Source organism: Salvelinus alpinus, chromosome 30, assembly GCF_045679555.1.
Source record: "Salvelinus alpinus chromosome 30, SLU_Salpinus.1, whole genome shotgun sequence".
NCBI classification, from domain to species: Eukaryota; Metazoa; Chordata; class Actinopteri; order Salmoniformes; family Salmonidae; genus Salvelinus; species Salvelinus alpinus.
In genome coordinates, this window is record NC_092115.1 from 40,926,644 (window position 1) to 41,070,822 (window position 144,179).

The 144,179-nt window shown below is 42.1% G+C and overlaps 3 protein-coding genes, 1 long non-coding RNA gene and 1 pseudogene across 7 annotated transcripts; 2 read left to right on the plus strand and 3 right to left on the minus strand.

The window, feature by feature from the left end:
• The first annotated feature begins 14,443 nt into the window (after positions 1–14,443).
• On the plus strand, positions 14,444–30,278 carry LOC139560509 (zinc finger protein 271-like). Of its 2 annotated transcripts, none has more exons than XM_071377369.1 (2): positions 14,444–15,025; positions 26,758–30,278. In XM_071377369.1, the coding sequence occupies exons 1-2, from the start codon at positions 14,698–14,700 to the stop codon at positions 28,305–28,307; spliced, it is 1,878 nt and encodes a 625-aa protein (XP_071233470.1). In that variant the 5' UTR covers positions 14,444–14,697; the 3' UTR covers positions 28,308–30,278. The 2 variants fall into 2 exon arrangements, with proteins under 2 accessions (XP_071233470.1, XP_071233471.1); XM_071377370.1 differs by lacking the exon at positions 26,758–30,278 and adding an exon at positions 15,861–16,656.
• Positions 30,279–40,592: 10,314 nt separating this feature from the next.
• Positions 40,593–55,445, minus strand: LOC139560034 (zinc finger protein ZFP2-like; annotated as a pseudogene).
• Positions 55,446–58,207: 2,762 nt separating this feature from the next.
• LOC139560514 (zinc finger protein 180-like) lies at positions 58,208–84,249 on the plus strand. Of its 2 annotated transcripts, XM_071377378.1 has the most exons (3): positions 58,208–58,790; positions 83,548–83,639; positions 84,116–84,249. In XM_071377378.1, exons 1-3 carry the CDS (start codon positions 58,439–58,441, stop codon positions 84,158–84,160), a joined length of 489 nt encoding a protein of 162 aa, XP_071233479.1. In that variant the 5' UTR covers positions 58,208–58,438; the 3' UTR covers positions 84,161–84,249. The 2 variants fall into 2 exon arrangements, with proteins under 2 accessions (XP_071233479.1, XP_071233478.1); XM_071377377.1 differs by lacking the exons at positions 83,548–83,639; positions 84,116–84,249 and adding an exon at positions 68,447–71,086.
• On the minus strand, positions 77,069–79,270 carry LOC139560523 (uncharacterized). The gene is made up of 4 exons (XR_011671965.1): positions 79,194–79,270; positions 78,992–79,082; positions 78,773–78,852; positions 77,069–78,645 (listed from the first exon to the last, which is right to left on the minus strand). It is a non-coding gene; the product is annotated as an uncharacterized lncRNA (long non-coding RNA).
• Positions 84,250–84,310: 61 nt separating the features above from the next.
• LOC139560512 (zinc finger protein 180-like) lies at positions 84,311–100,105 on the minus strand. 2 transcript variants are annotated; one of them, XM_071377375.1, is made up of 3 exons: positions 99,534–100,105; positions 86,265–86,549; positions 84,311–84,944 (listed from the first exon to the last, which is right to left on the minus strand). In XM_071377375.1, the coding sequence occupies exons 1-3, from the start codon at positions 99,847–99,849 to the stop codon at positions 84,940–84,942; spliced, it is 606 nt and encodes a 201-aa protein (XP_071233476.1). In that variant the 5' UTR covers positions 99,850–100,105; the 3' UTR covers positions 84,311–84,939. The 2 variants fall into 2 exon arrangements, with proteins under 2 accessions (XP_071233476.1, XP_071233475.1); XM_071377374.1 differs by lacking the exon at positions 84,311–84,944 and having other exon boundaries at positions 85,030–86,549.
• Between the last annotated feature and the right edge of the window lie 44,074 nt (positions 100,106–144,179).

Consider the following 144,179-nt stretch of genomic DNA (forward strand, 5'->3'; position numbering starts at 1 on the left):
TCAAGTACATAACTGATTCATTGCGGAGGTCTGTCATAGTGGACTGATCCATTGCGGAGGCCGTGGGGATGGCACAGTCCATCACTTTAAGACATTGTATATGGTTATATTACATAAGAACAATGGTGCTAGTGAATGTAGCCAGTAAATGCAGCCAGTGAAAAACGGAACAATAATCATCATTAATCTACACACAATAGCCCATAAAGACAACGCGAAAACAGAACCTTCCAGAATGACAACCATCTATGCAGCACTCCACCAATCAGGCCTTTATGGTAGAGTGGTGGCAGCATCATGCTGTAGGGATGTTTTTCAGCGGCAGGGAGTGGGAGACTAGTGTCTAGTGTCTGGGGGATAGAGAGAAATCAAATGGTGTAGTTTGAGGCTATGTGGCGGAGAGTGATGCAGGCGCTGGAGATGGAGGTGTGTTCTAGTGGGTCTGGGCAGGTGTGATGTAGTTAATGGAGATGTGGGTGTGTTCTAGTGGGTCTGGGCAGGTGTGATGTAGTTAATGGAGATGGGGGTGTGTTCTAGTGGGTCTGGGCAGGTGTGATGTAGTTAATGTTTGTATGATATTGTAATTTGTATCTGTATGTTTTGTATTGTTTATAAAATATCAAATGAAATATTTTTTAAGTCCCAATGCAAAGTTACAGCTTTTACATAAAACCAATCAGAATTCCAAAGAATGCCAAAGTCAGGTGTGATGTATTATATGGAGGACCAGCCTATTCCCTATGATGTAAACTGCAACAGAAATAACTAAACCACAGTTTTGGAAGTACATAACACCATATAACCAAATATCAAAGAATGTTAGCTATATGCAGTTATCTTAGCCTGCCAGCTAACATTAGCTATTTAGCCAACTAGCTATGGTCAGCGAGCTGGAGCCCAACTAATGGAGACCAGTTAGAAGCCAACTAACAAAACCCAACTAAAACGTGACTGCAGATCAAAAGAGCAGAGACATACAGAATGATGTCAGGGAAAATCCCCAAATCCATAATAGATTCCAGATGTCAGTCAGAATGACTACAACTAAGTTACTAAGTATGTAACCACACTGTGTTGTTACACTGGTGAGTAAAAACTAATGCTTCCTACCCTTTAACTTTTTGTCTGAAAATTAAATATAGATTTTACTCAACTACGTTACCCACTCCAGTCAACCGATGGCGGTATAGGACTTTATGGCGATGCTGCTAATGTGACGTATAATCTAGTGGACTGTAACGGCTTTCTTCTGTGGACGAAGGATCAGACCAAAGCGCAGCGGGGTTAGTGTTCAACATGTTTAATAAAGACGAAAAACATGAACACTACAAAATACAAAACAACAAATGTGAAAAACCGAAACAGTTCAGTCAGGTGCAGACACACGAAGACATGAAGACAACCACCCACAAAACCCAACACAAAACAGGCTACCTAAATATGGTTCCCAATCAGAGACAATGACTAACACCTGCCTCTGATTGAGAACCATATCAGGCCAAACATAGAAACGTGAAAACTAGACACACAACATAGAATGCCCACTCATCTCACATCCTGACCAACACTAAAACAAAGAAAACACAAAAGAACTATGGTCAGAACGTGACAGTACCCCCCCCCCCCCCCCGCCCAAGGTGCGGACTCCGGCCGCAAAACCTGAACCTATAGGGGAGGGTCTGGGTGGGCATCTGTCCGCGGTGGCGGCTCTGGCGCAGGACGTGGACCCCACTCCACCATAGTCTTTGTCCGCTTTAGTGTCCACCTAGGAACCCTAATAAAGGGCCCCACCGGACTGAGGAGCGCCTCTGGACTGAGGGGCGCGCCTCTGGACTGAGGAAACTCCTCCGGACTGAGGGGCAGCTCCGGACTGAGGGGCAGCTCCGGACTGAGGGGCAGCTCCGGACTGAGGGGCAGCTCAGGACTGAGGGGCAGCTCAGGACTGAGGGGTAGCTCCTGACTGAGGGGTAGCTCATGACTGAGGGGTAGCTCATGACTGAGAGGTAGCTCATGACTGAGAGATAGCTCAGGACTGAGGGCAGCTCCGGACTGAAGGGCAGCTCCGGACTGAAGGGCAGCTCCGGACTGAAAGGCTCAGGCAGCTCCTGACTGGCGGGCGGCTCTGGCGGCTCCTGACTGGCGGGCGGCTCTGGCGGCTCCTGACTGGCGGGCGGCTCTGGCGGCTCCTGACTGGCGGGCGGCTCTTGCGGCTCCTGACTGGCGGACGGATCTGGCGGGTGGCTTTGGCGGCTCCTGACTGGCGGGCGGCTCTGGCGGCTCCTGACTGGCGGACGGCTATGGCGGCTCCTGACTGGCGGACGGCTCTAGCGGCTCCTGACTGACGGACGGCTCTAGCGGCTCAGGACAGACGGGCGGCTCTAGCGGCTCAGGACAGACGGGCGGCTCAGATGGCGCTGGACAGACGGCGCTGGGCAGACGGGCGGCTCAGACGGCGCTGGACACACGGGCGGCTCAGACGGCGCTGGGCAGACGGGCGGCTCAGACGGCGCTGGGCAGACGGGCGGCTCAGACGGCGCTGGGCAGACGGGCGGCTCAGACGGCGCTGGGCAGACGGGCGGCTCAGATGGCGCTGGGCAGATGGGCAGCTCAGATGGCGCTGGGCAGACGGGCAGCGCAGGCGGCGCTGGGCAGACGGGCAGCTCAGGCGGCGCTGGGCAGACGGCAGACTCTGGCCTGCTGAGGCGCACAGTAGGCCTGGTGCGTGGTGCCGGAACTGGTGGTACCGGGCTGGGAACACGCACCACTGGGCGAGTGCGGGGAGCAGGAACAGGGCGTACAGGGCTCTGGAGGCGCACAGTAGGCCTGGTGCGTGGTGCCGGAACTGGTGGTACTGGGCTGGGAACACGCACCACTGGGCGAGTACGGGGAGGAGGAACAGGGCACACTGGACTCTCGAGGCGCACTATAAGCCTGGTGCGTGGTACCGGAACTGGTGGTACCGGACTGGGGACACGCACCACTGGGCGAGTGCGGGGAGCAGGAACAGGGCACACTGGACTCTCGAGGCGCACTATAAGCCTGGTGCGTGGTGCCGGAACTGGTGGTACCGGACTGGGGACACGCACCACTGGGCGAGTGCGGGGAGCAGGAACAGGGCACACTGGACTCTCGAGGCGCACTATAAGCCTGGTGCGTGGTACCGGCACTGGTGGTACCGGGCTGAGGGCACGCACCTCAGGGCGAGTGCGGGGAGAAGGAACAGTGCGTACAGGGCTCTGGAGATGCACAGTAGGCCTGGTGCGTGGTGCCGGAACTGGTGGTACCGGGCTGGGAACACACACCACTGGGCGAGTGCGGAGAGGAGGAACAGGGCGTACTGGACTCTGGAGACGCACAGGAAGACTGGTGCGTGGTGTTGGCACTGGTGGTACTGGGCTGGTGCGAGGAGGTGGCACCGGATAGACCGGACCGTGAAGGCGCACTGGAGCTCTTGAGCACCGAGCCTGCCCAACCTTACCTGGTTGAATGCTCCCCGTAGCCAGGCCAGTGCGACGAGGTGGAATAGCCCGCACTGGGCTGTGCTGGCGAACCGGGGACACCATGCGTAAGGCTGGTGCCATGTACACCGGCCCGAGGAGACGCACTGGAGACCAGATGCGTTGAGCCGGCTTCATGGCACCTAGCTCGATGCCCACTCTAGTCCGGCCGATACGGGGAGCTGGGATGTACCACACCGGGCTATGCACACATACAGGACATGAAAACATGAACACTACAAAATACAAAACAACAAATGTGAAAAACCGAAACAGTTCAGTCTGGTGCAGACACACGAAGACATGAAGACAACCACCCACAAAACCCAACACAAAACAGGCTACCTAAATATGGTTCCCAATCAGAGACAATGACTAACACCTGCCTCTGATTGAGAACCATATCAGGCCAAACATAGAAACGTGAAAACTAGACACACGACATAGAATGCCCACTCAGCTCACGTCCTGACCAACACTAAAACAAAGAAAACACAAAAGAACTATGGTCAGAACGTGACATAGACGGAACGCTTCTTTCAACAGCAGCAACAGTTAGTCAGCCACCTCGGTAGCTTGCTAGCCAAAATAGCCAAACCAATAAAGCTCTTTAGACTCTTTCGTGTATATTAGCCACTGTGTTTTAAACCCTCTTCTGTCGTTTAGTTAGTTATCAGATTTAATTTCATATTTACGGTGTTGTTGTTATTATTCAGCTAGCGGGCTGGTAAGTTAGCTTTAGCATAGCTAGCTAACATCTCCGAACTTGAGTTCACTAAGCTACTCTCCTCCTGCTAAAGAAGAGGAGGTCTGCTGGACGGAGAAATAAGCTCTGGGGCTGAACATTGTCGTGAAAGAGGAGGAGGAAGAAGTGTCTGTTATCGTAAAAAAAGAAGTTGGGGGTGAGGCTGTTACCTTGAAAGAAGAGGAAGACGCATTCAGAGTGAAAGAGGAGGTGGATGTTACTGTGAAAGAAGAGGAGGAAGAGAAAGAGGAGGACGCAGTGAAGGAGGAGGGAGAGATAACTGTCACATTGAAAGAGGAGAAGGAGGAACAAGAAGAGGAGGAGAGAGAAGATCTGATTAACACCAGTGAGTACTGAGTGATTCCCCATGAAACCAGGACAAAAAGTACTATGATTTTGGGGATTCTCACGAGATTTAATCCACAGAATTGTGTTTTGGAGAAAGGATTATTATATATTCAACATTTTGTATTTAAAAGTTTATTTTAGAAATAATTAATCAAAGTTGGCATATTTATGACATTTTGGCCTTACCTACACTTCCTTTAAGACTCCATAATGTTTTGTCTGTAGAATACAGAAATATCTAAACATGAATATTGATATTTTGTGTGTTTATTAGTAACATTTTAAAAATGTTTTAAACATAAAATACTCTACGGCATATCAAAGTTAGAGAGTGGGATCTCTGCTTCGTTTAGAGAGTGGGATCTCTGCTCCGTTTAGAGAGTGGGATCTCTGCTTTGTTTAGAGAGTGGGATCTCTGCTCCGTTGAGAGAGTGGGATCTCTGCTCCGTTGAGAGAGTGGGATCTCTGCTCCGTTGAGAGATTGGGATCTCTGCTCCGTTGAGAGAGTGGGATCTCTGCTCCGTTGAGAGAGTGGGATCTCTGCTCCGTTTAGAGAGTGGGATCTCTGCTCCGTTTAGAGAGTGGGATCTCTGCTCCGTTTAGAGAGTGGGATCTCTGCTCCGTTTAGAGAGTGGGATCTCTGCTCCGTTTAGAGAGTGGGATCTCTGCTCCGTTCAGAGAGTGGGATCTCTGCTTCGTTTAGAGAGTGGGATCTCTGCTCCGTTTAGAGAGTGGGATCTCTGCTCCGTTGAGAGGGCGGGATCTCTGCTCCGTTGAGAGGGCGGGATCTCTGCTCCGTTGAGAGGAGTGGGATCTCTGCTCCGTTTAGAGGGTGGGAGCTCTGCTCCGTTGAGAGGGCGGGATCTCTGCTCCGTTGAGAGGGCGGGATCTCTGCTCCGTTGAGAGGAGTGGGATCTCTGCTCCGTTTAGAGGGTGGGAGCTCTGCTCTGTTCGGAGGGTGGGATCTCTGCTCCGTTCGGAGGGTGGGATCTCTGCTCCGTCCGGAGAGGGGGATCTCTGCTCCGTTTAGAGAGTGGGATCTCTGCTACTTTTAGGGTTATGATCCAATCTGTAAGTGTAAGGGAGTTTAGAACGTGCAGTGAACTCACTCCACATTTAGCTCGAAATGTCTCAGATGGAGCCATTCAAGAGGTACCTTTTGGGTGGCTCAACCCATTGGAACGTTGTGAAGGAGGGAGGTCACGTTGTGAAGCAGAGGTCCTGAGGTAGAGGCAGGTGAATCAGGGGGATGTGTTGCCCTGGTGGCGTGGTCAAAGACCTCTATTTTCATGTCATCTGACCAAAAGCACTGGTTCCAATCCGAGTGCCATTTATCAAACTCCAGGCGGTGCTATGGTCAGGTGACATGAAAATAGAGCTCTTTGACCACGCCCACCAGGTGGTGTTATAGTCAGATGACATGAAAATAGAGCTCTTTGACCACGCCCACCAGGCGCTGCTATGGTCAGATGACATGAAAATAGAGCTCTTTGACCACGCCCACCAGGCGGTGCTATGGTGGTGGGAAAACAATGTACCTAATTGTCATACTTGAGTAAAGGTAAAGATACCTTTTAATAGAACATTTCTCAAGTGAAAGTCACCCAGTAAAATGCTACTTGAGTAAAAGTCTAAAAGTATTTGTTTTTAAATATACTTAAATATCAAAAGTAAAAGTATATGTTATTTCAAATTCCTTATATTTAGCAAACCAGAAGGCACCATTTACTTTTTATTTTTTAAAGTTATGGATAGCCATAATTTACAAACTGAGTACTTGTGTTCATTGAGTCTGTCAGATCAGAGGCAGTAGGGATGACCAGGGATGTTCTTTTGATAAGTGTGGGAATTGGACCATTTTCCTGTCCTGCTAAGCATTCAAAATCTAAATATTCCAATGGCCATCTCAGTCTCCGGGGCCTTGAACCCCAATGAAAACCTGTGGGTTGAATTGAATAGGTCAGTCCATAATCACAGATGAAGGATATGAAGGATCTGGTAGGATTCTGTATGGAGGAATGGTCTAAGATCCCAATGTGTTCTAGAACCCATCAAACATCTGGAAAGATTCTGTATGGAGGAATGGTCTAAGATCCCAATGTGTTCTAGAACCCATCAAACATATGGAAGGATTCTGTATGGAGGAATGGTCTAAGATCCCAATGTGTTCTAGAACCCATCAAACATATGGAAGGATTCTGTATGGAGGAATGGTCTAAGATCCCAATGTGTTCTAGAACCCATCAAACATCTGGAAGGATTCTGTATGGAGGAATGGTCTAAGATCCCAATGTGTTCTAGAACCCATCAAACATATGGAAGGATTCTGTATGGAGGAATGGTCTAAGATCCCAATGTGTTCTAGAACCCATCAAACATCTGGAAGGATTCTGTATGGAGGAATGGTCTAAGATCCCAATGTGTTCTAGAACCCATCAAACATCTGGAAGGATTCTGTATGGAGGAATGGTCTAAGATCCCAATGTGTTCTAGAACCCATCAAACATCTGGAAGGATTCTGTATGGAGGAATGGTCTAAGATCCCAATGTGTTCTCCAAATCATAAAACATGTTAGAAAAAGGCGTCGTTATTCTGGGGGGGTGGGGGGGTGTGTGTGCTGTAATATTGAAAACGGGAGGGTGCTGCCGGAGTATTGAAAACAGGGGTGCCAATCATTTTGACTCCTATTGGAGATATTTTTGTATTACTTGTTAAACTAAATCTCTTTCTCTGAGCAACTTGTATTAGTATAACATAATATAGTTGATTGATCCATATTTGATGTGGTTTTATTTGCTGTGGTTTTACTCTGTTTTAAATCTCAATCAAATAATACCATTAATAATATTGGTGACCTAAAGTCGTCTGGATCACTGCTGAAGGTTTCAACAACTGTAATAACTTATTGTAAGCCTAAAATTAATTAGCAATAATTCATAATTAATCAAGCCTAAAGTCATCGACTACTAATGTGAAAAATAAGACAAATATTGACTATTGTTGAAACTTCCTCTGTCCTTCATACTGGACACAGAGACCAAATAATGACTACTGTTAAAACTACCTTTAATGTCCTTCATACTGGACACAGAGACCAAATAATGACTACTGTTAAAACTACCTTTAATGTCCTTCATACTGGACACAGAGACCAAATAATGACTATTGTTGAAACTACCTCTAACGCCCTTCAGACTGGACACAGAGACCAAATAATAACTATTGTTGCTCTCTTGACTATCTTATTAATGGTAGAAGATAATTGTCAAAAAAGTTTGTAAAAGCATTTAAACATTCACTACAATGACTGTGTGACTTTGTCGTTCACTCAGGAGAGAGACGTGACTATCTTGTATCCTCTGGGGAGCCTCAACAACAACATGATGCTGACGAGGCAGAGAAGAGTCTCTCCACATCAGAACACCTCAAGAAACACCATCAGAGACCCACAGGGAAGAAACCTCACTGCTGCTCTCACTGTGGGAAACGTTGCAAATCTTCATAAGAACTGAAAATACATCAGCGAGTACACACAGGTGAAAAAACTTATAGCTGTGATCAATGTGGGAAGAGTTTTACTCATTCAAGTGATCTGAAAACACACCAGCGGACACACACAGGAGAGAAGCTTCACCACTGTTCAGATTGTGGGAAAAGCTTTTCAACATCACAGACTTTGAAGCTACATCAGACATCACACAAAGGAGAGAAATCTCATAAGCTGTGATCTGTGTGGGAAAAGCTTTAGTCAAGCTGATCAACTGATTATACACCAGCGAGTACACACAGGAGAGAGAACTTATAGCTGTAATCAGTGTGGGAAGAGTTTTTCTCAGTCAAGCAGCCTCAATAGACACCAGAGAATACACACAGGAGAGAAATCGTATAGCTGTGATCAATGTGGGAAAAGCTTTGGTAGAACTTCTTATCTGACTGAACATAAACAAACACACACAGGAGACAAATCTTACCACTGCTCTGACTGTTGGAAGAACTTTGCTTCCCTAAGAAACCTGACACAACACCAGAGAACACACACAGGAGAGAAGCCTTATAGCTGTGATCAATGTGACAAGAGATACTCTCATTCAAGTGGTCTGATTAAACATCAGAAAATACATGCAGGAGATCCAACACCAGACCTGGGTAGTAGAACACAGTATTCATCATTGCAAAAGGTTTTTATATAGCACATGCACAGAGCGTTCCATATCGGACATTTAGAAAATGTGAAAAGGAGTTTGCTGGGTTGTGTGTGTGGGGGGGACTGTGTGTGTGGGTGTACAGCATAAACATTTAACATTTAAAAAATATATATTGCTTTAATGTTTATAATTTTTTAGAAAGTACTGTTACTTTTACCACTATAATTTTTTTTTAAATGTAATTTTGTCCTGTAGAATTCCTCTGGAGTACTGAGGCTTCTACTGGGGAGGACCAATATGGCCGACCGGTGGCTTCAGAGCCTCTCATTGGCCAATACATAGCATGCACAATCCAGGGTTTATATACCTCATTGGTTGGTACTCACACAGTGTGTTCTGAAATCTGTGAATGTTTTGTAATGTTTTTAAAATTGGTATAAACTGCCTTAACTTTGCTGGACCCCAGGAAGAGTAGCTGCTGCCTTGCGCCGCCCTATGGGACTCCCAATCACGGCCGGATGTGATACAGCCTGTATTCAAACCAGGTACTGTAGTGACGCCTCTTGCAGTGAGATGCAGTGCCTTAGACCGCTGCTACACTCAGGAGCCCAGCCAATGGGGATCCATAATAAATACAGGAGCCCAGCTAATAGGGATCCATAATAAATACAGGAGCCCAGCTAATGGGGATCCATAATAAATACAGGAGCCCAGCTAATGGGGATCCATAATAAATACAGGAGCCCAGCTAATGGGGGATCCATAATAAATACAGGAGCCCAGCTAATGGGGATCCATAATAAATACAGGAGCCCAGCTAATGGGGATCCATAATAAATACAGGAGTCCAGCAAACGGGGATCCATAATAAATACAGGAGCCCAGCTAATGGGGATCCATAATAAATACAGGAGCCCAGCTAATGGGGATCCATAGTAAATACAGGAGCCCAGCTAATGGGGGATCCATAATAAATACAGTAGTCCAGCTAATGGGGATCCATAATAAATACAGAAGCCCAGCTAATGGGGAATCCATAATAAATACAGGAGCCCAGCTAATGGGGATCCATAATAAATACAGGAGCCCAGCTAATGGGGATCCATAATAAATACAGGAGTCCAGCAAACGGGGATCCATAATAAATACAGGAGCCCAGCTAATGGGGATCCATAATAAATACAGGAGCCCAGCTAATGGGGGATCCATAATAAATACAGTAGTCCAGCTAATGGGGATCCATAATAAATACAGAAGCCCAGCTAATGGGGAATCCATAATAAATACAGGAGCCCAGCTAATGGGGATCCATAATAAATACAGGAGCCCAGCTAATGGGGATCCATAATAAATACAGGAGTCCAGCAAACAGGGATCCATAATAAATACAGGAGCCCAGCTAATGGGGATCCATAATAAATACAGGAGTCCAGCTCACGGGGATCCATAATAAATACAGGAGCCCAGCTAATGGGGATCCATAATAAATACAGGAGCCCAGCTAATGGGGATCCATAATAAATACAGGAGCCCAGCTAATGGGGATCCATAATAAATACAGGAGCCCAGCTAATGGGGATCCATAATAAATACAGGAGTCCAGCTAATGGGGAACCATAATAAATACAGGAGCCCAGCTAATGGGGATCCATAATAAATACCAAGAAAATGGATGATTTCTAGCTCTGATGTTTTGGCTGAAACAATAAATGTGTTTTTATCAGGCCTCATTGGTTCCCTTTACTAGCTCTGTTCACTGGTAAAACACTTTTCCATCCCTCTACTTTTAGAGTGGAAAGAAAGAGGCTGGACCTACTGGCTGAAAGTTATTGATCTGAACAACATTTTGTAGAGAAGTAACTTATTTGATCAAATAAGACCTACCAATAGCATAGGTCCATGTCTTAATGCAACCAATAGCATAGGCCCATGTCTTACTGTAACCAATAGCATAGGACAATGAGATTTTTGTGATTGGTTACTTTTCAGTCACATGTGCATAAGGGAGAGGTGGTGTCTGATGTCTGCAGGTCAATGCAACTGAGAAATATGATCCTTGTAATTATTCTATGTGAATATCAGCAGTGGTAATGATTGTGAAATATTTTGTTCATTTCATGAGAGCAACATGATAATTAATGATTTCTGAACAACCATTTTTTATTTAATGTCTATTAAGAGTATCTTATCAACTTTATTTCACTTGGAGATGTTTCATTATAGAGAACATAACATGACAATACATGACATCTAAGTAGCTGAATATGATTATGGACTAACAGTCTAACAGTTTGAAGGACACAACTCATGTTATTCTGGTTAAACAGTGGGAGACTAGTTGATAAAGGAGTGGGGATTTTTTAACAATTAGGAAATAATATGTCATGTTTTACTTGTACCTCAGCCAGCATTGTGAATGGTTAGGACATAATATGTCATGTTTTACTCGTACCTCAGCCAGCATTGTGAATGGTTAGGAAATAATATGTCATGTTTTACTCGTTCCTCAGCCAGCATTGTGTATAAACCTAGTCTGTGCGATTAATCCATTGTCTGAAAGGGTTAAAAACACACTGAAAACATCCAAAATACATCCTGTATACCGCTAAAATCTACAATGCCATGTAAAAAGAAGATGACATTGTAATGTTTTTAAAATGGTATAACTGCCTTTATTTTTGCTGGACCCCAGGAAGAGTAGCTGCTCCATTGGCAGGAACTAATGGGGATCCATAATAAACCCCAGAAAGAGTAGCTGCTGCCTAGGCAGGAACCAATGGGGATCCATAATAAACCCCAGGAAGAGCAGCTGCTGCCTTGGCAGGAACTAATGGGGATCCATAATAAACCCCAGGAAGAGTAGCTGCTGCCTTGGCAGGAACTAATGGGGATCCATAATAAACCCCAGGAAGAGCAGCTGCTACCTTGGCAGGAACCAATGGGGATCCATAATAAACCCCAGGAAGAGTAGCTGCTGCCTTGGCAGGAACTAATGGGGATCCATAATAAACCCCAGGAAGAGTAGCTGCTGCCTTGGCAGGAACCAATGGGGATCCATAATAAACCCCAGGAAGAGTAGCTGCTGCCTTGGCAGGAACTAATGGGGATCCATAATAAACCCCAGGAAGAGTAGCTGCTGCCTTGGCAGGAACCAATGGGGATCCATAATAAACCCCAGGAATAGCAGCTGCTGCCTTGGCAGGAACCAATGGGGATCCATAATAAACCCCAGGAAGAGTAGCTGCTGCCTTGGCAGGAACTAATGGGGATCCATAATAAACCCCAGGAAGAGTAGCTGCTGCCTTGGCAGGAACTAATGGGGATCCATAATAAACCCCAGGAAGAGTAGCTGCTGCCTTGGCAGGAACTAATGGGGATCCATAATAAACCCCAGGAAGAGCAGCTGCTACCTTGGCAGGAACCAATGGGGATCCATAATAAACCCCAGGAAGAGTAGCTGCTGCCTTGGCAGGAACTAATGGGGATCCATAATAAACCCCAGGAAGAGTAGCTGCTGCCTTGGCAGGAACCAATGGGGATCCATAATAAACCCCAGGAAGAGTAGCTGCTGCCTTGGCAGGAACTAATGGGGATCCATAATAAACCCCAGGAAGAGTAGCTGCTGCCTTGGCAGGAACCAATGGGGATCCATAATAAACCCCAGGAATAGCAGCTGCTGCCTTGGCAGGAACCAATGGGGATCCATAATAAACCCCAGGAAGAGTAGCTGCTGCCTTGGCAGGAACTAATGGGGATCCATAATAAACCCCAGGAAGAGTAGCTGCTGCCTTGGCAGGAACCAATGGGGATCTATAATAAACCCCAGGAAGAGTAGCTGCTGCCTTGGCAGGATCTAATGGGGATCCTTAATAAACCCCAGGAAGAGTAGCTGCTGCCTTGATAGGAACTAATGAGGATCCATAATAAACCCCAGGAAGAGTAGCTGCTGCCTTGGCAGGAACTAATGGTGATCCATAATAAATACAAATACTTGTATCAATATATTTGTGTCTCTTTACTCTCGGATTCTAAAATGCTAATTAGCATCAAAGTAGACGACATGCAAGACTATAAATCCCTGCAAGCTCCTGCATGTCATCTCTAGCCGACACCTTTCACAAAACAGTTCACAGAATTGTCCATTGAAATAAATTTTTTGACAATTTAATCATTGTTACATTAAGGCCTGATTGGTGGAGTACTGCAGAGATGATTGTCCTTCTGGAAGGTTCTCCCATCTCCACAGAGGAGCTCTAGAGCTCTGTCAGAGTGAACATCGGGTTCTTGTTCACCTCCCTGACCAAGGCCCTTCTCCCCCGATTTCTCAGTTTGGATAGGCAGCCAGCTCTAGGAAGAGTCTTGGTGGTTCCAAACTTCTTCCATTTAAGAATGATGGAGGCCACTGTGTTCTTGGGGACCTTCAATTCTGCAGACATTTTTTGGAACCTTTCCCCAGATCTGTGCCTCGACACAATCCTGTCTCAGAGCTCTATGGACAATTCCTTTGACCTCGGGGCTTGGTTTATGCTCTGACATGCATTGTCAACTGTGTGACCTTATATAGACAGGTGTGTGCCTTTCCAAATCATGTCCAATCAATTGAATTTACCACAGGTGGGCTCCAATCAAGTTGTAGAAACATCTCAAGGAAGATCAATGGAAACAGGATGCTTCTGAGATCAATTTCAAGTCTCATAACAAAGGGTCTGAATACTTAAGTAAATACATTTGCAAAAATGTTTTAAAAAATAACTGTTTTTGGTTTGTCATTATGGGGTATTGTGTGTAGATTGATGAGGGGGAAACATTATTCAATTTTAGAATAAGGCTGTAACGTAACAAAATGTGGAAAAAGTGAAGGGGTCTGAATGCTTAATGAATGCACTGTATACCATGGGCAGAGTTTTCTACCTCTGGCAGTTTTGTACACAGTCATGTGATATAGAAAAGTCCAATCTTAGGAGAGTACTTGAGAGGCACTATACTGTGTGTCTGCAGGTGTCTATCAGGTCAAAACCACTGATACAGGTGCCCCTCCTCCCTCTGGTGGAATGGATCATGTCTACAGAGAAACCTAGATTCAAATACTTAGATTTGTGTGTATTGGGTATATGTTGTGAAATTGTTAGATATTACTTTAGATATTACTGCACTGTCGGAGCTAGAACCACAAGCATTTTGCTAAACCTGCAATAACATCTGCTGAACACGTGTATGTGACCAATAAAATGTTATTTGATTTTGATTTGAAATAAACGTCCTATTTATCAAAGGTGCTTTTGGCTGGGGTCAAAATGAGTCCAAAGGATTTGAATTTGTTAAACAACCATATTGATACAGAAACGCTAAACCATGATTTAGATTTATTAAGAACAAGTTGATTGACAAAGTCATGAAAGATTGGAAGAATTTCATAAACCACATTTTGGCTATGATAAAAGATATGCCTCTGGGATCAAAATTATCCATGTCAGAAGTATGGTTCAATGCAAATGTGTAGTGAGTGTAAAGTTTGTTTTAAATTCTCACTCATTAAAAATGAATCAATCAACACATGCTTCTCTTTGAATGACTTAATATAATATTAAACTTTTATGAAATAAATGAAAAATTAACTTTTGGTTCCTCAACTGCGTTGCCCACTCCAATCAGCAGATGGCGATGTGCGTATTTTAGGTTCAGGCTATGTTGCCAGTGTGACGTGTAATCTAGTGAACGGGACGCTCCAACAACAACAGCTAGTCAGACACCCCCGTAGCTTTCTAGCAAACATAGCTACAACATTCACGCTCTTTACACTGTTTTGGTGTATATTAGTCGATGTGTATTAAACACACTTCTGTCGTATGTACTTGTTGGCCCATTTAATTATATATTTACGTTGTTTGTCAGCTAGCTGGTTTGCTAAGTTAGCTTAGAACTAGGCTAGTCGCTAATACTAGCTAGCGAACATCACCGACCATGAGTTCACTAAGTTACTCTCCTCCTGCTAAAGAAGAGGGGGTCTGCTGGACGGAGATAGAAGCTTTCGTGAAAGAGGAGGAGGAAGAGGAGGATGTTACAGTGCAAAAACAAGTAGAGGGTGAGGATGTTACCGTGAATGAAGAAGAGAAAGACGTTTCAGTGAAAGAAGAGGAAGACAAGTTCAGAGTGAAAGAGGAGGAGGATGTTACAGTAAAAGAAGAGGGGGATGCCGTTTTTGGAGTGAAAGAGGAGGTGGGGGAGATGACTGTCACATTGAAAGAGGAGAAGGAGGAAGAAGAGGAGGTTGGAGATCTGTTTAACACCAGTAAGTACCGTCTCTGCAGTCGTTGAACCAATATGCAGTAAAGGGGTTCTACACTTTAATGTTGTTCTGTAGGAATGGCTGAAGCTACACTGTAACGTGTAGAACATCAAGAGTGGACCATCAACAAAACGTTAACACTTGATCAAATGCATCCAATAACAATGCCTGAAAAACTGTAGTCCTCAATATCTCCTATTAGATTAGCCCAATATGTGGTCTTAAAGGGGCAATCAGCTGTTGTTACATCTATTTTGGGACTAATACATTAATGAAATGTACCCATTGTTTCTTGTAGAAATCACTTAGAAATGCCTCATGAGCTTAGTTCAACTGTTGTACCCCATCAGAACCCAAAATATAAGCTTTTTTTTACTCCAATGTTTGTCAGTAAATATAAACAACCCTGTATATACTCAAAACATGGTTAAAACTATAATGTTGATATCATGGATGGTTGCAATTCTCCATCCCCATCCCTCAGCTTTTTACCGAAACAGGCAGGGAGTATGCTTTGTTATTGTTTCTACTTCTGATTGCTGCCCCCGTTACTCCTCAAGGTCCAAGGACTGTATGTTATTTTCAGAGGTAGACTGGCTCTGGCAGGTAAAATAGTCAAATATTACATCTAAATGTGAATCGATTCTCAATTGCGATACGTTTCTAGAAACATAAATTGCTGTACTTTCATATCACATCAAAATAATTCACACAATACTTTCATATCACTTCAAAATAATTTCACACAATACTTTCATATCACATCAAAATCGGTAACCAGTCGCGACGCCCCAAAAGGTAAACATAATTCGTTTCTCGTCATTTCTCTTTCCTTCAGGCTTCTTTTTCTTCTTTGGACTTTATATGGCAGTTGGCAACCAACTTTAAGGTGCATTACTACCATCAACTGGACTGGAGTGTGGACCTCAGTTCATCTTTAAATCACCCACGTGGGTATATACCAAGACAGTCGTGAAGAGGGCACAACAAAACCTTTTCCCCCTCAGGAGTCTGAAAAGATTTGTCATGGGTCCCCAGATCCTCAAAAGGTAATACAGCTGCACCATGGAGAGCATCCTGACCGGTTACATCACCACCTGGTTTGGCAATTATTCGGCATCTGACCGTATGGCACTACAGAGGGTAGTGCGAACGGCCCAGTACATCACTGTGGCCAAGCTTCCTGCCATCCAGGACATATATAATAGGCGTGTCAGAGGAAAGCCCACAAAATTGTCAGAGACTCCAGTCACCCAAGTCATAGACTGTTTTTTCTGCTACCGCACTGCAAGTAGTACCGGAGCGCCAAGTCTAGGACCAAAAGCCTCGTCAACAGCTTCTACCCCCAAGCCATAAGACTGCTGAACAATTCATAAAATCGCCACCGGACAATTTACATTGACCCCCCCACCCCCTCCCTTTTGTGCACTGCTGCTACTCGCTGGTTGTTTGTTACCTATGCATAGTCACTACGTGTACAGATTACCCCAACTAGCCTGTACCCCCGCACACTGACTCGGTACCGGTGCCCCCTGTGTATATTACTTTTTATTATAACTTTTTATTTTAGTCTACTTGGTAAATATTTTCTTCTTCTTGAACTGCACTGTTGGTTAAGGGCTTGTAAGTAAAGCATTTCAAGGTAAAGTCGAAGTTGGTGTCTTGACGGATTTGTAAAAAACACTATATATATATTTGTTTTAATGTTGCTGACACCCCTCCCCAGAGGTGTCTCATTATTGGGATTCATTGCTGATTCCTACCTGTAGCTCACTATGAGGTGTCTAGTGATACAGGTTAAGGGCCCTGTTGGAGATTGGTGGTTGGTGGCGGAGTCGAGGGAACAAGCAGGGTTGGACACGGCCATGTTATTACCCCACACACAGTCTCTGTGGTTCATATGAACCCCGTTCCTGGGAATTAGATTTGATTACAAATCGCCCCTGTCTGTTACCACAGAAGGCTTCCATCTGTCCCATTCCCAGCTAGGTTACGAGGCACTTTTTTGCCAGTACCTATGACTGGTTGATAGGGTAAACCTCCATGCTTATTATAGAAAAAGTAATTAGGGGAAAACTATTTAGTAAACTGAAATAAAACAACAAACTTGTTTGAAAAATGAAAACTATTCCAAAACTATCTTTGACTCCAAAATTAAAATAGCATACAAAAATAACCAGCATGAATTATGTTCAGTTTGAATAATTTATATCTTAACTTTGGGCAAAAATAGAATTGGGTTTTAAATATTTTTTATGTGGTTTTAAAGCTTCTGAACCTGGTGGCTGGTAAAGGCTGCAATGGGATGGCAATGTTTCAAATAGACCTAGCTTGTGTATCACTCACTTGCTATCACCAGAAATACTTTAAGAAATTATGATATTGGAAACTCCTTTCGATTCGTATTAACAGCTTAAGGAAAAGAACATTGGCATGAATTACCCTCTGTGAACGAGAAGAACAACATTACAAATATTTTCAAAGATGTGAGATAATTAACTTGTTCTCTGTAATATCGTATGGCTTTGCAATCATGATATTACGTACGTAGGAAAATAGGCATGTTTCTCGACTCATACCCTGACTTTAAGAAGGGATTTTCGTGAGAATTTGCTTAGGAACTGCTTGTCACAGCATGACAATGTGAACTCGATTGGTCGACAGTCTCTTGGACGGGCGTTATATACGCTTTTACATTTTCTGGAATAGTTTTTCTTTGAAAACGTTTTTGTTTACTTGGCTGCACTGTATTGTTCATCTCTGAAACTCACTGAGATAATTCCTTTGATACAGCAGTAGCAATACAGGGATATAACATCTACAGAAAAGACAGGAAAGGTTATGGGGGAGGTGTTGCTGTATACAGTGCATTCTGAAACTATTCAGACCCCTTGACTTTTTCCACATTTTGTTACATTAAAGCCTTACTCTAAAATTGATTATTTTTTTCCCCCTTTCATTTTGCTAATTTATTTGGCACACCTGCATTAGGGGAGTTTCTCCCATCCTTCTCTGCAGGTCCTCTCTAGCTCTGTCAAGTTGGATGGGGAACATCACCGCACACCTATTTCAGGTCTCTCCAGAGATGTTAGATCGGGCTCAAGCCCGGGCTCTGGCTATGTCACTCAAGGACATTGAGACTTATCCCGAAGCCACTCCTGCGTTGTCTTGGCTGTGTGCTTAGGGTCGTTGTCCTGTTGGACGGTGAACCTTTGCCCCCAGTCTGAGGTCCTGAGTGCTCTGGAGCAGGTCTTTCATCAAGGATCTCTCTGCACTTTGCTCTGTTAATATTTCCCTCGATCCTGACTAGTCTCCCAGTCCCTGCTGCTGAAAAACATCCCCACTGCATGATGCTTCCACCACCATGCTTCACCGTAGAGATGGTGCCAGTTTTCCTCCAGACGTGACGCTTGGCATTCAGGCCGAAGAGTTCTATCTTTGTTTCATCAAGCCAGTTTGCCTTTTGTCAAACTCCAAGCAGGCTGTCATGTGCCTTTTACTGAGGAGTGGTTTCCGTCTGGCCACTCTACTATAAAGGTCTGATTGGTGGAGTGCTGCAGAGATGGTTGTCCTTCTGGAAGGTTCTGGAGCTCTGTCAGAGTGACCATCAGGTTTTTGTTCACCTCCCTGACCGAGGCCCTTCTCCCCCAATCGCTCAGTTTGGCCGGGTGACCAGCTCTAGGAAGAGTATTACATTTAAGAATGATGGAGGCCACTGTGTTCTTGGGGACATTCAATGCTGCAGCATTTTTTTTGTTGGTACCCTTCTACAGATCTGTGCCTCGACACAATCCTGTCTTGGAGCTATACAGACAATTCCTTCGACCTCATTGCTTGGTTTTTTCTCTGACATGCACTGTCAACTCTGGGACCTTATATATACAGGTGTGTGCCTTCCAAATCATGTCCAATCAATTGAATTTACCACAAGTGGACTCCGAACAAGTTGTAGATGCATCTCAAGGATGATTAATGGAAACAGGATGCACCTGAAAGCAATTTCGAGTCTCATAGCAAAGGGTCTGAATACTTATGTAAATACGTTATTTCTGTTTTTTACCTGTTTTCACTTTTTCATTATTGTGTGTAGAATCCTCATTAATCTATTTGTTTAAATCCATTTAAAAATAAAGCTGTAACGTAACAAAATGTGGAGGGGGTCTGAACTTCCTGAATGAACTGTTTTATTTCATTTTAAAAACATTACCTTTATTTAACTCCCAATTACGTCCGGTTGTGACACAGCCTGGACTCGAACCAGGGTGTCTGGTAGTGACACCTTAAGCACTGAGATGCAGTGTCTTAGTCCGCTGCACCACTCAGGAGCCCCATAATCATGTTCTAGTGCTGTCCCCACCTAAAATAAATCTTGGTCAACCAAGAGTCGTCTGTTCTTTCTACCAATCGATTGGTTGAAATGTTATGTGTATTTTTCCATATATAGACACAACCCATGTGTTTTAATAAAATCAACTATATGTACTGAACTGGTCTGATGCTTTAAGCACGCTGTTTGATCAAATAATTAAGACACACAAATGACTCGGGGGAGCCAGAGATCAAGATAACCTAACCAGAAGGAGAAAAATGATGCCGTTATGCTCCTGAAGTTTCCGGTAATGGACTACACCAGCGGTCGGCAACCTTTTCCATTTGGAGTGCCAAGTTATCTTACCATTTCTACCAATCTGCGTGCCAGTTAGGATTTTCATATGCACAATTTCGTGGAACAGTTTAATTTAATTTATAATAGTATCTCAAAATCATTGTCTGTGATTAATCTACATTCTATCTAAATCTAAAAGAAAATTATACAAATCTAAAAGTAACTTCTGTTGCCATTGCCAACTATGTAAAAATAGCCTACATAAAGCCAACAAATAAAAACATTGCAGCCTGCAGGTAGAAAATATCCTATAAATCACATTTGCTGCACATGGCCTGTCTACAACGAACTTGAAACATTGTATCAACTATCAACTGGGTCGGCCCAAAACTCGAGATAGCAAGCTTGCAATATTGTATAAAATATTCTGGGCCCTCAGTTTCCCGGCCAGTGAGTTCGGGACAGACACAGCTGTTGGCTATTTGTGCAAAGGATAAGAAGTAATTAGGTTTTTTATGACATTTCCACTGGATCAGAACATTAAATTTTTCCTTTTTATGCCGAGGGGTTATCGAAAGGGGGAGAGCTGGAAATATTTTATGAAAATACTTTGAGGAACTATTGTCATTCGCAATTATTTTGATTAGACTTTGTTTACTTGCTGTTTGAGGTGAAGAAAAAATTACTTTGAGAAGCTCCGCAACTCATTAGTGGTGGTGCGTTAAGACAATCAGAAATACTATCAGACATCCCCAAATGGGCACATTCATAGGCCTACATTTGCGCGCAGAACAGGTAGACTAATCCTACTTCTATATGCGTAATCAGGTGTGCGTCCTTACTCAACATTGACAGGAGTGTTTCAAACAAAAGACAATTAATAAATTGACAAAACTGACGCATCTTGCGGGGTCAGGTCTGGGTGGTCTGCAATGGGCCGTTTCATTTAGTATCCGTTTGGGTCGGCATGGGGAATGATTGTATTTTCCCATAGTATGTGGTACCGAAGTTGACCGACTGAAAGGGAACGTAACTACTTGACTATAATTGCTCTTCCCTGAAGGAGGGAAACAAGGTACAACACCTGTTTGTCCCCGCCCCTTTCCTGGGTCGGTGAAGAGCGGTATTAAATTGAAGGAATAAATCCGAGCTTCACGCTCATCACCTGTGGAAGGTAGGGCTTCCAGTGAGGCACGGATTTAGTAGTAAGTTGTACCTAGTTTCCCTCCTTCAGGGAACAGTAGTTATAGTCATAACATGTGGATTTAATAGTATGTTGTACCTAGTTTCCCTCTTTCAGTGAGCAGTAGTTATAGTCATAACGTTAAGCTTGTCATATGATGAACTTCAACTTAAATACTGGATCTTGCTGTCGGACAGTTTTTTGTATTCTGAAATGCACTCGAACTATGTATCATTTAGTGTCTCCTTATGTTACGCTGGGAAAACAGTTTTCATGGGCACAGAAATACTAAATAATTTCAGTCTGCAAAATCCAATGGTTCTAACCGAGAGTCACCTTAATTTTATTGACAACACCCAAATGGATACTCTCATTTACGTGGTTCTTCAATAATTACACATAATACTTAATACTGTATCTGTTTTGTTAGTCACATGTTCAACTATCATCAGCTGATCCAGGAAATAATTTTCTGAATGCCAGTCAAATGACAAACATCACGACATGCAACAACAACCAAAGTGCTTCTTCATTCATTACTCTGGTAAAGACAGTTATGCTGTGCTCCATGTTGGATCCAACATCACTAACAAATTGATGTTTATAGTGTGTTATTGTCTGCTTGATTTACTGTAGGGTCTCGTTAGTCTGTTTGGACACAGAGATACTTAGCTCATATTGTGTAGAGAACTGTTCCTTGATGGATAGGCTGTTGTACAACACACAGAGCTATTTTCCTTTATTCAGGACATTTAGAATGACAACCCATTACAGAGTAGCCTAGTGGGATTATTCACTGTCACGAGAATTATGTTTTCATAATTCATAAACCCAATTCAATGAACTACTCAGCCTGAAACCCAGGATTTGTAGGAAACTGGTTGAAATGAATCAGACGGAGGCCCAGCTACAATAGTCAGAAAATGTATTTACGAGAGCGCGCTTCTCTATTGTACAAAACAATTCATTTTATACTGGCTTCTCACGCACACACATTCACACAAACATACGCACACACATTCACACTAACACAACCATACGCACACCCTTTCTCACCAATCTTAGCACACAATGTCCTGCTACCCAACCGACAAAGATTAGGGGATTCCGTGAGACCTACTCCCCCTCCTCCCTCAAGATAGGGAGACTGGGAAGTACTCAGTGGCCCCAGCCAAGGTCGGCACTGAATCTTGCTCAGATCCCAGGTTCCCAGAACATTCCCTTATCAAAAGAACTCACGTGTTTAATTAAAACTCAGAAAATAAAACTTCTAATATTCCATGTGTGTACTTAAGATATCGTGTCTCTAGGAAAATGGAAATCTCCTCAAACCCAAAGGTTAAAAACAAACCAAACATTTCCAGAAAACCCATTATACTCCCTCCAATCATAAGTTTCCCCAAATTTAACATACGACTTGACTAGTTTGGCCCAAGCTTGCTTTGCAACATTAAAACCCATTTAGTCTGTCTGCAAACAGTCTCTCAAAGTGCTTGATAGGAATACCCTGCCATTAGACACACACAACTATGATTAATGTGCACTGTCCCTTTAAAATAAAATTAACCCAACCTGCAATCCCCTTTACCGACCTGACATGGTTCCACGTAATGGAAACAGATTATAATGTTAGAATACTTGAACTTTCTGTTCCAATTCACTAGTGTTACCTAAACAATCAAACCAAAAATCAATAACCAGAAACTATCACAAAACTTTTACGATTAAACTATTCAGACCTGAATCTCTTACAGCCAAATATAGCCCAGTGAGTGCGACTAACTGTTCTCTTCTTACCAGTGGACAAGAATATAACCTCTCCTCATTAACTTCCTGCCTTACCGCTATCGTACGATTAAAACCAAACTTTACACTTTACAACTGTCCCTTCTTTCGGCTTCACCTTTATGAATTGTTCCAGCCTTAAAAGTAACATGTAAATTGCCAAAATTTATAACCTACATCCGTCAATCCATAAGAATAGAAACACATTTCGATGGGCACAACTCTATCGTAATTATCTCGCCGTTATTATTTAGAATTAATTTGATTTAGGTAACTGTCTCTTCTAAGATTCAGCATTTTAAATACGACTCCATCCTCAATACGTTATTCCAGCGGACCATTCAGGCAAAACAACGTATTCCATCGGAATCGCCCCGCTATTATTTAGAATGGATGAGTCTTTCAATTTAACCTAAACAAGCTATTAAAACGTTCAGTTTATATCCTAATCAAACACTAACTAACCGTATCTCTCCCAGCAAAACATATCAGTATTTGAATTACAATCAGAATGAATTTTAGTCTATTGGTGCCTAGGCTGAGATACGAACCCGAGTCTCCTGCGTGGTAGGCAAGAATTTTACCAATTTTACCGCTGGAGCACCATCACTATTGGAATGACGGAGCTTCCCCCCAAACAACCCTATTATTATAATTGTCTGTAGTCGCAAACTCCGACACGCACTACCGAGACCATTCCTAGAAAATAGCCCTAATTTAAAGGTCCAAGCGTTTCCCCAGCGAGGATTCTCATTAATCTCGCTCTCCTTGTCTCTGCCTCTCTCTTTCTCTCCCGATTGTCACGCCTGTCCTTCCCCTTAGTTGAATTACAATTTCGGTGGTTGTGTCCTACCTGGTCGCAATGTTTACAGGGAGCCTTACACTCCCAGGCGAAATGTCCTGTCTCATTGCAATTGAAACATCGCTTCTCAGCCGTCTCTGTGATCGCGTTTCTCTGTTTTTCCCCTTCTGTTTAAAATCTTTCCTGCTCTTTCTCCAAGAGCAGCGATGAAATATTCCGTTCCTGTCTGATCTTCCTTACTTCTCGTTTCCTTGAAGCCTCCTTTATGCTTATCTACAGTTACTCCGATAGTGACCATTAGGTACTGATCTCCTTTCTTTTCTATTCCTCCTCTGAGTCTGGCTGTAGGCGCCTGACCTTTTTCTCTCTGCTCTTGCCTTTGACCCTCTCTCCTATCCTTTCTGTTCTTTCTACAGTCTCGGTGATTGTGGCCCACCTTATCGCAGTGCATGCATGGTTCCTCACACTCCTTAGCCAAATGTCCTGACTTGCTACAGTTGTAACATTTTCTGTTCTCGGGTTCTATCCATTTTTTCCCTTCCCCTTAAGGCCTCCTCCTTTCTTTTGACTGTCTCTATCCACTTTTCTCAATAAGTTTGCTAAATCCTGTCCTGCGTCCCCAGCACGTGGGTTGGGCAAGGCAATTAGAGGATACTGACTAGCCTCCCTTTCATCTTCGTCTTCCAGCCACTCTGCTACTCCTCTCCTCCCTGGGTTCTGGTTATGCGACTTCAGCCTTCTGGCTGGTAAAGCCCTGTCTCTACCTCTTTCCCCTACATCCTGTCGCTTGTTCAGCCTACGTCCTCGTTCGGTTAAACCTTTCATGACTTTCCCTATGGTAGCTAGCCCTATCCTCATCCGACTCTACCCCTCCCTCTGCATCATCAGGATTCTCTCTCCGCGCCTGGTCTAACCGGGTGGGACATAATTTAGGCTTATGAGGGACCTTCAGAGGAGCCGTGGGAGTTATTGCTCTCTGTTGCTGGCAACTTACATCTTCCTTCTTTTTCTTTTCTCCCTCAGCTCTCTTCCTCGCCTCGGCTAACCATACCCTCGCTGTGTCTAGCCCATCTGCCCGTTGTTTATCTGCCTTGTCTCCACAAACCCTATTTATTTGTATAATCATTGATTCCAGTTTTTCTATATTTAAACGTCCGTCAAATCCATACTTTTTCCTCCATTTCGGGACAAAATAGGTGTTCCTCTTATCTTTTCCTTGCATATATATTACTCATCTCCCGTTAATTCCGGGACCTCCTTTGAGGATTTACTACCCATGTTTAATAAAACCTTGTAGTTACTATGATACTTCTCACAATCTATGTGTATGTATTTCTATGATCTATGTATGTGCTCATTTTACCGTTATCCAATCACTATAGTTGTTATCACAATCTATGTGTGTGGCTCTTTAATTCTGATCAAATTACTCCTATGTGTGTCTCACTATTGGTGTGTATGTTGCTATCTCTTAACCTATGTGTGCTTTTCCTTTCTTGAAACGTTATCTATAGTGGTGTAGATCGGACATTAGGTCTCATTGTTTACAACCTATAAGCTATTTTCCAGGGGTCATAAATCCCTAGCCAGCAGCCTATTTTTCGGTTGTTGCTTGTTCCTTTGACGTCAATATCTCGTATCTCACTCCGCTATATTAGGTTTCCCTTCTTTCTCAATTTTTTGGACTTTATTTCAGTATTGTCTTTTGAATCGGATCTATGGCTAATTCACTTTTGTTAATTGACCATTTAAAGTTATTTGTTCGCATAGAATTACCGTCCTATCTCACAAACCTTAGCAATATCCTCACACTTTAGGATTTTATTTAGGTATGTCTTTTGAATTGGATCTATGGGTAATTTACCACATGTTAATTAACCATTTAAGTTATCCTATTTGCACAAACTCCCCGTCCTATCTCACAGCACCTATTTATATCCCTTGCTAATAACTTCTCGGCCATTTCTCAAATAACCTTTCGGTCATTCCTCACAGACCTCAATTATTAAGCTATTTTTATTTATGGTAGTGCACATGTACCTCAGGTCATTGTGGACCTGCTCCTCTCTCAATCGATTCCTTGCTAATACATAAAGTAAAAGTCTCCTATCCCCCAAATTCGTGAATAAAGATTACTGACCTTGTATTGAAGACTGGGAAAAGCAATGTAGGTTGGATCTCGTCACCACCTCTGTCGTGTACCAGTTCACCACTGGCTTGAAATAAACCCTAAATTCAGAGGTCAGGTCTTTGTCTTACGGATCCTGGATCCGCCCGTGCACGGTTTTCAGCAGTTCCTTGGGACGACAGAGGCAGGTATTGAAATCCGTCTCGAAGGACCAAATTGTCACGAGAATTATGTTCTCAATGTTCATAAACCCAATTCAATGAACTACTCAGCCTGAAACCCAGGATTGGTAGGAAACTGGTTGAAATGAATCAGACGGAGGCCCAGCTACAATAGTTAGAAAATGTATTTACGAGAGCGCGCTGCTCTATTGTACAAAACAATTCATTTTATACTGGCTTCTCACGCACACACATTCACACATTCACACTAACACAACCATACACACACACTTTCTCACCAGTCTTAGCACACAATGTCCTGCTACCCAGCCGACAAAGAGTAGCACTCCTGATCTTGCGCTTCAGAATACATTGTGAAAAACTAAAATCTTCGCTCACCATTTTTGCTCCAAGCAGATATACTACATCCGTAACTAGTGGTTTCCTCATTAGCAGGGAGGAGTTTCTACAACTAGATATACTACATCCATAACTAGCGGTTTCCTCATTACCACATATACTACATCCATAACTAGCAGTTTCCTCATTACCAGATATACTACATCCATAACTAGTGGTTTCCTCATTAGCAGGGAGGAGTTTCTACAACTAGATATACTACATCCATAACTAGTGGTTTCCTCATTACCAGATATACTACATCCATAACTAGTGGTTTCCTCATTACCAGATATACTACATCCATAACTAGCGGTTTCCTCATTAGCAGGGAGGAGTTTCAAATTGTGTGTGCTTTGACAATGTGCCGCAATTTTAGCAAACACAGAAATTGTCCTATATTGGAGACCAAAAGTCGTATGGCACATTGCTTAGGGTTTCAACAAATTTAAATTATTTCTAGCCTACCATCATCGATTTTACTACTAATGTGAAAACAAGACTAAATTTGACTATTGTTGCTCATTTTAAGACAATTGTCAAATAATTGTAACATTCATCAGATGTCAATTGTTGTACAACATCATGGCTACGCTGTTGGCATCACCTTTTACAGTGGATTCTGCTGTTGTGGGCCTTTAACCATCTGTCTGACTTTGTTGTTCACACAGGAGAGAGACGGGACTACCGTGGATCCTCTGGGGAGCCTCAACAACCTCATGATGCTGACGAGGCAGAGAATAGTCTCTCCAGATCAGAACACATCAAGAAACACCAGCAGAGATCCACAGGGAAGAGAACTCACTGCTGCTCTGACTGTGGGAAGAGATTCACCTCATCAGGCATTAAAATTCACCAGAGAATCCACACAGGAGAGAAACCTTACGGCTGTACTCAATGTGGGAAGAGTTTTGTTCAATATAGCCATCTGAAGATACACCAGAGAACACACACAGGAGAGAAACCTTATAGCTGTACTCAATGTGGGAAGAGTTTTAGTCATTCAACCAGCCTGATATCACACCAGAGAACACACACAGGAGAGAAACCTTATAGCTGTGATGAATGTGGGAAGAGTTTTACTACATCTAGAAATCTGACTCTACACAAGAGAACACACACAGGAGAGAAGCCATATAGCTGTGATCAATGTGGGAAGAGTTTTACTCAGCTAAGCAGCCTGACATCACACCAGAGAACACACACAGGAGAGAAACTATATAACTGTGATGAATGTGGGAAGATTTTTACTAGATCTAGCAATCTTACTCGACACCAGAGAATACACACAGGAGAGAAACCTTTTAGCTGTGATCAATGTGGGAAGAGTTTTGTTTTATCTTGCCTTCTGACTGTACACCAGAGAATACACACAGGAGAGAAACTTTATAGCTGTGATGAATGTGGGAAGATTTTTACAAGGTCTAGCAATCTGACTCTACACCAGAGAATACACACAGGAGAGAAATCTTTCAGCTGTACTCAATGTGGGAAGAGTTTTACTCAGCTAAGCAGCCTGATATCACACCAGAGAACACACACAGGTGAGAAACCTTTTAGCTGTACTCAATGTGGGAAGAGTTTTACTCAGCTAAGCAGCCTGATATCACACCAGAGATCACACACAGGAGAGAAACCATATAGCTGTGATGAATGTGGAAAGATTTTTGCTAGGTCCAGCAATCTGACTCTACACCAGAGAATACACACAGGAGAGAAACCTTTCAGCTGTACTCAATGTGGGAAGAGTTTTACTCAGCTAAGCAACCTGATATCACACCAGAGAACACACACAGGAGAGAAACCATATAGCTGTGATCAATGTGGGAAGAGTTTTGTTCAATCTAGCCATCTGAAGATACACCAGAGAACACACACAGGAGAGAAACCTTTTAGCTGTGATCAATGTGGGAAGAGTTTTGTTCAATCTGGTGATCTGACAGTACACCAGAGAACACACACAGGAGAGAAGTATTTTAGCTGTGATCAATGTGGGAAGAGTTTTGTTACATCTAGCCTTCTGACAGTACACCAGAGAACACACACAGGAGAGAAACCTTATAGCTGTAATCAATGTGGAAAGAGTTTTGTTTCATCTACGGGTCTGACAGTACACCAGAGAACACACACAGGAGAGAAACCTTATAGCTGTAATCAATGTGTGAAGAGTTTTGCTACATCTGGGCAGCTGACTGTACACCAGAGAACACACACAGAATAGAAATCGTATAGCTCTAATTTGTGCGAAGAGTTTTACTCAGTCAAACAGCCTGGTACAACACCAGAGAACACACACAGGAGAGAAATCTCTTAGCTGTGACCATAGATAATCTGATAAAAGATCTCAGATCAAATATCAGAAAGTATGTACATGAAAGAGTTGTTTCATGATATCAATTAATTAATGTCACAATGTAGAATGTTTTAACATTGTAGGAGTGTTTTAATAATGTCACAATGTAGAAGCCTAAATGTTTGCCCCTTTATCAATTGATTTCAACATGATATGGATATTAGCCTCAGGGGGAAAATCCAGGCTCTGAATTGAAAGTTGTGTTGTGTTACACTTAACATGTTGGTGACCCACTGGAATCAAAATGCAACACTTCAAATTGTAGCTAGCTGTTTTCTACAAATTGTCCTCTAACCAGTGATGTTTACATTATTCCCAGATTCCGTGTGGTTTTTGAGCTGTTAGTTTTAACAGGATGTGGAACTTCACCTCCCTCCTCTCGCACAAATGATTTCAACATGATATCGATGAGTGATGACAAATAAGTGTTGCATTTCTTTCTTTAGTGGCCCCTACATTTAAATGCATCACTCCAAAATGTAGCTGATTGTCCTCTAACCAGTGAGGTAAAAGATATCTCCCATTTCCATGTTTTTTCTTAGTTGTGTTAGTTTCAACAGCACGTACAACCTAATCAATATCAGTGATTTATTGCTACTTGTCAAAACAACAGCGTTGCTGGTGCTTGTGCAGTTTATATGGTGCTTGTTTAAAAAATACAAGTAACATGATTATTGTGGCAGATGTTTGTGTATATAGCACATTTTATGTTTAGGTTTTCAATATATCACAAGTGAGTTAAGACGAGAGTTCTAGAATCTAGTGGGGGGAAAAAAAATATTTTTTTCTTGTTTTTAATTGTTCACAGCCAGTAGTCACCATGTTTATATTGGTGAAGGTGAAGCATTGTAGTTGATTATAATGTGAAATTTAAGTTGTTTTCTGTTAAGCATTCTCTTAAGGGGGAAGGTGTTACAGTCTTTGGTTTTTCCATTTATATTTTGAGGTTGGACTTTAGCACGTATAGCTCGTTAGCACGTATAGCTTGTTAGCGCGTAGGGTGCACTGATTGGTGTCACCTCGTTAGTCAGTATGTGTTACACCTGTGCTGGCTTGTCCATCTCGTTAGTGGGAAGGTGTTTCACCTGAGCTGGTCCAGGTTCTATTGAAGAGTGTCTGGCCCAGTGCTCCAGTTGTGTTGATAGATGTGGAGAGTCAACACCTTTAGTTGCGCTATCGTTTTTATTTGCTTCCCTTTTTTAAGTTTGTTGTGGGTTTTTCTTTTGTTTGCCTCTTCTTGGGCAGATTTAGTGGGTCTCATGGTGGGTGTCTTTTATCTCCCAGTTGTTGTTACTAGTCAACTTTCAGTGGACACTGTGAGAGCAAAACTGCAAGATTATTTTATAATACTTTTATTGCATCAAATGGTTGTTTTATGCAACAGAATAGAGGGTTCTTCGAACTATTGTGTCTGTGTTCTACTGAGGATGGGCCTCTGGGATATCACACTGACAGATTTACAATGTCTTTTGGGTTATAAAACCTAAAGAGACCGCATTCCAGAGCATGAGTTAATGTTTCTGTTCTATATGGTACCCGGGAGAGATGACCCCAGGGCCAGGCCCTGGTCTCTACACAAAGAGTACTGTTTTTACAGCAGATACTGTCTGCTAAGAATGATAAATATCTCTCATACAAATCCTAAACTTGTGACCCGTTCTATACATCTGTTGTTCATCATGTAGGTTGAAAGACCTTTGTACTTTTGACTCGTGGCTCTCAACGAATCATCTGGGGGTGATTCATCGACCAGCCATCATTATTGTAGAGCACTCAATTCACTTTATATGTGTGCGTTGTATTGACCTGCTCCCTTATTAATAAATGAATATAGATTTAGTTTAAGAATAACTCTGACTTGTGTGAGTTATAAGTTTGTCTCCTCATTTGATATGAAAGAAATTAACCACATTTGGGGATGTTAATCTTCACTTGGTGACCGCTCCTGACGACCTGGGTAAATGGTGCACCAGGGATCCCTCAAACTTGGGATCTCGGAGACCACACTTTGGGAATTTAATGGACCCACCTTTGATCTGAGAGGCAGCGATACGAGTGGATACCAAATCTCAAACCTAGTTTAAAAAAAAGAGGTGAGCGAAACACGCAAAGTGTCGTTTTTAGAAAAGCCTCGTAGGCTCTGAGTGTGTATTCCTGTGTGAGGTGGGCACCTTGGAGGTGTAAACAGGGCCCATTGAGGAGGCTCTGAGTGTGTATTCCTGTATTTTCCCAGTATGAGAGGAGTTGCTAGATTTATTGAATAAACCTTTTTCCATAAAGTTAGAGTGAACCCAGGTGGCTGACTAGCTGTTGAAGAAGCGTCCCGTCCACTAGATTATACGTCACAGTGGCAGAATCACCTGAAAGACGCACATCGCCGTCTGCTGACTGGAGTTGGTATCGCAGTTGAGAAAATACTTTCAGACAAAAAGCTAAAAGCGACTGCCCCTAAAAACCAACGACTCCCTTTGAAAACGGGCGATGTGGCATCAGAAACATTTATTATAGTGTAAAAATGTACTACAAAGTGTAGCTAAATAGAATAACTTTGGTCATACCCACTCAATACCAGCAACAGTGTGTGAAAACCTTGTGAAGACTTACAGAAAACGTTTGACCTCTGTCATTGCCAACAAAGGGTATATAACAAAGTATTGAGATAAACTTTTGTTATTGACCAAATACTTATTTTCCACCATAATGGAATCACCAGATTCCACCAGAACAGGGCTCCGGGCAGCCGAGCGGAAATGGAGGAAAACTCGCCTCCCTGCGGACCTGGGATCCTTTCACTCCTTCCTCTCTACATTCTCCTCTTCTGTCTCTGCTGCTAAAACCAATTTCTACCACTCTAAATTCCAAGCATCTGCCTCTAACCCTAGGAAGCTCTTTGCCACCTTCTCCTCCCTCCTGAATCCTCCTCCCCCTCCTCCCCCCTCCTCCCTCTCTGCGGATGACTTCGTCAACCATTTTGAAAAGAAGGTCGACGACATCCGATCCTCGTTTGCTAAGTCAAACGACACCGCTGGTTCTGCTCACACTGCCCTACCCTGTGCTTTGACCTCTTTCTCCCCTCTCTCTCCAGATGAAATCTCGCGTCTTGTGACGGCCGGCCGCCCAACAACCTGCCCGCTTGACCCTATCCCCTCCTCTCTTCTCCAGACCATTTCTGGAGACCTTCTCCCTTACCTCACCTCGCTCATCAACTCATCCTTGACCGCTGGCTACGTCCCTTCCGTCTTCAAGAGAGCGAGAGTTGCACCCCTTCTGAAAAAACCTACACTCGATCCCTCCGATGTCAATAACTACAGACCAGTATCCCTTCTTTCTTTTCTCTCCAAAACTCTTGAACGTGCCGTCCTTGGCCAGCTCTCCTGCTATCTCTCTCAGAATGACCTTCTTGATCCAAATCAGTCAGGTTTCAAGACTAGTCATTCAACTGAGACTGCTCTTCTCTGTGTCACGGAGGCGCTCCGCACTGCTAAAGCTAACTCTCTCTCCTCTGCTCTCATCCTTCTAGACCTATCGGCTGCCTTTGATACTGTGAACCATCAGATCCTCCTCTCCACCCTCTCCGAGCTGGGCATCTCCGGCAAGGTCCACGCTTGGATTGCGTCCTACCTGACAGGTCGCTCCTACCAGGTGGCGTGGCGAGAATCTGTCTCCGCACCACGTGCTCTCACCACTGGTGTCCCCCAGGGCTCTGTTCTAGGCCCTCTCCTATTCTCGCTATACACCAAGTCACTTGGCTCTGTCATATCCTCACATGGTCTCTCCTATCATTGCTATGCAGACGACACACAATTAATCTTCTCCTTTCCCCCCTCTGATAACCAGGTGGTGAATCGCATCTCTGCATGTCTGGCAGACATATCAGTGTGGATGACGGATCACCACCTCAAGCTGAACCTCGGCAAGACGGAGCTGCTCTTCCTCCCGGGGAAGGACTGCCCGTTCCATGATCTCGCCATCACGGTTGACAACTCCATTGTGTCCTCCTCCCAGAGTGCTAAGAACCTTGGCGTGATCCTGGACAACACCCTGTCGTTCTCAACTAACATCAAGGCGGTGACCCGTTCCTGTAGGTTCATGCTCTACAACATTCGCAGAGTACGACCCTGCCTCACGCAGGAAGCGGCGCAGGTCCTAATCCAGGCACTTGTCATCTCCCGTCTGGATTACTGCAACTCGCTGTTGGCTGGGCTCCCTGCCTGTGCCATTAAACCCCTACAACTCATCCAGAACGCCGCAGCCCGTCTGGTGTTCAACTTTCCCAAGTTCTCTCACGTCACCCCGCTCCTCCGCTCTCTCCACTGGCTTCCAGTTGAAGCTCGCATCCGCTACAAGACCATGGTGCTTGCCTACGGAGCTGTGAGGGGAACGGCACCTCCGTACCTTCAGGCTCTGATCAGGCCCTACACCCAAACAAGGGCACTGCGTTCATCCACCTCTGGCCTGCTCGCCTCCCTACCTCTGAGGAAGTACAGTTCCCGCTCAGCCCAGTCAAAACTGTTCGCTGCTCTGGCACCCCAATGGTGGAACAAACTCCCTCACGACGCCAGGTCAGCGGAGTCAATCACCACCTTCCGGAGACACCTGAAACCCCACCTCTTTAAGGAATACCTAGGATAGGATAAAGTAATCCTTCTAACCCCCCCCCCCCCTTAAAAGAGTTAGATGCACTATTGTAAAGTGGTTGTTCCACTGGATATCATAAGGTGAATGCACCAATTTGTAAGTCGCTCTGGATAAGAGCGTCTGCTAAATGACTTAAATGTAAATGTATAATTTGCAAATAAATTCATTAAAAATCCAACAATGTGATTTTCTGGATTTTTTTTTCTCATTTTGTCTGTCATAGTTGAAGTGTACCTATGATGAAAATTACAGGCCTCTCTCATCTTTTTAAGTGGGAGAACTTGCACAATTGGTGGCTGACTAAATACTTTTTTGCCCCACTGTAAGTGTTTTTCTGACATTTTGGGGAAATTTAAGGGAAAATAAAAAATACTTCCCTAGCAGAGCTGCAAGTCCCATGGGGACATCCTCGAGAGTGTGGATGTTCTCCCCATCAAAGGCCAGCAGGATTTCACTCTAATGGTGAAATGGATTTCCGCCGATGTGCAGTAAAGGAGTGAAGAGCGGTGAAATCTGTGTCAACAAAAGTAAGAAAAGATTAATACACATACAATTAACAAAGAACAGAACAACTGTTCAGCTGTAGTTTTATATAAGCATGCACACCTATGTTTATGAAGAAACAGATGATTGGTGCATAGGCATACCTTGTCACGGACATAAAGGCCACTCGGGTCCTCATTGAAGAGGTTGGGCAAGAGCAGAATCGCTGCTGTGGTCTCCAGTCCTAGTAAAGTAAAGCAATGATCTTACTACACTTGCTAATTTTATTACAAAATACATTAGAGAAAGGGAAGGAATAAGAGCAAATCCCTCATCTGTATTGTCCTTCAGGGACTGTCAAAATAGCAGGATGATGTCCTCACTCCAGGCTCGCCTCTCAACCTCTGATAGTCCTTGAATTATCTTTTTGTCTATATCCATTCCATGGACTTGATTCATTTCTGAGAAGATCTGAAAAGATCATTTGCACACATTTGTATGCTAATAGATGTCAGTTTGTATTGACTGCTATGTAGGTTAAATGTACACTTCAAATGCAGCTGTCCTACAACATATCTGTACCTTCTTCTTGATCCCAATTGCATTGTGTCTATGTTCTGTCCGATAAGAATTTCAAAGGAAGAGAAAATGTCAAAGAATAGTCTTACAAGCATTAAAAAATATTTATTTAATAAATATTAACAGATAAATGGCATCAGCATACAATTGAATGCAAAATAGAAGAACATATTGGAGAAAGCACTAGCCAATACAGTACTGCCATACAGTAACAGTACTGCCATACAGGCCTAATATCACATTTCAAGATATCTTTGTACACAAATTGTTCAATATTTTATCAGGCTGACTTGAAAGATTATACGCAACATTTTGATGCGTGGCAATACTGTGTTTGGATTCTGAAGGGCATTTATACAAAAGAGGTAGTCTAGACACTGTATTAATACCATTGTGCATTTGAATCCCATCTACAGCTACCATCTAAGATATTAATTTCCCTCCACAAGGGGGCGTACATGTAACGTTTCCAAAATGGGATAGTATTGAACATGTAACGTTTCCAAAATGGGATAGTATTGTAACGACCCTGGGTTTATAAACGCGGAAATCGACTCTACCCCACGAGCATGCTTTTGCGGTACAGTCGATAGCTCGCTGGACTTCGGGCTAGAAGGTCGAGGGTTCGAGACCTGCTCCCTGCTGTTTCATTACATTGGTGTCAGAAGTGATCGAACCTTGCATCCACGACAGTGCGTGTGCTTGGCCGGTGAGCGCGTTCCTGTAAGACGTAGAGTCGCAAGCTAGCGCGAGGACGCGCTCTTTGAAAGGAGGGAGTAGTGTAACTACCGCACGAGCATGCTTTTGCGGCACAGTCGATAGCGCGCTGGACTTCGGGCTAGAGGGTCGAGGGTTCGAGACCTGCTCCCTGCTGTTTCATTACAGTATTGTACATGTAACGTTATGCCCCCTTGTGTGTTAATAGTATTGCATGCTGTAGCAGGCTATATAAAGAGGAAGCCCTCCATTGACGATTCAGTTCGTTGTAACATCTCGTCTGGACAGGTCGCCGTCCTTAGTTAGTTAGTTAGTTAGTTAACGTTAGCTAGTTCATTCTAACAAAAGTGAGAACTGCTTTAGATTGGAAACTTACGTTAATGAGTGTAAAGCCATGTTGGCTTTATGGAAACGATATACAATATATGGGAAAGAATATAGTTCAGGGAAATAATCCAAACCTAGTTCTGCCTAGTTGGGACATAACGTTAGCTAGCTAGATAACGGTACTGTACTGTAGCTCATACAACGCCGACGGTCAAACCCGGCTTTCTAATATTTACGTTAATTAACTATAGTAACGTTATGGAAGCTATTCACAGAAAACCAGAATTGTCTTCGTTATTCATTATTAATATGTTATATTATTATAATAAATTATTTCGAGAGATATTCAGAGTCAAACATCAACCCAACTTAACCTTTTTAACTGTTGTCGCATCAAAACTTGTCACCGTCGTTTTCAGTTGTAATTGCGAAGTTCCTGGAAGAAGTTCTGCAACAACGGAGGTTCCTCGATGAACCCACCTTCTAACAAGTTCTTTGAAGAACCTTTTGTGGCTGTTTTTCATTGACCAAGAACCCTACGGATCTTAGGGGATCTGAGAACAACTCCAGTTGAACCCTTCATTTTTAGAGTGTAGTCGGCTCTATTTACTCTCAGATTCAAACATGCTGATTAGCATCAACGATCAAGTCAGTTGCTGCTACTCCAATACAGTATGAGGTGAGACGGTGAACTGACGTTGAACCGGGCAGTCAGCTGCTGCTGCTCCAATACAGTATGAGGTGAGACGGTGAACTGACTTTGAACCGGGCAGTCAGCTGCTGCTGCTCCAATACAGTATGAGGTGAGAAGGTGAACTGATTTTGAACTGGGCAGTCAGCTGCTGCTGCTCCATAACAGTATGAGGTGAGACGGTGAACTGACGTTGAACCGGGCAGTCAGCTGCTGCTGCTCCAATACAGTATGAGGTGAGACGGTGAACTGACGTTGAACCGGGCAGTCAGCTGCTGCTGCTCCAAAACAGTATGAGGTGAGACGGTGAACTGACGTTGAACCGGGCAGTCAGCTGCTGCTGCTCCAATACAGTATGAGGTGAGACGGTGAACTGACGTTGAACCGGGCAGTCAGCTGCTGCTGCTCCAATACAGTATGAGGTGAGACGGTGAACTGACTTTGAACCGGGCAGTCAGCTGCTGCTGCTCCAATACAGTATGAGGTGAGAAGGTGAACTGATTTTGAACTGGGCAGTCAGCTGCTGCTGCTCCATAACAGTATGAGGTGAGACGGTGAACTGACGTTGAACCGGGCAGTCAGCTGCTCCAATACAGTATGAGGTGAGACGGTGAACTGACGTTGAACCGGGCAGTCAGCTGCTGCTGCTCCAATACAGTATGAGGTGAGACGGTGAACTGACGTTGAACCGGGCAGTCAGCTGCTGCTGCTCCAATACAGTATGAGGTGAGACGGTGAACTGACGTTGAACCGGGCAGTCAGCTGCTGCTGCTCCAATACAGTATGAGGTGAGACGGTGAACTGACGTTGAACCGTGCAGTCAGCTGCTGCTGCTCCAATACAGTATGAGATGAGACGGTGAACTGACGTTGAACCGGGCAGTCAGCTGCTGCTGCTCCAATACAGTATGAGGTGAGACGGTGAACTGACGTTGAACCGGGCAGTCAGCTGCTGCTGCTCCAATACAGTATGAGGTGAGACGGTGAACTGACGTTGAACCGGGCAGTCAGCTGCTGCTGTTCCAAAACAGTATGAGGTGAGACGGTGAACTGACGTTGAACCGGGCAGTCAGCTGCTGCTGCTCCAATACAGTATGAGGTGAGACGGTGAACTGACGTTGAACCGGGCAGTCAGCTGCTGCTGCTCCAATACAGTATGAGGTGAGACGGTGAACTGACGTTGAATCATAATGATTAAGTTAATTAAAATGAATTAGTGAAACAGTTAAAAAATAGTATATGGCATATTAAATATATTAGGCTATTGTTATCATATAGAAACATCATGGAACATTGTACAACAAATTAGCATCAACATACATTATTGTTTCATTCAATTTCACATAATAAGGATATTTCATAATTTCAAGTTCAGAAGTCAGAACCCATCACCTGCTATGTAAAAGAGACAGAAGACTGCACAATGGTCAATGCTATCCGGGATCCTTGGGACATCCCTACCCTAAACCCTTCCTTAACCATTTTAAATGTCAACTTCAACGGGCTAGGGACATCTCAAGGATGTATCTCTACCTGAAAATACATTATCTAAGTGATTGATAGTTGGTATTCAGCAGTCATAAAGCCTTATTTACTTTAACCTCTAACGAGGATCCGGGATCCTCCTCATCAAAAAAGCTGCCTAACATAGCCTAGCCTAACGCGACAGGGATATCATATAATATAATTTCATGAAATCACAAGTCCAATACAGCAAATGAAAGATAAACATCTTGTGAATCCAGCCATCATTTCTGATTTTTAAAATGTTTTACAGCGAAAACACAATATATATTTATATTAGCTCACCACAATAGCCAAACACACAACGCCATGTTTTCACCATGTTTCCACCGCATAGGTAGCTTTCACAAAACCCACAAATAGAGATAAAATTAATCACTAACCTTGAACAACTTCATCAGATGACAGTCTTATAACATCATGTTATACAATACATTTATGTTTTGTTCGAAAATTTGCATATTTGAGGTATAAATCGTAGTTTTACATTGCAGCCACCATCACAAATAGCACCAAAACAGCCAGAATAATTACAGAGAGCAACGTGAAATACATAAATACTAAAACATTTATGAAAAATACATGGTGTACAGCAAATGAAAGATAAACATCTTGTGAATCCAGCCAATATTTCCGCTTTTTTAAGTGTTTTACAGCGAAAACACAATATATATATTTATATTAGCTCACCACAATAGCCAAACAGACAACGCCATTTATTCACCGCCAACATAGCTTTCACAAAACCCAGAAATAGAGATAAAATGAATCACTAACCTTTGGACAACTTCATCAGATGACAGTCTTATAACATCATGTTATACAATACATTTATGTTTTGTTCGAAAATATGCATATTTAGAGCTACAAATCGTGGTTTTACATTGTGAATACGTAGCCACAATGCACCAAAATGTCCGGAGATATTTTGGACAGTCACCTAATCTAACCAAAGAACTCATCATAAACTTTACTAAAAAATACATGTTGTACAGCAAATGAAAGATACACTGGTTCTTAATGCAACCGCTGTGTTAGATTTTTAAAAATAACTTTAGTACAACATACAGCATGCAATATTGTGAGACAGCGCCCTACAATTCTCCGCCTTGTTGGAGCCAACATAAAACACAAAAATACGAAATAACATCATAAATATTCTCTTATTTTTGATGATCTTCCATCAGAATGTTGTGCAAGGAGTCCTAGTTCCAGAATAAATTGTTGTTTGTTTGTTTAGAATGTCCATTTCTTCTGTCGAATTAGCAACTTTGGCTAGCCATGTGGAGGACACATGTCCAAGAAATCGTTGCGCCTGGAACGAAAAATTCCAAAAGTCCCAACAAACGTTGAATAAACTGGTCAAACTCGGTTGAAAAATCCTACTTTATGATGTTTTTCTCATATGTATCCAATAAAATCAGAGCCGGAGCATTTCGTCGTGTATACGTAACGCATTTCAGAAGACAATGTGGAGTTCCCCTGTGCGCAGTTGAAAACTGACAAAAGAGCAGACCTGTCACTCCAAAAGCTCTCATTCGGCCTCACATCAAGCTAGACACCCCATTCAACCTTCTACTGCCTGTTGACATCTAGTGGAAGGCGTATGAAGTGCATATAGATCCATAAATATAAGCCAGTTGAATAGGCAGGCCCTGACACAGAGCCCCATTTTCAGAATTTTCACTTCCTGTCTGGAAGTTTGCTGCCAAATGAGTTCTGTTTTACTCACAGATATAATTCAAACAGTTTTAGAAACTTCAGAGTGTTTTCTATCCAATAGTAATAATAATATGCATATTGTATGATCTAGAACAGAGTACGAGGCCATTTAATTTGGGCACGATTTTTCAAAGTGAAAACAGCGCCCCCTATTAAGAAGAAGTTTTAATGAACTACTAAAATAGTGATTTTGTCAGACAGCAGCTCTACACTTTATTGACTGACTGATCCATTCATCCTTCCATCCCTCCTCAGCCTTCCTTTCCTCTGAAGACTCAGTGAGGGTGGAGCTCAGTCAGGGAGCTGTTGAGGGACTGGTTAGGAAGAACACTTCTACAGCCAGAGAGGTGAGAGGTCACACATGGTTTAGATGGTAAATATTTATGTCCCCTTAGCGGTTCATCACGTCAGCAAAAGGGAATATGTTTATATACATTAGTGCAAATTGTCCACTGGTATTGGTGTAATTTCTCACCCCTTTTGGCTATATGAAAGTGCATTTCCCCTCAGGCACACACATTTGTTCTTCGTTATTACCTGAGCCGCTGCCTCTTCGCCCCTTTATCATCCACAAGGTACATTAAATCTGGGACCGAGAGACAGAATCTGTTTTTCAATCTCAAGGCCATCAGACTGTTAAATAGTCATCACTAACACAGAGAGGCTGCAGCCTACATACACAGACTTGAAATCATTGGCCACTTTAAGGAATGGAACACTAGTCACTTTAATAATGTTTACATATCTGGCATTACTCATCTCATATGTATATACTGTATTCTATCCTATTTTACTGTATCTTAGTCTATGTATTACTCATCTCATATGTATATACTGTATTCTATCCTATTCTACTGTATCTTAGTCTATGCATTACTCATCTCATATGTATATACTGTATTCTATCCTATTCTACTGTATTTGTCTATGCCGCTCTGACATTGCTTGTCCATATATTTAGATATTCTTATTCTATTACTTAGATTTGTGTGTATTAGGTTTTTGTTGTGAAATTGTTAGATATTACACAAGCATTTAGTTAGATATTACTACACTGTTGGAGCTAGGAACACAATTTAGCTACACCCGCAATAACATATATATGTGACAAATAACATTTAATTTATTATGAAGGTCATTTGTGTAAATGTACTTTTCCCCACTCATCTCTTTACATTGCTGATGCATATTTGGTGGCCTGACTGCATCCAGACTATGTCAAAGGCCCATCCTGGTAGATCTGAACCTAATGCAGCTTGGAGTGATCAGATGACAGAAGTCACATTTAGGTGCCAGGTGTAACTGAGGCCATAGATGCTCCATATCCATTACTTTGAGTGTTTTTATATAATATGACTAAATTTGTTTATTTCTGTGTTGCAGCGGCAGTCAAGAAATGGAACAGTAGGGCCACAGAACATGACATAAGGAGAGCAGTGGGAAACCATCCACCACACCTTCAGCTGGCTTGAAAAGTGGGATTGATACTGTTTTTCATACTAAAAGGGACCAAGAGTCTGTTGATTGGGTTCATTTGTTGAACTCAAATCAAGCTTTATTTATGCAGCACATTTCAGACATGGATGCAACACAATGGCTTCACAGGGGGAAAAAATACACTCTTAAATATTACCTGGACCAGCTCAGGTGAAACACCTTCCCACTAACGAGATGGACAAGCCAGCACAGGTGTAACACATACTGACTAACGAGGTGACACCAATCAGTGCGCCCTACGTGCTAACGACCACCAATTAACTTAATGGTGAGGCATGGAATAATAAAACATGTCAGGCTGAATGTTTGAAATATGAGGTGATTTGAAACATGCTTCTTCAGTAGTGGAATAAAGACAATTAGCACTTGAATGTTGTCAAGAAATGCTGGAGTGATGTAGGATTGTTAATAAAATTGATTATAGACCAATTTATTTTCCTGCGTCCATGTGTATAGGCTGCAAGTACATTGAAATTAAGTTGTTTTCAAGTCATTGAAAAAACTACCCGAAAATACATCTTTTGAACATTCACTTTCAACTACAACCAAACATATATTGGACGTTGGGCATAGTCTTCTTTTCAATGTCTTTTGAATTACATTTTGCTAAATGGGAATAGGGCAATATTGTGACATCATTAGAATACTGCTCCTACAATGTTAAAACATTCTATATTGTGACGTGACTAAAATACTTCCACAATATTAAAAACATACTACATTATTTCATTGATATCATGAAACAACTCAATGTATTTTCTGATGTTTAGTCAGAGATCTTTTATCAGAGTATCTCTTCCCACATTGATTACAGCTATGAGAGTTCTCTCCTGTGTGTGTTCTCTGGTGAGATACCAGGCTGCTTAGCTGAGTAAAACTTCTCCCACATTGATCACAGCAATAAGATTTCTCTCCTGTGTGTAATCTCTGGTGTACAGTCAGAAGGCCAGATGAAGCAAAACTCTTCCCACATTGATTACAGCTATAAGATTTCTCTCCTGTGTGTGTTCTCTGGTGTGATATCAGGCTGGTTGAATGAGTAAAACTCTTCCCACATTGAGTACAGCTATAAGGTTTCTCTCCTGTGTGTGTTCTCCGGTGTTTTGTCAGACAGCCAGATGTACCAAAACCCTTTCCACATTGATCACAGCTATATGATTTCTCTCCTGTGTGTATTCTCTGGTGTATAGCTCGATGTAGTAAAACTCTTCCCACATTGATCACAGCAATAAGGTTTCTCTCCTGTGTGTGTCCGCTGGTGTACTATCAAGCTGTTTAGCAGAGTAAAACTCTTCCCACATTGATCACAGCTATAAAGTGTCTCTCCTGTGTGTGTTCTCTGGTGTTTTGTCAGACAGCCAGATGTACCAAAACCCTTTCCACATTGATCACAGCTATATCTTTTCTCTCTTGTGTGTATTCTCTGATGTATAGTGAGACAGCTTGACTCAGTAAAACTCTTGCCACATTGATCAAAGCCATAAGGTTTCTCTCCAGTGGAAATTCTTTGATGTATTTTAAGGTCTGATGAAGAGTTTAATCTTTTCCCACAGTCAGAGCAGCAGTGAGATTTCTTCCCTGTGGGTCTCTGCTGGTGTTTCTTGAGGAGTTCTGATCTGGAGAGACTTTTCTCTGCCTCGTCAGCATCATGGTGTTGTTGAGGCTCCACAGAGGATCCACGATAGTCCCGTCTCTCTCCTGTGTGAACGACAAAGTCAGACAGATGGTTAAAGGCTCACAACAGCAGAAATCAATTGTTTATTTGAGGTCAAAGGTGATGCCCAGAGCATACCCATGAAGTTGTACAACAATTGACGCCTGTTAAATTATATGAGGATAGTCTTGTTTTCACAGTAGTAACATCGATGATTGTAGGCTAGAAATAAGTTATTCGAGTTGTTGAAACGTTAAGCACTGTGCCAGACGACTTTTGGTCTCCAATATAGGCCCTTTTCTGTGTTTGCTAAAATTGCAGCATGAGGGCAAAGCACAAACAATTTGAATGTAGAAACACGTCCCTGCTAATGAGGAAACCGATAGTTATGGATGTAGTATATCTGCCTGGAGCAAAAATGGTGAGCAAAGATTTTAGTTTTTCACAATGTATTCTGAATATTATAGCGCACTATCAGCGCAAGATCAGGAGTGCTACTCAAGGAAACTCACATTAAGTTCTGTGTAGCTATTCACTAATTCACCACCGTGGGGGAAAACTTAGGGGAGTTCTCATCGGCAGCAAAAATAGCCTCCATTTCCAGGTTGCTTATGAGTGCATTTCACATTACTTTTGGATTATAATTGTAAACCTCAGTTGAATGTCCTGGTTAATATGTTTGTGTTTTTGTCGCAAATAAACTGCTATATACTTAAAAAACACTTAACCAGTAAAATGCTCTTTGGCTAGCTTTAACATCAGCCAAAACTTCACCTAACAATAACATAGACCTACTGTAGAACCCATAACTTCACCTAACAACAACATAGACCTACTGTATGACCCATAACTTCACCTAACAATAACATAGACCTACTGTAGGACCCATAACTTCACCTAACAACAACATAGACCTACTGTAGGACCCATAACTTCACCTAACAACAACAACATAGACCTACTGTAGGACCTATAACCTCACCTAACAACAACATAGACCTAGGATTATAAATCATTTAATATTTCAGTTGAAACATGGAAACTAAAATGTCTGTCATGACATTTCATAACCAGATCATTTTGTGAATAATCCCACTAGGCTACTCTGTAATGTGTTGTCATTCTAAATGTCCTGAATAAAGGAAAACAGCTATGTGTGTTGTACAATAGCCTATCCATCAAGGAACAGTTCTCTACACATTATGAGCAAAGTATCTCCATTTCCAAACAGACTAACGAGACCCTACTGTAAATCAAGCAGATAATAACACACTATAAACATCAATTTGTTAGGGACGTTGGATCCAACATGGAGCACGGCATAACTGTCTTTACCAGAGTAATGAATGAAGAAGCACTTTGGTTGTTGTTGCATGTCGTGATGTTTGTCATGTGACTGTCATTCAGAAAATGATTTCCTGAATCAGCTGATGATAGTTAAACATGTGACTGTAACAAAACAGCTACAGTATTAAGAATGATGTGTAATTATTATAAAACCGCGTTAATGACAGTATCCATTTGGGTGTTGTCAATAAAGTAAAGGTGACTCTTGGTTACAACCATTGGATTTAGCAAACCCTGAAATGATTTAGGATTTCTGTTCCCATGAAAACTGTTTTCCCAGCGTAACATAAGGAGACACTAAATGTTCCGTAGTTAGAGTGCATTTTTAGAGATCTGAATACAAAAAACTGTCCGACAGCAAGATCCAATATTTAAGTTGAAGTTCATCATATGACAAGCGTAACGTTATGACTATAACTACTGTTCCCAGAAGGAGGGAAACTAGGTACAACATACTATTAAATCCACATGTTATGACTATAACTACTGTTCCCTGAAGGAGGGAAACTAGAGACAACAGACTATTAACTTTAAGAAACAAAGAGATCTTCTGTTGAATCTGACAATTAATCTTGATGGTTGTAAAGTCGTCTCAAATAAAACTGTGAAGGACCTCGGCTTTACTCTGGACCCTGATCTCTCTTTTGACGAACATATCAAGACTGTTTCAAGGACAGCTTTTTTCCATCTACGTAACATTGCAAAAATCAGAAATTTTCTGTCCAAAAATTATGCAGAAAAATTAATCCATGCTTTTGTTACTTCTAGGTTAGACTACTGCAATGCTCTACTTTCCGGCTACCCGGATAAAGCACAAAATAAACTTCAGTTAGTGCTAAATACGGCTGCTAGAATCCTGACTAGAACCAAAAAAATTGATCATATTACTCCAGTGCTAGCTTCCCTTCACTGGCTTCCTGTTAAGGCAAGGGCTGGTTTCAAGGTTTTACTGTTAACCTACAAAGCGTTACATGGGCTTGCTCCTACCTATCTTTCCGAGTTGGTCCTGCCGTACATACCTACACGTACGCTACGGTTACAAGATGGAGGCCTCCTAATTGTCCATAGAATTTCTAAGCAAACAGCTGCAGGCAGGGCTTTCTCCTATAGATCTCCATTTTTATGGAATGGTCTGCCTACCCATGTGAGAGACGCAGACTCGGTCTCAACCTTTAAGTCTTTACTGGAGACTCATCTCTTCAGTGGGTCATATGATTGAGTGTAGTCTGGCCCAGGAGTGTGAAGATGAACGGAAAGGCTCTGGAGCAACGAACCGCCCTTGCTGTCTCTGCCTGGCCGGTTCCCCTCTCTCCACTGGGATTCTCTCCCTCTAACCCTATTACATGGGCTGAGTCACTGGCTTACTGGTGCTCTTTCATGCCGTCCCTTGGAGGGGTGCGTCACTTGAGTGGGTTGAGTCACTGACGTGAACTTCCTGTCTGGGTTGGCGCCCCCCCTTGGGTTGTGCCGTGGCGGAGTTCTTTGTGGGCTATACTCGGCCTTGTCTCAGGATGGTAAGTCGGTGTTTGAAGATATCCCTCTAGTGGTGTGGGGGCTGTGCTTTGGCAAAGTGGGTAGGGTTATATCCTTCCTGTTTGGCTCTGTCCGGGGGTATCATCGGATGGGGCCACAGTGTCTCCTGACCCCTCCTGTCTCAGCCTCCAGTATTTATGCTGCAGTAGTTTATGTGTCGGGGGGCTAGGGTCAGTTTGTTATATCTGGAGTACTTCTCCTGTCTTATCCGGTGTCCTGTGTGAATTTAAGTAGGCTCTCTCTAATTCTCTCTTTCTCTCTTTCTTTCTCTCTTTCGGAAGACCTGAGCCCTAGGACCATGCCTCAGGACTACCTGGCCTGATGACTCCTTGCTGTCCCCAGTCCACCTGGCCGTGCTGCTGCTCCAGTTTCAACTGTTCTGCCTGCGGCTATGGAACCCTGACCTGTTCACCGGACGTGCTACCTGTCCCAGACCTGCTGTTTTCAACTCTCTAGAGACCGCAGGAGCGGTAGAGATACTCTGAATGATCGGCTATGAAAAGCCAACTGACATTTACTCCTGAGGTGCTGACTTGCTGCACCCTCGACAACTAATGTGATTATTATTATTTGACCATGCTGGTCATTTATGAACATTTGAACATCTTGGCCATGTTCTGTTATAATCTCCACCCGGCACAGCCAGAAGAGGACTGGCCACCCCTCATAGCCTGGTTCCTCTCTAGGTTTCTTCCCAGGTTTTGGCCTTTCTAGGGAGTTTTTCCTAGCCCCCGTGCTTCTACACCTGCATTGCTTGCTGTTTGGGGTTTTAGGCTGGGTTTCTGTACAGCACTTTGAGATATCAGCTGATGTAAGAAGGGCTATATTAATAAATAAGATTTGATATGATTTGATTTGATTCATCACATACAGTTGATTTGATTAAACACATACAGTTGATTTGATTAAACACATACAGTTGATTTTATTAAACACATGGGGTGTGTCTATATGGAAAAATACACGTCATAACATTTCAACCAATCAATTGGTAGAAATAAAATATTACTTTTTTAAAATCTGGGACAGCCCTAGAACATACAGTGCATTCAGACCCCTTCCCTTTTTACACATTTTGTTACGTTACGTTCTATTCTAAAATGGATGACATTTGACATAATGACATCATGACATCACAATACCCCATAAAAGTGAGAAAAAAGTTTAGAAATGCTTGCATACCAGTGGTTTTATCTCTCTAGGTCATGCCAGTAGGTTACAGTAGGTTTTGTCTCTCTAGTAGAGGTCGCCCGATTATGATTTTTCAACGCCGATACCGATTATTGGAGGCCCAAAAAAAGCCGATACCGATTAATCGGCCGATTTTTAAAATGTATTTGTAATAATGACAATTACAACAATATTGAATGAACACTTATTTTAAACTTAATATAATACATCAATAAAATCAATTTAGCCTCAAATAAATAATGAAACATGTTCAATTTGGTTTAAATAATGCAAAAACAAAGTGTTGGAGAAGAAAGTAAAAGTGCAATATGTGCCATGTAAGAACGCTAACGTTTAAGTTCCTTGCTCAGAACATGAGAACATATGAAAGCTGGTGGTTCCTTTTAACATGAGTCTTCAATATTCCCAGGTAGGAAGTTATAGGTTGTAGTTATTATAGGAATTATAGGACTATTTCTCTGTATACGATTTATATTTCATATACCTTTGACTATTGGATGTTCTTATAGGCACTTTAGTATTGCCAGTGTAACAGTATAGCTTCCATCCCTCCCCTCGCCGCTACCTGGGCTCGAACCAGAAACACATCGACAACAGCCACCCTCGAAGCAGCGTTACCCATGCAGAGCAAGGGGAACAACTACTCCAAGTCTCAACGCGAGTGACGTTTGAAACGCTATTAGCGCGCATCCCGTTAACTAGCTAGCCATTTCACATCGGTTACACCAGCCTAAACTCGGGAGTTGATAGGCTTGAATTCATAAACAGCAGGGCTGCTGGCAAAACGCCCGAAAGTGCTGTTTGAATGAATGCTTACGAGCCTGCTGGTACCCACCATCGCTCAGTCAGACTGCTCTATCAAATCATAGACTTAATTATAACATAATAACACACAGAAATACGAGCCTTAGGTCATTAACTTCTCTAGGATAGGGGGCAGCATTTTCACGTTTGGATGAAAAGCATACCCAAATTCAACTGCCAGCTACTCATCCCCAGAAGATAAGATATGCATATTGTTAGTAGATTTGGATGGAAAACACTCTGAAGTTTCTAAAACTGTTTGAATCATGTCTGTGAGTATAACAGAACTTATTTAGCAGGCGAAACCCCGAGGACAAATCATTTAGATTTCTTTTCTTTGAGGTCACTCTCTTTTCAATGAAATTTCATTGGGAAACCAGATTTCTAAGGGACCTGCTTGCAGTTCCTACCGCTTCCACTGGATGTCAACAGTCTTGATAAATTGGTTGAGGTTATTCCTTTGTGTAATGAAGAAGTACGACCATCTTGAACGAGAGTCACATTAAGTGTCCTGTTAGATAGAAGCGCGTGACCAGAAAGCTGGCTATAGTTGGTTTTAATCCTGTATTGAACACAGATCATCCCGTCTTCAATTTTATCAATTATTAACGTTAAAAAATACCTAAAGTTGTATTACAAAAGTAGATTGACATTTTTTGGCAAAGTTTACAGGTAACCTTTGAGATATTTTGTAGTCACGTTTGAGCAATTTGGAAGCAGTGTTTTTCTGGATCAAACGCGCCAAATAAATGGCCATTTTGGATATATATCGACGGAATTAATCGAACAAAAGGACCATTTGTGATGTTTATGGGACATATTGGAGTGCCAACAACAGAAGCTCGTCAAAGGTAAGGCATGAATTATATTTTTATTTCTGCGTTTTGTGTCGCGCCTGCAGGGTTGAAATATGCTTATCTGTCCTTGTTTACTATTGTGCTATCCTCAGATAATAGCATCGTTTGCTTTCACCGAAAAGCCTATTTGAATTCTGACATGTTGGCTGGATTCACAACCAGTGTAGCTTTAATTTGGTAACTTTAATGTGTGATTTAATGAAAGTTAGATTTTTATAGCAATTTTCATAGTAATTAATTTGAATTTGGCGCTCTGCATTTTCTCTGGCTTTTTGCCAAATGAGACAGTAGCGTCCCGCCTAAACTCAGATTTTTGGATATAAATATGAACTTTACCGAACAAAACATACATGTATTGTGTAACATGAAGTCCTATGAGTGTCATCTGATGAAGATCATCAAAGGTTAGTGATTCATTTTATCTCTATTTCTGCTTTTTGTTACTCCTCTCTTTGACTGAAAATGTGGCTATGTACTGACCTAACATAATCGTTTGGTATGCTTTCGCCGTAAATCCTTTTTGAAATCAGACATGTTGGCTGGATTCACAACAAGTGTAGCTTTAATTTGGTGTCTTTCATGTGTGATTTCATGAAAGTTTGATATTTATAGTAATATATTTGAATTTGGCGCTCTGCATTTTTACTGTCTTTTGGCCAAGTGGGAGGTTAGCGTCCCACATATTCTAGAGAAGTTAATATGGTCGAATACGGAAACTATCATCTCGAAAACAAAACATGTATTCTTTCAGTGAAATACGGAACCGTTCCGTATTTTATCTAACGGGTGGCATCCATCAGTCTAAATATTCCTGTTACATTGCACAACCTTTAATGTTATGTCATAATTACGTAAAATTCTGGCAAATTAGTTCGCAATGAGCCGGGCATCCCAAACTGTTGCATATCTGCGTGCAATGAACGCAAGAGAAGTGACACAATTTCACCTGGTTAATATTGCCTGCTAACCTGGATTTCTTTTAGTTAAATATGCAGGTTTACAAATATATACTTCTGTGTATTGATTTTAAGAAAGGCATTGATGTTTATGGTTAGGTACACGTTGGAGCAACGCCAGTCCTTTTTCGCGAATGCGCACTGCATCGATTATATGCAACGCAGGACACGCTTGTCAGGACCCGGTGCGAGAAACAGTCACTAGTAATCGTCAGAACCCAGAAGATGAGGCAGACACAGCAGTACTAGAGATGGTGGTTTAATTAAAGAACAAAATCTTCAGGCAAAGAAACTAAATCCACAATGTCCACAACGTCCCGTCCCGGGACGGCGACGTCTGTTGGCTTGTCGTTGGTACTGCTGAGAGGAACGCAGAAGATTAAGACGTGCCTTCTTCCACGTAAGCCGACAGCGTCTGATGAACCTCGAGGCTGAAGGCACTCTGACTTCTGCCTCCTGGTCCGGGAACAATAGAGGCGCATAGCCAAACTGACACTCATGCGGGGATATACCAGTGGAGGAGGAGCACAAGGTGTTGTGCGCGTACTCGGCCCAAACAATGAAGGATGACCATGTGGACGGGTTGTTGGAAACCATGCATCTGAGGGTGGTTTCCAGCTCCTGATTCATCCTCTCAGTTTGGCCATTGGACTCCGGATGGTACCCTGAAGATAAACTGGCCGTGGCCCCTATGAGTTGGCAGAAGGCCTTCCAAAACCTTGAGGCGAACTGGGGACCTCTGTCGGAAACCATATCTTGCGGAATCCCAAAGACTCGGAACACATGGTTAATCACCAACTCAGCTGTTTCCTTGGCAGAAGGTAATTTGGTCAAGGGAACAAACCTGGCCGCCTTAGAAAACCTGTCGATGATGACTAGGATCGTAGTATTACCATGGGACGGAGGAAGGCCAGTAATAAAGTCCAACGAGATATGGGACCAGGGTCGGTGGGGAATAGATAAAGGGTGAAGGAGTCCTTGAGGGCGGAGGTGAGAAGATTTGCCCTGGCAGCACACGGAACAGGCCTTGACGAAAGTGGCAACGTCTTCTTTTATGGTGGGCCACCAGAACTTACGCTGGATGAACTCCAAGGTGCGACCTACGCCCGGGTGACAGGTGAGGCGAGAGGAGTGCCCCCACAGAAGGACTTGGGACCTTGCTGCCTTGGGAACAAACAACCGATTAGCAGGACCTCCTCCAGGGCCCGGTTCGATGGCTTGAGCTTGTTTCACGGTATCCTCCACTTGCCACGAGATCGGAGCCACGATCTTAGCGGCCGGAAGGACAGTCATGTCAGTATCTTCTCGAATGGCAGGAGAGTAGATTCGTGACAAGGCGTCCGGTTTGAGATTCTTCGACCCGGGTCTATAGGTGAGGATAAACTGAAATCGGCTGAAGAAAAGAGACCATCGAGCTTGTCTGGAGTTCAACCGCTTCGCCTGCTGGATATACTCCAGATTTTTGTGGTCCGTAAGCACTTGAAACGGTTGAGAAGCCCCCTCGAGCCAGTGTCTCCATTCCTTCAATGCCATCTTAACCGCTAGGAGTTCACGATCCCCCACATCGTAATTCCTCTCGGCCGGGGTAAGCCGGTGAGAGAAGAAGGCGCAAGGATGAAGCTTCTTGTCTTCACCCCTCTGAGACAGGACAGCTCCAACCCCAACCTCTGATGCGTCTACCTCCACCACAAAAGGTTCATCCGCCGTTGGTAGTGTCAGGATGGGAGCAGAGAGGATGCGCTGCTTGAGTCCTTGGAAGGCCGTCTCAGCTTCTCTTCCCCACAGAAACCTTGTGTTGCCACCCTTGGTTACAGCTGAGAGAGGGGCTGCCACCGAGCTGAAGTTCTTGATGAACTTGCGGTAAAAGTTGGTGAAGCCCAGGAAACGCTGAACTTCCTTAACGGACTTGGGGGTGGGCCAATCCGCTACCGCCCCTACCTTCTTGGGGTCCATCTGGACTCGACCGGGTTCCACTATAAATCCCAGGAATTGTACTCGAGAGGAATGGAATTCACACTTTTCCGGCTTAACGTACAAATGGCTGTCTAGGAGGCGTTTGAGCACTTGTCTGACATGCTTAGTGTGTTCTTGAAGGGAGCTCGAAAAGATGAGGATGTCATCCAAGTAAACAAACACGAAGATGTTAAGCATATCCCTAAGCACATCGTTTATGAGCGCTTGGAACACAGCCGGAGCGTTGGTCAGGCCGAAGGGCATCACCGAGTATTCGTAGTGACCAGTAGGCGTGTTGAAAGCGGTCTTCCACTCGTCCCCGGGTTTGATCCGCACAAGATGGTATGCGTTCCGCAGGTCAAGCTTAGTGAAGACAACTGCTTCCTGGAGCAGCTCAAAGGCTGTGGCCATAAGGGGTAGCGGGTAGCGGTTACGGACGGTTATGGCATTGAGTCCCCGGTAGTCGATGCAAGGTCGTAATCCACCGTCTTTCTTGGCCACAAAGAAAAACCCTGCTCCCGCCGGCGAGGTAGATGGACACATGAGGCCTGCTGCCAGAGCGTCCTTGATGTAGGTATCCATAGCAGCTCGTTCGGGAGGAGAAAGGGAAAAGATCCGACCCCTGGGAGGGCAGGTCCCCGGAAACAGGTCGATGGTGCAATCGTAAGGTCTATGGGGTGGTAGTTTGGTGGCCCTCTGTTTGCTAAATACCAGTTTGAGGTCATGGTAACACTCGGGAACTCGGGACAGGTCGATGGATTCAAGAGACTCGGAAGGGGAACTCGGGGAACTCGGGAAGATACAAGTGGCTTGGCACGTAGGACCCCACTGCTTGATAGTGCCCACAGACCAGTCGATGTGAGGGTTATGGCTGTGAAGCCAGGGATAACCAAGGACGAGAGGGAACTCGGAACAGGAGATCAGATGAAAGTTCATCACTTCCTGGTGTTGGGAAACTGAAAGTCGCAAGGGGGTAGTGGCACGAGTGACAAGTCCAGATCCCAAAGGGCTTCTATCCAACGTAGTAACCCTTATGGGGTCACTCAGAGGTTCAGAAGGAACGCCATTCTCTTTCGCCCAGACCCCATCCATGAAGTTACCTGCGGCTCCAGAGTCTACCAAGGCTTGAAGAGAAAACTCGTGGTCGTCCCAGGAAAGGGTAACTGGAATGAGCAGGCGGGAGTTGGATGGATGGGAGGAGGTTATGTTTCCCGTTACAGTCCTCCCAGGCCTGCACGGGAGAGTGCGTTTCCCTGGAGCCCGGGACACGTGGAGCGGAAATGGCCCGGTTTGCCGCAATATAGACAGCATCGCTCCCTCATCCGGCGGTCTCTCTCAACCTGGGAGATGCGTCCAACCTGCATGGGTTCTGGTGGAGCCAGCGAGGATAAAGGTGGAGACTCGGAGCTGGAACCGATAGGAGCTAGGGTGAGCGGTCTACGGTTGAGTTCTCTCTCTCTCAGACGCTGGTCTATGCGTGAAGCCAACTTGATAAGGGACTCGAGGTTGTCCGGTGGTTCCCGAGTGGCCAGTTCATCTTGGATGGTGTCAGAAAGACCCTTCAAAAAACACACTGTGAGCGCCTCGTCGTTCCAGCCACTTGCTGCTGCCACAGTGCGGAACTGGATGGCATAGTCCGTCACGCTGCGCCGACCTTGGCGGAGAGTCAGGAGCTGTTTGGCTGAGTCAGGGCCGTTGGTAGGACCTTGAAACACTCGCTTGAATTCTTCAGCAAAGGTAGAGTAGCTGGCACAGCAGGGACTTTGGGCATCCCACACAGCAGTAGCCCAGGCTAGGGCTTTTTCCGACAGCAGGGTGATGATATATGCAGCTCAAAGGAGAGAGAACATTGGGTGAAAAACCCCTTACAAACACTCGGATCCCCTGAGAACCGCTGGGGAGGCGGCAGACGAGGTTCAGCCAGGGGGTTAACTGCCAGGGGCACTTGAATCTGATGAACTGGAGCAGAAGCGGTTGCCGGGGAAAGTCGATCCGAAATCTGCTTTATGGAAGTCAGCATCTCTGACAGAAGTTGAGAATGTCTAGCCATTAAGGCCTCTTGCTGAACCAGAGCAGCTTCGTGGCGTTGGACAGTCCCCTCGTGGTGGGACAGCATGGAAAAAAGATCCTGGGTACTGGCTGCCTCTGGGTTCATTATAATGGCTCAGTGTTTCTGTCAGGACCCGGTGCGAGAAACAGTCACTAATAATCGTCAGAACCCAGAAGATGAGGCAGACACAGCAGTACTAGAGATGGTGGTTTAATTAAAGAACAAAATCTTCAGGCAAAGAAACTAAATCCACAATGTCCAAAAATAAAGCCAAGAGGCACAAAATGGAAATCCTCCAAAATACAAAAGAAACTCCACAAAGAGGTAAAAAACAGCAGGGAAAAAACAAACCTCAAAAGACTACTCAAAATATACACAAGAACTAAACCAGAGAACCTCTGGAAAATCCAATAAAAGAAATATCTGTAAAGAACAAGGCTTGGGCTGAGGCTGGGTGCTAACTTACAAACACTGAGCCAGGAACTGAGGAACACACAGGGTTTAAATACTAACAAGGGAATGACCTACAGGTGCAAACAATAATTAGAGCAAGAAAAACAAAAGGTACAAAAAAGGTGCAATGGGGACATCTAGTGACCAAAACCCGAACAGTCTTGGCCAAAACCTGACAACGCTAGATAAACTAGTAATATCATCAACCATGTGTAGTTATAACTAGTGATTATGATTGATTGATTGATTGTTTTTTATAAGATAAGTTTAATGCTAGCTAGCAACTTACCTTGGCTTCTTACTGCATTCGCGTAACAGGCGGGCTCCTCGTGAGGCAGGTGGTTAGAGCATTGGACTAGTTAACCGTAAGGTTGCAAGATTGAATCCCTGAGCTGACAAGGTAAAAATCTGTCGTTCTGCCCCTGAACAAGGCAGTTAACCCACAGTTCCTAGGCCGTCATTGAAAATAAGAATGTGTTCTTAACTGACTTGCCTAGTTAACGGAAAAAAAAAATCGGCAAAATCGGCATCCAAAATGACCGATTTCCGATTGTTATGAAAACTTGAAATCGGCCCTAATTAATCGGCCATTCCGATTAATTGGTCGACCTCTACTCTCTAGGTCATGCCAGTAGGCTACAGTAGGTTTTATTCTCTAGGTCATGCCAGTAGGCTACAGTAGGTTGTATCTCTCTAGGTCAAGCCAGTAGGCTACAGTAGCTTGTAACTCTCTAGGACATGCCAGTAGGTACAGTAGGTTGTAACTCTCTAGGTCAAGCCAGTTGGTTACAGTAGGTTGTATCTCTCTAGGTCATGCCAGTAGGCTACAGTAGGTTGTAACTCTCTAGGTCAAGCCAGTTGGTTACAGTAGGTTGTATCTCTCTAGGTCATGCCAGTAGGCTACAGTAGGTTGTATCCAAGTGGTTGTAACTCTCTAGGTCATGCCAGTAGGTTACAGTAGGTTGTATCTCTCTAGGTCATGCCAGTAGGTTACAGTAGGTTGTATCTCTCTAGGTCATGCCAGTAGGCTACAGTAGGTTGTATCCAAGTGGAAACAATTATCAACTCAATGTGGAAAGTGTCGAATTTGGTCAACAACAAAATGAATGGCTTATTTGCTACGTGAGGTTTACTTGATCCAACAGAAGTTTTGTAATGCTTAAGTTGTTATGTGGACACGTGACATACCGACAACTTTGATAAAAACACTATAGGAGTTGTCTCCAGATCGCTATGCATATTCATGCTAGTAGCTTAGCATCTCTCTCCATTGAATACAGGTGGTTGACGACAACAACACTCATAAAATATAAACAATAGATTACAATAACAAGATGTATCCACCAATCCGAAGACAGGATAGGCGGGAGCTAGACAACCCACAGTGCCGCTTTGTGGACAACGACTCCCCTTGTTAGGGCGGAGAGACATCTTGTCAGTATATCCATAATCTTTGGTGAAGCCACCCCAACTCTCGCATGGCACTATTGGGGGGCACGGTGGGTAGTAAAACATCACTACATGACAATCACTACATGCCGTGCCCCCCAGTCTGCGGTCAGCAGATAGACCCTTCTCAAATATATATGTTAAGTCACTTTTTGGAAACGGAACGGAGAAAACAAGGGGTAGCTTGTTCTCTACGTCGTCTGATTTTAGACATATCAGTCATCATCCTAGGGCCCTCCGTTGAAGAGGTATTGACAAGCGAACTCTCTCCGAATATCCTAAGTGAAAAACAAATTGAAGGCGGTACTTACTGGTGTTAATCAGATCTCCTATCTCCACATCTTCATCTTTCAATGTGACAGTAATCTCTCCTTCCTTCTTCACTCCAAAAACTTCAGCCTCTTTCACTGTAAAGTCTTTCTCTTCTTTCACTGTAACAGCCTCATCCTCAACTTATTTTTTTACTGTGACATCCTCTTCTTCCTTCTCCTCTTTCACGACAATGTTCAGCCCCAGAGCTTCTTTCTCCGTCCAGTAGACCGCCTCTTTTTTAGCAGGAGGGGAGAAGCTTAGGGAGCTCATGTTCGGGGATGTTAGCTAGCTAGCTATCATTAGCGACTAGGCTAGTGCTAACTTACCCAGCCAGCTACTATATCTGACAAATAAAAAATAACGTAATATTAAATTAAATAGGTTAACAAGTAGATACAACAGACATATGTCTAAAACACAGTAGTTAATTTACACCGAAAGCGTATAAATATCTTGAATCTTTCAGCTATGTTGGCTAGTGAGGTACCGAGGTGGTTGACCAGCTGTTTATGAAGAACCGCAGCATCGCCTGAAAGACGCACATCGCCGTCTGCTGACTGGAGTAGGAAACGCAGTTGAGGATCATATTTTATTTTCAGACAAAGATTATTTTTTTAATGGATTTAATTAAATAATACTATTATATTGAGACATACAAAGACCTGAATGTGTTGATTGATTAGTGCGAATAAAAAATGTTCACTACAGCACATTTAAGGCAGTTTTATTAAGTCATACTAAATCTAAATAAGTAGCTAGCTACTGTAGGTCTATACTGCTCCTACATGGTGTAACAATACATCATGTAGATGTATATAATGAACAGACTAGGTCCATACTGCTCCTACATGGTGTAACAATACATCATGTAGATGTATATAATCAACAGACTAGGTCTATACTGCTCCTACATGGTGTAACAATACATCATGTAGATGTATATAATGAACAGACTAGGTCCATACTGCTCCTACATGGTGTAACAATACATCATGTAGATGTACATAATGAACAGACTAGGTCTATACTGCTCCTACATGGTGTAACAATACATCATGTAGATGTATATAATGAACAGACTAGGTCTATACTGCTCCTACATGGTGTAACAATACATCATGTAGATCTACATAATGAACAGCCTAGGTCTATACTGCTCCTACATGGTGTAACAATACATCATGTAGATGTATATAATGAACAGACTAGGTTCTATCCTATTCTACTGTATCTTAGTCTATGCATTACTCATCTCATATGTATATACTGTATTCTATCCTATTCTACTGTATCTTAGTCTATGTATTACTCATCTCATATGTACATACTGTATTCTATCCTATTCTACTGTATCTTAGTCTATGCATTACTCATCTCATATGTATACTGTATTCTATTCTATCTTAGTCTATGCTGCTCTGACATCGCTCGTCCAAATATTTATATATTCTTAATTCCATTCCTTTAGATTGTGTATATTGTTAGAAATTACTTGTTAGATATTACTGGACTGTTGGAGCTAGAAACACAAGCATTTCGCTACTCCTGCAATAACACCTGCTAAACAAGTGTATGTGACAAATAAAATGTGATTTGATGTATATACACTTGAAGTCGGAAGTTTACATACACCTTAGCCAAATACATTTAAACTCAGTTTTTCACAATTCCTGACATTTAATCCTAGTAAAAAATCCCTGTTTTAGGTCAGTTAGGATCACCACTTCATTTTAAGAATGTGAAATGTCAGAATAATAGTAGAGAGACTGATTTATTTCAGCTTTTATTTCTTTCATCAGATTTCCAGTGGGTCAGAAGTTTACATACACTCAATTAGTATTTGGTAGCATTGCCTTTAAATTGTTTAACTTGGGTCAAACGTTTCAGGTAGCCTTCCAAAAGCTTCCCACAATAAGTTGGGTGAATTTCGGCCCATTCCTCCTGACAGTGCTGGTATAACTGAGTCAGGTTTGTAGGCCTCCTTGCTCGCACAAGCTTTTTCAGTTCTGCCCACAAATGTTCTATAGGATTGAGGTCAGGGCTTTGTGATGGTCATTCCAATACCTTGACTTTGTTGTCCTTAAGCCATTTTGCCACAACTTTGGAAGTATGCTTGGGGTCACTGTCCTTTTGGAAGACCCATTTGCGACCAAGCATTAACCAGTAAGGCTTTAACGTAACAAAATGTGAGCTAACAAAATACTGAGCTATATTGCGTGTAAAAATTATGGGAAAATATATTATTTTATACTAATACAATTGCTCAGATAAAGAGATTTAGTTTGTAATTGTATGTAATTCTCAAAGGTATGGGGTCTGAATTATTACCACACATGTTTTCAATACTCCAGCACTCCTTGGTAGGATAACGACACTGAAATGTTTTATGAGATTAGAGAACGTATTGGGTGGGATCTTAGACCATTCCTCCATACAGAATCTCTCCAGGTCCTTCATTTATTTTGTCTGCGCTTATGTACTGCCCTGTTCAATTCAAACCCCAGGTTTTCAATGGAGTTCAAGTCCGAGGACTGAGATCGCCATTGAAAATGTTGATTTTGTGCCCAATTAACCGTTTCTTTGTGGATGTTGATGTGTCTTGCTGGAAGATCCACTTATGGCCAAGTTTTAGCCTCCTAGCAGAGGTAACCAGGTTTTGGGCTAAAATATCCTGGTAGTGGGTAAAGTTTATTTATTTATTTCATACAGTAATTTTTGCTCATCTTTATCTAGGGTATCAATAACTAGGGGCTTATTTTGTTATCTTGTTATTTGACTGAATCAGAAAAACAGATGTGGAGTAGATGTAGTTTGTTTTAAATTCTCATAAAAAATCTGAACAAATCAAACAACACTTGTTGGTCTTTGTACGTGTTGATATACTATTCATATTTAATGGAGAGAAAAAAACGTTTCCCTAAACTGCTTTATAATATTATAATACAATGAAGAGAAAAAATGTTTTCCCTCCTCAACTGCGTTTGTGTCTTTCAGGCGATGTTTCTAGTGTGACGTATAATCTAGTGGACGGAACGCTTCTTCAACAACTGCAGCCACCTCCGTAGCTCGCTAGCCAACAAAGTCGGAACATTCAAGTTCTTTAGACAATTTCGTGGTTTATTTGCCACTATGATTTAAACATACTTATGTGGGAACAACTAGCTACCCCATTTAATTTAATATTTACGTTGTAAGTCAACTAGCTGGCTGGTTAAGTTAGCACTCGTCTAGTCGCTAATGCTAACTAACTATTATCTCCGACCATGAGTTCACTAAGCTACTCTCCTCCTGCTAAAGACGAGGCGGTCTGCTGGACGGAGAAAGAAGCTCTCGTGAAAGAGGAGGAGGAAGAGGTGGCTATTACAATACAAAAACAAGTAGAGGGTGAGGCTGTTACAGTGAAAGAAGAAGAGAAAGACGCCTTCAGAGTGAAAGAGGAGGAGGAGGATGTTACAGTGAAAGAAGAGGAAGAAGATGCAGTTTTTGGAGTGGAGGATGAAGTGAAAGAAGATGAAGACGTTTTTGGAATGAAGGATGAAGAGGGGGAGATTACTGTCACATTAGAGGAGGACGAAGAAGAGAAGACTGGAGATCTGATTAACACCAGTAAATACAGTGAGTACTCTCTTAACAGGGACACAAACTCTGCAGTTGTTTAACACATGTTTGATTTTTAAAACGGCATTCTACACTTTAATATGTTTTTGCACTGTAGGAATTGTTCATGACTTCCTCCAGTGATTTTTAAACTTTTCTTGTTGAAAAGTGATATATAAATACAGTAAAGTATAAACACACAAAATGTTTGTTTTTTTAACAACTGCAAACTAGAAGGAGTGAGTGATGTCATAGTAAGGTATTCAAGGAGTTGGCTTGATGGGAAGTCTTGATGTCATCCAATAGGCGACTGATCTTCATGTGAATTTTCATTATTCTTTTTAAAATGTTTCATGTTCTGTCAAGTTGGTTGTTGATCTAGAAATCCATTTTCAAGTCTTGCCATAGACTTTCAAGACGATTTAAGTCCAAACTGTAACTAGGCCACTCAGGAACATTCAATGTCATCTTGGTAAGCTCCTCCAGTGTAGATTTGGCCTTGTGGTTTAGGTTATTTTCCTGTTCGTACAGTTTCTTGTTTTCAAATCTCTGAAATGTACTCTACCTATGTAACATTTAGTGGCTCCTTATATTACGCTGGGAAAACTGTTTTCATTGGCACAGATCCTAAATAATTTCAGAGTTCACAAAATTAAATGGTTCAAACCTAGAGTCACATTTATTGACAACATCCAAATGGATACTGTCATTAATGTGGTTCTTCAATAATTACACATAATTCTTAATACTGTAGCTATTTAGTTAGTCACATGTTCAACTATCATCAGCTGATCCAGGAAATCATTTTCTGAATGCCAGTCAAATGACAAACATCACGACATGCAACAACAACCAAAGTGCTTCTTCATTCATTACTCATGTAAAGACAGTTATGCCGTGCTCCATGTTGGATCCAACATCCCTAACAAATTGGTGTTTATAATGTGTTATTGTCTGCTTGATTTACAGTAGGGTCTCGTTTGTCTGTTTGGACACAGAGATACTTAGCTCATAATGTGTAGAGAACTGTTCCTTGATGGATTGGCTATTGTACAACACACAGAGCTATTTTCCTTTATTCAGGACATTTAGAATGACAACACATTACAGAGTAGCCTAGTGGGATTATTCACAAAATTATCTGGTGATCAGGTTATGAAATATCATGACAAAGACATTTTAGTTTCCATGTTTCACCTGAAATATTAAATGATATATAGTCCTCGGTCTATTTTGTTGTTAGGTGAAGTTATGTGTCCTACAGTAGGTCTATGTTATTGTTAGGTGAAGTTATGGATCCTACAGTAGGTCTATGTTGTTGTTAGTTGAAGTTATGTGTCCTACAGTAGGTCTATGTTATTGTTCGGTGAAGTTATGGGTCCTACAGTAGGTCTATGTTGTTGTTAGTTGAAGTTATGGATCCTACAGTAGGTCTATGTTGTTGTTAGTTGAAGTTATGTGTCCTACAGTAGGTCTATGTTATTGTTAGTTGAAGTTATGGGTGCTACAGTAGGTCTATGTTATTGTTAGGTGAAGTTATGGGTCCTACAGTAGGTCTATGTTATTGTTAGGTGAAGTTATCGGTCCTACAGTAGGTCTGTTATTGTTAGGCAAGTTATGGGTCCTACAGTAGGTCTATGTTGTTGTTAGTTGAAGTTATGGGCCAATTTGCGTACACTTAGTTTACAAACGCTCATTGACAGGCTAGTAGCAAAGCTAGCCGAAGAGCGTTTTACTGTTGGAAGTGTTTGTTTAAGTATAAAGCAGGACATTCAAACGAGCCTAACATTTATAATCCAATATAGTGTGAAATGTACTCATAAGCAACCTGGAAATGAATGCTGTTTTTGCTGTCAGCCTATGAGAACTCCCCTAAATTCCCCCACTGTGGGGAATTAGTGAATAGACACAGAGCTTAATGTTTCCTTCACTAGCACCCCTGTCTTTCTCTGTAATTTTCAGAATACATTGTGAAAAACCAAAATCTTTGCACTCCATTTTTGCTCCAGGCAGATATACTTCATCCATAACTAGTGGTTTCCTCATTAGCAGATATACTACATCCATAACTAGTGGTTTCCTCATTACCAGATATACTACATCCTTAACTAGCGGTTTCCTCATGACCAGATATACTACATCCATAACTAGTGGTTTCCTCATTAGCAGGTATACTACATCCATAACTAGCGGTTTCCTCATTACCAGATATACTACATCCATAACTAGTGGTTACCTCATTAGCATGGAGGAGTTTCTACAACCAGATACAGTGCCTTGTGAAATTGTTCATCCCCCTTGGCATTTTTCCTATTTTGTTGCATTACAACCTGTAATTTAAATTGATTTTTATTTGGATTTCATGAAATGGACATACATAAAATAGTCCAAATTGGTGAAGTGAAATGAAAAAAATAACTTGTTTAAAAAAAGTCTAAACAATAAAAGTGGTGCGTGCGTATGTATTCACCCCTTTGCTATGAAGCCCCTAAATATGATCTGGTGAAACCAATTATCTTTAGAAGTCACATAATTAGTTAGATTGCACACAGGTTAACTTTATTTAAATGTCACATAATCTCGGTATATATACACCTGTTCTGAAAGTGCCCAGATTCTGCAACACCACTAAGCAAGGGGCACCACCAAGCAAGCGGCACTATGAAGACCAAGGAGCTCTCCAAACAGGTCAGGGACAAAGTTGTAGAGAAGTACAGATCAGGGTTGGGTTATAAAAAAATGTCAGGAACTTCCCACGGAGCACCATTTAATTCATTATTAAAAATGGAAAGAATATAGCACCACAACAAACTTGCCAAGAAAGGGCCGCCCACCAAAACTTACGGACCAGGCAAGGAGGGCATTGATCAGAGAGGCAACAAAGAGACCAAAGATAACCCTAAAGGAGCTGCAAAGCTCCACAGCGGAGATTGGAGTATCTGTCCATAGGACCACTTTAAGCCGTACACTCCACAGAGCTGGGCTTTAAATAAGCAAACACGTTTGGTGTTCGCCAAAAGGCGTGTGGGAGACTACCCAAACATATGGAAGAAGGTACTCTGGTCAGATGAGACTAAAATTGAGCTTTTTGGCCATCAAGAAAACGCTATGTCTGGCACAAACCCAACACCTCTCATCACCCAGAGAACACCATCCCCACAGTGAAGCATGGTGTTGGCAGCATCATGCTGTGGGGATGTTTTTCATCTGCAGGTACTGGGAAACTGGTCAGAATTGAAGGAATGATGGGTGGTGCTAAATACAGGGAAATTCTTAAAAACATCCTAAAGATTGATTCAATACATCGTTTGACATGTTTCTACTGACTGTTACGGAACTTTTTGACATTTCGTCTGCTTTTAGTGAACGCGCTTCGTGACTTTGGATTTGTTTACCAAACGCGCTAACAAAAGTAGCTATTTGGACATAAATGATGGACATTACCGAACAAATCAAACATTTATTGTGGAACTGGGATTCCTGGGAGTGCATCAAAGGTAAGTGAATGGTAAGTGAATATTTATAATGTTATTTCTGACTTCTGTTGACTGCACAATATGGCTGATATATTTTTGTCTTGATTGGGCTCTGAGTGCCGACCTCAGATTATTGCATGGTTTGCTTTTTCCGTAAAGCTTTTTTGAAATCTGACACAGCGGTTGCATTAACTTCTCTGGGATATGTGGGACGGTAGCGTCCCACTTGGCCAAAAGCCAGAAAAAATGTAGCGCACCAAATTCAAATATATTACTATAAAAATCAATCTTTCATGAAATCACACATGAAAGACACCAAATTAAAGCTACACATGTTGTGAATCCAGCCAACATGTCTGCTTTCAAAAAGGATTTACGGGGAAAGCACACCAAACAATTATGTTAGCTCAGTACATAGCCACAGAAAAACACAGCCATTTTCCCAGCAAAAGATAGTAGTCACAAAAAGCAGAAATAGAGATAAAATTAATCACTAACCTTTGATGATCTTCATCAGATGACACTCATAGGACATCATGTTACACAATACATGTATGTTTTGTTCGATAATGTGCATATTTATATCCACAAATCTCGGTTTACATTGGTGCCATGTTCAGAAATGCCTCCAAAATATCTGGAGAAATTGCAGAGAGCCACGTCAAATAACAGAAATACTCATCATAAACTTTGATGAAAGATACATGTTTTACATATAATTAAAGATACACTTGTTCTTAATGCAACCGCTGTGTCAGATTTCAAAAAATCTTTACGTAAAAAGCACACCATGCAATAATCTGAGACGGCGCTCAGATAAAAACAAAATTTCTCCGCCATGTTGGAGTCAACAGAAATACGAAATGACATCATAAATATTCCCTTACCTTTGATCATCTTTATCAGAATGCACTCCCAGGAATCCTAGTTCCACAATAAATCGTTGTTTTGTTCGATAATGTCCATTACTTATGTCTAAGTAGCTACTTTTGCTAGCATGTTTAGTGCACATGTCCAAACGCTCGCGCAGATGCAGGCAAACTCGGACGAAAACGTCAAAAAGTTATATAACAGGTCGAATAAACTGGTCAAACTAAGTAGAGAATCAATCTTCAGGATGTTGTTATCATATATATCCAATAACGTTCCAACCGGAGCATTCCTTCATGTCTGTAGAAGTTATGGAACGCAAGGCGATATCGTGAGGAAAGCGCGTGACCAGGAACTGGCATTCTGCCAGACCAATGACTGAAACACCTCCCATCCGGCCCCACATCACACTAGAGGCTTCATTCCACGTTCTACAGACTGTTGACATCTAGTGGAAGGCGTAGGAAGTGCATCTTACACGGAATTGAATCTTACACGGAATTGAATCGGCGATGAGTTGAACATTGACCAGTCTCAGAATTCTCACTTCCTATTTGGATTTTTTCTCAGGTTTTTGCCTGCCATATGAGTTCTGTTATACTCACAGACATCATTCAAACAGTTTTAGAAACTTCAGAATGTTTTATATCCAATAGTAATAATAATATGCATATATTAGCATCTGGGACAGAGTAGGAAGCAGTTCACTATGGGCACGCAATTCATCCAAAAATGAAAATGCTGCCCCCTATCATAAAGAAGTTAAGGAGAAGTGGATCTAAAATTCCATGTATAACACTTGATCTTTGATCAACGTAATATTATCTGCAAAATCACCGGATGTATTTGGAACTACTGAACATAACGCGCCAATGTATACTGAGATTTTTTTATATAAATATGAACTTTACCGAACAAAACATACATGTATTGTGTAACATGAAGTCCTATGAGTGTCATCTGATTAAGATCATCAAAGGTTAATGATACATTTTATCTCTATTTCTGCTTTTTGTGACTCGTGTCTTTGGCTGGAAAAATGGCTGTGTTTTTCTGTGATTTGGCGGTGACCTAACTTTCGCTGTAAAGCCTTTTTGAAATCGGACACTGTGGATTAACAAGATTACCTTTAAAATGGTATAAGATACTTGTATGTTTGAGGAATTTTAATTATGAGGTTTCTGTTGTTTGAATTTGGCGCCCTGCACTTTCACTGGCTGTTGTCATATCGATCCCGTTAACGGGATTGCAGCCATAAGAAGTTAACCTCTTGACGCTAGGGGTCATATTTTTTATATCTTTTTTTAAATAACGTTCCCAAGGTAAACGGACTATTTCTCAGGTCCAGATCGTAGAATATGCATATAATTTACAGATTAGGATAGAAAACACTCCAAAGTTTCCAAAACTGTCAAAATATTGTCTGTGAGTATAAAAAAACTGATTCTGCAGGCGAAAACCTGAGGAAATCTAACCCGGAAGTGTTTATTTTATTTTATCTGTGTTTCCTTGCCCGTCTTTCTTCCATTTAAAGGGGTATCAACCAGATTCCTTTTCCAATGGCTTCCTCAGGCTGTGACCAGGCTTTAGACATAGTTTCAGGCTTTTATTTTGAAAAATGAGCGAGATTTAAAAAAACTAGTCAGGTGTCCTTTGATTAGTTCCTGCGCGCGAGAGGGGTAGCTCTCCATTTTCTTTCTCTCTTTTATTGAATAGGTTACGGTCCGGTTGAAATGTTATCGATTATGTTTGTTAAAAACAACCTGAGGATTGATTATAAAAAACATTTGACATGTTTCTACGAACATTACGGATACTTTTTGGAATTTTCGTCGAACGGAACGAGGCTTTGGTTTTCTGAACATAACGCGCAACCCAAATGGCATTTATTGTGTAACTGGGAGTCTCGTGAATGCAAACATCCGAAGATTATCAAAGGTAAGCGATTAATTTTATTGCTTTTCTGACTTTCGTGACCATGCTAATTTGGGGCTAGCTGTTCTAGCATTGATTGATACACTCACAAAAGCTTGGATTGCTTTTGCTGCAAAGCATATTTTCAAAATCTGACACGATAGGTGGATTAACAACAAGCTAAGCTGTGTTTTGGTATATTTCACTTGTGATTGCATGATTATAAATATTTTTAGTAATATTTTGCGCCCTGCAATTCAGCGGTTGTTTAGGAAAATGATCCCGCTAAAGGGATCCGTAGGGCAGAGAAGTTAACATAAATCTTCAATAATGTTCCAACCGGAGAATTCCTTTTTCTTCAGAAATGCGATAGAACAGAGCTGGCTCTCACATGAACGCGCATGGTCAGCGCATGTTCAGGTCATGGTAGACCTTACTCAATCCCCTCTCTTTCGGCTCCGCTTCACTGTAGAAGCATCAGACAAGGTTCTAAAGACTGTTGACATCTAGTGGAAGCCTTAGGAAGTGCAAAATGACCCATATCCCACTATGTATTCGATAGGCGATGAGTTGAAAAACTACATACCTCAGATTTCCCACTTCCTGGTTGGATTTTTTCTCAGGTTTTTGCCTGCCATATGAGTTCTGTTATACTCACAGACATCATTCAAACAGTTTTAGAAACTTCAGAGTTTTCTATCCAAATATTCTAATAATATGCATACATTAGCAACTGGGACTGAGGAGCAGGCAGTTTACACTGGGCACCTCTGGGCACCTTTTCATCCAAGCTACTCAATACTACCCCGCAGCCATTTTAAGGGAAACCTGTTTCAGTCTTCCAGAGGATTGAGACTGGGACGAAGGTTCACCTTCCAGCAGGACAATGACCTTAAGCATACTGCTAAAGCAACACTCGTGTTGTTTAAGGGGAAACATTTAAATGTCTTGGAATGGCCTAGTCAAAGCCCAGACCTCAATCTAATTGAGAATCTGTGGTATGACTTAAATATTGCTGTACACCAGCTGAACCCATCCAACTTGAAGAAGCTGGAGCAGTTTTGCTTTGAAGAATGGGCAAAAATCCCAGTGGCTAGATGTGCCAAGCTTATAGAGTCATACCCCAAGAGACTTTCTGATGTAATTGCTACAAAAGGTGGCTTTACAAAGTATTGACTTTGGGGGGGTGAATAGTTATGCACGCTCAAGTTTTCTGTTTTTTTGTCTTATTGTTTGTTTCACAAGAAAAAATATTTTGCATCTTCAAAGTGGTAGGCATGTTGTGTAAATCAAATGATACAACCCCCCCCCCCCCAAAATCAATTTTAATTCCAGGTTGTAAGGCAACAAAATTGGAAAAATGCCAAGGGGGGTGAATACTTTTGCAAGCCACTATATACAGTGGGGCAAAAAAGTATTTAGTCAGCCACCAATTGTGCAAGTTCTCCCACTTAAAAAGATGAGAGAGGCCTGTAATTTTCATCATAAGTACACTTAAACTATGACAGACAAAACGAGAATTTTTCTCTCTCCAGAAAATCACATTGTAGGATTTTTTATGAATTTATTTGCAAATTATGGTGGAAAATAAGTATTTGGTCAATAACAAAAGTTTATCTCAATACCCTTTGTTGGCAATGACAGAGGTCGAACGTTTTCTGTAAGTCTTCACAAGGTTTTCACACACTGTTGCTGGTATTTTGGCCCATTCCTCCATGCAGATCTCCTCTAGAGCAGTGATGTTTTGGGGCTGTTGCTGGGCAACACGGACTTTCAACTCCCTCCAAAGATTTTCTATGGGGTTGAGATCTGGAGACTGGCTAGGCCACTCCAGGACCTTGAAATGCTTCTTACGAAGCCACTCCTTCGTTGCCCGGGCGGTGTGTTTGGGATCATTGTCATGCTGAAAGACCCAGCCACGTTTCATCTTCAATGCCCTTGCTGATGGAAGGAGGTTTTCACTCAAAATCTCACGATACATGGCCCCATTCATTCTTTCCTTTACACGGATCAGTCGTCCTGGTCCCTTTGCAGAAAAACAGCCCCAAAGCATGATGTTTCCACTCCCATGCTTCACAGTAGGTATGGTGTTCTTTGGATTCAACTCAGCATTCTTTGTCCTCCAAACACGACGAGTTGAGTTTACCAAAAAGTTCTATTTTGGTTTCATCTGACCATATGACATTCTCTCAATCTTCTTCTGGATCATCCAAATGCTCTCTAGCAAACTTCAGACGGGCCTGGACATGTACTGGCTTAAGCAGGGGGACACGTCTGGCACTGCAGGATTTGAGTCCCTGGCGGCGTAGTGTGTTACTGATGGTAGGCTTTGTTACTTTGGTCCCAGCTCTCTGCAGGTCATTCACTAGGTCCCCCCGTGTGGTTCTGGGATTTTTGCTCACCGTTCTTGTGATCATTTTTTCCCCACGGGGTGAAATCTTGCGTGGAGCCCCAGATCGAGGGAGATTATCAGTGGTCTTGTATGTCTTCCATTTCCTAATAATTGCTCCCACAGTTGATTTCTTCAAACCAAGCTGCTTACCTATTGCAGATTCAGTCTTCCCAGCCTGGTGCAGGTCTACAATTTTGTTTCTGGTGTCCTTTGACAGCTCTTTGGTCTTGGCCATAGTGGAGTTTGGAGTGTGACTGTTTGAGGTTGTGGACAGGTGTCTTTTATACTGATAACAAGTTCAAACAGGTGCCATTAATATAGGTAACGAGTGGAGGACAGAGGAGCCTCTTAAAGAAGAAGTTACAGGTCTGTGAGAGCCAGAAATCTTGCTTGTTTGTAGGTGACCAAATACTTATTTTCCACCATAATTTGCAAATAAATTCATAAAATATCCTACAATGTGATTTTCTGGATTTTTTTCCCTCATTTTGTCTGTCATAGTTGAAGTGTACCTATGATGAAAATTACAGGCCTCTCTCATCTTTTTAAGTGGGAGAACTTGCACAATTGGTGGCTGACTAAATACTTTTTTGCCCCACTGTACTACATTCATAACTAGTGGTTTCCTCATTAGCAGATATACTACATCCATAACTAGTGGTTTCCTCATTAGCATGGAGGAGTTTCTGCAACTAAATTGTGTGTGCATCGCGCTTGTGCGGCAATTTTAGCAAACACAGAAAGGGGCCTATATTGGTGACCAAAAGTTGCCTGGCACACTGCTTAGGGGTTCAGCAACTATAATAACTTATTTCTAGTCTACAATCATCGATGTTACTACTAATGTGAAAAGAAAATACAAAATATTGTTGCTCACTTGACTGTCGTAAGACAATTGTAACATTCATTACAGACGTCAATTGTTGTACAACATCATGGCTACGCTGTTGGCATCACCTTTTATAGTGGATTTCTGCTGTTGTAGGCCTTTAACCATCTGTCTGACTTTGTTGTTCACACAGGAGAGAGAAGTGACTATCGAGGATCCTCTGGGGAGCCTCAACAACCTCAAGATGCTGACGAGGCAAAGAAAAGTCTCAAGAAACACCCGCGGAGACCCACAAGGAAGAAAACTCACCGCTGCTCTGACTGTGGGAAGAGTTTTGTTTCTTCAGGACATTTAAAATCACACCAGAGAACACACACGGGAGAGAAACCTTATAGTTGTGCTCAATGTGGGAAGAGATGCACTCAGTCAACAGACCTTAAAAAACATGAGAGAATACATACAGGAGATAAACCTTATAGCTGCTCTGACTGTGGAAAGAGTTTTGTTTTTTCAGGACAGTTAAAATCGCACCAGAGAACACACACTGGAGAGAAACCTTATAGCTGTGCTCAATGTGGGAAAAGATTCACTCAGTCAACAGACCTTAAAAAACATGATAGAATACATACAGGAGAGAAACCTTACAGCTGCTCTGACTGTGGACAGAGTTTTGTTTTTTCAGGACAGTTAAGATTACATCAGAGAACACACACAGGAGAGAATCCTTATAGATGTGCTCAATGTGGGAGGAGTTTTACTCAGTCAAGCAGCTTGATAGTACACCAGAGAACACACACAGGAGAGAAACCTCATAGCTGTGATCAATGTGCGAAGCGTTTTGTTTCATCTAGCACTCTGACTACACACCAGAGAACACACACGGGAGAGAAACCTTATAGCTGTAATCAATGTGGGAAGAGTTTTTCTCAGCCAAACGGCCTGATAGTTCACCAGCGAGTACACACAGGAGAGAAACCGCATAGCTGTGATCAATGTGACAAGAGATACTCTGATAAAAGATCTCTGATCAAACATTGGAAAATACATACATGAAGGAGTTGTTTCATGATATCAATGAATTAATGTCACAATGTAGAATGTAAATGTAAATGCATCACTCTAAAATGTAGCTGACTGTCTTCTGCAGGTTATCCTCTAATCAGTGAGGTAAAATATATCTCCCATTTCCATGTGTTTAAAAAAAAAAGTTGTGTTATTTTCAACAGCACATACAACCTGATTTCCCCACTAATTGATATCAGTGATTTATTGTGATTTATGCAGCCAACTGACAATTTTATTGACATTGTTGCCCTGCTTTTAGAATATCAGGGTTCATTTTCAGATGTGCCAACCCAAATGTACTAGAGCATGACATTGGGGACTGGGCCCCGAACCAACAACATGCCTATCTAGTGAACCCTGAAAAGAGAGAGAAGCTCCGAAGTGAGGTGAAAAGTTACTACGGATATTGCAGGAGTTTCCTTTTGAAATCAGATATGTCCGTGGTAAGGGCAACTTGGTTGCTGATTGTCTCAAGGGTGGGAAGTCAAAAAGTTTCTTGTTTTGCGTTTAGGCAGTGAGTTGCCATGGATCACAATTTATTTTGACTGCACGTTTTTCCTGTATTGGAGATTAGTTTAGTTTGGACTCGTTCCAAGGGGACGAGAGTTCTAGAAGCTAGTGAGTTTTAGGAAGACGAGAGTTCTAGAAACGAGTAGGGGAAAAATACTTTTTTTCTTGTTTTTAATTTTTGACAGCCAGTAGACGCCATGTTTATATTGGTGAAGGTGAAGCATTGTAGTTGATTATAATGTGAAATGGAAGTTGTTTTCTGTTGGTGGTAAGCATTCTCTTAAGGTGTTACAGTCTTTGGTTTTTCCCATTTATGTTTTGAGGTTTGGATTTTAGCACGTATAGCTCGTTAGCATGTCAGCTCGTTAGCATGTCAGCGCACGGATTGGAGTCACCTCGTTAGTCAGTATGTATTACACCTGTGCTGGCTTGTCCATCTCGTTAGTGGGAAGGTGTTTCACCTGAGCTGGTCCAGGTGCTATTTAAGAGTGTCTGGCCCAGTGCTCCAGTTGTCTTGATAGATGTGGCGAGTCAGCAACTTTAGATGCGCTACCGTTTTGGTTTGTTTCTTGTTTTTAAGTTTGTTGTGGGTTTTTCTTTTGTTTGCCGCTTCTTGTGCAAATTTAGTGGGTCTCATGATGGGGGACTTTTATGTCCCAGTTGTTGTTACTAGTCAACTTTCAGTGAACACTGAGAGCAAAAGTGCAAGATTATGTTATAATACTTTTATTGCATCAAATGGTTGTTTTATGCAACAGAATAGAGGGTTCTTATAACTATTGTGTCTTTTCTACTGACGATGGGCCTCTGGGAGATAACACTGACAGGAGATTTACAATGTCTTTTGAGTGATAAAACCTAAAGAGACCGCATTCCAGAGCATGAGTTAATGTTTCTGTTCTATATGGTATCAGGGAGAGATGACCCCAGGGCCAGACCCTGGTCTCTACACAAAGAGTACTGTTTTTACAGCAGATACTGTCTGCTGAGAATTATAACTATCTTTTATACAAATCTTAACCTTGTGACCCATTCTATACATCTGTTGTTCGTCATTTAGATTGAAAGGGGTGTATCTTGGCTGTAAAAGACCTTGGTACTTTTGTCTCAGGGCTCTCAATGAATCATCTGGGGGTGATTCATCGACCAGCCATCATTATCGTAGAGCACTCAATTGATTCACTTTATATGTGTACGTTGTATTGACCTGCTCCCTTATTATTAAGTGAATAAAGATTTAGTTTAAGTATAACTCTGACTTGTGTGATACGTTTGTTTATTTGTTATTAAAGAAATTAACAACCACATTTGGCGATGGGGACGTGAATCTTGACTTGGTGACTGACGACCTGGGTCAATGACCTGGCTCCTGACGACCTGGGTAAATGGTGCACGAGGGATCCCTCTAACTTGGGATCTCAGGGAGACCACACTTCGGGAACGGAGCAGATGAACCCACCTTTGATCTGAGTGGATACCACAACTCAAACCTAGTTTAAAAAAAAGAATGTGAGCAAAACATGCAAAGTGTAGTTTTTAGAAAATCCGTAGGCTGTGAGTGTGTATTCCTGTGTGGAGGTGTAAAAGGGGCCCAGCCAGGAGGCTCTGAAGCTGAGTCAGCTATCTGTGAACTGGATGAAAACTAGAATCTGTGTTACTAGTTAAGACCATTTATGATATACTGTAGTATAAGATAGTAAGGTGCACCTGTAATTGTTTTAAACCTGTAATTATTTTATACCTGAACCCAATTTTAGAAGTATTGAAAGATGTACAGTGGGGAGAACAAGTATTTGATACACTGCCGATTTTGCAGGTTTTCCTACTTACAAAGCATGTAGAGGTCTGTAATGTTTATCATAGGTACACTTCAACTGTGAGAGACGGAATCTAAAACAAAAATCCAGAAAATCACATTGTATGATTTTTAAGTAATTAATTTGCATTTTATTGCATGACATAAGTATTTGATCACCTACCAACCAGTAAGAATTCCGGCTCACACAGACCTGTTAGTTTTTCTTTAAGAAGCCCTCCTGTTCTCCACTCATTACCTGTATTAACTGCACCTGTTTGAACTCATTACCTGTATAAAAGACACCTGTCCACACACTCAATCAAATAGACTTCAACCTCTCCACAATGGCCAAGACCAGAGAGCTGTGTAAGGACATCAGGGATAAAATTGTAGACCTGCACAAGGCTAGGATGGGCTACAGAACAATAGGCAAGCAGCTTGGTGAGAAGGCAACAACTGTTGGCGCAATTATTAGAAAATGGAAGAAGTTAAAGATGACAGTCAATCACCCTCGGTCTGGGGCTCCACGCAAGATCTCACCTCGTGGGGCATCAATGATCATGAGGAAGGTGAGGGATCAGCCCAGAACTACACGGCAGGACCTGGTCAATGACCTGAAGAGAGCTGGGACCACAGTCTCAAAGAAAACCATTAGTAACACACTACGCCGTCATGGATTAAAATCCTGCAGCGCACGCAAGGTCCCCCTGCTCAAGCCAGCGCATGTCCAGGCCCGTCTGAAGTTTGCCAATGACCATCTGGATGATCCAGAGGAGGAATGGGAGAAGGTCATGTGGTCTGATGAGACAAAAATAGAGCTTTTTGGTCTAAACTCGACTCGCCGTGTTTGGAGGAAGAAGAAGGATGAGTACAACCCCAAGAACACCATCCCAACTGTGAAGCATGGAGGTGGAAACATCATTCTTTGGAGATGCTTTTCTGCAAAGGGGACAGGACGACTGCACCGTATTGAGGGGAGGATGGATGGGGCCATGTATCGCGAGATCTTGGCCAACAACCTCCTTCCCTCAGTAAGAGCATTGAAGATGGGTCGTGGCTGGGTCTTCCAGCATGACAACGACCCGAAACACACAGCCAGGGCAACTAAGGAGTAGCTCCGTAAGAAGCATCTCAAGGTCCTGGAGTGGCTTAGCCAGTCTCCAGACCTGAACCCAATAGAAAATCTTTGGAGGGAGCTGAAAGTCCGTATTGCCCAGCGACAGCCCCGAAACCTGAAGGATCTGGAGAAGGTCTGTATGGAGGAGTAGGCCAAAATCCCTGCTGCAGTGTGTGCAAACCTGGTCAAGAACTACAGGAAACGTATGATCTCTGTAATTGCAAACAAAGGTTTCTGTACCAAATATTAAGTTCTGCTTTTCTGATGTATCAAATACTTATGTCATGCAATAAAATGCAAATTAATTACTTAAAAATCATACAATGTGATTTTCTGGATTTTTGTTTTAGATTCCGTCTCTCACAGTTGAAGTGTACCTATGATCAAAATTACAGACCTCTACATGCTTTGTAAGCAGGAAAACCTGAAAAATCGGCAGTGTATCAAATACTTGTTCTCCCCACTGTAAATGTATGAGTGTTATGTAATTTAGTAATCAATGTTCATAAATGTAAATTATCTTAATCGTTCTGTAACCCAGAGGTTGTAAAGTTCTGGTTTTAAATTAAACAGACAGAATTCCCAGCTCACAATTGATCAAATCCAAGTTTATTTGCGAGAATTCTCCCATGCATATCCAAAGATGTTCCTCTTATAACATTCTCTTAACCTACGCACATACATACACACTAACAGGAGGAGAGCTATCCTATCTACTTTTCTACCATTCTCACCACAGTTTATTACCACTCAGCTGAAGGTTCCAGTCCCCCCCAGATACGGGAAACCTGGAGGGGCTCTCCCTGTCCTATCTTATCTCCCCAGAGTTATAGCCGGGTCGGTTCAAACATAGGTTAAGGAGTCTCTTTGCTTTCTTTCGGCACACACATACATTCCTCTCTTCCCCAATGGTTATCATTTGTAATTACTCCTTGTCCATGCTACATAACCTCTAATACTAATGGTTAAGTTTCCGGGTAGAATTATTTAATCATTTATCTTAAACCTTGATCAAATATTTTAACAATCCACCCTTAATGACTAAATAATTCATACTGACATATCACCCACTATATGAAAACAGTAATGTTATACAAGAATAAACCAAACCAATACATGTATTTACATTCGATTCCTCATCAATTACTGTTCTGCGCCTATATCCAATTATAAATCTTCCATTTTCAGGATTTTCATCATAATCTTCATGAAAGGAACAGCCTTTAACTAAACATTGAAAACAGTCTCATCTAACACTGGCTCTTCGTAATTAAAAGACACGGAGCCTTTTCCTAGGCCTGGAAGTCTGTATTCTTCATCCCACTGGTCGGAGCTTGGAATAGTTCCGTATCTCACCATCTGTTGCGTCATCAACCTCTCCAGAGTCCTGGAAATGAGACCTCACATACACGGAATCAAACACTCATACAGGTGAAAGTGTCCCACAACACAGTGATTATGACAATTTTCCATTTCCCAAACATACTGTCAAACCAATTTGTAAGAGAATTATCCACCCCAGAGTTCTCTGCCAGAGTCTTGGTCACTGATCTGCCTGGAGCTGTGTTATTTCAAAAATAAACGTACAGCAATGAACCCCAATCATTCTACATACCCCGCCCTTTTCTGCCAATTTACATATCGAGAGTCAGTCTATTTTACCTGGCCATGAGGGAGGTGGCGGATAATTGGTCAGAGAACCCCTTTCCTGCATCCCCATTCTCATTCACGAATCTCTGTTGCTTATAATAGATGTCATTAATCCAATCCACATTTTTATTTATTGTCAACCACCAAAATAATGTAGTGGTTAAGTCTTCACCTATTTGATTCCTAGCTTTGTATTAATCTGTAACTTCACTGAGGATGCCAATAGCATCCATCTAAACTCCCATCCTGGTCAAAACTCCTCCTGTGCCTACTTTAGCCTCCTATAACTGGCCTCTGATGACTAACTCGAACTGGTTGGACCAATAACCCCGGGGAGCAATTTCCTGAACACCCTTTTTGGTAGTTTCTGTCGTATGCGTCCTTTGCTGGTACGAGCCCACCCTACATCAGTTATAGGTGCTGTGAGGTTAAGAATTGTCTCCTGTACTTCCAAACCTAAGTCAGTCACATTAACGATTACCTTTCAGCCATTCAAATCATCTAAGTTCTCGGTGCCATTCTTGTATCTATAACACTGGTACTCATCAGAAGTTAAAGTGAACCAAGGTGGGTTGGCCTAGTACTTCAATCTGGCCATCCCAATCCCTGTACATTTATTTGCTTTCCTAGGGAATTTTTGAATGTTAACCTTAAATCCTACATCTTGATCTTCTTTGACTACTTATTCTGTAAGCCACTCATCAGTGTATTATATAGTGTATCTATTACTTCTTATCAATGACAATGGTGTCATATAATTAGTACCGGCAGGTGGTGGATTTGGATGTATCAGAAAGGTTTCAAAGACTAGGATGCAGATCAGAGCCCCTACTCTTCCCAAAAACCGCCAACCCTCGCCTGCCCTTAGTCGGTCTGCTAGGTACCACCCCATACTCACACTTCTAGGATCACCCACAGTGATGAACGGTCGGGGATAGGAAATCTTCGTTAAGGAGGTAACCCCCGGATCCTGTTGGTACTCGGTTCTTATCCTAACTCTGTGTGTGATCAGCAGTGCTTATATGGGTACAGACCTTCTTGCAGTGGGTAACGTGGACCCAAGTGACTCTCTCAGCTATTCTAATGGCAAAGGCGGTGGTTTAACAGAACCCACTATATGCGAAGCACATACTTCCATTATTCCATTGAATCAGTCCATTATTCCATTATTTAAAGACAGAGATCCTAGTAAACCAACTCTAGGGATAATACCTCAACCTAATATTTTAACTGCCCAAATCGTGTCCGCCAACTAAGTTGGGAACGCTTCTACCCATTTGCTATATTTATCTATTATAATAAAACTTTAAGTTGTTTGTTATCACCTAGGCCTCAACGTCTTTCCTAACCTGCTTTCTGTCTACCCTGGTGCTTATTCTGTGCACATATACCACAACGTGAACAATTTTTTAAAATTATTATATATATATTTTTAATAGTTAGTTATTCCGTATGCTACAAAGTGTTGTCTAATTATCCCTACCATCCCTCCGGTTGATACATGGCTCCGCCCATGTATTCATATTGCTACCTATCTAAACAATGACTTAGGTAAAATAGGGAGGTTCCCTTTGTGCCAAATTCCTCTTTTGTCAACGGCCCCCATCTTAACCCATCTAGTAACTTCCTTAACTGGGGCACGAAGCTGACTTTCCTTCACTAATTTTGTGTCAATACTAACTTCTTCCTTCAAGTGAGAATCTGTGGGAGAGTTTGGCTTTTCGCCAGCTCTCTTAGCTTCAGGATCTGCCTTTCGGTTGCCAATACAGACGTAGTCAGTGCCTTTTGTATGTGCTTCGCATTTACAAATCGTTATCTTCTCTGGTAATAAGACTGCTTCTAGCAATTTTAAAATTAGCTGCGCATGTGTAATAGTTTTCCTGCCGTAGTGATCATACCCCTGTTTCTCCACTGAGCTGCAAATACATGGATGGTGTTAAAAGCATAAGCACTATCCGCATGTATGTTAATGCGTTTACCCTTTCCCAATTCACAAGCCCTGGTGAGGGAGACAATTTCAGCTTGCTGAGCAGAGTAATTTTTTGGTAATGCTTCAGCTTCCAACACCCCAGTAAGAGTCACTACTGCATATCCAGTGGCATTCGAGCCATCTGGGTTTTTTCTTGAGGACTCATCCACAAACATAGTTATTTCCGCCTCAGGCAAAGGCAAATCAGTTAGATCTGGTCTAGGGAGAACAACTTTCTCCGTCTCCGCTACACAGTCATGGGGGCACCCATCAGTGGCTATGGGGATCAAAGTGGAGGGGTTTAAGGTAGTACACCGTTCAATTGTTAGATTCGGCATGCTCAACAGAATTATCATGCAAGACAAATGTCTTGCTGGTGACATGTAAGCCATCTTATGTTCCAATAATAAAATCGATACGGCATGCGGTACCCTCAAAGTCGAATCATGTTACAGTACTACAGAGGCTGAATCCTCCACAGCCCGTGCGGCAGCCACCACAGTCTGCAAACATAGTGGCATGGCTTGGGCTACTTCATCTAACGGGAGGAGTAGTAAGCAATAGGCTTGCTTTTTCCCCCGTGTTCCTGAGTTAGTACTGACGTCATGAACCCCTCCCTACAGTCTACTGTCTGTGTAAAAGGACGATCATATCTGGGAAACGCTAGAACAGAGCTAGATTTCAATAACTTCTTTATGTTTACAAACTAGTTCTCAGCCTCATCTGTCCACTCGATCTTATCTTTTGCTGCCATAGCTTTACCATAAATCAACTCACTAAGTTGTTCTGTATGCAAGGAAAAGTATGGTACCCATGCTCGACAATAGTTAATCATTCCAAGAAATCTCAATGATCCTGGATCACCACAGATGCCATATATCCCTGTCAACTTTTTACTATTTAAATAAAAATCTTCTAATGATTAAATAAAGCCAAAACGAATGCTAAACATAGCATATGTTTTCTGTACTAATGAAATCTCTCCTTCGGGAGCCCACTGTATTTTATCTAACAATAATCTTGAATCAGTCTCATCAATAATTTCATATATGTTGCATAGTGTGGGATCCATTATCTACAGTAATTTACCATCCCTAAGAACGGCAACATATTTATTTTCATAATACATTTTTTTGCTTATAAAATCACTATTTTTCCATCTCAATCTATTTTCCTGCCCTATTGGCTTAAAATATGTCCTGTCCAAACCTCAAAGGACCATATCCTCCCCCATTTTTAACACATAACTCTCCTTATCAATTTCACGAGTTACCTTGAAATCAGTATTGCAAATTACCTTAAATTCTCCATCCAAATAGCTTTCCATTGAGGCTGATCAGACCACAAATGAAAGCTATTATAGAGGTCATAAGTCATTCTACCCCTTCAAAGAAGTGTTTCTTACTCTATTAGACAAATTAAAGAAAAACCATCAAACATTTTCTACATGTTGTATCCCAGGTTTTCAGAACATTCCCTTTTTCTAAAGGATTCCCATGTTTTTAATTAAAACTCAGAAATTAAAACTTCTAATATTCCATATGTATGTGTACCCCTTTAAAATAAAATTAACTCAACCTGCAATTCACGTTACTGACCTGACAAGGTTCCACATAATGGAAACAGATTATGTTTGAATACATTAACTTTCTGTTCCAATTCACTGGTGTTACCTAAACAATCAAACCAAGAATCAATCACCAGAAACTATCACGAAACTTTTACGATTCAACTATTCAGACCTGAATCTCTTACAGCCAAATATATCCCAGTGAGCGCGACTAACTGTCCTCTTCTTACCAGTGGACAAGAATAAAACCAAACTTTACAACTGTCCCTTCTTTCGGCTTCACCATTATGAATTGTTCCAGCCTTAAAAGTAATATGTAAATCGCCAAAATGTATAACCTACATCAGTCAATCCATAAGAATAAAAACACAATTCGATGGGCACAACTCTATCCCTTTGAAAACGGGTGATGTGGCATCAGAAACATTTATTATAGTGTAAAAATTTTATATAAAGTGTAGCTAACTAGAATAACTTTGGTCATACCCACTCAGCCCGCTCAGAACACAGTAACTTAACAACATAAGTGTTTTTCTGACATTTTTGTGAAATTTAAGGGAAAATAAAAAATACAACCCTAGCAGAGCCCCAAGTCCCATGGGGATGTCCTCGAGGGCGTGGATGTTCTCCCCATCAAAGGCCAGCAGGACTTCACTCTAATGGTGAAATGGATTTCTGCCGATGTGCAGTAAAGGAGTGAAGAGCGGTGAAATCTGTGTCAACAAAAGTAAGAAAAGATGAACACACATACAAAGAACAGAACAAATGTTCAGCTGTAGTTTTATATAAGCATGCACACCTATGTTTATGAAGAAACAGATGATTGGTGCATAGGCATACCTTGTCACGGACATAAAGGCCACTCGTGTCCTCATTGAGGAGGTAGGGCAAGAGCAGGATCGCTGCTGTGGTCTCCAGTCCTAGTAAAGTAAAGCAATGATCTTACTACACTTGCTAATTTTATTACAAAATACATTAGAGAAAGGGAAGGAATCAGAGCAAATCCCTGTTCTGTATTGTCCTTCAGGGACTGTCAAAATAGCAGGATGATGTCCTCACCCCTGCCTCGCCTCTCGACCTCTGATAGTCCTTGAATTATCTTTTTGTCTATATCCATTCCATGGACTCATGGATTCATTTCTGAGAAGATCTGAAAAGATAATTTGCACACATTTGTATGCTAATAGATGTCAGTTTGTATTGACTGCTATGTAGGTTAAATGTACACATCAAATGCAGCTGTCCTACAACCTATCTGTACCTTCTTCTTGATCCCAATTGCATTGTGTCCATGTTCTGTCCTATAAGAATTTCAAAGGAAGAGAAAATGTGTCAAAGAATAGTCTTACAAGCATTAAAACAAATATATATATATATATATATATATATATTAAATAAATATTGGAAGATAAATGGCATCGACATACAATGAATGTAAAATAGAAGAACATATTGGAGAAAGCACTAGCCAATACAGTACTGCCATACAGTAACAATATATTTGTACACAAATTGTTCAATATTTTATCAGACTGACTTTTAAGATTATACGCAACATTTTGCTGCGTGGCAATACTGTGTTTGTATTCTGAAGGGCATTTATACAAAAGAGGTGGTCTAGACACTGTATTAATACCATTATGATTTGAATCCCATCTACAGCTACCATCTAAGATATTAATTTCCCTCCACAAGGGGGCGTACAAGTAACGTTTCCAAAATGGAATAGTATTGTCCATGTAACGTTTCCAAAATGGGATAGTATTGTACATGTAACGTTTCCAAAATGGGATAGTATTGTCCATGTAACGTTTCCAAAATGGGATAGTATTGTAATGAAACAGCAGGGAGCAGGTCTCGAGTCCTCGACCTTCTAGCCCGAAGTCCGGCGCGCTGTCAACTGTGCCGCAAAAGCATGCTCGTGCGGCAGAGTCGATTTCCGCGCTTATAAACCCAGGGTCGTTACAGTATTGTACATGTAACGTTTCCAAAATGGGATAGTGTTGTCCATGTAATGTTATGCACCATTGTGCGTTAATAGTATTGCATGCTGTAGCAGGCTATATAAAGAGGAAGCCCTCCATTGACGATTCAGTTCGTAGTAACATCTCGTTTGGACAGGTCACCGTCCTTAGTTAGTTAGTTAGTTAGTTAACGTTAGCAAGTTCCTTAACACAAAAGTGAGAACTGCTCTAGATTGGAAACGTACGTTAATGAGTGTAAAGCCATGTTGGCTTTATGGAAACGATATACAATATATGGGAAAGAATATAGTTCAGGGAAATAATCCAAACCTAGTTCTGCCTAGTTAGGACATAACGTTAGCTAGCTAGCTAACGGTACTGTACTGTAGCTCATACAACGCCGACGGTCAAACCCGGCTTTCTAATATTTACGTTAATTAGCTATAGTAACGTTATGGAAGCTATTCACAGAAAAACAGAATTGTCTTCGTTATTCATTATTAGTATGTTATATTATTTCGATACATATTCAGAGCCAAATATCAACCCAACTTAGCCTTTTTAAATTTTGTCGCATCCAAACTTGTCACCATCGTTTTCAGTTGTAATTGCGAAGATCCCGGAAGAAGTCCAGCAACAACGGAGGTTTCCTCGATGAACCCACCTTCTAACAAGTTCTTTGAAGAACCTTTTGGGGCTGTTTTTCATTGACCAAGAACCCTACGGTTCTTAGGGGATCTGAGAACAACTCCAGTTGAACCCTTCATTTTTAGAGTGTAGTCGGCTCTATTTACTCTCAGATTCAAACATGCTGATTAGCATCAAAGATCAAGTCAGCTGCTGCTGCTCCAATACATTATGAGGTGAGACGGTGAACTAACATTGAACTGGGCAGTCAGCTGCTGCTGCTCCAATACAGTATGAGGTGAGACGGTGAACTAACGTTGAACTGGGCAGTCAGCTGCTGCTGCTCCAATACAGTATGAGGTGAGACGGTGAACTGACGTTGAACCGGGCAGTCAGCTGCTGCTGCTCCAATACAGTATGAGGTGAGACGGTGAACTGACGTTGAACCGGGCAGTCAGCTGCTGCTGCTCCAATACAGTATGAGGTGAGACGGTGAACTGACGTTGAACCGGGCAGTCAGCTGCTGCTGCTCCAATAAAGTGTGAGGTGAGACGGTGAACTGACGTTGAACCGGGCAGTCAGCTGCTGCTGCTCCAATACAGTATGAGGTGAGACGGTGAACTGACGTTGAACCGGGCAGTCAGCTGCTGCTGCTCCAATAAAGTGTGAGGTGAGACGGTGAACTGACGTTGAACCGGGCAGTCAGCTGCTGCTGCTCCAATACAGTATGAGGTGAGACGGTGAACTGACGTTGAACTGGGCAGTCAGCTGCTGCTGCTCCAATAAAGTGTGAGGTGAGACGGTGAACTGACGTTGAACCGGGCAGTCAGCTGCTGCCTCTCCAATACAGTATGAGGTGAGACGGTGAACTGACGTTGAACCGGGCAGTCAGCTGCTGCTGCTCCAATACAGTATGAGGTGAGACGGTGAACTGACGTTGAACTGGGCAGTCAGCTGCTGCTGCTCCAATACAGTATGAGGTGAGACGGTGAACTGACGTTGAACTGGGCAGTCAGCTGCTGCCTCTCCAATAAAGTGTGAGGTGAGACGGTGAACTGACGTTGAACCGGGCAGTCAGCTGCTGCCTCTCCAATACAGTATGAGGTGAGACGGTGAACTGACGTTGAACCGGGCAGTCAGCTGCTGCCTCTCCAATACAGTATGAGGTGAGACGGTGAACTGACGTTGAACCGGGCAGTCAGCTGCTGCTGCTCCAATAAAGTGTGAGGTGAGACGGTGAACTGACGTTGAACCGGGCAGTCAGCTGCTGCTGCTCCAATACAGTATGAGGTGAGACGGTGAACTGACGTTGAACCGGGCAGTCAGCTGCTGCCTCTCCAATAAAGTGTGAGGTGAGACGGTGAACTGACGTTGAACTGGGCAGTCAGCTGCTGCCTCTCCAATAAAGTGTGAGGTGAGACGGTGAACTGACGTTGAACCGGGCAGTCAGCTGCTGCCTCTCCAATAAAGTGTGAGGTGAGACGGTGAACTGACGTTGAACCGGGCAGTCAGCTGCTGCTGCTCCAATAAAGTGTGAGGTGAGACGGTGAACTGACGTTGAACTGGGCAGTCAGCTGCTGCCTCTCCAATACAGTATGAGGTGAGACGGTGAACTGACGTTGAACTGGGCAGTCAGCTGCTGCTGCTCCAATAAAGTGTGAGGTGAGACGGTGAACTGACGTTGAACCGGGCAGTCAGCTGCTGCCTCTCCAATACAGTATGAGGTGAGACGGTGAACTGACGTTGAACCGGGCAGTCAGCTGCTGCTGCTCCAATAAAGTGTGAGGTGAGACGGTGAACTGACGTTGAACCGGGCAGTCAGCTGCTGCTGCTCCAATAAAGTGTGAGGTGAGACGGTGAACTGACGTTGAACCGGGCAGTCAGCTGCTGCCTCTCCAATAAAGTGTGAGGTGAGACGGTGAACTGACGTTGAACTGGGCAGTCAGCTGCTGCTGCTCCAATACAGTATGAGGTGAGACGGTGAACTGACGTTGAACTGGGCAGTCAGTCATTCATTCTGCACTATGAGTCTGGTCTATCATTGTTGGTATTGAAAAAGCCTACTGCACATTGTGGTGGAAATTCTAACCAATCTGGAGAGACTTTGTCATTTCTTCAAACAATCAACCTTTATTTGATAAGAATTGCAATAATGTAGCTGGTCAGCCCTACACTCTGAGGTGGAAGGCCGAAAGCTCAATGACACAAGGAGTTCAGAAGCCTTATATAGTCAAACTGTCTTGTGCATATAGAAAACACCTGATCTTGGTATGTGTACGTGTGTGGAGAACGAGACACAGACTAACTGTGAATTGGTCGTCTCGTTCTGTAGCAACAGCTAGTTATTCTAGTCTTCTAATGAGGTGTCAAAACAACAGGAAATCACTTTCCACACAGTTCCTCTGAAGTAGATCAACGGTTCCCTGAATTGGGGCAAGCAAGCGAGTGTCTAGAGCTAAATCAGACCCAGCCTGAACTGTGTGATGTAGTAGAGAGTTGTAGTTCCTCTAGAGATAAATCAGATCCAGACTGAACTGTGTGATGTAGTAGGGAGTTGTAGTTTCTCTAGAGATAAATCAGATCCAGACTGAACTGTGTGATGTAGTAGAGAGTTGTAGTTTCCAACAGGCCAATATTCAACATAGTTTAGCGCATGAAATGTAATTAACTACAATTACCATAATCCATTGCGTGCCTACTTGTCTTGTCTGTGTTTCTTTTACACCTGCTATGTAAAAGAGACAGAATAATGCATGATGGTCAATGCTATCTGGGATCCTTGGGACATCACTACCCTAAACCCCAACCTTAACCCTTACCTTAACTATTTTAAATGTCAACTTCAATGGGCTAGGGACGTCCCGAGGATGTATCTCTACCTGAACATACATGATCTAAGTGATTGATAGTTGGTATTCAGCAGTCATAAAGCCTTTAATGAACTACTAAAATAGTGATTTTGTTAGACAGCAGCTCTACACTTTATTGACTGACTGATCCATTCATCCTTCCATCCCTCCTCAGCCTTCCTCTCCTCTGAAGACCCAGTGAGGGTGGAGCTCAGTCAGAGAGCTGTTGAAGGACTGGTTAGGAAGAACACTTCTACAGCCAGAGAGGTGAGAGGTCACACATGGTAAATATTTATGTCCCCTTAGTGGTTCATCACGTCAGCAAAAGGGAATATGTTCCATCATCTATGTTTATTTACATTAGTGCAAATTGTCCACTGATATTGGTGTAATTTCTTACCCCTTTTGGCTATATGAAAGTACATTTCCACTCAGGCACACACATTTGTTCTTTGTTATGAAGGTAAATTGTGTCAAATGTATTTTTCCCCACTCATTCACCCCATCTCTTTACATTGCTTATGCATATTCGGTGGCCTGACTCAAATTCCGAACACAATGCCCATCCTGGCAGATCTAAACCTAATGCGAACACATTGTGACTTTTGTGCATCCAGACCTAATGCAGCTTGGAGTGATCAGATGACAGAAGTCACATTTAGGTGCCAGGTGTAACTGAGGCCGTAGATGCTCCATATCCATTACTTTGAGTGTTTTATATAATATGACTAAATGTGTTGCAGGGGCAGTCAAGAAATGGAACGGCAAGGCCACAGAACCTGAAATAATTAGAGCTGTGGGAGATCACCTCAAGCCCCCGGTAGAGCCAGGGGTGGTGTTTACCACTCCACCACGGCTTCAGCAGGCTGGAAAAGTGGGATTGAAACTGTTTTTCATACTAAAAGGGACCAATAGTCTCTTGATTGGTCAATCATTGGTTGAACTCAAATCAAGCTTTATTTATACAGCACATTTCAGACATGGATGCAACACAATGGCTTCACAGGAAAAATATATATATATTTAGTACACAACAAACAGAAGACTAACGGGCACCCTAAGGAAATGCCAAAAAAAGACAAACCCACACCAAAAGACAGGAAGTGGAGCAACTAAAGGTGTTGACTCTTCACATCTATCAAGACAACTGGAGCACTGGGCCAGACACTCTTAAATAGAACCTGGACCAGCTCAGGTGAAACACCTTCCCACTAACGAGATGGACAAGCCAGCACAGGTGTAACACATACTGACTAATGAGGTGACACCAATCAGTACGCCCTACGTGCTAAAGTCCAACCTCAAAACATAAATGGAAAAACCAAAGCCTGTAACACCTTCCCCCTTAAGACAACAAATATATCCTATATTTATTACTCAATTTATTAGGATTGTTAATAAAATTGATTATAGACCAATTTATTATACTGCGTCCATGTGTATAGGCTGCAAGTATGTTGAAATAAAAAATATATATTTTCAACTAAAACCAAACTTATATTGTACATTGGGCATATCTTACTTTCAGTGACATTTTGCTTGGTGGGATACCCCCAATATCACAGTTTTAACCTGTCCAAATGCAGAAGAAGTTTGTGATTAATTGAAAACCTAAACATAACATGTGCTATTTACATAAAAACATCTGCCACAAGAATCATATAACTTGTATTTATTTTTGAAAGCACCTTATAAATTGCACAAGCACCAAAAACGCTGGTGTTTTGACAAGTAGCAATAAATCACTGATATCAATTAGGGGGGGGGGGGATCAGGTTGTAGGTGCTGTTGAAACTAACACAACTAAAAAAACATGGAAATGGGAGATATATTTTACCTCACTGGTTAGAGGACAACCTGCAGAAGACAGTCAGCTACATTTTGGAGTGATGCATTTAAATGTAGGGGTCGCTAAACAAAGGAACGCAACACTTATTTCTCATCACTCATCGATATCATGTTGAAATCAATTGTGCCAAGAGGAGGGAGATGAGGTTGCGCGTCCTGTTAAAACTAACAGCTCAAAAGCCACACGGAATCTGGGAATAATGTGTACATCACTGGTTAGAGGACAACTTGTAGAAAACACCTAGCTACATTTTGTACATATTTTACATTTTATCTCCTACTACAATGTTAAAACATTCTACATTGACGTTAATAAAATACTTCCACAATATTAAAAACATTCTACATTATTTCATTGATATCATGAAACAACTCAATGTATTTTCTGATGTTTAGTCAGAGATCTTTTATCAGAGTATCTCTTCCCACATTGATTACAGCTGTGAGGTTTCTCTCCTGTGTGTGTTCTCTGGTGTGATACCAGGCTGTTTAGCCAAGTAAAACTCCTCCCACATTGATTACAACTAAATGGTTTCTCTCCTGTGTGTGTTCTCTGGTGTATAGTTAGATAGCTAGATGTAGAAAAACTCTTCGCACATTGAGTACAGCTATAAAGATTATGTCCTGTGTGTGTTCTCTGGTGTATAGTCAGCTGGCTAGATGTAGTAAAACTCTTCCCACATTGATCACAGCTATAAGATTTCTCTCCTGTGTGTGTTCTCTGGTGTATAGTCAGCTGGCTAGATGTAGTAAAACTCTTCCCACATTGTTCACAGCTATAAGGTTTCTCTCCTGAGTGTGTCCGCTGGTGTACTATCAGGCTATTTAGCTGAGTAAAACTCTTCCCACACTGACTACAGCTATAAGACTTCTCTCCTGTATGTGTTCTCTGATGTGTATTCAGGGAGCCAGATGTACCAAAACTCTTTCCACATTGATCACAGCCAAAAGGTTTCTCTCCTGTGTGTGTCCGCTGGTGTACTATCAGGCTGTTTAGCTGAGTAAAACTCTTCCCACATTGATTACAGCTATAAGGTTTCTCACCAGTGTGTATTCTCTGGTGTGATTTCAGGGTTTGTAGCCGACTAAAACTCTTCCCACATTGCTCACAGCCAAAAGGTTTCTCTCCAGTGTGAATTTTTTGATGTATTTTAAGTTTTACTGAAGAGTTTAATCTTTTCCCACAGTCAGAGCAGTGGTGAGACTTATTCCCTGTGGGTCTCTGCTGGTGTTTCTTGAGGTGTTCTGATGTGGAGAGACTTTTCTCTGCCTCGTCAGCATCATGTTGTTGAGGCTCCACAAAGGATCCACGATTGTCCCGTCTCTCTCCTGTGTGAATGACAAAGTCAGACAGACGGTTAAGGCCCACAACAGCAGAAATCCACTGTTTATTTGAGGTAAAAGGTGATGCCCAGAGCATACCCATGAAGTTGTACAACAATTGACGCCTGTTCAATTATTTGACAATTAAGACAGTCAAGTTAGCAACATTCATATTTTGTCTTGTTTTCACATTAGTAGTAACCAGAAATAAAAAATTTTGTCTCCAATATAGGCCCCTTTCTGCGTTTGCTAAAATTGCGGCACGAGGGCAAAGCGCATACAATTTGATTGCAGAAACTCCTCCCTGCTAATGAGGAAACCACTAGTTATGGATGTAGTATATCTGCTAATGAGGAAACCACGAGTTATGGATGTAGTATATCTGGTAATGAGGAAACCACTAGTTATGGATGTAGTATATCTGGTAATGAGGAAACCACTAGTTATGGATGAGTATATCTGGTAATGAGGAAACCACTAGTTATGGATGTAGTATATCTGCTAATGAGGAAACCACTAGTTATGGATGTAGTATATCTGGTAAAGAGGAAACCACTAGTTATGGATGTAGTATATCTGGTAATGAGGAAAGAACTAGTTATGGATGTAGTATATCTGCTAATGAGGAAACCACTAGTTATGGATGTAGTATATCTGCTAATGAGGAAACCACTAGTTATGGATGTAGTATATCTGCTAATGAGGAAACCACTAGTTATGGATGTAGTATATCTGCTAATGAGGAAACCACTAGTTATGGATGTAGTATATCTGCTTATGAGGAAACCACTAGTTATGGATGTAGTATATCTGGTTGCAGAAACTCCTCCTTGCTAATGAGGAAACCGATAGTTATGGATGTAGTATATCTGGTAATGAGGAAACCACTAGTTATGGATGCAGTATATCTGGTAATGAGGAAACCACTAGTTATGGATGTGGTATATCTGGTAATGAGGAAACCACTAGTTATGGATGTAGTATATCTGGTAATGAGGAAACCACTAGTTATGGATGCAGTATATCAGGTAATGAGGAAACCACTAGTTATGGATGTAGTATATCTGGTTGCAGAAACTCCCCCTTGCTAATGAGGCAACCGATAGTTATGGATGTAGTATATCTGGTAATGAGGAAACCACTAGTTATGGATGTAGTATATCTGGTAATGAGGAAACCACTAGCTATGGATGTAGTATATCTGGTAATGAGGAAACTACTAGTTATGGATGTAGTATATCTGGTAATGAGGAAACCACTAGATATGGATGTAGTATATCTGGTAATGAGGAAACCACTAGTTATGGATGTAGTATATATGGTAATGAGGAAACCACTAGCTATGGATGTAGTATATCTGCTAATGAGGAAACCACTAGTTATGGATGTAGTATATCTGCTAATGAGGAAACCACTAGTTATGGATGTGGTATATCTGCTAATGAGGAAACCACTAGTTATGGATGTGGTATATCTGCTAATGAGGAAACCACTAGTTATGGATGTAGTATATCTGCTAATGAGGAAACCACTAGTTATGGATGTAGTATATCTGCTAATGAGGAAACCACTAGTTATGGATGTAGTATATCTGGTAATGAGGAAACCACTAGTTATGGATGTAGTATATCTGGTAATGAGGAAACAACTAGTTATGGATGTAGTATATCTGCTAATGAGGAAACCACTAGTTATGGATGTAGTATATCTGGTTGCAGAAACTCCTCCCTGCTAATTAGGAAACCGATAGTTATGGATGTAGTATATCTGGTAATGAGGAAACCACTAGTTATGGATGTGGTATATCTGGTAATGAGGAAACCACTAGTTATGGATGTGGTATATCTGGTAATGAGGGAACCACTAGTTATGGATGTAGTATATCTGGTAATGAGGAAACCACTAGTTATGGATGCAGTATATCAGGTAATGAGGAAACCACTAGTTATGGATGTAGTATATCTGGTTGCAGAAACTCCCCCTTGCTAATGAGGCAACCGATAGTTATGGATGTAGTATATCTGGTAATGAGGAAACCACTAGTTATGGATGTAGTATATCTGGTAATGAGGAAACCACTAGCTATGGATGTAGTATATCTGGTAATGAGGAAACTACTAGTTATGGATGTAGTATATCTGGTAATGAGGAAACCACTAGATATGGATGTAGTATATCTGGTAATGAGGAAACCACTAGTTATGGATGTAGTATATATGGTAATGAGGAAACCACTAGCTATGGATGTAGTATATCTGCTAATGAGGAAACCACTAGTTATGGATGTAGTATATCTGCTAATGAGGAAACCACTAGTTATGGATGTGGTATATCTGCTAATGAGGAAACCACTAGTTATGGATGTGGTATATCTGCTAATGAGGAAACCACTAGTTATGGATGTAGTATATCTGCTAATGAGGAAACCACTAGTTATGGATGTAGTATATCTGCTAATGAGGAAACCACTAGTTATGGATGTAGTATATCTGGTAATGAGGAAACCACTAGTTATGGATGTAGTATATCTGGTAATGAGGAAACAACTAGTTATGGATGTAGTATATCTGCTAATGAGGAAACCACTAGTTATGGATGTAGTATATCTGCTAATGAGGAAACTACTAGTTATGGATGTAGTATATCTCCCTGGAACAAAAATGGTGAGCCAAGATTTTAGTTTTTAACGATGTATTCTGAATATTACAGCACACTATCAGCGCAAGATCAGGAGTGCTACTCAAGGAAACTCACATTAAGCTCTGTGTCTATTCACTAATTCACCACTGTGGGGGAAAACTCAGGGGATTTGTCACAGGCTGACAGCAAATATAGCCTCCATTTCCAGGTTGCTTATGAGTCCATTTCACATTACTTTTGGATTATAATTGTAAACCTCATTTGAATGTCCTGCTTAATATAATCTTTGTGCTACTGTTGCAAATCAACTGCTTAATACTTTTAAAAAAACACTTAAAATGCTATTTGACTAGCTTTGCCATCAGCCTGACAATGAGGGTTTGTCCACTAAGTGTTTAACATAACTTCTCCTAACAACAACATAGACCTACTGTAGGACCCATAACTTCACCTAACAATAACAGACCTACTGTAGGACCTATAACTTCACCTAACAACAACATAGACCTACTGTAGGACCCATAACTTCACCTAACAACATAGACCTATGACTATATATAATTTAATATTTCAGGTGAAACATGGAAACTAAAATGTCTTTGTCATGACATAACCTGATCACCAGATAATTTAGTCAATAATCCCACTAGAGTACTCTGTAATGTGTTGTCATTCTAAATGTCATGAATTAAGGAAAATAGCTCTGTGTGTTGTACAATAGCCTATCCATCAAGGAACAGTTCTCTACACATGAGCTAAGTATCTCTGTGTGCAAACAAACTAACAAGACCCTATTGTAAATCAAGCAGACAATAACACATTATAAACATCAATTTGTTAGGGATGTTGGATCCAACATGGAGCACGGCATAACTGTCTTTACCAGAATAATGAATGAAGAAGCACTTTGGTTGTTGTTGCATGTCGTGATGTTTGTCATGTGACTGTCATTCAGAAAATTATTTCCTGGATCAGCTGAGAATAGTTGAACATGTGACTGTAACAAAACAGCTACAGTATTAAGAATTATGTGTAATTATTGAAGAACCGCGTTAATGACAGTATCCATTTGGGTGTTGTCAACAAATTTAAGGTGACTCTCGGTTAGAACCATTGGATTTAGCAAACTCTGAAATTATTTAGTATTTCTGTGCCCATGAAAACCGTTTTCCCAGCGTAATATAAGGAAACTAAATGTTACGTAGGTAGAGTGCATTTTTTAAACTTAGAAATTGCACTGTTGGTTAGAGCCTGTAAGTCAGCATTTCACTGTAAGGTCTACACCTGTTGTATTTGGCGCACGTGACAAATACATTTTGATTTGATAGCAGTAGGATTAGTCTACCTGGCCTGCGCGCAAATGTAGGCCTATAAATGTGCCCATTTGGGAATGTCTGATAGTATTTCTGACTGTCTTAACGCACCACCACTAATGAGTTGTGGAGCTTCTCAAAATAATTTTCTTCACCTCCAACAGCAAGTAAACAAAGTCTAATCAAAATCAATTGCGAATGACAATAGTTCCTCAAAGTATTTTCGTAAAATATTGCCAGCTCTCGCCCTTTCGATAACCACTCGGCATAAAAGGGAAAAATGTAATGCTCTGATCCAGTGGAAATGTCATAAAATACCCAATTACCTCTTATTCTTTGCACAAATAGCCGACAGCTGTGTCTGTCCCAAACTCACTGGCGAGGGAAACTCTGAGGGCCCAGAATATTTTATACAATGTTGCAAGCTTGCTATCTTGAGTTTTGGGCCGACCCAGTTGATAGTTGATACAATGTTTCAAGTTCGTTGTAGACAGGCCATCAGCCAATGTGATTTATAGGATATTTATTTTTATCAGGATACTTTCTACCTGCAGGCTGCAATGTTTTTATTTGTTGACTTTATGTAGACTATTTTTACATAGTTGGCAATGGCAATAAAAGTTACTTTTAGATTTGTATAATTTTCATTTAGACTTAGATAGAATGTAGATTAAATCACAGACAATGATTTTGAGATACTATTATAAATTAAATGAAACTGTTCCAGTAAAATGTATCTATGAAAATCGTAACTGGCACGCAGATCAGTAGAAATGGTAAGATAACTTGGCACTCCAAATGGAGGTTGCAGACCGCTGGTGTAGCCCATTACCGGAAACTTCAGGCGCATAACGGCAGAATTTTTCTCCTTCTAGTTAGGTTATCTTGATCTCTGGCTCCCTTGAGTCATTTGTGTGTCTTAATTATTTGATCAAACTGCGTGCTTAAAGCATCAGACCAGTTCCGTCCATATAGTTGATTTTATTAAAACACATAGGTTGTGTCTATATATGGAAAAATACACATAACATTTCAACCAATCGATTGGTAGAAAGAACGGACGACTCTTGGTCTTGATTTATTTTAGGTGGGGACAGCACTAGAACATGATTATGGGGCTCCGGAGTGGCGCAGCGGTCTAAGACACTGCATCTCAGTGCTTGAGGCGTCACTACAGACACCCCGGTTCGAGTCCAGGCTGTGTCACAACCGGCCGTGAATGGGAGTTAACTTTTACCTGGTACTCATCCCGGATCCGGGAGCACCCCCATCAGTAAAAAAGCTGACTAGCATAGCCTAGCATAGCGTCACAAGTAAATACTAGCATCTAAATATCATTAAATCACAAGTCCAAGACACCAGATGAAAGATACACATCTTGTGAATCCAGCCATCATTTCTGATTTTTAAAATGTTTTACAGGGAAGACACAATATGTAAATCTATTAGCTAACCATGATAGCAAAAGACACAACTTTTTTTTCTCCACCATTTTTTTCCTGCATAGGTAGCTATCACAATTTCGACCAAATAAAGATATAAATAGCCACTAACCAAGAAACAACTTCATCAAATGACAGTCTGATAACATATTTATTGTATAGCATATGTTTTGTTAGAAAAATGTGCATATTTCAGGTATAAATCACAGTTCTACATTGCAGCTGCAATCTGAAATAGTGCTGAAGCAGCCAGAATAATTACAGAGACCAACGTCAAATACCTATATACTCATCATAAAACATTTCTGAAAAATACACAGCGTACAGCAAATGAAAGCCCAACATCTTGTGAATCCAGCCAATATGTCAGATTTTTTAAGTGTTTTACAGCAAAAACACAATATAGCATTATATTAGCTTACCACAATAGCCAGAAACACAACCGCATTTACCAGCAGCAAAGGTTAGCGATCGTAACAATCCAGCAAAAGATGTATAATTTGACTAACCTTGATAAACTTCATCAGATGACAGTCCTGTAACATCATATTACACAATGCATATAGGTTTTGTTCGAAAATGTGCATATTTAGCAGCACAAATCGTGGTTATACAATGTGATCAGTAGCAACATTTCAGGCATTCTGGCCGGCGCCATCTTGGAGAGGCACCTAATCTAATTGATAAATAATCGTAAACTTGACAAAAAAATACAGGTTGGACAGTAAATGAAAGATGCATTAGTTATTAATGCAACCGCTGTGTTAGATTTTTAAAATTAACGTTACTAGACATACAGTGTGCGTTACAGCCAGACCAGTGCCGAAATTAATGGCGGACAAATCCTTTTACATTTTTCCACATAAATACGAATTAAATCATAAATAGCTCTTACTTTTGGACGAGCTTCCATCAGAATCTTGGGCAAGTTGTCCTTTGTCCAAAAGAATCGTTGCTCGGTTGTAAAACGTCCTCTTCAACTTTGGAAATAGCAGCTAACGTTAGCTATGTGGCGCAGACATGCCCAAATCCTCAAAACGCAATACTAAGGAAATTCCGAAAATCGCAATATACTCGCATAAACTGATATAACTCGGTTTAAAATAACTTCGTTATGATGTTTCTAACACCTATATCGAATTAAATCACAGACGGATATATCTAAGGCCGATAACTTGAGCTTTTCCGAACGCCATGCTGAGGTCCTGCTCTGCGCAATGACGAACAATGAAAAGACTGCACCCCCCATGCCATGGCCTTTTATAAGGTCTGAGATCTGCCTAGAAACTCCATTCCAATTCTCATTGGTTACTGACATCCAGGGGAAGGCGCGTGCAGTTCATGTCGACCCATAGGATACATACAGAGTTTTAAACTGATCCTAGAACAGGGTCAACATTTTCAGATTTTGCAGTACCCGTCAGGAATTTCGCTGCCAAACGAGTTCTGTTTCACTCAGAGAAATAATTCAAACGGTTTTAGAAACTAGAGAGTGTTTTCTATCCAATAGTAATAATAATATGCATATTGTACGAGCAAGAATTGAGTACGAGGCAGTTTAATTTGGGAACGATAAATGGTAACGTTGAAACAGCACCCCCTATATTGAGAAAAGGTTAAATAAATTAAATAAAACCGAGTTCATTCATGAAGTTCAGACCCCTCCTCTTTTTCCACATTTTGTTACGTTACAGCTTTATTTTAAAATGGATTAAAAAAAAATAGAATCCTCATTAATCTACACACAATAATGAAAAAGTGATAACAGGTAAAAAACAGAAATACCTTATTTACATAAGTATTCAGACCCTTTGCTATGAGACTCGAAATTGCTTTCAGTTGCATCCTGTTTCCATTAATCGTCCTTGAGATGTATCTACAACTTGTTCGGAGTCCACCTGTAGTAAATTCAATTGATTGGACATGATTTGGAAGGCACACACCTGTCTATATAAGGTCCCAGAGTTGACAGTGCATGTCAGAGCAAAAACCAAGCAATGAGGTCGAAGGAATTGTCCTTAGAGCTCAGAGACAGCATTGTGTCGAGGCACAGATCTGGGGAAGGGTACCATAACAAATTCTGCAGCATTGAATGTCCCCAAGAACACAGTGGCATCCATCATTCTTAAATGGAATACTCTTCCTAGAGCTGGTCACCCGGCCAAACTGAGCGATTGGGGGAGAAGGGCCTTGGTCAGGGAGGTGACCAAAAACCTGATGGTCACTCTGACAGAGCTCCAGAGTTCCTCTGTGGAGATGAGAGAACCTTCCAGAAGGACAACCATCTCTGCAGCACTCCACCAATCAGACCTTTATAGTAGAGTGGCCAGACGGAAGCCACTTAGTAAAAGGCACATGACAGCCTGCTTGGAGTTTGACAAAAGGCCCCTTAAGACTCTAAGACCATGAGAAACAAGATTCTCTGGCTTGATGAAACCAAGATCGAACTCTTTGGCCTGAATGCCAAGAGTCACGTCTGGAGGAAACCTGGCACCATCCCTACGGTGAAGCATGGTGGTGGCAGCATGATACTGTGGGGATGTTTTTCAGCAGCAGGGACTGGGAGACTAGTCAGGATCCAGGGAAATATTAACAGAGCAAAGTGCAGAGAGATCCTTGATTATAGACCTGCTCCAGAGTGCTCAGGACCTTAGACTGGGGGTGAAGTTTCACCGTCCAACAGGACAACGACCTTAAGCGCACAACCAAGACAACGCAAGAGTGGCTTCGGTAGAAGTTTCTGAATGTCCTTGAGTGACATAGCCAGAGCCCGAACTTGAGCCCGATCTAACATCTCTGGAGAGACCTGAAAATAGCTGTGCAGTGATGTTCCCCATCCAACTTGACAGAGCTAGAGAGGATCTACAGAGAAGGATGGGAGAAACTCCCCAAATGCAGGTGCCAAATAAATTAGCTAAATGAAAGGGGGGGGGGGGGGGGGGGGGATAATTCAATACATTTTAGAATAAGGCTTTAACGTAACAAAATGTGGAAAAAGTCAAGGGGTCTGAAAACTTTCCGAATGCACTGTATACAGCAACAGCTCCCCCATAAGCATTACTATCTTTTCTGTAGATGTTATATCCCTGTATTGCTACTGCTGTAACAAAGGAATTATCTCAGTGAGTTTCAGAGATGAACAGTACAGTGCATTCCAAATTCAATAGGCAGGCAAGTAAACAAAAACGTTTTCAAATAAAAACTATTCCAGAAAATGTTAAAGCCAATATAACGCCCGTCCAAGAGACGGTCGAACAATCACGTTCACATTGTCATGCTGTGACACGCAGTTCCTAAGCTAATTCTCACGAAATCCCGTTTTAAAGTCAGGGTATGAGTCGAGAAACATGCCTATTTTCCTTAAAAGTACGTAATGTCATGATTACAAAGCTATACGATATTACAGAGAACAAGTTAATTATCTCACATCTTTGAAAATATTTATAATGTTGTGCTTCTTGTTCACAGAGGGTAATTCATGCCAATGTTCTTTTCTTTAAGCTGTTAATACGAATCGAAAGGAGTTTCCAATATCATAATTTCTTAAAGTATTTCTGGTGATAGCAAGTGAGTGATACACAAGCTAGGTCTATTTGAAACATTGCCATCCCATTGCAGCATTTACCAGCCACCAGGTTCAGAAGCTTTAAAACCACATAAAAAATATTTAAAACACAAATCTATTTTTTGAATTATGTTCAGTATATCTGGTAATGAGGAAACCACAAGTTATGGATGTAGTATATCTGGTAATGAGGAAAGAACTAGTTATGGATGTACATAATTCATAATAATAATAACATAATTCATGCTGGTTATTATTTTAGGCTATTTTAGTTAGAGTCAAAGATAGTTTTGCAATAGTTTTCATTTTTCAAACAGGTTTGTTATTTTATTTCAGTTTACTAAATAGTTTTCCCTTAATTACTTTTTCTATAATAAGCATGGAGGTTTTCCCTATCACCAGTCATAGGTACTGGCGACATAGCACCTCGTAACCTAGCTGGGAATGAGACAGATGGAAGCCTTCTGTGGTAACAGACAGGGGCGATTTGTAATCAAATCTAATTCCCAGGAATGGGGTTCATATGAACCACAGAGACTGTGTGTGGGATAATAACATGGCCGTGTCCAACCCTGCTTGTTCCCTCGACTCCGCTACCAACCACCAATCTCCAACAGGGCCCTTAACCTGTATCACTAGACACCTCATAGTGAGCTACAGGTAGGAATCAGCAATAATGAGACACCTCTGGGGAGGGGTGTCAGAAACATAAAAATATATACAGTGGGGAGAACAAGTATTTGATACACTGCCGATTTTGCAGGTTTTCCTACTTACAAAGCATGTAGAGGTCTGTAATTTTTATCATAGGTACACTTCAACTGTGAGAGACGGAATCTAAAACAAAAATCCAGAAAATCACATTGTATGATTTTTAAATAATTAATTTGCATTTTATTGCATGACATAAGTATTTGATCACCTACCAACCAGTAAGAATTCCGGCTCTCACAGACCTGTTAGTTTTTCTTTAAGAAGCCCTCCTGTTCTCCACTCATTACCTGTATTAACTGCACCTGTTTGAACTCATTACCTGTATAAAAGACACCTGTCCACACACAATCAAACAGATTCCAACCTCTCCACAATGGCCAAGACCAGAGAGCTGTGTAAGGACATCAGGGATAAAATTGTAGACCTGCACAAGGCTGGGATGGGCTACAGGACAATAGGCAAGCAGCTTGGTGAGAAGGAAACAACTGTTGGCGCAATTATTAGAAAATGGAAGAAGTTCAAGATGACGGTCAATCCCCCTCGGTCTGGGGCTCCATGCAAGATTTCACCTCGTGGGGCATCAATGATCATGAGGAAGGTGAGGGATCAGCCCAGAACTACACGGCAGGACCTGGTCAATGACCTGAAGAGAGCTGGGACCACAGTCTCAAAGAAAACCATTAGTAACACACTACGCCGTCATGGATTAAAATCCTGTAGCGCACGCAAGGTCCCCCTGCTTAAGCCAGTGCATGTCCAGGCCTGTCTGAAGTTTGCCAATGACCATCTGGATGATCCAGAGGAGGAATGGGAGAAGGTCATGTGGTCTGATGAGACAAAAATAGAGCTTTTTGGTCTAACTCCACTTGCCGTGTTTGGAGGAAGAAGAAGTATGAGTACAACCCCAAGAACACCATCCCAACCGTGAAGCATGGAGGTGGAAACATCATTCTTTGGGGATGCTTTTCTGCAAAGGGGACAGGACGACTGCACCGTATTGAGGGGAGGATGGATGGGGCCATGTATCGCGAGATCTTGGCCAACAACCTCCTTCCCTCAGTAAGAGCATTGAAGATGGGTCGTGGCTGGGTCTTCCAGCATGACAACGACACGAAGCACACAGCCATGGCAACTAAGGAGTGGCTCCGTAAGAAGCATCTCAAGGTCCTGGAGTGGCCTAGCCAGTCTCCAGACCTGAACCCGATAGAAAATCTTTGGAGGGAGCTGAAAGTCCGTATTGCCCAGCGACAGCCCCGAAACCTGAAGGATCTGGAGAAGATCTGTAGGGAGGAGTGGGCCAAAATCCCTGCTGCAGTGTGTGCAAACCTAGTCAAGAACTACAGGAAACGTATGATCTCTGTAATTGCAAACAAAGGTTTCTGTACCAAATATTAAGTTCTGCTTTTCTGATGTATCAAATACTTATGTCATGCAATAAAATGCAAATTAATTACTTAAAAATCATACAATGTGATTTTCTGGATTTTTGTTTTAGATTCCGTCTCTCATAGTTGAAGTGTACCTATGATAAAAATTACAGACCTCTACATGCTTTGTAAGTAGGAAAACCTGCAAAATCGGCAGTGTATCAAATACTTGTTCTCCCCACTGTATATATATAAATAGTGTTTTATGACAAACTGTTTTTTACCAATCGGTCAAGACACCAACTTAGACTTTACCGTGAAATGCTTTACTTACAAGCCCTTAACCAACAGTGCAGTTCAAGAAGAAGAAAATGTTTACCAAGTAGACTAAAATAAAAAGTAATAATAAAAAGTAACAATAACAATAACGAGGCTATATACAGCGGGCACCGGTACCGAGTCAGTGTGCGGGGATACAGGCTAGTTGAGGTAATCTGTACATGAAGGTGGGGGCGTAGGGACTATGCATAGGTAACAAACAACCAGTGAGTAGTATCAGTGCACAAAAGGGAGGGGGGTGGGGGGGGGGGGTCAATGTAAATTGTCCAGTGGCGATTTTATGAATTGTTCAGCAGTCTTATGGCTTGGGGGTAGAAGCTGCTGAGGAGACTATTGGTCCTAGACTTGGCGCTCCGGTACCGTTTGCCGTGCGGTAGCAAAGAAAATAGACTATGACTTGGGTGACTGGAGTCTCTGACAATTTTGTGGGCTTTCCTCTGACACCGCCTATTAAATAGTTCCTGGATGGCAGGAAGCTTGGCCACAGTGATGTACTGGGCCGTTCGCACTACCCTATGTAGCGCCTTACGTTCAGATGCCGAGCAGTTGCCATACCAGGCGGTGATGCAACCGGTCAAGATGCTCTTGATGTTGCAGCTTTATTACCCTTTGAGGATCTGGGGACCCATGCCAAATCTTTTCAGTCTCCTGAGGGGGAAAAGGTTTTGTTGTGCCCTCTTCACGACTGTCTTGGTATATACGCACGTGGGTGATTAAAAGATGAACTGAGGTCCACTTTCCAGTCCAGTTGATGGTGGTAATACACCTTAAAGTTGGTTACCAACCGCCATATAAAGTCCAAAGAAGAAAAAGAAGCCTGAAGGAAGGAGAAATGACGAGAAACTAATTTGGTTAACCTTTTGGGGCATCGTGACTGGTTACCTATTTTGATGTGATATGAAAGTATTGTGTGAAATTATTTTGATGTGATATGAAAGTACAGCAATTTATGTTTCTAGAAACGTATCACAATTGAGAATCGATTCACATTTAGGTGAATTATTTGACTATTTTACCTGCCAGAGCCAGTCTACCTCTGAAAATAAAATACAGTCCTTGGACCTAGAGGAGTAACGGGGGCAGCAATCAGCAGTAGAAACAATAACAAAGCGTACTCCCTGCCTGTTTCGGTAAAAAGTTGAGGGATGGGGCTGGAGAAATGCAACCATCCATGATATCAACATTATAGCTTTAACCATGTTTTTAGGATATACAGTGTATGTTAATATTTACTGACAAACATTGGAATTTAAAAAAGCTTATATTTTGGGTTCTGATGGGGTACGACAGTTGAACTAAGCTCATGAGGCATTTATAAGTGAATTCTTCAAGAAACAATGGGTACATATCATTAATGTATAAGTCCCCAAAAGGATGTAACAACTGCTGATTGCCCCTTTAAGACTACATATTGGGCTAATCTAATAGGAGATATTGAGGACTACAGTATTTCAGGCATTGTCAATGATCAATTGTTAACGTTTTGTTGATGGTCCACTCTTGATGTTCTACACGTTACAGTGTAGCTTCAGCCATTCCTACAGAACAACATTAAAGTGTAGAAGCCCTTTAATGCATATTGGTTCAACGACTGCAGAGACGGTACTTACTGGTGTTAAACAAATCTCCAACCTCCTCTTCTTCCTCCAATGTGACAGTAATCTCCTCCTCTTTCACTCCAAAAACTGCATCCTCCTCTTTCTCTTCCTCTTCTTTTACTGTAACATCCTCCTCCTCTTTCACTCTGAACGCATCTTCCTTTTCTTTCACTGAAATGTCTTTCTCTTCTTCTTTCACGGTAACAGCCTCACCCTCTACTTGTTTTTGTAGTGTGACAGCTTCCTCTTCCTCTTTAACAAGAACTTCTTTCTCCGTCCAGCAGACCACCTCTTCTTTAGCAGGAGGAGAGTAACTTAGTGAACTCATGGTCGGGGATGTTAGCTAGCTAGCATTAGCGACTAGCCTAGTTCTAAGCCAGCTAGCTGACAAACAACGTAAATATATAATTAAATGGGCCAACAAGTACATACGACAGAAGTGTGTTTAATACACAGCGACTAATATACACCAAAACAGTGTAAAGAGCGTGAATGTTGTAGCTATGTTTGCTAGAAAACTACCGAGGTGTCTGACTAGCTGTTGTTGTTGAAGGAGCGTCCCGTCCACTAGATTATTTGTCCCACTGGCAACATCGCCTGAACCTAAAAGACGCACATCGCCATCTGCTGACTGGAGTGGGCAACGCAGTTGAGGAACCAAACGTTTATTTTTCCTTTATTTCATAAAAGTTGAATATTATATTAAGTCGTTCAAAGAGAAGCATGTGTTGATTGATTCGTGTTTAATGAGTGAAATATTTAAATAAACTTTACACCAAACACATTTGCATTGAACCATACTTCTGACATGGATCATTTTGACCCCAGAGGCATATCTTTGATCATAGCCAAAAGGTGGTTAATTAAATTCTTCCAATTTTTCATGACTTTGTCAATTAACTTTTTCTTAATAAATCTAAATCATGGTTTAGTGTTTCTGTATCAAAATGGACTTTTAACAAATTCAAATCCTTTGGAGTCATTTTGACCCCAGCCAAAAGCACATTTGATAAATAGGATCGAATCGAATCACATTTTATTGGTCACATACACATGTTTAGCAGATATTATTGCAGGTGTAGCAAAATGCTTGTGTTTCTAGCTGCGACAGTGCAGTAATATCTAACAAGTAATATCTAACAATTTCACAACATAGACCCAATACACACAAATCTAAGTAATTGAATCTAGGTTTCTCTGTAGACATGATCCATCCCACCAGAGGGTGGAGGGGCACCTGTATCAGTGTTTTTTTATACCAGAGACACACCTGCAGACACACAGTATAGTGCCTCCCATGTACTCTCCTTAGATTGAACTTTTCTATAACACGTATCACACGACTGTGTACAAAACTGCCAATGGTAGAAAACTCTGCCAGTGGAAGAAACCTCTGCCAGCGGTAGAAAACTCTGCCAGCGATATACAGTGCATTCGCAAAGTATTCAGACACCTTCACCTTTTCCACATTTTGTTACGTTACAGCCTTATTCTAAAATTGAATAACTTTTCGCCCTCATCAATCTACATACAATACCTCACAATGACATCACAATACCCCATAATGACATCACAGTACCCCACAATGACAAACCCAAAACAGGTTTTTAGAAATTTTTGCCAATATATTTACTTAAGTGTTCAGACCCTTTGCTATGAGACTCGAAAGTGAGCTCAGGTGCATCCTGTTTCCATTGAACGTCCTTGAGATGTTTCTACAACTTGATTGGAGTCCACCCGTGGTAAATTTAATTGATTGGACATGATTTAGACAGGCACACACCTGTCTATATAAGGTCCCACAGTTCATGGCAGAGCAAAAACCAAGCCGTGAGGTCAAAGGAATTGTCCTTAGAGCACTGAGACAGGATAGTGTCGAGGCACAGATCTGGGGAAAGCTACCAAAAAATGTCTGCAGCATTGAAGGTCCTCAAGAACACAGTGGACTCCATCATTCTTAAATGGAAGAAGTTTGGAACCACCAAGACTCTTCCTAGAGCTAGCTGCCCGGCCAAACTGAGCAATCGGGGGAGAAGGGCCTTGGTCAGGGAGGTGACCAAAAACTCGATGGTCACTCTGACAGAGCTCCAGAGTTCCTCTGTGGAGATGGGAGAACCTTCCAGAAGGACAATCATCTCTGCAGCACTCCAACAATCAGGCCTTTATGGTAGAGACCAGACGGAAGCTACTCCTCAGTAAAAGGCACATGACAGCCCGCTTGGAGTTTGCCAAAAGGCACCTAAAGGACTCTAACCATGAGAAACAAGATTCTCTGGTCTGATTAAACCAACTCTTTGGCCTGAATGTCATGTGTCATGTCTGGAGAAAATGGTTACCATCCCGGTGAAGCATGGTGGTGGCAACATCATGCTGTGGAGATGTTTTTCAGCAGCAGTGCAAATTGTCCACTGGTTTTGGTGTAATTTCTCACCCATTTTGTCAGTAGGAAAGTTAATTTCCCCTCAGGCACACACATTAGTTGATTGTTAATATGAAGGTCATTTGTGTAGAATGTACTTTTCCCCACTCATTCACCCCATCTCTTTACATTGCTTATGCATATTCTGTGGCCTGACTCAAATTCCGAACACAATGCCCATCCTGGCAGATCTAAAACTAATGCGAACACATTTGTGACTTTTGTGCATCCAGACCTAATGCAGCTTGGAGTGATCAGATGACAGAAGTCACATTTAGGTGCCAGGTGTAACTGAGGCCATAGATAGATCATAGATCCATAGATCCATAACTTTGTGTTTTATATAATATGACTAAATGTGTTGCAGAGGCAGTCAAGAAATGGAACTGCAAGGCCACAGAACATGACATAAGCAGAGTTGTGAGAGACCACCTCAAGCCCCTGGTAGAGCCGGGGGTGGTGTTTACCACTCCACCACGCCTTCAGCAGGCTTGAAAAGTGGGATTGATCTGTTTGACCCATTTGTTTGTTTCAATGTTTAATAGTTGAATCCTTTGATGTATTGTTGATTTCAAAAATGTTCATCTTCAACAAATGTGTTGGTTAAAAAGTGATACTAAACGTACATACCATGCACTATTTTAACATAGTGGGAGATATACTGAATTTATACTGTTTTTCATACTAAGACGGACCAAGATATGTTTCTTTTGCACATATTTGTTCATTGGTTTAGCAAGAGTCTGTTGATTGGTTGGTCATTGGGTTCATTTGTTTTACAATATGTTCAAATCAAATCAAGCTTTATTTATACAGCACATTTCAGACATGGATGCAACACAATGGCTTCACAGGAAAATACTAATGAACAATGAAAATAAACATATTTACCACAACAAACATAAGAGGATAAAAAACAAGATTATCAACTGAAAAACTAATGAGCATTCTAAGGAAATGCCATCGATTAAAATATTAACAATTGGATGCAACATCCAACCCAAAATATAAGCTTGTTTTACTCCATTGTTTGTTGTTATATTCGCCAGCAGGAAAACCAGAAATGTTGCTCAAACAGAAGAGGGAACTAACAAAGAGTCATTGACAACAACCACAACTAAACAGGTTTTAGGAGGGGTTCTGAAAGACACTATGGGGGTCCACTGAAAGTTGACTAGTAACAACAACTGGGACCTAAAAGACACCCACCATGAGACCCACTAAATCTGCCCAAGAAGAGGCAAACAAAAGAAAAACCCACACCAAACTTAAAGACAGGAAGCAAAGCAAAAAGGTGGAGCAACTAAAGGTGTTAACTCTCCACATCTATCAGACAACCGGAGCACTGGGCCAGACACTCTTACCGGACTGGGGAGGCGCACTGTATGCTTGATGCGTGGAGTCGGCACAGGTTGCACCGGACTGTGGAGGCGCACTGGAGACCTGGTGCGTTGAGCCGGCACAAATTGTACCAAAACGGTGACACACACTTCAGGGCGAGTGCGTGGAGGAGACACAGGACGTATCGGACTGGGGAGGCGCACTGGAGGCCAGATGCGTGAAACCGGTGCAGATGACACCAGATCGGTGTCACGCTCCTCAGCACGCCCGCGCTGCAACACTCTCATCGCCACCACCCCTCTCCAGAATCTTTCTTCGAGTTCCTCCTTTGACTCTCTGACAGTCTCTGGCTCATTCCTCGGCTCTGCCGACCACCTCGTGTGCCACCCCCCAAAAATATTTGGCCTGTTCTTTGGGCTTTCCTTGTGGCCGCGAACCCCGGCGTTGTTGCTGTTCTCCCTTCTCTCCTTGGGTCTACTTCCTTTCGTGTCTTGCCAAGACTTCCTCCCAAGTCCAGGATATTCTCTCCTCGATCGCCTCCAAAGACCAGGATGCCATCTCCTCCCGGGCACGCTGCTTGGTCCTGTTGTGGTGGAATCTTCTGTCACGGCTGTGTGTAGAGACGGACCAAGGCGCAGCGTGCTCCGAGTTCCACATCTTTCTTTATGTGAAACTTACAAAACAAAAAGAAACAAACAACAAACCGTAACATCAGCGGTGCACACGCACTAACTCAAAACAAGATCCCACAAAACACAGTTGGGGAAATGGCTTCCTAAATATGATCCCCAATCAGAGACTTCGATAAACAGCTGCCTCTGATTGGGAACCATACCAGGCCAACATAGACATACAACAACCTAGATAACCCACCCTAGTCACACCCCGACCTAACCAACATAGAGAATGTCCTCTAGGTCAGGCTCTCTATGGTCAGGGCGTGACAAGGACAGGAAAATTGTCGGTTAGATGTACTGCCAAATTCTCTAAAATAACGTTGGAGGCAACTTATGGTAGAGAAATGAACATTCAATTCTCTGGAAGCAGCTCTGGTGGACATTCCTGCAGTCCGCATACCAATTGCACAATCCCTCAGAACTTCAGACATCTGTGGCATTGTGTTGTGACAAAACTGCACATTTTAGTGGCCTTTTGTCCCCAGCAAAAGGTGCACCTGTGTAATGATCATGCTGTTTAATCAGCTTCTTGATATGGTGCACCTTTCAATGTCACGGCCGTCAAAGGGAGGAGACCAAGGCGCAGCGTGGGATGCGTGCATACTAATTTATTGCAAAGAACGACCACTAAACAAACTAACAAACGAACCGTAAAGCTATACAAAAATGAGTGCTGACAGGCAACTACACATAGACAACCACCCACAAATACAGGTGGGAAAAGGCAACCTAAGTATGGTTCTCAATCAGAGACAACGATAGACAGCTGCCTCTGATTGAGAACCACACCCGGCCAAACACACAGAAATACAAATCATAGAAAAAGGAACATAGAATGCCCACCCAAATCACACCCTGACCAAACCAAAATAGAGACATAAAAAGCTCTCTACGGTCAGGGCGTGACATTCAATGTGGATGGATTATCTTGGCAATGGAGAAATGCGCACAATTTATTTTTTGTTGCCGTATAGAACATTTCCGGGATCTTTAATTTCAGCTCATGAAACATGGGACCAACCTTTTACATGTTGCTTTTTTTTGTTCAGTATAGTTTATTACAAATATAGCAGTATACAGTCCTTCAGATATCTGTTGACAAGGACATACATTACTGTGTATTTGTTACTCTGTACATAAATAAATAGCCAAACATTTGTTTTGTGCCATTTTCCATTGTTACTAACTTGTACTGGTTAAAAGTATGATTAAAGAAGAAGAGAAAACGTGTAAGTTTTGCAAACCATGTTAAGTACATCTAAAAGAGACATGGACAAATTCATGGTTCAACAAGATATTATAGCCATCAAACGGGTAGAATTGTAGCATTGATATACTTATGATACAGTACTTTACAGCTTTGATTGGTCACAGAATATATGACATGAAGGGGTGATGTAATTATCTGAATTACTGTAGATTTGAATAGTTTAGTTAATCAAAAGTGAAGTATGGTTATAAGTCCAATGGGTGTTGTTCATATACCACTCTCAGACTCAAAATCAATATATTAGATACATATTATTTATCAGCATATTGACCGATTATTGCTATCAACTGCTGGTTGCAAGTTATATTACCCTGTTTGTATCTTTTGGAACAATGGCAATTAAGTTGATTAAAATGATGTAGAATAGATAGATGGGCTACCAACTGGTGTCACAGGCATCCAGAGGTCTTGACCACCATGTTGCGATGCTTCTTTAGGATCACGTCGTTGTTGTCATCGTAGAAGACTACAGAGATGGGACTGAGCTTGGTGGGTGCGCAGAACGCTTTGGGAACCTCATCCGGCTTCAGAAGGTGAACCTGCCATTGAAAACGGTAAATCAGACTCATTCATACATGCACTTTCATATAGTCAATGATAATATCCTGTTATAAAAAAGATATGGGTTATTTAAGCAATAAGGCCCAAGGAGGGGTGCTATTTTGGCCATATACCACAAACCTCAGAGGTGCATTATTGCTATTAGAACACCTACTCATTCAAGGGTTTTTCTTTATTTTTACTATTTTCTACATTGTTGAATAATAGTGAAGACATCAAAACTACGAAATTACACATATGGAATCATGTAGTAACCATAAAAGTGTGAAACATATCAAAACATTTCATATATTTGAGATTCTTCAAATAGCCACCCCTTGCCTTGACAGCTTTGCACACTCTTGGCATCCTCTCAACCAACTTCACCTGGAATGCTTTTCCAATAGACTTGAAGGAGTTCCCACATATGCTGAGCACTTGTTGGCTGTTTTTACTTTACTCTGCGGTCCTACTCATCTCAAAACATCTCAATTTGGTTGAGGTCGGGGGATTGTGGAGGCCAGGTCATCTGATGCAGCACTACCGTCACTCTCCTTCTTGGTAAAATAGCCCGTACACAGCCTGTTGAAAAACAAATTAATTCTCCTGAGTGGCACAGTGGTCTAAGGCAAGCTGTGCAGTTAGAGATCCTGGTTAGAGTCCAGGCTCTGTCGCAGCAGGCCGCGACCGGGAGACTCATGGGGCGGCACACAATTGGCCCAGCGTCGTCCGGGTTAGGGGAGGGTTTGGCCGGCAGGGACGTTCTTGTCCCATCGCGCTCTAGCGACTCCTGTGGCGAGCCGGGCGCAATGCACGCTGACAGGGTTGCCAGGTGTATGGTGTTTCCTCCGACACATTGGTGCGGCTGGCTTCCGGGTTAAGCAGGCATTGTGTCAAGAAGCAGTGTGGCTTGGCTGGGTTGTGTTTTGGAGGACGCACGGCTCTCGACCTTCGCCTCTCCCGAGTCCATACGGGAGTTGCAGCAATGAGACAAGACTGTAACTACCAATTGGATAACACGAAAAAGTTGTAAAAGTAACAAACAATTGTTTTAATTTTTTAATAATAATTTATCAAAACAAATGATAGTCCCACTAAGCCCAAACCAGATGGGATGACGTATAGCTGCAGAATGCTGTTGTAGCCATGCTGGTTAAGTGTGAATTCTAAATAAATCACAGACAGTGTCAACAGCCAAGCACCCCCACCTCCATGCTTTATGGTAGGAAATACACATGCAGAGATCATCTGTTCACCCACACCGCATCTCACAAAGACATGGCAGTTGGAACCAAAAATCTCAAGTTTGGGCTCCAGACCAAAGGACAAATTGATTGTGTTTCATGGCCCAAGTAAGTCTCTTCTTATTGGTGTCCTTTAATAGTGGTTTCTTTGCAATTCAACTATAAAGGCCTGATTCACACAGTCTCCTCTGAACAGTTGATGTTGAGATGTGTCAGTTACTTGAACTCTGTGAAGCATTTATTTGGGCAGCAATATCTGAGGCTGGTAACTCTAATGAACTTATCCTCTGCAGCAGAGGTAACTCTGGGTCTTCCATTGCTGTGGTGGTCCTCATGAGAGCCAGTTTCATCATAGCGCTTGATTGTTTTTGCAACTACACTTGAAATATTCTGTATTGACTGACCTTCATGTCATAAAGTAATGACGGACTGTTGTTTCTCTTTGCTTATTTGAGTTTCTTGCCACAATATGGACTTGGTATTTTACCAAATAGGGCTATCTTCTGTATACCCCCTACCTTGTCACAACACAATTGATTGGGTCAAACGCATTAAAATGAAAGAAATTCCACAAATTCACTTTTAAGAAGGCACACCTGTTAATTGAAATGCATTCCAGGTGACTTTCTCATGAAGCTGGTTGAGAGAATGCCAAGAGTGTGCAAAGCTGTCATCAAGGCAAAGGGTGGCTACTTTGAAGAATCTAAAATATATTTGGATTTATTTAACACGTTTTTGGTTACTATATGATTCCATATGTGTTATTTCATCGTTTTGATGTCTTCACTATTTTTCTTCAATGTAGAAAATAGTAAAAATAAAGAAAAACCCTTGAATTAGTAGGTGTTCTAAAACGTTTGACCGGTAGTGTAGATCCATCAGTGCTTTCTTCCATGGGCTGTGGCCCCCCTTGTCTGAATTTGGTCAATATGTCCTCCAAAATAGTTTATAGCCCACTGTGGCAAAGACTATACTTTCAGGAGTTAAACAACACAATAAAAAAATCACCTTGTTTGTCTCATTCTTCCAACCTAGCTAGTGACTTTATAAAACACAATATTTGGTATTTGTATTTTATATTACACCAACGATATAGGAAAGCATCTGGTGGCAAAATAGCCAAAAATATATAGGGTGTACACCCATAAAATTATTAATTCATTCAAGGTTTACAAATATGCCCAATCAATAGAACATTATGTCAGAAAACAATAGTCTAAACCCAATGTCTCTACCATAAATGTTTGAAAAGTTACCGACGATTTACTCTGAGAATTTAACCTCACAACACCAAATATGGAATACATACAACCAAGTGTGGTGGAGTCTAAACTAGCAATGGTCACAGCAAATGATCGTTATTATTTTATTAACACTGTCAAGTACAAGTATATGAATGTTATAATATTGTAGAGAAAAAGCTAATGATTAATTCTATGTAATTTCTAATGACATCAGGCCAAGAATACGACGTTTGGACCTGAATTTCGTAGCTACCTCTTGAATTGACCCTTTTTCTCTCTACATTGTATAGCAAGTAAGTGAATATATAAAGAGAATATATGTCATTCATCAGACGCTTTTATCCAAAGCGACTTACAATAAAACCTGCTGTCATTTACTTATGGGTGGTCACTGGCGTTGCAAGCGTCATGCTCTATCTTTTATTATTTATTTTTATATATTTTTATTAACGAATATCAACAAACAAGAGGAATAGTCACATGCAAACAAGCATACAAACAAACTATTTACATTGCCAGGAATCCTAAACAAACAAATCATATTCATTAATAATACAAGTTTTAATTGCCTTTTTGTTTTTCATTTTAGTTAAAGTGTTGCCATATTGTTTAAACTCATTTATAAAGTGAAAAAAGTTAGGTTTTGAATTAGACCATTTGTGAATATGAAACCTCCCAGGAATATCCCCACCGCACCCACAGGCAGGTTCAACTCACCTGGAAAAGTTATACTCACATGTCTTTAGTGCTACCAGTGTGCTGGAGTTTCATTCAACAAACCCACAGGGGATGGGAGAGAACAAAAAGTGTGTTTAATGCCATTCAACATCAGTACTGACAGGAGGGAACATTTCAGTTGGAGCATGTCCAGGTTTCTATGGCTTCGTTGAGACAGGCTGCCCAATTCAGTAATTTTTTTGAGTAATTGGTCTTTTGAGCAATCAGATATGCTCTGAAAAAGAGCTGATGCGAAAATATCTAATGTGATTGGTCAAAAGACCAATTAGTTGAAAAAATATCATAATTGGGCAGCCTGTCTAAACGCATCCCTTGTCTCTCTGTCTCTGACCCAAACTTCAGTCCTTACATCGATTACAGAGGGCTGGAAAGGATTACGATCAAGAATCGTTACCCCCTTCCCCATGTCCGCCGCCTTGGAGTTGGCCCTAGGAGCCCAATTCTTCACAAAACTGGACCTCCGCAACGCTTAAAATCTGGTGAGAATCAGGGAGGGAGATGAGTGGAAAACTGCCTTAAACACCCCTAGTGGTCACTGAGTATTTAGTCATGACCTTTGGAATATCGAACTCAACGGCAGTCTTTCAAGCATTGATCAATGACACTCTTAGGGATATGTTGAACGGGTTCGTCTTTGTTTACCTCGACGACATCCTGATCTTCTCAAAAACCCTCCGGAACACATACAGCCCTGTCCCACCTCACTCAAGCAGGTTTTTGCTGGAATCCCGAGGCTGACAGGGCATTCATAGAGCTCAAGGGACGTTTCAACTCCGGACCCATCCTCGTTCATCCTAATCCTACTCACCCCTTTGTGGTAAAGGTGGACGCCTCGGACACCGGAGCTGGTGCGGTACGTTCACAGCGGAACGAGGAGGACAAGAAACTTCAACCAATACACCTTTTTCGCCAGCGGGTGTCAACTACGATGTAGGCAACCGGGAGCTCTTGGCAGTTAAGTGGGCCCTTGAGGGGTGGAGACACTGGTTGGAACCACTGCTTCATATTCTGGTCTCTTCTCTGCACCTGGGTCCAACTTTACCACGTCACAGTTATAGCATCTCTTAATCCCTTCTCTTAACATGTATGTCCCCAAAACTTAATCAAGCAGCTGAGCAATTACACAAGACTTTAGTTCTAAATTAACTAAGATTAATCAACAACTGGATACATTTATTTATTTCTAAAGTCGAACGATCCTCCGCATTGGAGTATCTCTACAAGCACAAGTTTAACCAGTATTTCAGTTGTTTTACCGTCCCATGAAGAAGTGTGGTAGGCCTGTGAGGAAGGATCCTACAGCCATGAGGAAACAGCCCATAGCAATGAGCCTGGGCCGGTGCAGCTTCGCCCCAAAATGGCTGACTACAGCCAGGAACAGCAGGTTACCTGCAAGAAACCACAACACTACAGTAGCCAGGATTCGCAAATTATAAACACAGTTTTTTTTTTCAAACTAAAAATGGCATATCAGTTTGGATACTAGGCTGCAACAACATAGCAGCACATAAAACAATGTTAGGGGTTTGACAGTAGAGTCATGGACAAACGCCAGTCAATCAATTAATAGGAACAACTATAAAACTGGACAGTATTGAGAGCAGCTCAAGCAACTCAATGTTATTGTTGATACCCATCTCAAAGCTGCCGTCTATGAGTCCGATGAGAGAGCTGGACAGGTCAAAGTGTCTCTCTGAGTGATGGCACTCTTCATGTAGGTCCCTGACAGAGCTTTGGTAAAGGAGGCGAATGACAGGGCCACGATGAACTGCTGACAAACACAAGAGAGAGAACATTAGTGTGTGTTTGTCCGTGTGTATGTGCATGCGTGGATGCGTGTGCAGACAGAGTGCATGTGTAGCTGAGGTGGCCTGCAATAGTAAAAAGAACGGACACAAGTTTACGTCTGCAAAGTTCTGGCGCTTTCTTTATTCTGAAGAATGTTTTTTTTTCTCTTGTTCAATTGTCTATTTTCTTGTTAGTACTTTGAAAATATTCACATCAAACAAGTGCACACTTTAAATTACACAACATAAATGCACTTTACCTAAAGCAGAATTCAAAAATGTTCCACAAATAACCCTGTCTTAGTGTATGGTTTCACATGAAAACCACATTGTATTTCACATTCATACAATAGAAACACCTATATATGAAAACATAAATAACTGAATGTTTTTCTATATACCGCTACCTCTATAGAAAACTGACAACAATACATTCAGCTTTAAGATAGTGGCACCTCCAGAAAATCGTCTCTCTCACTGTATGCACTAAAAGTCCACCAGACTGAGCGTGCTCGGCCAGTTTACCAGCTAGTGAGCACAATTTTACACAAAACCAATAACATGTAAAACCAACTCAGAAATCCCTAACAAATGGATTCTTATTAAAAAATCTCCTAGACAAAATCCAGTACAAGTAAGCTACTCAGTAAACATAGTCTCTGTGACTCGTAAATCGTTTTTTTACCTCAGCTAGCATCAAGCTAACTAACATATACTCTCACTCAATGTAAATCACGTTCTTCTCTCACTCAGCTCGACACAAAGCCAAAACAAAACCTTTCCTAACGTGATAATACCTTGACAAAGTTGTTAAATAGCATGTTATTACATATTGTGTATATATTTGAACGTTTGGAAGTTCTGTTACATACCTGTAATAGTAAAATTAACAGACACAGTTTACCTCTGTAAAGTTCTGATCCTTATTCTGCAGAATGGTGAGCGCTTGGCCAGAACTTGCTGTTTCTCCTGCTACAACAGTGCAACAGCGCCATCTATTGGCCCGATGGACTGCTAACGCTAAAGTGTGTAGAAAATACAATTTAGATTATTTAAGACAAATACATAAACAAATTGGGGGGGGGGGGGGGGGTATGATACATGGGTGTCTGTTTTTAGTGACATTGTTTTCAACACATTACACATGCACAATCGTACATGTGCATTTTAGAGCATTATTAAGAACCTTGAGTGTGGAACTGCAGGGCGTTTACGCAAAAACAACATGAATTTCACATGTGAACACGGGAAGAGTTCCAAAAACATGTTTTCATGTAATGTTAAGTGAAGATAATGTGATCAAGGTGTATGAATACTTTCTGAAGGCACTGTAGACAAGGATGGGGGCTTGGGGTTTTGATGGGAAAGGTCTAGACTTTACAGGGAAGGACCATGGTTAGCAGGGTTGGCCTTCATTCCATTTCAATTCAATTAACTCTGAAAATGAAGTCAAATGCAGTTCATGAGTTCACTCAGTTCAGGAAATAACAATATCATTGGATTTTCTACGTTTTCAAATGTCCAATTACTAAATTTGCTGAGCTGAGCCAGACTGGAATGGAATCAGAGTTTTGCAGGCAGATCACCCGTGATACAAGTCCGTTTTCGACATCCATCCATGGCTGAGGATGTCAGGATATGACGTGAAAACCGGCCACTAGGGGCAACAGTGAGTGTTGTTACCTTTAAGTAAGTTTTGGTTTTTCTAGGACATTGTGGATGTGGATAAGCATCTGCCTCTGATTCCACAGGTTTCATGGTTGAATCCAGCGATAGAAAGTCATTTTTGATCGTTTTGTTTTAAGCCAATCCCAAACATTACCCCTTACCGTAACCATTTGGAGTTAATGCCTAACCTTAAGATTTCGGCGTTAATACCTAAACTTAACCCTAACCTTAAAATCCGGAGTTAATTCCTAAATTTAACCTTAAACACTTTTGTTGATAAAACGTTTACTGGAGACAGGAGAACAAGTGGAGACATAGGACGAGGTGGATAATTGTATAATAAGGCAGGTTTATTCAAGTGTAAAAATATTAGGCAAAGCGTGCAGCACGGCTCCTTTCTGTCTGATTCGTATGGAATCGTCTGGAAAAGAGGCAGTTTAAACAGTTGTACAGTTTTATATAGGCAACAAGCAAAGTAGGTTGATCTGGTAGTCTGGCTTTCCGATTTGTCGATCTGGGTCTTGGGTAGTCCTGATCAGGCCTGATGTCGACATTCCATTGGCTCTTCCCACAGTCCTTTGTCTTGTGCTCCAACCTTGAGTTGTGTGTGTCTATAATTGTCATGGGGGAGGGGAGTTGTGTGTGTCGGTGGTTGTCGTCTAATGAGATCAGCATATGTCCAAGAGAAAGAGGGGTTGTGTGCATGTTGTGTCAACTATAGCTAATGTTGAGAAGTTGTTAAAACAAGTTACCAATATCTAATACAATTTCTTACACTTTGAGATTTTACATTTGGAACAACTTTGAAATTTGAGAATCATGGACGAACATCTAATTCTGATGTGAGACTGTGAGACCTTGCAGGAATTTTGACTCTTGCTGATAAATTTGTGGATCCAGGATCACATGTTGGGATGTGGCTCACTCTAGTGGTGCTTTTCCATATAGACGTACCCACACTCCAGGGTTTCGCTAGTGTTTCATGTTAATGTCAGCTCTAAAGACATATGGCGAGGGCATCAACAATCTCTGCATCATTCAAGTCTGTTGCTTTGTGAGAAGGTGTTAAAGTTTACAGTTAGCCATTGTTATGTAAAAGACAGCCGAAAAGAACACAGAGCATTGCGAGGCACTTGAGCATTATTTAGGTCACTGTAAACAAGGGCAACAAAGGCCAAATCCAGTGATAATCAAACAGAACAGAAAATACAACCACTGTTGTAACGTGTGGCGGAAAGAAGCAAACATTATTTTTGTCCCCACCAGTGACTACGCTTCTCCACTTGTGCTCTAACTAGCAATCCCCCTTTCCCTTTCTTTACATTTTCTCATGAATGGATTTCACATGAATTCTTGGTTAGTCCCATCTATGCAAATGGTATGTCCGGCATCTAGTGGTGTTTTGCAGTATGACATGACTGGAGTCCTGTCTATCTCTGTAACATGCTGACCAGACCAGACGGGTCGCGTGTGCGAGCGTTGCAAAATAAATGTACACATATGTTATTCAATCATTGCACCCACACTGAGCATCTGCTTAGCCAGGTGCTGATATAGAACTTGGTTCTATTTGTGACACTGGACGCGCTGCAAGTCCTGCATCTTCCATCTCCTCATTGGTTTTTAGGAGCATATACCCACGTGCCATCTCCTCATTGGTTTTAAGGAGCATCTATCAAATCAAATTTCAAATCAAATGTATTTATAAAGCCCTTCTTACATCAGCTGATATCTCAAAGTGCTGTACAGAAACCCAGCCTAAAACCCCAAATAGCAAGCAATGCAGGTGTAGAAACACGGTGGCTAGGAAAAACTCCCTAGAAAGGCCAGAACCTAGGAAGAAACATAGAGAGGAACCAGGCTATGAGGGGTGGCCAGTCCTCTTCTGGCTGTGCCTGGTGGAGATTATAATAGAACATGGCCAAGATGTTAAAATGTTCATAGATGACCAGCAGGGCCAAATAATAATAATCACAGTGGTTGTCGAGGGTGCAACAGGTCAGCACCTCAGGAGTAAATGTCAGTTGGCTTTTCATAGCCGATCATTCAGATTATCTCTACCGCTCCTGCTGTCTCTAGAGAGTTGAAAACAGCAGGTCTGGGACAGAGAGCACGTCCGGTGGACAGGTCAGGGTTCCATAGCCGCAGGCAGAACAGTTGAAACTGGAGCAGCAGCACAGCCAGGTGGACTGGGGACAGCAAGGAGTCATCAGGCCAGGTAGTCCTGAGGCATGGTCCTAGGGCTCATGTCCTCCGACAGAGAGAGAGAAAGAACCAGTGAAGAACAAACACCATTGTAAATACAACCCATATTTATGCTTACTTATTTTAACTTGTGTGCTTTAACCATTTGTACATTGTTACAACACTGTATATATTTAATATGACACTCATAATGTCTTTATTGTTTTGAAACTTCTGTATGTGTAATGTTTACTGTTAATTCCTTTTGTTTGTTTCACTTTTGTGTATTGTCTACCTCATTTGCTTTGGCAATGTTAACACATGTTTCCCATGCCAATAAAGCCCCTTGAATTGAATTGAATTGAAAGAAAGAAAGAAAGAAAGAAAGAAAGAAAGAAAGAAAGAAAGAAAGAAAGAAAGAGAGAGAGAGAACGAGAGAAAGTGAGAACGAGAGAATTAGAGAGAGCATACTTAAATTCACACAGGACACCGGATAAGACAGGATAAATACTCCAGATATAACAGACTGATCCTAGCCTCCCGACACAAAAACTACTGCAGCATAAATACTGGAGGCTGAGACAGGAGAGGTCGGGACACACTGTGGCCCCATCCGATGATACCCCCGGACATGGCCAAACAGGCAGGATATAACCCTACCCATTTTGCCAAATCACAGCCCCCACAGCAGAAGAGGGATATCTTCAACCACCCTTTTACCATCCTGAGACAAGGCCGAGTATAGCCCACAAAGATCTCCGCCACGGCACAACCCAAGGGGAGCGCCAACCCAGACAGGAAGATCACGTCAGTGACTCAACCCACTCAAGTGACACACCCCTCCTAGGGACGGCATGGAAGAGCACAAGTAAGAAAATTGATATAAAACATCCCCACTAAATCTTTTTAAATGCTCACGAATTTCTACAAAATGAGCAACAATGTATATAAAACATGGCTACAAACTATGAAACGAGCTCACGAATTGTAAAACGTCCACGTACTGTAATATACATCCACTATACTTTTAGTTTTGGATGTTATGATGATATTCCCTGGAGGTCGGGGCCCACAGGGCAGGTGCCCTGCATGCCCATTCGGTAATCTCGCCCTGATCATCAAGTTAAACCACAGGTATTGTTGTTACACATCCTGTACACTGTCTTGGAGGATAAAACTGAGACTGTAGCCAGCTTCTAATTTACCTAATTTTATTGTCCAAAGAATGTTCTCATAGTCCAGAAGAATTAGATGAAAATCCACAATGTTGGTGCCTATACAGGAGCACTGACCAATCTGCCTCCAAAAGAGGACTGTTGGTTTTGAAGATGGTGTGGAGGTCAGTGGTTGATGATCTGAGCACCCCCTGAGATGGTGAGTATAGTTTCAGTAGACCACTATTGAGCTGGTAGATCAGATAGGAGCTTCGAGGAAAGGTCATTTAGTGCTTTGAATGTGGTTCATATTGCCTTATAGTGGATTCAGGACTTGGACAAGGAGTCAATGCAGTTTAAAGATGCATTTACATGGGGGTTTGGATGATAGTGTCAAATTTCTTAGAATGAGTGAAAATATTGGAGTTTGGGGAGGGGATAATAGTCAAGTTGGGAAATGTGCAAATATTTAGAATCAAATATATAGTCAAGTTGGGGATTATTCAGATATTCCTGTTGAAAAAGAGAAAAGAAAGAAATATATAATTTTACAGTATATTAAATTCATCTCATTGGGACAAAACTGGTTGAATAAACGTTGTTTCCACCTCATTTCAACAACAAAAAAATCTATGTGATGATGGTGAATCAACGTGGAAAACACAATTGGATTTTTTTCACCCAACTTTTAACCAACATTTTTGGTTGATTTCACATTTTGTTTGATTTCCCAAATTGAAATCAAAACTAGACATTGAACTGATGTCTGTGCCCAGTGGGATTGGATTTCTGTAATCATATCAGCTCATTTGTCACACTTCTTCTAATCATCCAGAGAGAATGTACCTTTCTTTGAGGTTAACCTTTGAGATGACCTCCCTCAAGGATTCTCGCTCTTTCCTCGGAGCGAATTTATCCCACATTTTAGCAAAGTCGCCATTGGTCGCCAGGTTTCTCAAGATATTGCGACCATGATGCCTGTGGACAAAGATATTAATATCATCTTAAACGTGCAACATATCAAATAATTTCTGCTGTCTGTGATTAAAAACAGTACTCAATTGATGGCAACCTGAGAAAAAATATCCCCTCAAATAAGACATACATTAGGTAGAATTTGCAAGAGGGTCGGTTTGAGTAATGCACCGCATTACCTGATCTACAAATCATCTCAACTATCTAACAACTGGGTATTAACCGTTTGTTATTATGAAAATCTTAGCGAATCTGCACAGAGCTTGGCTCAGGCCAACCATTGTGATTAAGTAGGGTTGTCTTCATTAGGCACCAAACAGAAGGAAGGAAACTGAATCAGGTACTGACTATTTGGACTCATTTAAAATTTTTACCCTAATTTCGTGGTATCCAATTAGTAGTTACAATCTTGTCCCATCGCTGCAACTCCCGTAAGGACTCTGGAGAGGCGAAGGTCGAGAGCCGTGTGTCCTCCGAAACACAACCCAGCCAAGCCGCACTGCTTCTTGACACAATGCCTGCTTAACCTGGATGCCAGCAGCACCAATGTGTCGGAGGAAACACCATACACCTGGCGACCGTGTCAGCATGCATTGCACCCCGCCCACCACAGGAGGTCGCTAGTTGGCGAAACATCCCGGCCAAACATCCCGGCTAAGCTTTTGGCTTTTTAACTTTCAAACCCACATGAGTGCCTGGACTTGGATTTTCCGATGCCACGTAGCACTTATTTGTGTTTATAATTTTTCCTTTTTGTTTTCAATTACTATTCCCCTCCAAGAGAACCTGTGGTTGTTTTGGAATACCTAAAATCCGCAATTCAATCCATGACACCCTTTAGCATAGATGCTGTAGACAGCCGACAATGTGGCTTTTAAAGGCAATTTCAATTTGTATTCGTGGTAAACGCTGCAGATGTTGACTCAAGAGTAAATTACCTTTAAAAGCTGCATTGTCGGCAATATAGTGCTATAGCGAGCCATGGATTGAATCCCGGCCTTAACTGTTATGTTGAAGCAAGCTACTTTACAGGAGGAACTTCCCACCTGGCTTCCTGTGCAGGGTCCACAGCCAGTTTACTGACGGCAATCAAGAAACGGTCAGTGAGGTCTTTCTTCCCCGACAGGAGACGAGCCATCCCCATGACCTCAGCCAGTCTCTCCAGGTGCTGAGCAGTGCAGCTCCTCACTGCAGCGTTACGGTGGCTGAGGAAGGAAAAACAGAGCACATCAGTTACATGTCATAGAGATACACGAGTTAGGAGACAAATGATAATGGATTGTATTGATGAAGTCTCATCGATGGATCAAAATGTTCGGTAAGGCTTTATATTAAGGTCCCTTAATATACCATTTATAAACTGTTTGTAAAGAGTTTACTTACCATGTATTAATCATTATTCCTACATTTGTAAATGTCAATAAGAAATCTATAAATAGTTATTTACACATTTATAAACGCTATTTTAAATGATTTGTTCATGATTTATCAGATAATTAATAAGGTGTTTGATCATAGTATGTTCACAATTTGTAAATGATTAATAATGTACTACTAATGTACTATAAACCAGTTATAAAGGAGTTATTGTCAAGGCATTTGTTAATGGTTGATTAATGGTTTGACTCACCATTTATATACATATTTTTAAATGTATTTATAAATGTCTCGAATGGTGTATTTATTAATGAGTGCATTTATGAATGTGAGTACATAGATTTACTAATACCTCAGTGCCTCACTAATAGCCCCTAATCTAAAGTGTTCACTATATATACTTTATAAATGTTTATAAATGACTTGTTACTCCCCAAAGGCTAGCACACATCAGTAGACAGTACCTCTCCACCAATGGCTAAAAATAATCTAAATAACGCAATGGTAAAAGAAGAAGTACACAACACAAGGATGTATAAGACATAACTAAAAAATGTGTATTCATTCAAATGTGACGTCTAGCGTTGGGGTGAGTTGCTGCCGGAAGTGTTGTGGAATAACCTAGCATGCTGAGGAAAAAGGCAGTTAATTAAAAACTAGCAGTATTTCAATCTTCTTGATTTCGAGGCTTGGATAATGGGACAATTAGGAGTACAGTGATTCCTTCCATCCCTGGATTTAGATACGTTTTCAAGCCATATCCCTTTTCCGTCACCACGGTGATAACATATTGCCATAGGACCGTTTCGACTTGATGGCAGACTGAACTTGAAGTCGAGCTTTGGCTAACTAAGCACAGTAACATAATTAAACTCAAAATATGCTATTCTGTTATTTTGAAAGAACCTCTTAAGGATCGAAACCTTCAATTTTCACCTAAAATGACATACCCAAATCTAACTGCCTGTAGCTCAGGACCTGAAGCAAGGATATGCATATTCTTGATACCATGTGAAAGGAAACACTGAAGTTTGTAGAAATGTTAAATTAATGTAAGAGAATATAACACATTAGATCTGGTAAACGATAATACATAGAAAATAACGTGTTTTATTTTGTGTTTTTTGTACCATCATCTTTGAAATGCAAGATAAAGGCCATAACGTATTATTCCAGCCCAGGAGCAATTTCAATTTTGGCCACTAGATGGCAGCAGTGTCAGTGCAACGTTTTAGACTGATCCAATGAACCATTGTATATCTGTTCAAAATGTTGTATCAAGACTGCCCAAATGTGCCTAATTGGTTTATCAATACATTGTGCACTCTTCTCAAACAAATAGATTGTTATTCATTCACGGTAATACCTACTGTAAATTGGACAGTGCAGTTAGATTAGCAAGAATTTAAGCTTTCTGCCCATATCAGATATGTCTATGTCCTGGGAAATGTTTTTGTTACTTACAACCTCATGCTAATCACATTGGCCCACGTTAGCTCAACCGTCCCGCGGGGGTGGACACTTATCCCGTAGAGGTTAATATCATAATGTTTCTTAAGAACTGCCTAAATGAAAACATTTGAATATTTGTGATGGTGTATATTAAATTGATTGACTTTGTAGTGTGGTAGTATTTGATATATAACTATTTATACATTAAAATTGTTATCTTTTACGCTATAAAGATACTTAAAATATGCAAGCAAGCATTAGGCAATGAGTTGACATTGACTAGCAAGAATTGGACTGAGAGTGGAAAGGTATTTAACATTATGAAATCATATACAAGGCATTAACAAACATTACAATGCAATACCTTATGCATGATCAGAGAGAGCGAGAAAAGTTGTTAGAATAAAAAAATGTGACTTGTTGACCAATATGCTACTATAAAAGTGAACTTCCAATCAGATATCAGACCTGCAGATGTCAACACAACTGAAACTCTGCTACCCAGAGTGGTGACGAGGGGGTTGGTGAGATAATTGAAATTATAAACCGGGTGGTTCGAGCCCTGAATGCTGATTGGCTGAAAGCCGTGGTATATAACCAACCATTTGGTTTTGAAATATTGAAACCAAACCATATGATTTGAATTAAGTATTTAAGTAAACAACAGGAACAGGTGACTAAGAAGCACTTAAATGCCAATCACCATATAAGTCCAAAGAAGAAAAAGCCCGGAAGGAGGAGAGATGACTAGAAACGATTCGGTTGACTGTTTTATGTGTGGATTATTTTTCGGAGTAGAGGACCTTGTGCATTTCAGGTAAAATAACAACTCAATGTTTATATCCCAGGACAAATTAGCTAGCAACAGCAAGCTAGCTAAATAGGACAAATTAGCTAGAAAGTGCAAGCTAGCTATCTAAATTGCCATAAATGTTTAATGCTTTTCGACCTGTCCCCAAATTAATTTAATTGGTTCAGAGTTTGTTTTCATATTTTAACCTGCGTGTCGTGATCGCGTTTGGTGTAAGTGGACAAAATAAATTGATGCACGATGGCGCGTGCAGCCAGTTTGGGTTCCGTGTAAGCTGGCAGGAACATTAGGCACTCAGCATTTAAACAACATTTTGTTGTATTAAATCATTATAGTCTATAGATTGCACATACATGCTGTTTGACTTACTTAGAATTAAATACAAATCAAACTAAAAATGCCTCATTAGGCTCAGTCTACAGTGCCTTTGAATTCATTTTTAGAAACATGAGTTTGGCCAGAGTCTGTAGCTTCAGGATCATGTGATTGTGCCTGGAGAGCAGGCCAGCCGCAGAGAATACCCTCTCAGCCATTGCAGAGCCACTTGGGATGCTAAACACCGTTTGGGCCACTAATGCCAAACTGGGCAGGGATGTATAGTTATTTGTATTTTTTTTCTATAGGTAGGCTTAAAGGATTTTAGGTAAAATATCCCTATCAAAACAGAACGAACCTTGAAAGAGGTAATATAGTTAGTTAACATGCCATCAAAGGTGGCCTATTGTATAGATAATAGAAGGAAAATTAACTGAACTTTTTAGAGAATTTTTTGTTCATAAATAATCTAAAATGACGCACTTAGCTAGCTACCCACCTCGTTCCTTTCTGTTAGCCTGTACACGTAGTAAGTACATGCTTTCGGGATACCTGTCTTTTCATTCTTTAGTTGTGGACACTACATAACCACACTCCCTCTCTTGCTCTTGGTCCTCCTCATCTTTGTAAGTCACCTTGATTTTTCACCTGTGTGTTTTATCAGCTTCTTTTTGAAGATATTTAGAATATTAGATGACAGTAGCTAAAGCAAGGTGCTATAGCAGCACACAAGTAGACTACAAATGCATGCTGGGCCGGGCAGCCCTGAGCTTGTAAAACGAGTGCTACTGGAGCACTGCTGGAGAGAAATTGGAGGGGGCGAGAAAGCCGAAGCTCCAGCCTCTGGGAAACTTGCTCCATGCTCCAGTCAAATAGGGCAAGCTCCACTCCTCACTCCGCTCACATACTCTGGCATGGCCGCTCACACCACACCCTAGGTGGGACTGACTGTGCAGCTATCTGTATCTCAGTCAGACATGTCGCTTTGGAGCCTAATTGTGCTCTGTTCTAACAAATCTCGCTGCGAGTCATGTAGAAATGACCTAGTCAGATCATGCTCTTTTTCGTAAACTTGAAGTTCTGCTTGCAATTGCTCTATGTGTAACAGGGTTGGTTATGTTTCCACTTGCCTCTAAAGAAATGTGTATTTAATGTTCAAGCATTCTTATTGGTTGGTTCAACTCTGATGACAATAAGGTGTGTTGTGATTGGCCCCGCTTGCAGATAGGGGGAGATGGCGAACGTCAGGTCTTCCCAGTATGAAAATGTGTTGCAAGGGGTAGGTCACGTTCTGAATATTGTTTTATATTTTACAATGTGTACAAGTTTGCTGTACGTTACTGATTTATACATGTGTGGGTATATGGTACTTGTTAGGGATTGAGGGGCTTTCTGGGATGTGCTTTGGCATATGATTGCTGTAAATAAGTGTGTTAGCTAGCATACACCGATGTAATGGTCACATAAGCCCACTGCTAACACAGTTGTCTTCATGCTAAAGATTTTGCCATCGACAGCCATCAATATGCACAACTAACGTGCTGTTTCCCATTTAACAACAGCAACAGAAATAAATGATGCTCAACTGGGACCACTGGCTGATGTGATTTATTTGGAGAAAACACAACGCAAGGAGAGTACGATTTACATCTGTTACATATGTTGCGCTCTGATGTCCTCTGGGAAGTTCATCAGTAGTTTGCTGTGTTGTTATTCATTTTTCCATAGTAAAAACACAGCAAGCTTTAGAACTAACATTCTCTTGTATTTTTTCTTTTGCATGTCAATACACTGAGTATACAAAACATTAAGAACACCTTCTCTTTCCATGACAGACTGACCAGGTGAATCCAATTATTGATGTCACTTGTTAAATCCACTTCAATCAGTATAAATGAAGGGAAGGTGACAGGTTAAATACAGATTTTTATGTTTTGAGACAATATGGACATGGATTGTGTATGTGTGCCATTCAGAGGGTGAATGAGCAAGACAATATTTAAGTGCCTTTGAACGGGGGGCTAGGGTCATTCTGTTATATTCGGTGTAATTCTCCTGTCTTATCTGGTGTCCTGTGTGATCTTATATATGCTCCCTCTAATTCTCCCATCTCTCTCTCTCTCCTCTCAGAGTACCTGAGCCCTAGGACTATGCCTCAGGACTATCTGGCCTGACGACTCCTGGCTGTCCCCGTCCCTAGTCCACCTGGTCGTGCTGCTGACCTTGTTTCTGCTGTTCTGCCTGCGGCCATAGAACCCTGACGTGTTCACCAGACCCCCCCACGCCCCCTATGTTTGGTATACTCAATGTATATTGCCAGTACTAAAGAATTTCATCACTATTCGAATCAAATGTGAGAACATTCTTGCCTTTTTTGATCAACTCATTAATACGAGTCGATTACCATAATTCAAAAATATAGATTGCTTGCATATTCGCCATCATATAGGCCACATGTTCGTTATATATGTTAATTTTACCTTTATTTAATTAGGCAAGTCAGCTAAGAACGAATTCTTACTTTCAATGACGGCCTAGGAACAGTGGGTTAACTGTCTTGTTCGGGAGCAGAACGACAGATTTTTACCTTGTCAGCTCGGGGATTCGAACTCGGGGATTCAAGTCCAACGCACTAACCACTAGGCTACCTGCTGCCCCAATAGAATAATATAGTAGAATAAACTCAAATTTAGTACAAAGTATCTGCAAGATATATCACATCTGGGTCACCATTTACTGTAGTGTCGAATTACAGGAAATTTACTTTAATATGCACATGTTTCTCTCCGCCGTCAAGAGGGGTGCCATCATTTTTGGGGGCCCGTTTGGTGGGGGGGCCTCCCAACCAAATCTCCCCAAGAGGCTGTTGCGCTGACAACAACCTGGCCCTCAATGCAAAGAAAAACAAGGAGCTCATTGTGGATTACAGGAAGTCTAAAAGCTGCAGCCACACCCCAGTTCTCATTGATGGCACTGAAGGCCCTGCAACGGGTGGTGAAAACCACCCAGCACATTACTGGTGCCCAGCTCCCTGCCATCGTAGACCTCCAGCGCAAGCGGCATCATTAGGGACCCTTCACATCCATGCCACAAACGGTTTGCCCTCCTACCATCAGGCAGGCAGTACAGATCTCTACATTCCCACACTAGCAGGCTCAAGAACAGTTTCTTTCCAGCTACTGTAACCCTGCTGAACTCTGTGGCACGGCACTAGCCATATCCACCCGCCCACATCTTAGTACTGCCTCTCAGGGACCTTGTTGCACTACTCTCTTTGCACTCTTCACGGTACTACTGGACTCTGACATTGCTTTGCAAAACCTGATTAAGGACATAATTCAGTTGTACATGTACATGTCTACCCCGGTAACCTCATTGCTGCTCTCCCTACATTTCAGTTGCATGCCTCCTTGCACTTTCAATTTGCCTTCATTGCACATTTAGACTTGCCATTTGTACTTGCCATTTGCCTTCATTGCACATTTATACATCCCATTTAATAACATACATTATACTTAATTGTTTTACTTGTACATTTTTTGCTCTCTTTTATTTGCACTTCTGGTCAGATGCTAACTGCATTTCGTTGTACTGCACTTGTGCTTGTTCAATGACAATAAAGTTGAATCTAATCTAATGTGTGGCATACCTAAGCGAGCAGTGACCATTTTGCACCAGAAAGTTCACTACATATCAATTATCTATTGCATTGTCACATCAGGGCTGTTTGGAGTGAATCCTAACTTCCACTCGAGTCAAACTTTCAATGTGAGACAAAGTGAACATTTGTGGAATTCTGGATCTACCCCTTAGTGAGTGTTAATTGACCCCTCTCCCTCTTTACCTTAGCCCACCGACCAGCAGGGCATTCATGACACGGGTAGGGGTGCAGCTCTGCACCATGTGACCCAGGGCAATGTTGGCGCCCTGCCGGATGAAGGTGTTGGCCTCGCTGGCTTTGTGCAGCAGCACGCGTGCCGTCCCCTCCACCTCACTGTCCATGGCCCTCTGGAGGTGGATGTACATGTCACCCAGTGTGGCCATGGCAGCACAGGACACTGCAGAGCGCAGGTTCTTCACCTGAATCATAATAACACGCACAGGACCAGCTATTAATGTTGAGCAGTACAACCCACGAACATCAGAAACATGACACAATAATTTGACTTGTTCTCCAAATGTAGCAGATTTGTGCAGATGAATGAATAGGGCAGTGAATGAATACAGCTACCTCATTTATAATGGCAATGCAGATATCATGGAGTTTAGGCATCAGTATGTCCATGTGGTTCTGAGCCATCACACGGAGAGAGGTCAAGCCCTCGATCTTCTTCTCCCTGCAATTCAGTGAAAGAAACGTAAGCAATTTCCACAACATGTTCATCAATTAGGACTCTGGTCTCTTAATTTCAGAAGTTTCTACGCTCTGTAGCTCAAATCTACATTTCCAAGGACACTACACTGCGCTTTCTTTAGCCTAGCTCCATTGGTCTTGTCTACAGTGAATGCTCACCAGTCATCAGAGGCAGAGTGGAGCAGATTGAAAGTCTTAGTCAGGGCCTGCTCTGGGTTGGACAGGGGCTGCAATCTAGCCTGGTCCTGACTCTTCTTTATTTGGCCGTTTGGCTCACTGGCTGGCTTCTTGTCTATGGGTTGACAGCAGACATCTATCTCTCTATGAACTGTTTGTATTTACTTATGTATTTACTCATTTCCATATCTGTTTGTAGCTTTTAACACTAGCACACCTTAGTTCATTATCATATCATTTTAAATTTAGCACACACTTTTTTGGTGCTCACCCTGCTCAGAAGCAGGGTCCAGTTAACCTTGAGTAAAGGTTATCTCACTGTGAAACAGGCAAAGCAAGTGTGTAAAAATGTCTTAGCCCTGGGCTAAAGCCATTTGTGTCCCTTCCCTTCCTACTATCTTTCTATCACTCTACCTAGCTTCATCTCCCTGTCTAATTTACATTAGTGTGAGTACATTAGAGGGACTGACCTGAGCTGGTGGCAGCCTTTGGCAGGCTAAGGAACCTTATAGGCCGAGGCAGTTTGCTCCTGGGCTTGGTAAGAGGGGGAGCAGGCCTGGGTGTGCTGTCACGCGACTTGACCGGGGTCCCGACATCCAAGTAGTCACGGAGCTCCGCAGGGGTGTTCATATCCACTGAGCTCAGGCTTCCCAGAGAGCTGGTGGCTATTTCCCCCATGGACATGGACGAGTCCAAACTTCTCCTGCCCATGGCCTTCACCTCATGTACCACCTTTGGCGTAGACCAGAAAAGAATGCTCCCATCATAGAAATACATATAGAACTAGTATATACATAAACTAATACACAGAGAGATCCTGTATTCTAGGATCTATTCTATCATGCTGTCAAAGAGAGTATCCTTTCTAACCTGTACCCCCGCACACTGACTCGGTACCGATGCCCCCTGTATATAGCCTCGTTATTGTTATGTCATTGTGTTACTTTAATTGTTATTATTTTTTACTTTAGTTTATTTGGTAAATATTTTCTTAACTCTTCTTGAACTGCACTGTTGGTTTCACGGTAAGGTCTACACTTGTTGTGTTCGGCACGTGACAAATAAAGTTTGATTTGATTATAAGACATGGAACCACTATCTGTTTTGGCAATTTATCCGTCCAAGTATAATTCTGAACTGCAAATGTTCACATTTACAATAAATTCGAAGTCCATCCTACCTTCCAGGCCCCCTCCTTTAGGTGAGTCTCGATGTCCCTCACCTCCATCAGGTCAATGGGTCCGTTGTTGTCAGCACCACCCTGGTCTGACTGGACTTTCAGGGCTTTGACTCCCCGCCTGCCCTTCTTCTTCTTGCTCCTCTTGGAGGGAGCTCCAGTGGGAGGGACGGGAACAGGCCGCAAGCTACTGCTGCTGAATGACTCATTTACCTGGATGGACTCCAGAGAGTGAGATCCGGGTCGAACTTGGGCTCCGTCCACCCCCACCACGTTCTTCAGTGGGGCCAGAGCTATGTGGTCAAGCCTTCTTGGCAAAGGCCTCGGTGGAGCTTTCGGCCGCGGAATGCACTGAATAGAGGGGACGAAGTGGTGCGCGAAGGTGCTGCCAACCCCGATGAGAGCAGTCCGGACATAATTCTCATAGATAGCACTTATCTTTCTTTGCTTTTCTTCCATGGCCTCTCTCTCAGCTCTCTGCATCTGCAGAAGTCTGGCATCACTGATGAAGCCACGATGGCCCTCTGGCATTGGGTAGCTCTCCTGATAGCCCTGGATCACAATGGGACAGTATGAAATGAATAGCAGAAGTGAAGTAGTCAAAATAGTTTTTACAGTGTGTCATAAAAAGCTTTTAAGCTAAAGATTTTATGGATGTAGGCCTACTGTATATCTATGAAACCACAAAATAAACAGTGATATTTTTTAAAAACGTTTGAAAAACTGATGAGCCTTACAAAACTTGAAAACTTGTCCTGGTCATCCTGTTGGTTTAAAGCCATGTTTTGCTTCCTTAAGTTTTCGATGACGCTCTTCATCTGAGAGTTCTCCTTCTGGAGTTTGTCAAACTCACTTGATTTTCTTCCTCGATAAGCCATTGATGATAAATATTAACACACTCAAAATAAGAACTTGACCTATCTCTGTGAGACATCTATCATGAAATGAGTGGAAATGAAATGTTGCTTGTCAGATGGAACCAGCAATGATATGATGGCAAGGCTTCCGTTACATTGTGATGTCATAATGGGGTCTGTTGACAGTGCTGAGCTCATCAGCACATGGTGAACATTCATGAAAGCTTTTTGATTCCCATATAAAATCATAAATGTGGTGAATTTGTAAATACTATATATATATATATAAACGTCCCTTTTTTGGGACCCTGTCTTTCAAAGATAATTCATAAAAATCCAAGTAACTTCACAGATCTTCATTGTAAAGGGTTTAAACACTGTTTCCCATGTTTCCCAGGCACAATCCCTCCATCAGTGCTCAGACTGTCCGCAATAAGCTGAGAGAGGCTGGACTGAGGGCTTGTAGCTCAATCCCATTGAGCACATCTGGGACCTGTTGGATCGGAGGGTGAGAGCTAGGGCCATTCCCCCCAGAAATGTCCGGGAACTTGCAGGTGCCTTGATGGAAGAATGGGCTAACATCTCACAGCAAGAACTGGCAAATCTGGTGCAGTCCATGAGGAGATGCACTGCAGTACTTAATGCAGTTGGTGGCCACACCAGATACTGACTGTTACTTTTTATTTTGACCCCGCCTTTGTTCAGGGACACATTATTCAATTTCTGTTAGTCACATTTCTGTAGAACTGGTTCAGTTTATGTCTCAGTTGTTGAATCTTGCTATGTTCATACAAATATTTACACATGTTAAGTTTGCTGAAAATAAACGCAGTTGACAATGAGAGGACGCTTCTTTTTTTGCTGAGTTTATATATACAGTATATATACACCGTATACAGTTGAAGTCGGAAGTTTACATCACCTTAGCCAAATACATTTAAACTCAGTTTTTCACAATTCCTGACATTTAATCCTAGTAAAAATCCCCTGTCTTAGGTCAGTTAGGATCACCACTTTATTTTAAGAATGTCAGAATAATAGTAGAGAGATTGATTTATTTCAGCTTGTATTTCTTTCATCACATTCCCAGTGGGTCAGAAGTTTACATATGATTTATTTCAGCTTGTATTTCTTTCATCACATTCCCAGTGAGTCAGAAGTTTACATACACTCAATTAGTATTTGGTAGCATTGCCTTTAAATTGTTTAACTTGGGTCAAACGTTTCGGGTAGCCTTCCACAAGCTTCCCACAATAAGTTGGGTGAATTTTGGCCCATTCCTCCTGACAGAGCTGGTGTAACTGAGTCAGGTTTGTAGGCCTCGTTGCTCGCACACGCATTTTCAGTTCTGCCCACAAATATTCTATAGGATTGAGGTCAGGACTTAGTGATGGGCACTCCAACACCTTGACTTTGTTGTCCTTAAGCCATTTTGTGTGTGTGTTTTGGAGTGTCAGTGTAGTATGTGTAAGTGTATGGTTAGAGTCCAGTGAGTGTATATCGAGCCTGTGCAAGAGAGTCAGTGCAGAAAATAATAACAAATATTAATAAAATAAGGGGTTCAATGCAAATAGTCCGGGTAACCATTTGAATAACTGTTCAGCATTGCTATGGCTTAGGGGTAGAATCTGTTAAGGAGCCTTTTGGCTCTCCGGGACCGCTTGCTGTGCAGTAGCAGAGAGAACAGTCTATGACTTGGGTGGCTGGAGCCTTCAATAATTTTTAGGGCCTTCCTCTGACACTGCCTGGTATAGAGCTTGAAGAATATTGAAAATAATAATGGGCAAATGTTGCACAATCCAGGTGTGGAAAGCTCTTAGAGACTCACAGCAGTAATCGCTGTCAAAGGTGCTTGTACAACGTATTGGCTCAAGGGTGTGAATGCTTATGTAAATGAGATATTTCTTTATTTCTTTTCTCTTTTTTTCAATACATTTGCAAACATTTCTTAATATATGTTTCCACTTTTTCATTATGGTGTACTGTGTGTAGCTGGCTGAGAGAAAAACATATATTTAATCCATTTTGAATTCAGGCTGTAACACAACGAAATGTGGAATAAGTCAAGGTGTATGAATACTTTCTGAAGGCACTGTAGACAAGGTTGGGGGCTTGGGGTTTGGATGGGAAAGGTCTAGACTTTACAGGGAAGGACCATGGTTAGCAGGGTTGGCCTTCATTCCATTTCAATTCAATTAACTCTGAAAATGAAGTCAAATGCAGTTCATGAGTTCACTCAGTTCAGGAAACAACAATATCATTGGATTTTCTACGTTTTCAAATGTCCAATTACTAAAATGGCTGAGCCGAGCCAGACTGGAATGGAATCAGAGTTTTGCAGGCAGATCACCCATGATACAAATCAGTATTCGACATCCATCCATGGCTGAGGATGTCAGGATATGACGTGGAAACCGGCCACTAGGGGCAACAGTGAGTGTTGTTACCTTGAAGTAAGTTTTGTTTTTTCTAGGACATTGTGGATGTGGATAAGCATCTGCCTCTGATTCCATAGGTTTCATGGTTGAATCCAGCGATAGAAAGTCATTTTTGATAGTTTTGTTTTAAGCCAATCCCAAACCTTACCCCTTACCATAACCATTTGGAGTTAATGCCTAACCTTAAGATTTCGGCGTTAATACCTAAACTTAACCCTAACCTTGAAATCCGGAGTTAATTCCTAAATTTAACCTTAAACACTTTGAGATTTTACGTTTGGAACAACTTTGAAATTTGAGAAACATGGACAAACATCTAATTCTGATGTGAGACTGTGAGACCTTGCAGGAATTTTGACTCTTGCTGATAGATTTGTGGATCCAGGATCACATGTTGGGATGTGGCTCACTCTAGTGGTGCTTTTCCATATAGACGTACCCACACTCCAGGGTTTCGCTAGTGTTTCATGTTAATGTCAGCTCTAAAGACTTATGGCGAGGGCATCAACAATCTCCGCATCATTCAAGTCTGTTGCTTTGTGAGAAGGTGTTAAAGTTCACAGTTAGCCATTGTTATGTAAAAGACAGCCGAAAAGAACACAGAGCATTGCCTTGGCCCCAACTGGTGGGGACAAAAATAATGTTTGCTTCTTTCCGCCACACATTACAACAGTGGTTGTATTTTCTGTTCTGTTTGATTATCACTGGATTTGGCCTTTGTTGCCCTTGTTTACAGTGACCTAAATAATGCTCAAGTAAAAGATGGTGCCTCACAAACACGACCACCCAGAGTTTATACCATTGGTTTCTACATCCAGCGTCTAATGGTGCATTTACATACACGATTTACCCCAGGATTTTACCCATGGATCTGGTAGACCTGCTCTCACTTGTCCCCACCAGTGACTACGTTTGTCCACTTGTGCTCTAACTAGCTATCCCCCTTTCCCTTTCTTTACATTTTCTCATGAATGGATTTCACATGAATTCTTGGTTAGTCCCATCTATGCAAATGGTATGTCCGGCATCTAGTGGTGTTTTGTAGTATGACATGACTGGAGTCCTGTCTATCTCTGTAACATCCTGACCAGACGGGTCGCGTGTGCGAGCGTTGCAAAATAAATACACATATACACATGTACACATATGTTATTCAATCATTGCACCCACAATGAGCATCTGCTTAGCCAGGTGCTAATATAGAACTTAGTTATATTTGTGACACTGGATGCAAGTCCTGCATCTTCCATCTCCTCATTGGTTTTTAGGAGCATATACCCACGTGCCATCTCCTCATTGGTTTTAAAGAGCATATATCAAATCAAATTTCAAATCAAATGTATTTATAAAGCCCTGCTTACATTAGCTGATATCTCAAAGTGCTGTACAGAAACCCAGCCTAAAACCCCAAACAGCAAGCAACGCAGGTGTAAAAGCACGGTGGCTAGGAAAAACTCCCTAGAAAGGTCAGAACCTACGAAGAAACCTAGAGAGGAACCAGGCTATGAGGGGTGGCCAGTCCTCTTCTGGCTGTGCCGGGTGGAGATTATAACAGAACATGGCCAAGATGTTCAAATGTTCATAGATGACCAGCAGGGTCAAATAATAATAATCACAGTGTTTGTCGAGGGTGCCACAGGTCAGCACCTCAGGAGTAAATGTCAGTTGGCTTTTCATAGCCGATCATTCAGAGTATCTCTACCGCTCCTGCTGTCTCTAGAGAGTTGAAAACAGCAGGTCTGGGACAGGGAGCACGTCCGGTGTACAGGTCAGGGTTCCATAGCCGCAGGCAGAACAGTTGAAACTGGAGAAGCAGCACGGCCAGGTTGACTGGGGACAGCAAGGAGTCATCAGGCCAAGTAGTCCTGAGGTATGGTCCTAGGGCTCAGGTCTTCTGAGAGAGAGAAAGAAAGAAAGAGAGAAAGAAAGAGAGAAAAATAGAGAAAAAGAGAGGGAGAATTAGAGAGCGCATACTTAAATTCACACAGGACACCGAATAAGACAGGATCAATACTCCAGATATAACAGACTGGCTCTAGCCCCCCGACACGTAAACTAATGAAGCATAAATAGTAGAGGCTGAGACAGGAAGGGTTGGGAGACACTGTGGCCCCGTCCGACGATATCCCCGGACAGGGCCAAATAGGCAGGATATAACCCCACCCACTTTGCCAAAACACAGCCCCCACACCACTAGAGGGATATCTTCAACCACCAACTTACCATCCCAAGACAAGTTCGAGTATAGCCCACGAAGATCTCCCCCACGGCACAACCCAGGGGGGGGCGCGAACCCGGACAGGAAGATCACGTCAGTGACTCAACCCACTCAAGTCCCTTCTAGGGACGGCATGGAAGAGCACCAGTAAGCCAGTGACTCAGCCCCTGTAATAGGGTTAGAGACAGAGAATCCCAGTGGAGAGAGGGGAACTGACCAGGCAGAGACAGAAAGGGCGGGTCGTTGCTCCAGTGCCTTTCCATTCACATTCACACTCCTGGGCCAGACTACACTCAATCATAGGACCTACTGAAGAGATGAGTCTTCAGTAAAGACTTAAAAGTTGAGACCGAGTCTGCGTCTCGCACAAGGATCGGCAGACCATTCCATAAAAATGGAGCTCTATAGGAGAAAGCCCTGCCTCCAGCTGTTTGCTTAGAAATTCTAGGGACAGTAAGGAGGCCTGCGTCTTGTGACCGTAGCATACGTGTAGGTTTTTACAGCAGGTCCAAATCGTAAAGATAGGTAGTAACAAGCCCATGTAATGCTTTTTAGATGAGCAGTAAAACCTTGAAATCAGCCCTTGCCTTAACAGGAAGCCAGTGTAGAGAGGCTAGCACTGGAGTAATATGATCAAATATTTTGGTTCTAGTCAGGATTCTAGCAGCCGTGTTTAGCACTAACTGAAGTTTATTTAGTGCTTTATCCGGGTAGCTGGAAAGTAGGGCATTGCAGTAGTCTATCCTAGAAGTGAGAAAAGCATGGATTAAAAAAAACATGGATTAATAAACACATGAACGTTTCTGGTGTGTGTGTGGTGTGTGTATGAATGTTGGACATGTTCGCTTTAATCAGAGTCACAGTTTTGACAGTGGTACAGGCTTGGTGGCCCATAATTTGTATTCCCAGCACTGCAACCAGACCTGCTTGGACTTGTTAAAGTCCACTCCTTCTGAGTGGTTGAATGGGTGTACATCAACTGGGTTGAAATCACAAGAGTTATCAGGCATTTCCAGCTGGCCTGGGAGGCAGCTGGAGAGGTGGCCTGGGAGGCAGCTGGAGAGGTGGGCTGGGAGGCAGCTGAAGAGGTGGGCTGGGAGGCAGCTGAAGAGGTGGGCTGGGAGGCAGCTGGAGAGGTGGCCTGGGAGGCAGCTGGAGGGGTGGCCTGGGAGGCAGCTGGAGAGGTGGGCCTGATAGCAGTGGGCACAGTGGACATAAATCAGCTGCCCTCAAGAGATACTCAGACAACCTCTGCTCCTGCTCATCAATGAAGACCCTGTATCCACTACGTTAGTATACAAGCTCTCTCGACCCCTTCTCCAGTAGCTTATTTCTCTCTTTACAGAATCTGCACAGCATCACATGGCATTTACCATACAACTTTGCAACCAATCTGATTGATTTTCCCTGCTCGGTTACATAATTTGACACTATTTTCAAAGTTTGGAGAGGTACTCCTCTGTCTGTATTTCTTTTCCATTATCTAGGCATGCTTAAAGTAAAATAAAACATGATCCAAAAACATTCAGTTTTAGTCTGGGTTTGTGCGCGTGTTATTTATTCGGAGTACTCCTCGCTGTTTTGTTTGGGTCATAATGCTGTGTTTTGTGTACGTGTTTGTTTGGTCTTCATCCCTGTGCCCTTACACGGCACGCCGTAATTTGTGGTATAATAAAAAACCCTATTACACATTCCTGCGCCTGTCTCCCGAATCATTGTTACCAATGTGACAATTTGGTCAAAATTAATTACTTTCTTACCTCAAAAGCAGATTTCTTCAATAGAATCTGCAGAGTTTATCACAGGGACTTGCTTTTTCACATGAGGGTTCAGGATTAAACTGAGCATGCGCACAGTGAATCATATGACTCTACCTCGCTCTTGATTGGAGGAATTGCAAGTGTTACAACCATTCCCGGTCTCTCCTACAGTCGTGGCCAAAAGTTTTGAGAATGACACAAATATTAATTTTCACAAAGTCTGCTGCCTCAGTTTGTATGATGGCAATTTGCATTTACTCCAGAATGTTATGAAGCGTGATCGGATGAATTGCAATTAATTGCAAAGTCCCTCTTTGCTATGCAAATGAAATGAATCCCCCAAAAACATGTCCACTGCATTTCAGCTGACGTCATGTCACTGATTCTCTCGTTAACACAGGTGTGAGTGTTGACGAGGACAAGGCTGGAGATCACTCTGTCATGCTGATTGAGTTTGAATAACAGACTGCAAGCTTCAAAAGGAGGGTGGTGCTTGGAATCATTGTTCTTCCTCTGACAACCATGGTTTACCTGCAAGGAAACACGTGCCGTCATCATTGCTTTGCACAAAAAGTGCTTCACAGGCTTAATATTGCACCTAAATCAACCATTTATCGGATCATTAAGAACTTCAAGGAGAGCGGTTCAATTGTTGTGAAGAAGGCTTCAGGGCGCCTAAGAAAGTCCAGCAAGCGCCTGGACCGTCTCCTAAAGTTGATTCAGCTGTGAGATCGGGGCACCACCAGTACAGAGCTTGCTCAGGAATGGCAGCAGGCAGGTGTGAGTTCATCTGCACGCACAGTGAGTCGAAGACTTTTGGAGGATGGCCTGGTGTCAAGAAGGGCAGCAAAGAAGCTACTTCTCGCCAGGAAAAACATCAGGGACAGACTGCTATTCTATAAAAGGTACAGGGATTGGACTGCTGAGGACTGGGGTAAAGTAATTTTCTCTGATGAATCCCCTTTCCGATTGTTTGGGGCATCCGGAAAAAAGCTTGTCCGGAGAAGACAAGGTGAGCGCTACCATCAGTCCTGTGTCATGCCAACAGTAAAGCATCCTGAGACCATTCATATGTGGGGTTGCTTCTCAGCCAAGGGAGTGGGCTCACTCACAATTTTGCCTAAGAACACAGCCATGAATAAAGAATGGTACCAACACATCCTCCGAGAGCAACATCTCCCAACCATCCAGGAACAGTTTGGTGACAAACAATGCCTTTTCCAGCATGATGGAGCACCTTGCCATTAGGCAAAAGTGATAACTAAGTGGCTCGGGGAACAAAACACTGATATTTTGGGTCCGTGGCCAGGAAACTCCCCAGACCTTAATCCCATTGAGAACTTATCCCATTGAGAACTTGTGGTCAATCCTCAAGAGGCGGGTGGACAAACAATAACCCACAAATTCTGACAAACTCCAAGCTTTGATTATGCAAGAATGGGCTGCCATCAGTCAGGATGTGGCCCAGAAGTTAATTGACAGCATGCCAGGGTGGATTGCAGAGGTCTTGAAAAAGAAGGGTCAACACTGCAAATATTGACTCTTTGCATCAACTTCATGTAATTGTCAATAAAAGCCTTTGACACTTATGAAATGCTTGTAATTATACTTCAGTATTCCATAGTAACATCTGACAAAAATATCTAAAGGCACTGAAGCAGCAAACTTTGTGGAAATAAAATTTTGTGTCAATCTCAAAACTTTTGGCCACAACTGTACACTTATTTACTTAATCCCTTATAATTACAATGACTATTTCCTGCAAATTGTTGCTGTATAGATAATTTGGATACAATTTATTAACGTCGTTTTTGTATAATGTCTGGTGATCTAATTGCGATCTGGTCCAGTTTTGTCTAGTAGCCTAATATGCAATTTTGTCTGCTCAGCTAATTTAATGCACTCATGGCCTTTTCATTTGCTCTATTTATACAATAAAAAAGTTGAAAAAGACCAATACTGAGCAAATTGTGTGTTCCTGCAATGTGGAGTATTGTAACGGCTGTCGTCCTCTTCTTCCTCTGAAGAGGTGTAGCAAGGATAGGACCAATACGCAGCGTGGTAGGTGTCCATGTTTTAATAGGGAAAACTGAACATGAACACAAATACAAAAACGTGAACAAACCGAAACAGTCCCGTGTGACAGAAACACTGACACAGGAAACAATCACCCACAAAATACCCAAAGAACATGGCTGCCTAAATATGGTTCCCAATCAGAGACAACGATAAACACCTGCCTAATTGAGAACCAATCTAGGCAACCATAGACTTACATAAACACCTAGAATGAACACAACCCTATGAATCTACAAAAAAACACTAGACAGTTCAAACACCCTAGACGAGACAAAAACACACAAACCACCCTCGTCACACCCTGACCTAACCAAAATATTTAAAGAAAACAAAGAATACTCAGGTCAGGGTGTGACAAGTATAGGGCTAATAGCCAAGTTCAGAACTGCGCTACTAAACTATAGGCTACTGAATGCACTAGACTAGGACTATAAGTTATATTTAAACCTCATGCCATGTTAAATTGGATGAAACAAGGTTGAGATGAAGAACACCGGCATATGCATAATTTAATAGTCTTTATTTCAATATCTCGTCTGTAATAAAACATCACAATAAAAAGTATTTCACAGACGTATCTTACTGCCTTGTCCTAAGAAATAACCACAATCCTAATAAATACTACTGGTATACATGAGAAAGAAAGATACCATTCTCTCTGTGTGTGAACCCCATCCCTAACAAATTGCCCTGGGTGACTGTGTTTAATGTCCGTGTGCTGCTTTATTGCTGCTTCCCCCAATCCCCTGACAAAGACTGTTGTCGTGTCTTTGGCTATGCCGGATTAAGTGATATGACATGCTATTCTATAAAATCCTTTCTCTGTAATTAATATTACCTGATTGAGCTAATCATGTACATGTAATTAACTAGAAAGTCGGGGCACCACAAAATAATATTTATAGAGCAGTTATCTTCCGAATAAACTCTTAAAGACCTAGTAATATTTTACATCAAATAGCAGTCAATATTAATAGTCACCTTATTTCAGTCTCATCTGAAAGTTGTAAATTCCTGGTTATCATCACGAACCCTGGCTAACAAGTTGAATCAGCAATACAAAATTGGGTTTAATTATTTATTTACTAAATACCTAACTAATCACACATAATTACATATACACCGACTGAACCATACATTGATTACAAATTATGTCATAAAGGAAAACGTCCCTAGCGAACGGAACAGATATGACAGTTGGTTACCCAAAGAAAAGGGGGTTGGGTTTGAGTGAAAGAGCGAGAAGACTGAAGAACAAAGGGAGAAGCAATGTTTCTATCGGGCCGTAGGCAGCTACTCTATCGTAAATACAGAATCTTATGCATTCTAAATTACCGCCCATTTGGAAAAGGAAAATGCAACAAATATTTACTCTGAGCTGCGCTTCAATAGGTTGGTGGTAGATGGAAGGCTGTGTTGCCGAACAGAGTCCTTTGTCCATTGAAGAGTGTCTCTGGTGGTGAACGGGAAACGTTGTAGTGTCGTCGTTGTGTGGTAAACGGGATGCTCCGTCCGTCCTTTCCTAGCCCACGTTTACAGCGGCCGCTGCTAACTCAACGGCTAGGAGGTATCACTTCTGTAGCGAATAAGAGTTCAAAGTTCAAACCATTCGCAACCAAAGCTCACGCTGAGGTTGGCTTCGTTCTGTAGTTATTATCTGAATCTTTCTGACATCGGATCGTCATCCTAATCTACCCGGAACAGGAGGTTACATTTTCATCAAGGGCTTATATAGTGGAGGGAGAAGGGTGTGTTTCATAGTTTATAACCCACTGATTGAGCAGAGCCCTAACCTTATGAAAACCCAAATCTTTCATTTGGAAGCTAAAATGACATTTAATCTTTTCACAAATAATGTTATATTTAAACATTTGAATTGCACAACAATTCCATGTGAATCTGATAACTATAATGTGTAGACTTTCCCAGATACAGTTTAGGTCGTCCTGTCATCAGCCGTAATGTCTCAGATGACAACCGAACTGACATCATATTCATTAAGTACCAATGCATATTTTCAACTGGTTCTATTATCGGAATATGGTTCCTTTCCCTCCACTTGTTTGATGTTCACAGACTCTCTGTTTAACAAAGGCTATTCAAGAGTCCCTCTGTAGAGTCAAGAGAGAGGGAAGAGAGAAAGGTATTTATGGGGGGAGGGGTCATAAACCTTACCCACAGGCCAACATCATGACACTGTCATCATGTTGTTTACCCAGATTGCTTCGATCACGTGGACTGGGATATGTTCCGCATAGCGTCGGACAATAACATTGATGAATACGCTGATTCGGTGACCGAGGTTATTAGTAGGTGCATCGGTGATGTTGTACCCACAGCAACTATTAAAACCTTCCCCAACCAGAAACCGTGGATTGATGGCAGGATTCGTGAAAAACTGAAAGCGCGAACCACTGCTTTTTATCAGGGCAAGGCGACCGGAAACATGACCGAATACAAACAGTGTAGCTATTCCCTCCGCAGGGCAATCAAACAAGCTAAGCGTCAGTATAGAGACAAATTAGAGTCGCAATTCAACTGCTCAAACACGAGAGGTATGTGGCAGGGTCTACAGTCAATCACGGTGTTACGGATACAAGTGTTCTGTGTGTATCCTGTGTGTATTTCTTTTCTCTCCTTCTCCCCTACTCACAGGTGACAATAATCATTCCCCAATCAGTCATCAATCAGTCGCTAATCGGAAGACACCTGCTCCTTTTCCCTTACCCAATCACAGTCCCTTTCCCTTGGTTTAAAACCCCTGTCAGTTGTTTTCTCCCCAGCTCAATCTCTTTGTAACATGCCTTCTGGCTGTAGATCGCTTGTGTGTTTTGCAGCTACATGTCACTTTGTCCCTACCTGTGAGTATTGTTTTGGTTATGGTGTTTGAGTGTTTGTTTGATGGTGGGAAAAGGGGGTAACCAGACAAGTCGCCCTTGGGCTACACTACCCGTAGTTAAACATTGTTAAAAACACTAGTTAGAACTGGGCGGACCACCCCCTGTATTTTTGGTTAGTTAGTTAGCTGTTTGTGAAGTAGGCTAGTCTAGCTTAGGGGTGTTTTTGAATTATTATTCTTTCATTCCTTGGGTCCCGCTCAGCCCCTTTTTCCTGCTCCTCCCCCATTTACCGTGTGTTTATAAATAAACATTTAGTGTTTGACGGTAATTAAGTTGTCTGTGTTATTTGTTCTCACTGTTACGTTTTCACTACTATAATTTGCATGAGTTGTGTTACGGGTCCCATTACCATCCCCCCTAGACTGTCGGGCCAAAGGGATTCGTAACATAAGTGGGGGCTCATCCGGGATCTGTCATTACTGACACCCATACCGCTTGTGCAGATTGTTTTAGTGGTCTAGTTCAGTGTTGAACGTTATAGCTAAAGTAGAATTGGTGTTTGCTATTTGTTGGCTCTGTGTAGTATTTAAAAATGGCTACATTTGATTTGATGTCCTTTTTGGATAACCCTTCGTGGGAGGTTTTTGATAGGTGTCGTAGAGTTGATTTAATGACCTTGGCTGACCATTATTCAGTATTGATTCCACAGAATGTAGTTAAAGCGGAGGTTAAACAATTAGTGTTGAATGTTTTGTTGGAAGAACAGGTGCTTGTATTACCGCTGCCTGACCCTACTACCCCTGTAGGGGATGTTGCTGCTCCTCTAAGCCCAGTGGTGTCTGAGGGCGAGGCTAAAGCTCCAGCCACATTGCCCCGTTTTGATCCACTCTCCCCACAGTCAACCGGTGATACCAGGAGGGATGGCCGGTCAATACAGTTCCAACTGGAGGCGGAAGAGAGAGCCCAAATTAGGCGAGAGACTCTCCAGTTGGAGATGTGTAAAATTGAGGCAGAACAGCGGCAGATGGAGTTAAAAATGGAGATGTGTAAAATTGAGGCAGAAAAAGAACGAGAACAGCGGCAGATGGAGTTAAAAATGCGCCAGATGGAACTGGAGGCAGAGACAGCGAGGCTAGCCTTCGTTCCTGCAGTGACTGTTAGTGAGCCGTCCTCACCAACTAGAGCTCCCAACACTTTTGACATTAGTAGGCAGATTGCCTTGGTACCTTTGTTCAGAGAGTCAGAGGTTGACTCCTATTTTTGTGTATTTGAACGTATAGCCGTAGCCTTGAAATGGCCTGAAGAGGTATGGTGCCTATTACTTCAGTGTAAATTAACTGGTAAAGCCCAAGAGGTTTTGTCAGCGCTACCTCTTGAAGACAGTTTAAATTATGAAGTGGTCAAAGCTACTGTTCTTCGCGCCTATGAGCTTGTGCCTGAGGCATACCGACAGAGATTTAGGTCTCATAAGAAGTCTTCTAGTAAGACTTATGTGGAATTTGCTAGAAAGAAGGGAAATCTGTTTGATAAATGGCATGCTGCTAGCAAGGTAACTGATTTTAACTCTCTCCGGGAGTTAATTTTGTTGGAAGAGTTTAAAAATTGCTTACCTGAACGCATTGTAGTGTACCTAAACGAACAGAAAGTAGCCTCCCTGTCAGAAGCGTCTGTGTTGGCAGACGAGTTTGTGTTGACGCACAAGAGTGTGTTTTCGGCTCATACTGAGAGTAGAGTTACAGAATTGCCTACTTATAGCCCTAGTCGGCCAGCAGTATATCAAGCACGCCAGAAAAATGAGCGTCCCTGTTTCTATTGTCATAAGGTGGGACATATGATTAATGATTGCTTCCTGCTAAAACGTAAACAAGGGATGCCTCTTCGTGCCAAGCCACCAACAGGTGTTGGTCTAATTCGTACGGTTGTGAGGTCTGAAACGAAACAGGTGCCTAAGGGTAAATGTATTTTGAAAGACCCAGTTCCCGACCGTAGTTATGAACCGTTCATTTTCGAGGGGTTTGTGTCCCTAGCGAATGACGAAGCGTCTCAGCGTCCGGTTAAAATCCTTAGAGATACTGGTGCGGCGCAGTCGTTTATATTGTCTGATGTGTTGCCCTTATCCGACGATACATACTGTGGTTCCAGTGTGTTAGTTCAGGGTATAGAAATGGGTTTTGTCCCAGTGCCATTGCACTTTGTGAAAGTACACTCTGAGTTAATCAGTGGAATATTCAGAGTGGGGGTACGTCCGATGTTGCCAGTAAAAGGTGTGACCTTTATAATGGGTAACGATATTGCCGGAGGAAAGGTAGTACCCGTATTGGAAGTATTGGATAAAAGTGACCACTCTCTCTCCAATGAGCTGGCACAGAGTTATCCACATGTGTTCCCTGCTTGTGCTGTCACTCGTGCTCAGGCACGACAAGAGAGTGACGTGATAGATTTGTCGAACACTGTTCTGTTCAAAGAGGATGATCAAGAGGATGGGTTGTGCGCTACCTCTGGGAAGCTGATCACCTCTGACAAACAGCCCAGGAAAGAAGCGAAGAATGTTGAACTTATTGCTGATGCAATACAGTTACCAGTCACTCGTGAGCAGCTGGTTGCTAACCAAAAGGTTGACACCAAGCTTGCTAAATGTTTTTCTAGTGTTGTCTCATTGGAAGAGGTAAAGAAGAAAAACGTGGCTTACTTCATTGATGGTAATCTCCTCATGCGTAAATGGACATCCCATGATGACGCGGGCAGAGATTGGAATGCTGTTTACCAAATAGTGATTCCTACAGCCTTTCGACAAAATGTGTTATCCCTTGCTCATGATCACCAGTGGTCTGGTCATTTAGGAATCACAAAAACTTATGATCGGATTCTTCGCCATTTCTTTTGGCCAGGTTTAAAACAAGATGTGGCTCAGTACTGTCGTACATGCCACACATGTCAGATAACAGGAAAACCAAATCAGGTTATTCCTCCCGCTCCTCTTTGTCCAATACCTGTCATAGGTGAACCATTCGAACATGTGGTGGTTGATTGTGTTGGACCGTTACCGAAGACAAAATCGGGTAACCAGTTTCTGTTGACAATTATGTGTATGGCAACAAGATACCCCGAGGCCATTCCTCTGCGAAGGATTACAGCCCCGGTAGTGAGTAAAGCCTTAATTAAATTCTTCACGACATTCGGATTACCTAAGGTGGTACAAAGTGATCAAGGTACCAATTTCCTGTCCAAGCTTTTCAAGCAGGTGTTAAAATCCTTGTCAATTACGCACCGTGTGTCAAGCGCCTATCACCCAGAGTCTCAGGGTGCGCTTGAACGTTGGCATCAGACATTGAAGTCTATGCTACGTAAATATTGTTTGGAATCTGAGAAAGATTGGGATGAGGGAGTTCCTCTAGTTTTGTTTGCTGCTCGTGAAACTGTACAGGAGTCCCTAGGTTTCAGCCCGGCTGAACTAGTGTTTGGTCACACAGTGAGAGGACCAATGAAAGTTCTTAAAGAACAGTTTTTGTCCCAAGAGTTGTGTACAGGAGATGAAAATGTGTTGGACTACGTTAGTCGCTTTCGGGAGCGCCTACACCAAGCCTGTGCTCTTGCAAAGGAAGCTCTGTCTTCCTCCCAAAGGAGCATGAAAAGACACTATGATAAAGAGGCTGTTTCTCGTCCATTACAGCCAGGTGACCAAGTACTGGTGTTATTGCCTGTTCCAGGATCTTCACTGTCAGCTCGTTTCTCTGGTCCTTATTTCATTGAGAAGAAATTAAGTGAAACTGATTATGTGCTTCAAACGCCTGATAGAAAACGCCAATCTCGTGTGTGCCACATTAACATGTTAAAAGCATACCACACCCGACCCATCACCCAAGTGGATAGTTCAAAAACAGAGGAAGGTACGGCTGTCTCCGCTGCTTCTACTGCTATGATAGTGGACTGTCATATTGATAATGTTGAGGGAGATGGATTAGAGTTGCGCAATACTCAGCAGCAGTGCGTTAGATTGCCCAACTCAGAAATGCTGTTGTCTATCCAGTCAGGTCTGGTTCATTTAACGGACGGACAGGCCGACGATGTTGTGAGGCTACTACACAGTTTTCCATGTCTCTTTAATGACGTTCCTACTCGCACAAACGTGTTGGAACATGACATTAATGTTGGAAATGCTACACCTATCAAGCAACACCCCTATCGTATCAACGCTTCCAAAAGGAAGATAATGAGGGATGAAGTGACATATTTGTTGGAGAATGACCTGGCTACGCCAAGTTCAAGCCCTTGGAGTTCTCCTTGCATTCTGGTTCCTAAACCTGATGGTACGTCCAGGTTATGTACGGATTATCGAAAGGTTAATTCTGTCACCATGCCAGATTCGTTCCCGTTACCCAGACTGGACGACTGTATCGACACTATTGGAGCTGCTAAGTATGTTACTAAGTTGGACCTCTTAAAAGGTTACTGGCAGGTTCCGTTAACTTCACGTGCTTTGGAGATTTCTGCCTTTGTAACCCCAGACAACTTCCTACAGTACTCAGTCATGGCTTTTGGGATGCGAAATGCACCAGCCACTTTCCAACGACTGGTTAACTCCGTATTAGCTGGAGTACCCAACTGTAGTGCTTATCTTGATGATCTGGTGATTTATTCGTCTGAGTGGTCAGATCATGTTGACTCTCTCAGGGTAGTATGTGAACGGTTGGCAGCTGCTTCGCTAACCCTGAACTTGGCAAAGTGCGAGTTTGGAAAAGCTACTGTTACTTATCTTGGCAAAGAGGTCGGCCATGGACAGGTGCGCCCTGTTGATGCCAAGGTCTTGGCTATAACTGCATTTCCCGCACCTACCACCAGACGACAGCTACGCCGCTTTTTAGGGATGGTTGGCTACTACCGTAGTTTCTGTCAAAATTTCTCTGCGGTAGTTGCTCCATTGACCGATTTGCTCAGTCCGGCTAAATCATTTGTGTGGTCTCCGGATTGTAAAATAGCTTTTGAATCTGCGAAAGCCCTCTTGTGTAATACCCCTGTACTTGCTGCTCCGGATTTTGAAAAACCGTTTCAACTTGAGGTAGATGCTAGTGCCAGAGGTGCTGGTGCTGTTCTACTGCAGCAGGACAAGAGTGGAGTGGATCATCCAGTGTTATTTTTCTCGGAAGTTTAACAAATGTCAGACAAGTTATGCCACAATAGAACAGGAAGCTCTTGCTTTGTTGTTGGCTCTGCAGTACTTTGAGGTGTACATTGGTTCCAGTGCCCTACCAGTGATTGTATATACGGACCACAACCCCTTAGTGTTTCTCCACCGTATGTACAATCAGAACCAGCGCCTAATGCGTTGGGCCCTGATTGTGCAAAATTATAATTTGGAGATCCGCCACAAAAAGGGTTCAGAAAATGTATTAGCAGATGCTTTGTCACGTGTGTAAACAAATGATGTTTGTATGTTTTGTAAATGTGTTCGCAATCCCTAGGGTTGCGCTTTTAAGGGTGGGAGTGTTACGGATACAAGTGTTCTGTGTGTATCCTGTGTGTATTTCTTTTCTCTCCTTCTCCCCTACTCACAGGTGACAATAA

Bases quoted from the DNA above. Each gene is read 5' to 3' on its own strand.
- LOC139560509 (XM_071377369.1), top strand. From the start codon at position 14,698: ATGAGTTCACTAAGTTACTCTCCTCCTGCTAAAGAAGAGGGGGTCTGC. The intron at 15,026-26,757 runs GTAAGTACCGTC...TTGTTCACACAG, and splicing joins TGGAGATCTGTTTAACACCA to GAGAGAGACGGGACTACCGT.
- LOC139560514 (XM_071377377.1), top strand. From the start codon at position 58,439: ATGAGTTCACTAAGCTACTCTCCTCCTGCTAAAGACGAGGCGGTCTGC. The intron at 58,791-68,446 runs GTGAGTACTCTC...TTGTTCACACAG, and splicing joins GATTAACACCAGTAAATACA to GAGAGAGAAGTGACTATCGA.
- LOC139560512 (XM_071377374.1), bottom strand. From the start codon at position 99,849: ATGAGTTCACTAAGTTACTCTCCTCCTGCTAAAGAAGAGGTGGTCTGC. The intron at 86,550-99,533 runs GTAAGTACCGTC...TCATTCACACAG, and splicing joins TGGAGATTTGTTTAACACCA to GAGAGAGACGGGACAATCGT.